Raw genomic sequence first — 144,179 nt, 5'->3', positions numbered from 1 at the left:
ATTCTCAGCCCAAAAATGTAAAGAGTAAAAGGGAGCAAATGTAACTCACTTTCACAGATTTTTACTTCGTCGGGAAGTAAGACTTGGCCACTGGTTGATTCACGAACCTATAACAATATATACATATATATCAAAGTATGTTCAAAATATATTTACAACACTTTTAATATATTTTGATGTTTTAAGTTTATTAAGTCAGCTGTTCTCGTTAGTAACCTACAACTAGTTGTCCACAGTTAGATGTACAGAAATAAATCGATAAATATTATCTTGAATCAATCCACGACCCAGTGTATACGTATCTCAGTATTGATCACAACTCAAACTATATATATTTTGGAATCAACCTCAACCCTGTATAGCTAACTCCAACATTCACATATAGAGTGTCTATGGTTGTTCCGAAATATATATAGATGTGTCGACATGATAGGTCGAAACATTGTATACGTGTCTATGGTATCTCAAGATTACATAATATACAATACAAGTTGATTAAGTTATGGTTGGAATAGATTTGTTACCAATTTTCACGTAGCTAAAATGAGAAAAATTATCCAATCTTGTTTTACCCATAACTTCTTCATTTTAAATCCGTTTTGAGTGAATCAAATTGCTATGGTTTCATATTGAACTCTATTTTATGAATAAAAACAGAAAAAGTATAGGTTTATAGTCGAAAAAATAAGTTACAAGTCGTTTTTGTAAAGGTAGTCATTTCAGTCGAAAGAACGACGTCTAGATGACCATTTTAGAAAACATACTTCCAGTTTGAGTTTAACCATAATTTTTGGATATAGTTTCATGTTCATAATAAAAATCATTTTCTCAGAATAACAACTTTTAAATCAAAGTTTATCATAGTTTTTAATTAACTAACCCAAAACAGCCCGCGGTGTTACTACGAAGGCGTAAATCCGGTTTTACGGTGTTTTTCGTGTTTCCAGGTTTTAAATCATTAAGTTAGCATATCATATAGATATAGAACATGTGTTTAGTTGATTTTAAAAATCAAGTTAGAAGGATTAACTTTTGTTTGCGAACAAGTTTAGAATTAACTAAACTATGTTCTAGTGATTACGAGTTTTAACCTTCGAATAAGATAGTTTTATATATATAAATCGAATGATGTTATGAACATCATTACTACCTCAAGTTTAGTAGGTAAACCTACTAGAAGTGACAAGAAATGATCTAGCTTCAAAGGATCTTGGATGGCTTGAAAGTTCTTGAAGTAGGATCATGACACAAAAATAAGTTCAAGTAAGATTTTTACTCGAATTAAGATAGTTTATAGTTATAGAAATTGAATCAAAGTTTGAATATGAATATTACCTTGAATAAGAAAGATAACCTGCTGTATATAACAAAGGTTTCTTGATCTTAGATGATTACTTGGAACGGATTAGAAAGCTTGGAAGTAAATTAGTAAACTTGAAGGGATTTTTGAAGTGTTCTTGAAGTGTTCTTCCTATGATGATTATAGCTTGATTCTTGAAGTGATTTTTGATGAAGATAATGATTAACTACTGGAAAAATATGTTCATAATAGTGTGTGTGTGTTGAGAGAGAATTAGAAAGGGAATTGGAAGTGAAATGGAGTGAATGATGAGTGGTAATTGGTGAGTGGTGAGTGGGGTTAAAAGGAGTTCTAGTTAGTTGACTAGCTCATGGTAGAAGTTAAAATTGATTAGTCATACATGACATAATCAAGAGTGGAATCCCATGCTAGTTCCTATTGGTATATACCCATAGTAAGTACGTTTTGAAGCTGTGTATAATTCGGGTAAGAATATGACTAGAATTCTTGATGAAAGAAAAGAATGGGAAAGTAATTGTAACCATTTTCATTAAGTATGAGTGTTTTGATATATGTCTTGAAGTCTTCCAAAAGTATTTTAATACATCTAGATACACTACATGTATATACATTTTAACTGAGTCGTTAAGTCATCTTTAGTCGTTACATGTAAGTGTTGTTTTGAAACCTTTAAGTTAACGATCTCAATTAATGTTGTTAACCCATTGTTTATTATATCTAATGAGATGTTAAATTATTATATTATCATGATATTATGATATATTAATATATCTTAATATGATATATATACATTTAAATGTCGTTACAACGATAATCGTTACATATATGTCTCGTTTCGAAATCCTTAAGTTAGTAGTCTTGTTTATATGTATATAACTCATTGTTAATATACTTATGGAGATACTTACTTATCATAATCTCATGTTAACCATATGTATATCCATATATATATCGTCATGTCATTTTTACAAGTTTTAACATTCGTGAATCGCCGGTCAACTTGGGTGGTCAATTGTCTATATGAAACATATTTCAATTAATCAAGTCTTAACAAGTTTGATTGCTTAACATGTTGGAAACATTTAATCATGTAAATATCAATCTCAATTAATATATATAAACATGGAAAAGTTCGGGTCACTACAGTACCTACCCGTTAAATAAATTTCGTCCCGAAATTTTAAGCTGTTGAAGGTGTTGACGAATCTTCTGGAAATAGATGCGGGTATTTCTTCTTCATCTGATCTTCATGCTCCCAGGTGAACTCGGGTCCTCTACGAGCATTCCATCGAACCTTAACAATTGGTATCTTGTTTTGCTTAAGTCTTTTAACCTCACGATCCATTATTTCGACGGGTTCTTCGATGAATTGGAGTTTTTCGTTGATTTGGATTTCATCTAACGGAATAGTGAGATCTTCTTTAGCAAAACATTTCTTCAAATTTGAGACGTGGAAAGTGTTATGTACAGCCGCGAGTTGTTGAGGTAACTCAAGTCGGTAAGCTACTGGTCCGACACAATCAATAATCTTGAATGGTCCAATATACCTTGGATTTAATTTCCCTCGTTTACCAAATCGAACAACGCCTTTCCAAGGTGCAACTTTAAGCATGACCATCTCTCCAATTTCAAATTCTATATCTTTTTTTTTAATGTCAGCGTAGCTCTTTTGTCGACTTTGGGCGGTTTTCAACCGTTGTTGAATTTGGATGATCTTCTCGGTAGTTTCTTGTATAATCTCTGGACCCGTAATTTGTCTATCCCCCACTTCACTCCAACAAATCGGAGACCTGCACTTTCTACCATAAAGTGCTTCAAACGGCGCCATCTCAATGCTTGAATGGTAGCTGTTGTTGTAGGAAAATTCTGCTAACGGTAGATGTCGATCCCAACTGTTTCCGAAATCAATAACACATGCTCGTAGCATGTCTTCAAGCGTTTGTATCGTCCTTTCGCTCTGCCCATCAGTTTGTGGATGATAGGCAGTACTCATGTCTAGACGAGTTCCTAATGCTTGCTGTAATGTCTGCCAGAATCTTGAAATAAATCTGCCATCCCTATCAGAGATAATAGAGATTGGTATTCCATGTCTGGAGATGACTTCCTTCAAATACAGTGGTGCTAACTTCTCCATCTTATCATCTTCTCTTATTGGCAGGAAGTGTGCTGATTTGGTGAGACGATCAACTATTACCCAAATAGTATCAAAACCACTTGCAGTCCTTGGCAATTTAGTGATGAAATCCATGGTAATGTTTCCCCATTTCCATTCTGGGATTTCGGGTTGTTGAAGTAGACCTGATGGTTTCTGATGCTCAGCTTTGACCTTAGAACACGTCAAACATTCTCCTACTTATTTAGCAACATCGGCTTTCATACCCGGCCACCAAAAATGTTTCTTGAGATCCTTGTACATCTTCCCCGTTCCAGGATGTATTGAGTATCTGGTTTTATGAGCTTCTCTAAGTACCATTTCTCTCATATCTCCAAATTTTGGTACCCAAATCCTTTCAGCCCTATCCCAGGTTCTGTCTTCCCGAATATTAAGATGCTTCTCCGATCCTTTGGGTATTTCATCCTTTAAATTTCCCTCTTTTAAAACTCCTTGTTGCGCCTCCTTTATTTGAGTAGTAAGGTTATTATGAATAATTATATTCATAGATTTTACTCGAATGGGTTCTCTGTCCTTCCTGCTCAAGGCATTGGCTACCACATTTGCCTTCCCCGGGTGGTAACGAATCTCAAAGTCTTAATCATTCAATAATTCAATCCACCTACGCTGCCTCATATTCAGTTGTTTTTGATTAAATATGTGTTGAAGACTTTTGTGGTCGGTATATATAATACTTTTGACCCCATATAAATAGTGCCTCCAAGTCTTTAATGCAAAAAACAACCGCGCCTAATTCCAAATCATGCGTCGTATAATTTTGTTCGTGAATCTTCAATTGTCTAGACGCATAAGCAATCACCTTCGTTCGTTGCATTAATACACAACCGAGACCTTGCTTTGATGCATCACAATAAATCACAAAATTATCATTCCCTTCAGGCAATGACAATATAGGTGCCGTAGTTAGCTTTTTCTTCAATAACTGAAACCCTTTCTCTTGTTCATCATTCCATTCAAATTTCTTCCCTTTATGCGTTAATGCAGTCAAGGGTTTTGCTATTCTGGAAAAGTCTTGGATGAACCTTCTGTAGTAACCAGCTAGTCTTAAAAACTGGCGTATGTGTTTCGGAGTTTTCGGGGTTTCCCACTTTTCAACAGTTTCTATCTTTGCCGGATCCACCTTAATACCTTCCTTGTTCACTATGTGACCGAGGAATTGAACTTCTTCCAACCAAAATGCACACTTTGAAAACTTAGCGTACAATTCTTCCTTCCTCAATACTTCTAACACCTTTCTCAAATGTTCACCATGTTCTTGGTCATTCTTTGAGTAAATAAGTATGTCATCAATGAAAACAATTACAAACTTGTCAAGGTATGGTCCACACACTCGGTTCATAAGATCCATGAACACAGCTGGTTCATTAGTTAAACCAAATGGCATGACCATAAACTCGTAATGACCGTAACGTGTTCTGAAAGCAGTCTTTGGAATATCATCTTCTTTCACCCGCATTTGATGATACCCGGAACGTAAGTCAATCTTTGAATAAACAGACGAGCCTTGTAGTTGATCAAATAAGTCGTCGATTCTCGGTAGTGGGTAGCGGTTCTTGATGGTAAGTTTGTTCAACTCTCGGTAGTTGATGATGTAGCGCGAGGGTACGAAATAGTATTATTTTTACTAGGAAATACTACAAAATATGACACAAGTTTTATTAATTTACGGATGAGATATACCTAAACCTTGCTACAACACTATAGGCAGTGTAGCTAATCGTAGAGTAGTGTAGTTTTTAGTAAGTCCGGTTCGTTCCACAGGGAGCTAGTGATTACGTACTATATTTTTATAAAACTATATTTATATAAATATATATATATAAGTAGTAATATTATTATAAAAGGGGGGTTTTTACCGTTTAATGACCGGTTTGTCGATTTTATATTTTTAAGCGTAAAGATAAATGACAATAATTAAAGTGCATAAAATAAATAAATGACGATAAATAAAATAACAATAAATAAAATTGCGATAGAATATGAAATAAAAGGATTATGCTTATTTAAACTTTCGTAATCATGATGTTTGACGTTTTGATTTTAATTAATTATTACTCGGGTTAATTGTCCTTTGTCCTGGTTTATTTGATACCTATCTGGTTTTTGTCCATAATAGTCCATCGGTCATAAATATAAAGTGCGAGTGTCCTCGTCAAATTACCCTTATACCCGAAGTCAAATATTCCAACTAATTAAGGATTTAAACTGTGACGCAGTTATCACTTCTGTCAACAATTACACCAGTTATCACTGTATGTAATCCACCCCTGTTTTGATTAGATATGAATATTAATTTACCCACTTGATCAGTTTGAATAATCAATTACCCAACCCGAATAATTAATTAAATGATTATAATAGGACAACGTCACTAAATAGGAGAACCATAATCATTATTAATTATTAGGTTAATTAATTTGAAGATAGGTTCGACAGACTCCAATGAGTTGTCACTCAATTAGACAATACCCCCCATCTATTAATAGTCAATAGTCCAATTTCCACAAGTGTCGGTCTTTTGCCCAAACCTTAATTATGGTACAAAGTTCAATAACCCCGTCTTAATATTTTAGCCCAACATCACGATTACTTTGGCTCAAATAAGCATAATAATAACTTAGTTACGAGACATTAAATTAAAAAGGAAGAACATAGCTTACAGTGATGATTAATCGCGTAGCGTTGCACGGACAGAATTTCGACTTAAAACCCGTAAAATATTTCTTACAATAACCCAACTAAACCATAACTTTATTATTAAAATTAACTTATATTAAAATTATAATATAAATATATATTACATATTACAGAAGAGAGAAAGAAATATGAAGAAAGGTGTATTTTTTCATTACTCCGTGAATTCCATTTTATAGGTAATTGGTGATTTGAAATTTTCACTTATGACCCCTTAACTATGCTCAATTAACAACTTTTTATTATTTATTATTATTCTTATTATGAATTATTTAAATATTATATTATATTCTTGAGCATAGTTAACTTGTAATTTTAGCTCCGTTGCGTCGAGCGTTGAAAGTTGGTTCATGTCTCGGTTCCGGATTTTCTAACGCCTTTTCGTATAATTTAATATCTTGTACTTTGCATTTTGCGGCTTGTACTTTTGTAATTTTGAGACGTTTCTCATCAATATATTGAACCACTTGGAGTGTAACTTGTACGTTTGACCATTTTGGACGTTTTGGTCTTTCAAATCTTCGTTTTTATCTTTAAATCTTCATTTTCGAGCGATTTGCGCCTTTCGTCTTCGCACTTATTTATTTAACTATTACAACTAAAAATAAGGAAATTACATTTAAAAACTTTACATATTGGAACGATATTGCTACTAAATATATGTTCATTTGGAGCACTATCAGTAGTCGATACACAACCTGAATGTACCATCTTTCTTCTTGACAAACAAAACAGGAGCTCCCCACGGTGATGTGCTTGGTCGAATGAAACCACGCTCTAAAAGTTCTTGTAATTGGCTTTGCAGTTCTTTCATCTCGCTGGGTGCGAGTCTGTAAGGAGCACGAGCTATTGGTGCAGCTCCTGGTACAAGATCTATTTGAAATTCAACGGATCGATGTGGGGGTAATCCCGGTAATTCTTTCGAAAATACATCGGGAAATTCTTTTGCGACGGGAACATCATTGATGCTCTTTTCTTCAGTTTGTACTTTCTCGACGTGTGCTAGAACAGCATAGCAACCTTTTCTTATTAGTTTTTGTGCCTTCAAATTACTAATAAGATGTAACTTCGTGTTGCCCTTTTCTCCGTACACCATTAAGGGTTTTCCTTTTTCTCGTATAATGCGAATTGCATTTTTGTAACAAACGATCTCTGCTTTCACTTCTTTCAACCAGTCCATACCGATTATCACATCAAAACTCCCTAACTCTACTGGTATCAAGTCAATCTTAAATGTTTCGCTAACCAGTTTAATTTCTCGATTCCGACATATATTATCTGCTGAAATTAATTTACCATTTGCTAATTCGAGTAAAAATTTACTATCCAAAGGCATCAATGGACAACTTAATTTAGCACAAAAATCTCTACTCATATAGCTTCTATCCGCACCCAAATCAAATAAAACGTAAGCAGATTTATTGTCAATAAGAAACGTACCCGTAACAAGCTCCGGGTCTTCCTGTGCCTCTGCCGCATTAATATTGAAAACTCTTCCGTGGCCTTGTCCATTCGTGTTCTCCTGGTTCGGGCAATTTCTAATAATGTGGCCCGGTTTTCCACATTTATAACAAACTACATTGGCATAACTTTCTCCGACACACTTGCTCCGCCATTACTCGTTCTGACACCATTTGTTCCTTTCGTTCTATTAACCCCTGGTCCGTAGACCTCACACTTCGCCGCGCTATGACCATTTCTTTTACACTTGTTGCAAAATTTGGTGCAGAACCCCGAGTGATACTTTTCACACCTTTGGCGTAGCTGCTTCTGATTGTTGTTGTTGTTGCGATTATTATTGTTGTTGGGATGATTGTTGTAGTTGTTGTTGTTGTTGTTGTTGTTGTTGTTGTTGTTGGGTCGTTTGTTGTAGTTGCGATTGATGTTGCGATTGTTGGGATAATTGTTGCGATTATTGTTGTAATTACTGTTGTTGTTGTTGTATTGGTGATTCTTATCACCGTTTTCCTCCCACTTTCTTTTGACTTATTTCACATTGGCCTCTTCAGCAGTCTGTTCTTTAATTCTTTCTTCAATTTGGTTCACTAGTTTGTGAGCCATTCTACATGCCTGTTGTATGGAGGCGGGCTCGTGTGAACTTATATCTTCTTGGATTCTTTCCGGTAATCCTTTCACAAACGCGTCGATCTTCTCTTCCTCATCTTCGAATGCTCTCGGACACAATAGGCACAATTCTATGAATCGTCTTTCGTACGTGGTAATATAAAATCCTTGGGTTCGTAACCCTCTAAGTTCTGTCTTGAGCTTATTGACCTTGGTTCTGGGACGGTACTTCTCGTTCATCAAGTGCTTGAATGCTGACCACGGTAGTGCGTACGCATCGTCTTGTCCCACTTGCTCTAGATAGGTATTCCACCATGTTAACACAGAACCTGTGAAGGTATGCGTAGCGTACTTTACTTTGTCCTCTTCAGTACACTTACTTATGGCAAACACCGATTCAACCTTCTCGGTCCACCGTTTCAATCCTATCGGTCCTTCGGTTCCATCAAATTCCAAAGGTTTGCAGGCAGTGAATTCTTTGTAGGTGCATCCTACACGATTTCCTGTACTGCTAGATCCAAGGTTATTGTTGGTATATATTTGAAGCTAGAAAAGTACGGAATTCCTCTTCATTCATATTCACGGTGTGTCGAGTAGTCGGTGCCATTTCCTTCAAAATAGTCAAATGGAACAAGTTAATCATACAGAATATCAAGAGTAGTTAATAGTATTTCGTAGCATAATATGAACTCATTTATAAAAGCTTTTTCGTCATATTAGCGTTTTATAAGTTTAAATTCGGGTAGTACCTACCCGTTAAGTTCATACTTAGTAGCTAATATACAATTCAACTACTACAATTCTATATGAAAAACTGATTATAATAATATTTCGCGTTCAAACTTTTATACAATATTTTACAAACTTACAATACCGCTTATTTTACATAAAGCATGAAATATAGCACATAATAACTTTGATACAAGATAGTTGTGAAGATAATTCTAGCTAGTACACAAGTCGTTCAGCAAAGGCAATAAAGACACGTAATTCATACGTCCAGAAACGAGTCATGCATTCTGGTTTTACTAGGACTACTTCCCATCCTTGGTCTTATGGAACATAACAGTTATGGCCGTTGATAAGACGGCGTGTTGTAACATCGTCAAAGGAACGAGGGTTACGTAATGTCCAACAGTCCCGTAACAATCTAAAAACCTCATTTCTTACCCCAATTACCGACTCCGTCACTTGTGGGAACGTTTTGTTTAATAGTTGTAGGCCGATGTTCTTGTTCTCACTTTGGTGAGAAGCGAACATTACTAATCCGTAAGCATAACATGCTTCTTTATGTTGCATGTTAGCCGCTTTTTCTAAATCACGAAGTCCAATATTTGGATATATTGAGTCAAAATAATTTCTTAACCCATTGCGTAAAATAGCATTTGGGTTCCCCGCAATATATGCGTCAAAGTAAACACATCGTAACTTATGGATTTCCCAATGTGATATCCCCCATCTTTCGAACGAAAGCCTTTTATAAACCAAGACATTCTTGGAACGTCCTTCGAATGTCTTACAAACTGATCTCGCCTTAAATAGTTGTGCCGAAGAATTCTGACCGACTCTAGACAAGATTTCATCAATCATGTCTCCGGGTAGGTCTCTTAAAATATTGGGTTGTCTATCCATTTTGTGTTTTTATACTGTAAAATAGACAAGAGTTAGATTCATAAAAAAAATACTTATTAATACAAGCAATTTTTAAATATATCATAAAGCATAAGCACACTATATTACATATATTACACCACACGAATACAACTATCTTATTCCGACTCGCTTGTTTCTTCTTCTTCGGTTTTGGTTCGTTTTGCCAAGTTTCTAGGGATATATGATGTTCCCCTAATACGAGCCGTCGTTTTCCACATTGGTTTAGAAAAACCTGGTGGTTTAGAGGTTCCCGGGTCATTGTTACAACTTAAGGACTTCGGGGGTTGACGATACATATAAAGTTCATCGGGGTTGGAATTAGATTTCTCTATTTTTATGCCCTTTCCCTTATTATTTTCTTTTGCCTTTTTAAATTCAGTTGGGGTAATTTCTATAACATCATCGGAATTCTCATCAGAATCCGATTCATCGGAGAATTGGTAATCCTCCCAATATTTTTCTTCCTTAGCGGAAACACCATTGACCATAATTAACCTTGGTCGGTTGGTTGAGGATTTTCTTTTACTTAACCGTTTTATTATTTCCCCCACCGGTTCTATTTCTTCATCCGGTTCCGATTCTTCTTCCGGTTCCGATTCTTCTTTTGGTTCTGACTCTTCTTCCGGTTCCTCTTCGGGAACTTGTGAATCAGTCCACGAATCATTCCAATTTACATTTAACTCTTCATTATTATTAGGTGAGTCAATGGGACTTGTTCTAGAGGTAGACATCTATCACATAATATCAAACGCGTTAAGAGATTAATATATCACATAATATTCACATGTTAAAAATATATAGTTTCCAACAAAATTTGTTAAGCAATCATTTTTCAAGTAAACACGGTCGAAGTCCAGACTCACTAATGCATCCTAACAAACTCGATAAGACACGCTAATGCAAAATTCTGGTTCTCTAAGACCAACGCTCGGATACCAACTGAAATGTCCCATTCTTATTGATTAAAAACGTTCCATATTAATTGATTTCGTTGCGAGGTTTTGACCTCCATATGAGACGTTTTTCAAAGACTGCATTCATTTTTAAAACAAACCATAACCTTTATTTCATAAATAAAGGTTTAAAAAGCTTTACGTAGATTATCAAATAATGATAATCTAAAATATCCTGTTTGCACACTACCATTACATAATGGTTTACAATACAAATATGTTACATCGAAATCAGTTTCTTGAATGCAGTTTTTACACAATATCATACAAACATGGACTCCAAATCTTGTCCTTATTTTAGTATGCAACAGCGGAAGCTCTTAGTATTCACCTGAGAATAAACATGCTTTAAACGTTAACAAAAATGTTGGTGAGTTATAGGTTTAACCTATATATATCAAATCGTAACAATAGACCACAAGATTTCATATTTCGATACACATCCCATACATAGAGATAAAAATTCATTCATATGGTGAACACCTGGTAACCGACATTAATAAGATGCATATATAAGAATATCCCCATCATTCCGGGACACCGTTCGGATATGATATAAATTTCGAAGTACTAAAGCATCTGGTACTTTGGATGGGGTTTGTTAGGCCCAATAGATCTATCTTTAGAGTTCGCGTCCATTAGGGTGTCTGTTCCCTAATTCTTAGATTACCAGACTTAATAAAAAGGGGCATATTCGATTTCGATCATTCAACCATATAATGTAGTTTCGATTACTTGTGTCTATTTCGTAAAACAGTTATAAAAATTGGGCATGTATTCTCAGCCCAAAAATATAAAGGGTAAAAAGGCAAATGAAACTCACGCTTATAAATATTGTAAAATAGTTATTAAAACATTGCATCTATTCTCAGCCCAAAAATATATATAAAAAGGGAATAATGAAACTCACGCATATAAATATTGTAAAACAGTTAATAAAGCATTTGCATGTATTCTCAGCCCAAAAACGTAAAGAGTAAAAGGGAGCAAATGTAACTCACTTTCACAGATTTTTACTTCGTCGGGAAGTAAGACTTGGCCACTGGTTGATTCACGAACCTATAACAATATATACATATATATCAAAGTATGTTCAAAATATATTTACAACACTTTTAATATATTTTGATGTTTTAAGTTTATTAAGTCAGCTGTCCTCGTTAGTAACCTACAACTAGTTGTCCACAGTTAGATGTACCGAAATAAATCGATAAATATTATCTTGAATCAATCCACGACCCAGTGTATACGTATCTCAGTATTGATCACAACTCAAACTATATATATTTTGGAATCAACCTCAACCCTGTATAGCTAACTCCAACATTCACATATAGAGTGTCTATGGTTGTTCCGAAATATATATAGATGTGTCGACATGATAGGTCGAAACATTGTATACGTGTCTATGGTATCTCAAGATTACATAATATACAATACAAGTTGATTAAGTTATGGTTGGAATAGATTTGTTACCAATTTTCACGTAGCTAAAATGAGAAAAATTATCCAATCTTGTTTTACCCATAACTTCTTCATTTTAAATCCGTTTTAAGTGAATCAAATTGCTATGGTTTCATATTGAACTCTATTTTATGAATATAAACAGAAAAAGTATAGGTTTATAGTCAGAAAAATAAGTTACAAGTTATTTTTGTAAAGGTAGTCATTTCAGTCGAAAGAACGACGTCTAGATGACCATTTTAGAAAACATACTTCCACTTTGAGTTTAACCATAATTTTTGGATATAGTTTCATGTTCATAATAAAAATCATTTTCTCAGAATAACAACTTTTAAATCAAAGTTTATCATAGTTTTTAATTAACTAACCCAAAACAGCCCGCGGTGTTACTACGACGGCGTAAATCCGGTTTTACGGTGTTTTTCGTGTTTCCAGGTTTTAAATCATTAAGTTAGCATATCATATAGATATAGAACATGTGTTTAGTTGATTTTAAAAATCAAGTTAGAAGGATTAACTTTTGTTTGCGAACAAGTTTAGAATTAACTAAACTATGTTCTAGTGATTACGAGTTTAAACCTTCGAATAAGATAGTTTTATATATATGAATCGAATGATGTTATGAACATCATTACTACCTCAAGTTTAGTAGGTAAACCTACTGGAAGTGACAATAAATGATCTAGCTTCAAAGGATCTTGGATGGCTTGAAAGTTCTTGAAGTAGGATCATGACACAAAAACAAGTTCAAGTAAGATTTTTACTCGAATTAAGATAGTTTATAGTTATAGAAATTGAATCAAAGTTTGAATATGAATATTACCTTGAATAAGAAAGACAACCTACTGTATATAACAAAGGTTTCTTGATCTTAGATGATTACTTGGAATGGATTAGAAAGCTTGGAAGTAAATTAGTAAACTTGAAGGGATTTTTGAAGTGTTCTTGAAGTGTTCTTCCTATGATGATTATAGCTTGATTCTTGAAGTGATTTTTGATGAAGATGATGATTAACTACTGGAAAAATACGTTCATAATAGTGTGTGTGTGTGTGTGTGTGTGTTGAGAGAGAATTAGAAAGGGAATTGGGAGTGAAATGGAGTGAATGATGAGTGGTAATTGGTGAGTGGTGAGTGGGGTTAAAAGGAGTTCTAGTTAGTTGACTAGCTCATGGTAGATGTTAAAATTGATTAGTAATACATAACATAATCAAGAGTGGAATCCCATGCTATGTGACAACCCGGAAATTTCCAACCAAATTTAAACTTTAATCTTTATATGTTTCCGACACGATAAGCAATATTTGTTAAGTTAAATTTCAAGAATTTTAAACTATGTTCATACATTCATTCAACCTCGACCAAGTTCCAACGATTCACGAACCATTAAACGAATATGATTATATATGTATATGTGTATATATATTATAACTTGAAACGTAAACAAAATATTAGATTAAATACTTTATATGATTGTATCTGTTTCAAAATGATTATCAATGGAATTAGAAGATAAGATCAAATGATTGAATTATCAGATATATTGAACTATGATTACAAGTCTCTGTTGAAAGGCCCACGTTGATTTGAGAAATCTTTCTATTTTAACAATATTCGGAAAATGGTAAAGTGATTTATAAATAAGAACAAATTGTTAATCATTGAGAACTAGACAAAGGATAGTGGAAGATTGAATCTCATAAAGACTCGATTGATCTATTTAGTTTCAAACGTACAAAAACGTTTTCAGTTTAAAAAGAACTTTATTATTAAAACGTATATAACTTTTATAAATATCTAGAACCACTTTTGACAACTCATTACTTAACTAGTATGATAAATATAACGATATTTATATTTTATTTTATTAAATATATATAATGATTTAAATTAATATTATATATATTTATACGCGTATTATACGTATTATGTAGTTTTATACTTTTACTATACTTAAACTTTACCTTTACTTTATTTTTACTTTACTTTAACTTTAATAATTCAATTTAATAATTCATACTTTAATAATTCACTTTAATAATTTACTTTAATAATTCATACTTTAATAATTCACTTTAATAATTCATACTTTAATAATTCACTTTAATAATTCATACTTTAATAATTCACTTTAATAATTCAAAAATCTATTATAAATAGAATTCAATAGGTTTCATTATTTCATAGAAACTTGAAAATATTTTTCTCAAAACTCTCTCAATCGATTTACATATATATATTTACTCCGTATTATTTCAAGATATTATTAGTATACATAAAATATTACGACGGAGTGCTGTCCGAGTGATTTCGAAATTGTTTTTCGAGTGGGATAGGATTAAGGAAATTATGGGTTATAGCTATGGAGGTGATTGAGTATGGTTCATGGGTATGCTCGTGAGGTCAATATAGTATTTATCATTTCCGTTGCGTCTACGTACCTTTCCTGCAATATTGAATCTCAATATTGATACGTGAGTACTCATAATTTAACTTTTACATACTAATAGTGTATCCCTGACTAGTGCTCGAGTATTTAGGATTATGCATGCTTGTACTTTTGATATTGCCCTTAGACAGGTTAGGTTGAATCTTGAATTAGTTACACTTGCGGTTGAGATAAGGTATAAGATATGCATGTCCTTAGAAAGTTTGCGAAAAATTAAGAACTTTTCCTTTAGATATCGAATGGTTTCGATGAACGGATTAGAAGTTATAATCAATTGAATTTTCGATATTTTTATTAAAAATGATTATTATTATCGTCGTTTTTATCGTCGTTCTAGTTTTATCTTATTATTATCTTTATTAATAAAAGGGATTTATCATTAAAAATTGTTATTTTTTTTATTACTATCGTTATTATCGTTAAAGTTATAATTAGTATTATTATTATTATCCAATTATTATTATTATTATTATTGGTATTATTATTATTATTATCATTATTAATATATATATCATTATTTAAAAATAGTTATTGTTATTGTTATTATTATTATTACTATATTATCATTAAGATAATTATTAGTATTATCGTTAATAATGTTATAGTAACTATCATTATTAATATTAGTGTAATTAAAACAAATATTTGTAACACCTAATTATTTTGATTACTATTATTATCATTATTATGAACACGATATAAAAGACGATTAAAAGCTATTAAACGAAACGATTAGGAAATAATGGGTAAGAGTTTCATGATGAAATTAAAATATTATAAGATATTGATTTAGATAAAATTATCGTTCTTATTATTTTTATCATTACTATTATTATTAAAAGTATCGTTAGTATTAAAACTATCATTTTAACAAAAATTATCATTTTAATAGAAATGTCATTGTTACTATAAAATATCATTATTATTATTATTATTATTATTATTTTAAATAGAATTATTATTTTAAAGATAATATTAAAAATTATCGTAAATATTAAAGTTATCATAATTAGAATTATCGTTTTATCATAATATCATCTTAGTAATTATAAATATTGATATTTTTATAATAATAATTATTATTACAAAATAATACAACTTTTACTTACTATCATTATAGATATTATTTTATCAAATAAATATGTGATACAAACGTATTTTACTACGTGTAATAACTTACTTTAATAATACCTATCATATTATCTTTATGATATTAAATGAACCCTATAAATTTTATTACTTAAATATATATAAAAGTATATTTTATTATATAAATTTAATATAAAATTTTATTTATTAATAAATAAATTATATTATTTACTCTAATAAATCTTTTAAAAATATTTAAAAATATAAAACGACGATATTTAAACTATATATTAATCATGTATAGATTTTTGGAAATTATTTTGAGTCAAATTTACTTTTGTTGACTTTTGCATATTAGTCTCGAGCATTAGGATTGTGGTACACTATGACTTGACCTAATTTGTTAGACAAATATTGACCAACACATAAATATATATAATTAATTTAGGTTCGTGAATCCGAGGTCAACCTTGCACTTGTTCAATGACGTTATATGTATTTTTACTACGAAATACAGTATGGTGAGTTTCATTTGCCTTTTTACCCTTTATATTTTTGGGACTGAGAATACATGCGCTTTTATAAATGTTTGACGAAATAGACACAAGTAATTGAAACTACATTCTATGATTGAATTATCGAAATCGAATATGCCCCTTTTTATTAAAGTCTGGTAATCTAAGAATTAGGGAACAGACACCCAAATTGACGCGAATCCTAAAGATAGATCTATTGGGCCTAACAAACCCCATCCAAAGTACCGGATGCTTTAGTACTTCGAAATTTATATCATGTTCGAAGGAGGATCCCGGAATGATAGGGGATATTCTTATATGTATCTAGTTAATGTCGGTTACCAGGTGTTCACCATATGAATGATTATTTTTGTCTCTATGCATGGGACGTATATTTATGAGAACTGGAAATAAAATTCTTGTGGTCTATTAAAATGATGGAAATAAATGATTATGATAAACTAATGAACTCACCAACCTTTTGGTTGACACTTTAAAGCATGTTTATTCTCAGGTGTTAAAGAAATCTTCCGCTGTGCATTTGCTCATTTTAAAGATATTACTTGGAGTCTTTCATAGCATATTTCGAAGAACGTTGCATTCGAGTCATTGAGTTCATCAAAGATTATTATTAAATCAATTTATAGTTGGATAGTGGATATTATGAAATGTTATGCATGCCAGTCAATTTTCGATGTAAAGAAAGATTGTCTTTTAAAAAAGAATGCAATGTTTGTAAAATGTATCATATAGAGGTCAAATACCTCGCAATGTAATCAACTATTGTGAATCGTTTATAATGTATATGAACGGGTCCTTTCATGCTAGTTCCTATTGGTATATACCCATAGTAAGTACGTTTTGAAGCTGTGTATAATACGGGTAAGAATACGACTAGAATTCTTGATGAAAGAAAAGAATGGGAAAGTAATTGTAACCATTTTCGTTAAGTATGAGTGTTTTGATATATGTCTTGAAGTCTTCCAAAAGTATTTTAATACATCTAGATACACTACATGTATATAAATTTTAACTGAGTCGTTAAGTCATCGTTAGTCGTTACATGTAAGTGTTGTTTTGAAACCTTTAAGTTAACGATCTCAATTAATGTTGTTAACCCATTGTTTATTATATCTAATGAGATGTTAAATTATTATATTATCATGATATTATGATATATTAATATATCTTAATATGATATATATACATTTAAATGTTGTTACAACGATAATCGTTACATATATGTCTCGTTTCGAAATCCTTAAGTTAGTAGTCTTGTTTATATGTATATAACTCATTGTTAATATACTTATGGAGATACTTACTTATCATAATCTCATGTTAACCATATGTATATCCATATATATATCGTCATGTCGTTTTTACAAGTTTTAACGTTCGTGAATCGCCGGTCAACTTGGGTGGTCAATTGTCTATATGAAACATATTTCAATTAATCAAGTCTTAATAAGTTTGATTGATTAACATGTTGGAAACATTTAATCATGTAAATATCAATCTCAATTAATATATATAAATATGGAAAAGTTCGAGTCACTACATTACCTACTGTACTTGAGATAGTAACAATGCTCATAACATCGTTCGATTCTTACTTATATAACTATCTTATTCGAAGAAAATAATTTGTAATCACTAGAACATAGTTTAGTTAATTATAAACTTGTTTGCAAACAAAGTTAATCATTCTAACTTAACTTTTAAAAACAACTAAACACATGTAATATATCTATATGATATGCTAACATAAGGATTTAAAACTTGTAAACACGAAGAACACCGTAAAACTGGACATACGCCGACGTAGTAAAATCGGGGGCTGTTTCGGGTTGGATAATTAAAAAAAAAACGATCTTAGACTTTGATTTAAAGATTTGTATTTTGGGAAAATAATATTTCATATAAACATGATAACATATCCAAAAATTATGGTTAAACTCAAAGTAGAAGTATGTTTTTCAAAATGGTCATCAAGATGTCGTTCTTTCGACGGAAATGACTACCTCTTTCAAATATTGACTTGTAACCTATAACTTCGACTATAAACCACTACTTTTTTAGTTTATTTCTAAATACTAGAGTTCATTACGAAACCATATCAATTTGAAACACTCAAAACCGATTTGTAACGAAGAAGTTATGGGCAAAACAATATTGGGTAAAAACGGCTAAAATAGGCTACGGAATTTTTATACAAAATCTATACTAACCATATCCTAGCTAACTTTTCTTGTATTATACATGTATTCTAACATGTCATGAGTATTTTCTTGCAATATCCTAGTCTCGATTTAATCCGTGACAATATCATGTAATTTTGATAAGTTAAGACAATAGTTACACAATACGTCGGATAAATCGAAAGACACCACATACACAATAGGTCGAGATTACTTCAAAGACAATAGCTGTATTATGGGTCATGATTGAGTCTTATACAATACGTGTACACTATGTTTTGATTATTACAGGGTAATATTTTGAACTATATATGTACTACTAACATTGGACTACTAATTGTGGACTACTAATTGTGGACTACTAACGATTGGACTGCTAACTTGACAACTTAAATCATCAACACGTAAATAAAAAATATGATGTGAATGTATTTCTATCATACTTTGATATATGTATATATTTGTTATAGGTTCGTGAATCGATCCGTGGCTAAGTCTGATTTTCGACGAATTGAAAATTTGTGAAAGTGAATTTCATTACTCCCTTTTTACATATATTTTTGGGCTGAGAATACATGCGCTGTTTTATAAACTGTTTTACGAAATGGACACAAGTACTTAAACTATATTCTATGGTTAGATTACGAATACCGAATATCGCCCCTTGTTAGCTTGGTAGCCTAAGAATTAGGGAAATGACCCCTAATTGACGCGAATCTTAAAAGATAGATCTATGGACCTTGACACGTCCCATTCGAGTTACGAATGCTTTAGTACTTCGATTGATATATACTGATTGCGACGACCGATATATAGCATGCAGATTGTGAAATGCCTGTATGCGGGGGATATTCTATATGCATCCTGTTAGTTCGGTTACCAAGTGTTCATCATATGAATGATTTTATCTTTATGCAGATTGAGAAATGCCTGTATAATGATTATAGAGATGAAAATAAAAACGAAAATCTTGTGGTCTATTAAATTATTAGAAATGAATATTTATGATAAACTAATGAACTCACCAACCTTTTGGTTGACACTTTTAAGCTTGTTTATTCTCAGGTATGAAAGAAATCTTCCGCTGTGCATTTGCCCAATTTAAAGATATTACTTGGAGTCATTCATGACATATTTCAAAAGATGTTGCATTTAAGTCGTTGAGTTCAACAAGATTATATTAAAGTAAATGACAGATTAAGTCATTTATAGTCTGATTATATTGTGAAATGGTATGCATATTTGTCAACTATTGTTGTAATGAAAGTTATCTTTTAAAAACGAATGCAATGTTTTTAAAACGTATCATATAGAGGTCAATACCTCGCAATGGGACCAAATGTTATTGTCTTCGTCCATATGGATTTGGACGGGCCATTACAAATTTAATTAAAGCCGATAAAATATGCCGGAATCGAAAAATTAAACTGGTTGGTGAAACATTTAAAATTAATTTGATACCAGTAGAATTGGGGAGTTTTGATGTAATAATCGGCATGGACTGGTTGAAAAAGGAGAAAGCAGAGGACATTTGTTACAAAAACGCGATTCGCATTATGCGCGAAAAGGGAAAACCCTTAATGGTGTACGGAGAAAAGAGCACTGCGAAGTTAAATCTTATTAGTAGCCTAAAGGCGCAAAAGCTAATAAGAAAAGGTTGCTATGCCATTCTAGCACACGTCGAGAAAGTCAAATCCGAATAGAAGAACATCAATGATGTTCCCGTCGCAAAAGAATTTCCTGATGTATTTTCGAAAGAATTACCGAGACTACCTCCACACCGATCTGGTGAATTTCAAATAGATATTGTACCAGGAGCTGCACCAATAGCTCGTGCTCCTTACAGACTCGCATCCAGCGAAATGAAGGAATTACAAAGTCAATTATAAGAACTTTTAGAGCGTGGTTTCATTCGACCAAGCACATCACCGTGGGGAGCTCCTGTCTTGTTTGTCAAGAAGAAGGATGGTACATTCAGGTTGTGTATCGACTACCGAGAGTTGAACAAGCTTACCATTAAGAACCGTTATCCACTACCGAGAATCGATAATTTATTTGATCAACTACAAGGTTCGTCTGTTTATTCGAAGATTGATTTACGTTTCGGGTATCATCAAATGCGAGTGAAGGAGGATGATATTCCAAAGATTGCTTTTAGAACGCATTACGGTCATTATGAGTTTATGGTTATGCCGTTTGGTTTGACTAACGCACCAGCCTTGTTCATGGACCTCATGAACCGAGTGTGTGGACCATATCTTGACAAGTTTGCAATTGTTTTCATCGATGACATACTTATTTACTCTAAGAATGATCAAGAGCACAGAGAACATTTGAGAATGGTGCTAGAATTGTTGAGAAAGGAAGAACTGTACGCTAAGTTTTCAAAGTGTGCATTTTGGTTGAAAGAAGTTCAATTCCTCGGTCACGTAGTGAACAAAGAAGGTATTCAGGTTGATCCGTCAAAGATTGAAATCGTTGAAAAGTGGGAAACCCCAAAAACTCCGACGCATATACGTCAATTTTTAGGATTGGCTGGTTCTATAGAAGATTCATCCAAGATTTTTCCAAAGTAGCAAAACCCTTGACTGCATTAACGCATAAAGGGAAGAAATTTGAATGGAAGGATGAGCAAGAGAAAGCATTTAAATTGTTGAAGAAAAAGTTAACTACGGCACCTATATTGTCATCGCCTGAAAGGAATGATGATTTTGTAATTTATTGTGACGCTTCAAAGCAAGGTCTCATTTGTGTATTAATGCAATGAAAGAAGGTAATTGCTTATGCGTCTAGACAATTGAACATTCACGAGCAGAATTATACGACTCATGATTTGGAATATGGCACTGTTATTTTTGCATTAAAGATGTGGAGGCACTACTTATATGGGGTCAAATGTATCATATATACCGACCACAAAAGTCTCCAACATATATTTGATCAAAAACAACTGAACATGAGGCAGCGTAGGTGGATTGAGCTGTTAAATGATTACGAATTTGAAATTCGTTACCACCCGGGGAAGGCAAATGTGGTAGCCGACGCCTTGAGTAGAAAGAACAGGGAACCTATTCGAGTAAAAGCTATGAATATAATTATTCATACTAACCTTACTACTCGAATAAAAGACGTGCAACAAGTAGTTTTAAAAGAAGGAAATTTGAAGAATGAAATACCCAAAGGATCGGAGAAACAACTTAATATTTGGGAAGACAGAACCCGGTATTTGGCTGAAAGAATTTAGGTACCAAAGTTTGGGGATGCGAGAGAAATGGTATTTCGAGAAGCACATAAAACCAGATATTCAATACATCTCGGAGCGGGGAAAATGTACTAAGATCTCAAGAAACACTTTTGGTGGCCGGGTATGAAAGCCGATATTGCTACATACGTAGGAGAATGTTTGACTTGTTCTAAAGTCAAAGCTGAACATCAGAAACTATCAGGTCTACTTCAATAACCTGAAATCCCGAAATGGAAATGGGAAAACATTACCATGAATTTCATTACTAAATTGCCAAGAACTGCAAGTGGTTATGATACAATTTGGGTAATAATCGATCGTCTTACCAAGTCATCACACTTTCTACCAATGAGAGAAGATGATAAAATGGAGAAGTTGGCACGACAATACTTGAAGGAAGTCGTCTCCAGACATGGAATATGTAATGGCCCATCTAAATCCATATGGACGAATACAATAACATTTTGTCCCATTGCGAGGTATTGACCTCTATATGATACGTTTTACAAACATTGCATTCGTTTTTAAAAGACAACTTTCATTACAATGATAGTTGACAAATATGCATACCATTTCACAATATAATCAGACTATAAATGACTTAATCTGTCATTTACTTTAATATAATCTTGTTGAACTCATGTAACAACCCAACCCGATAACCGACCATAAACAGTCCCAAAAAAAAAAAAATTAAAAGCTGCTGGACAGGGGAGTGCGCGGCGCGCACAGAGCACTCCAGCTTCTGTCCGAACTGTTTTTAACACACAAAAAGATGGACCACTTCCCGACATTTTTAGACCGAACGCTTTTCACAACAAACTTATATATGTAAAACTAACATGAATCAAACATAAAAATGATGTTTTACAAGCGGGGCCCACACGACCCAGAATACAAGTTCAATACAAGTTTAGAGTTTCGACCACCAAAAAGTTTAAGTTCCAAACTACACAATGAGCATGGCGTTTGGGATTAAACTACCCAACTACTGGTCAAACTCCAAAAGCTACTAAAGCCAAAAGCGTCCCCTAGCATCAAGCGGGATCTCTAGTCTAATACGATGCCCTTACCCTTGTCCAAAACCGAACCTATAAAATGGTAAACAACGAGAGGGTAAGGAAAGCTTAGTGAATGCAATAATTATACGAATACATATATAATTATACCTACTTGCATACACTTACACAAACCGCAAAATGCTAGCAACACAATTACCTTATCGTCACATTAACAAGCTATAATCTCCAATACCACAAGCTAGCAACAACCGCATAATAATATAACTCGAAATGATATAATATGCTTACAACACAAGTAACCATGGTCGACCAATAGTACAAGGGAACGACGCTCGCGAAAACGCCATCGGTGTTCATAACATCCATTAGGGCACTTAACACCTCGCACCACTAACCCCTAGGGTGAAAGGACCCGTTCATATACATTATAAACAATTCACAATAGTTGATTACATTGCGAGGTATTTGACCTCTATATGATACATTTTACAAACATTGCATTCGTTTTTAAAAGACAAACTTTCTTTACATCGAAAATTGACAGGCATGCATACCATTTCATAATATCCACTATCCAACTATAAATTGAATTAATAATAATCTTTGATGAACTCAATGACTCGAATGCAACGTTCTTCGAAATATGCTATGAAAGACTCCAAGTAATATCTTTAAAATGAGCAAATGCACAGCGGAAGATTTCTTTAACACCTGAGAATAAACATGCTTTAAAGTGTCAACCAAAAGGTTGGTGAGTTCATTAGTTTATCATAATCATTTATTTTCATCATTTTAATAGACCACAAGAATTTCATTTCCAGTTCTCATAAATATACGTCCCATGCATAGAGACAAAAATAATCATTCATATGGTGAACACCTGGTAACCGACATTAACTAGATACATATAAGAATATCCCCTATCATTCCAGGATCCTCCTTCGGACATGATATAAATTTCGAAGTACTAAAGCATCCGGTACTTTGGATGGGGTTTGTTAGGCCCAATAGATCTATCTTTAGGATTCGCGTCAATTAGGGTGTCTGTTCCCTAATTCTTAGATTACCAGACTTAATAAAAAGGGGTATATTCGATTTCAATAATTCAACCATAGAATGTAGTTTCGATCACTTGTGTCTATTTCGTAAAGCATTTATAAAAGCAGCGCATGTATTCTCAGTCCCAAAATATATATTGCAAAAGCATTTAAAAAGGGAGCAAATGAAACTCACCATACTGTATTTCGTAGTAAAAATACATATAATGTCATTGAACAAGTGCAAGGTTGGCCTCGGATTCACGAACCTAAATTAATTATATATATTTATGTGTTGGTCAATATTTGTCTAACAAATTAGGTCATGTCAAAGTGTACCACAATCCTAATGCTCGAGACTAATATGCAAAAGTCAACAAAAGTAAATTTGACTCAAAATAATTTCCAAAAATCTATACATGATTAATATATAGTTTAAATATCGTCGTTTTATATTTTTAAATATTTTTAAAAGATTTATTAGAGTAAATAATATAATTTATTTATTAATAAATAAAATTTTATATTATATTTATATAATAAAATATACTTTTATATATATTAAGTAATAAAATTTATAGGGTTCATTTAATATTATAAAGATAATATGATAGGTATTATTAAAGTAAGTTATTACACGTAGTAAAATATGTTTGTATCAAATATTTATTTGATAAAATAATATCTATAATGATAGTAAGTAAAAGTTGTATTATTTTGTAATAATTATTATCATTATAAAATATTAATATTTATAATTACTAAGATGACATTATGATAAACGATAATTCTAATTATGATAACTTTAATATTTACGATAATTTTTAATATTATCTTTAAAATAATAATTCTATTTAAAATAATAATAATAATGATATTTTATAGTAACAATGACATTTCTATTAAAATGATAATTTTTGTTAAAATGATAGTTTTAATACTAACGATAATTTTAATAATAATAGTAATGATAAAAATAATAAGAACGATAATTTTATCTAAATCAATATCTTATAATATTTTAATTTCATCATGATACTCTTACCCATTATTTCCTAATCGTTTCGTTTAATAGCTTTTAATCGTCTTTTATATCGTGTTCGTAATAATGATAATAATAGTAATCAAAATAATTAGGTGTTACAAATATTTGTTTTAATTACACTAATATTAATAATGATAGTTACTATAACATTATTAACGATAATACTAATAATTATCTTAATGATAATATAGTAATAATAATAATAACAATAACAATAACCATTTTTAAATAATGATATGTATATTAATAATGATAATAATAATAATACCAATAATAATAATAATAATACTAATTATAACTTTAACGATAATAACGATAGTAATAAAAAAAATAACAATTTTTAAATATAAATCCTTTTATTGATAAAGATAATCATAATAATAAGATAAAACTAGAACGACGATAATAACGACGATAATAATAATCATTTTTAATAATAATACAAAAATTCGATGGACTATAACTTCAAATCCGTTCATCGAAATCATTCGATATCTAAATGAAAAGTTTTTAAATTTTTCACTAGCTTTCCAACGACATGCATATCTTATACCTTATCTCAGTCGCATATATAACTAATTCAGGATTCAACATAACCTAACTAAAGGCAATATCAAAAGTACAAACATGCATAATCCTATATACTCGAGCACTAGTCAGGGATACACTATTAGTATGTAAAAGTTAAATTATGAGTACTCACGTATCAATATTGAGATTCAATATTGCAGGAAAGGTACGTAGACGCAACGGAGATGATAAACACTATATTGACCTCACGAGCATACCCATGAACCATACCCAATCACCTCCATAGCTATAACCCATAATTTCCTTAATCCAATCCCACTCGAAAAACAATTTCGAAATCACTCGGACAGCACTCTGACGTAATATTTTATGTATACTAATAATATCTTGAAATAATACGGAGTAAATATATATGTATATGTAAATCGATTGAGAGAGTTTAGAGAAAAATATTTTCAAGTTTCTATGAAATAATGAAACCTATTGAATTCTATTTATAATAGATTTTTAAATTATTAAAGTGAATTATTAAAGTATGAATTATTAAAGTGAATTATTAAAGTATGAATTATTAAAGTGAATTATTAAAGTATGAATTATTAAAGTAAATTATTAAAGTATGAATTATTAAAGTGAATTATTAAAGTTAAAGTAAAGTAAAAATAAAGTAAGGTAAAGTTTAAGTATAGTAAAAGTATAAAACTATGTACGTATAATACGCGTATAAATATATATAATATTAATTTAAATCGTTATATATATTTAATAAAATAAAATATAAATATCGTTATCTTTATCATACTGGTTAAGTAATGAGTTGTTAAAAGTGGTTCTAGATATTTATAAAAGTTATATACGTTTTAATAATAAAGTTCTTTTTAAAGTGAAAACATTTTTGTACGTTTGAAACTAAATCAAATAAATATAATAATTTTGTTTTCCAAAACCAAATATATTTTTAAGAATCATTTTGTTTAAAGGTTAAAATAATGGAAATCGTTATATCATAAAATGCTTTAGAAAAGTAGAATCATATATATTCATAATAGGTTTCAAGTTTTTAAATTACAGTTTGTTGGTGAAGCATGGGATAAAGTTCAAAGGTTAAATAAACGTATGAAATCATCTTAATGAAAAATGTCGAGTTACTTAACTTGTCGATATCCAACATCTAAGTTATTTACACTTCACGTTCTTACTTATAAATCACTTTACCATTTTCCGAATGTTGTCAAAAAGAATAGATTTCTTAAATCACAGTGGACCTCATAACATAGACCCGTAATGATATCATAATGTATCTGATAAATCAATCATTTGATATTATCTTCTAATTCCATCGATAAACATATTGAAACAAATACGTTCATGTAAAGTATTATACGTTTAATACTTTATTAATATTCTCAAGTTATAATATATATATATACATATATATACAAATTTATTTATATATAACGGTTCGTGAATCGTCGGAATTTGGTCGAGGTTATAATGAATGTATGAACACAATTTAAAATTCTATAGATTTAACTTAACAAACTTTGCTTATCGTGTCGGAATAATATAAAGATAAAGTTTAAATTTGGTTGGAAATTTTCGGGTTGTCACAGTACCTACCCGTTAAAGAAATTTCGTCCCGAAATTTGAGTGGAAAGGTCGTGAATGATAATAAGTATGTTTTCATGATGCATACAGGCTGAAAATTAGAGTTTTATCATCAGCGAATAATTTGGATAAACAATCCATTTATATGAAGAGTACGAATGAAGCTAACATAGAAGAGTGAAATGAGTAAGTGTAGATTCATTTTATCATTTGATGTAGATATGATTGATTTCCAGATTTGAAGAAAATCTTTGTAATAAGATTTGATTCTCCGGTAACAAAAGGAATTAGGATCCGCTTTAAATGCGATCGTCCATTTTAATTGTTCTGTCGGAGATTTTCTTATAAATTCACCTCCTTCGTTTTCTTACAACTCACACCTTTTGTTGATGCATTTTATGCAAGTCCCTAGATATCTACCCACGTCCATTGCAGGTACAACAGTTTACAGGCCACCATAATCGTTCGTTATTATCCTATCCGTGTTTGTATGTGGTTACAGCAACTGCAGGAACGAGATTTGGATGTTTGACTATGTTAGACTTAGTCAGACGTCCGAGTGAAGCCTCACTCGTATGGATGACAGGCTCATACGCACGGTTGATGCTGAGCTAAGTCACAATTACCACCTAAATGAGAAGACACAAGTGAGTGATCACCCGTACGGCTGATGAAGCCAACTCGTATGTGTGATGGATGAATCGTATGGGTGAGTTAACAGCAGGGGTATATAAAGTCTTATGTTCTTCATTTTAGGTTAAGCCTCTCATTTGTTACACACACTCAGATCTGGTGAGCTCCTCCGATTCTCTCTCAACCCAAATCACCCAGGTGGTGAATAATAGCTCTAGGTGTTGATCTAATCACACTTGATTTAGTTGTGGTATGACTAAATTAATCCAAAAAAGCTTAACCTATTCACTAGAGGGTTTGATTCACTTATTCCGTCATTGTGTGAGTTAAATCTGGTGATTTCTAAGTTCCTAGTCATGTTTCATCACCTTCTATTCTTTCCCCCTCAACTCATATTTTAAAGTATTCATCAATATGCTCCATCCAGTTCTGATTCTCGATATACTTATAACTTTCATATCGGTCATTCTTCTTTTTCATCTACCGCCGGAAGAATCTATTTACTTCTACTATACTCTTGGGTTTATAGTGTTTCTAGTTCTCCCGTGTCTTTATATTGCTATATGCATCGATATATATGGTTTATAATTTTTGGTTTGTCGTTGGGCTTTATATCTTCCCTTATATTTCAAAGTCTCTGTTTCTATCTTCTATAATCATTGTCATCCACAGTTAATGCTCTCTTTTATTTGCTGCAATTTATACCCCAATTTCTATTTCGGAGTTTTGTCCCTTCGTTTCTTCTTCTTGCGATTAAGCACCGCTTGTAATGGTCCAGAATTCACAGATATGAATTTCGGAATGAACATTGTTAATGTTCTAGGAAGGAAATTGTGATGGCACGATCTTGACTTGTCAAATTACTAGAATACCTTGGAAAAGGCCGAATCATCAAGAAATATTTTCTTGATATTTTAGAGGTTAAATAGAATACAAGAGTCGTATAACATGGCACATGATGATGTTATGATCTGTGAATCATCACGTTCCATTTAGAAACTCAGCATGAATTACTGTAATATAATCACGTTGATCAAGTGTCATTATATTATACTAACTCATGCTTCAGTTTCTAACACTACTTCAAAAACATTCATATTTTAAACTCAAAGGTTTACAGAGTATAGGAACTAAACAGTTTCCTTTTTGATGTAATACAGATAGTGCAAAGAGATAAATAATTCCAGATAAGAATAGTTATGGAAATATCTTCAGAAATATGGAGGATATTTATAATGAAAGATACGATGATATCTTAGAATTTCTAATATCAGAGGATGATGAAGAATATTGTCTGTAAGGGTTTAGTGTCAGGAGCAAGATATTCGTTAATGACTTCAGCAGACACTGAATCATTTGGATTCTTTGAAGGCAGGTTCAGTCTTTGTGATTTGTCCACAGCCTCCTTCATACTTTGCTCAATCCGTTTTCCAGTTCCAAAACTTCTCTATTTCTGAGCTTTGTTAATACACTAATCTTTATCATCAAACTTTTTACTGCTAAGGTCGTTTACAGTTTTTGTTGCTTCATCAGCATTTCGAGAACTAGTTCGCGGTTCAGAGTGTTTTTCAGAAACTTCACATTCGAAGTATGTAAGCCTTGGAAATAGACGTTATGTATAACTGTTGGCATCAACATGCTGTGAGATTTCAAAATACTGATTGCTAATTCCCAATGATTCGTATGGCAATTCTTGTTACAAGAGGCAGATGAGTAAATGATGAGGTTTCGATAAATATAAAGATTCTTCGGAATGCCCAAGATCAGTGAAGTTGTTGGTAAGTTTATTGCTAATGTGGTGGAATATCAAAGGTTCTCCGGTAACAAAAGGGTAATCACATATATCAAAATTATGATAAGGCTACTCCGAATGAAAAAATCGAAGTTGTCTTGTTGGAGCTGTGATATAATTTGCTACTTTGCAAAGGAATTGCAAGGTTATTTTTGCTAATAAATGCCAAAAGATCTGACACAGATATGTGTTGAATTATGACTTTGGTTTCGAGAGCTTTTTAAGTACATAACTATGGGTAATATGTGGTTGGATCATCATCTCGATTGCTCATTATTTGAAGTGTCTTCAGAGATTTTTGAAGGGTTTGAACACAGATTGTAATCGTTTGTATACATTTGATGTTCTAACACACTTTTGAAGTCAAAGTATAGCTTTGAAAGATGTAGGAATCTAAAAGTGATGGTACCGGTTATATCTCAAATTGAATTCCGAGATTTTAAAAGCAGAATATGTAATTGGGTTTGAATGAGTATGGTTGTTTTTGATTTCTATGAAAGAATGTATATTATTGTGAAAGTAGGAAGTATAATTGATAATTTGCTTAATCTGATTCGAAGAATGTAACATATTAATTGTGAATTTATATATATCTCTCGGGTATTACTTACCCGTTAAAAAAATTTTCACAATTAATATTTTGTACATAAGAATTTTATTACAGTCTTTATGAAAATATATATGTATATATTCTCCTCAGATGTAACATAGATTTTAATGAGTTAATACTAAATTAAACTCATTCGATTTATGGTTGGAACTATAAATGAATAATTCCTTGAAGGCTTTAGAGGTTACATAAGTATTTCTTCAATAATATTGAAATTATGAATCAATACTTCATTATTTGTTGAGATGTGATGTTGGTTTTCGTTAAATTCTTGTAAACTTCGCAAAGTACGAATGATGTTATCTGAAAAGTTTTGGTTACATCAATGATGAAGTGTAAAATAAAATATATACTTGATTTATTAGGAATTAGAATTTGTTGAATTGAGACAGAGATTGTAGTTAACGATGGTTAAGTCGCGGGCGAGGGATGTACATTATTGCATATTTGTAATATGAATTAACTGAGTAGTTAAGATTCACACACAATAGCTTAGCACGGAAAGATTTATTTTTTAATTCAAAATATATATATATAAAATATATATATAATTTCTTCAGAGGGAATGAGTTAATTCTTCATAACTTGTTGATACAATATACACGTTATTGATTCGTAATGATGTCCACAGTGATTCTTGAACTGACGGAGTTTGTGATGTTATAGGTGTTGTTGATTCTGATGTTGACTGTACTGACGATGCTGGTGACATTGATGGTACTGTTGATGCTGTTGGTAAAACAAGTTTAACTTGTTAATCACACACCATTTTTGTCAGGGTTTCTGCTCTTCCTTCTATCTTTTTGGTTCGCTTAACTGATTTATGGTTAGGGCTAGATTAGATAATCTCTAAGACTTTAGAGATTATATAATCACCGCGGAATGTTTCTCCAATGAAGTTATGAATTAATACTTCATCAGTTATTGTTGTTGGTACTCCTTGGTATCTATGGTACGTATGACGTTGATGCTCGTGGGACAGATTGTGAAGTTGAGGTTTACAACGCGGTTGTGGTTGGAGGTGGTAATGGTACTGTTGGCGTTGATGATGGTGGTACTGGTTATGCTACTGGTGCTGCTGCTGGTGTTTGTAATCTCTGCACCATATTCTCCAAAGCCACTACCCGAGCGCGAAGTTCGTTGACTTCTTCTATTATTCCAGGATGATTGTCGGTCGGAACGAGCGGATAAATAAAATCTAGAATTTGATGTAGTATATAATCGTGGCGAGATACCCTGGAAATGAGAGAGAAAATGGTGTCTCGAACCGGTTTTCCGGTAAGTGCTTCAGGTTCTTCGCCAAGAGGGCAATGTGGTGGATGGAAAGGATCGCCTTCTTCTTGTTTCCAATGATTGAGGAGGCTACGAACCCATCCCCAATTCATCCAGAATAGGTGATGACTGATTGGTTGATCCATTCCGGTCACACTGCTTTCGGAGCTTGAGTGAGATTCCATTTCGAAATCCGAGTGACTTGAACTGATGACAAATTCCATTTCGTACGATTGGATAAAGGATTTTCGATATAAAATGTTTTTCGGCTATCGGGTGATATTCTATTTACATAGGATATCTATATATAGAGATCAAAAGATTTCATAGATTACGGAGGAATTTGCGGGATATGTCAGGCAAAGTTTAAAGTAACAGATACGATAAGATATGATTTAGCAGATACGCTAAGATATGAATTTTGTCTATACACTACTAATACAATTAATGTAGCAAGACGTGTCTAGACTAATAATGATAAGCAGGTAATTTCCTATGGATGATAAGCAGATGATTTTCGACTAGAAATGATAAGCAAAACTTTTGACATGCAGACACGGTCGAAGTTCAGACTCACTAATGCATCCTAACGACTTATCAGTTAGACACACTAATGCAGACCTGATTCGCTAAGACCACCGCTCTGATACCAACTGAAAGGACCCGTTCATATACATTATAAACGATTCACAATAGTTGATTACATTGCGAGGTATTTGACCTCTATATGATACATTTTACAAACATTGCATTCGTTTTTAAAAGACAAACTTTCTTTACATCGAAAATTGACAGGCATGCATACCATTTCATAATATCCACTATCCAACTATAAATTGATTTAATAATAATCTTTGATGAACTCAATGACTCGAATGCAACGTTCTTCGAAATATGCTATGAAAGACTCCAAGTAATATCTTTAAAATGAGCAAATGCACAGCGGAAGATTTCTTTAACACCTGAGAATAAACATGCTTTAAAGTGTCAACCAAAAGGTTGGTGAGTTCATTAGTTTATCATAATCATTTATTTTCATCATTTTAATAGACCACAAGAATTTCATTTCCAGTTCTCATAAATATACGTCCCATGCATAGAGACAAAAATAATCATTCATATGGTGAACACCTGGTAACCGACATTAACTAGATACATATAAGAATATCCCCTATCATTCCAGGATCCTCCTTCGGACATGATATAAATTTCGAAGTACTAAAGCATCCGGTACTTTGGATGGGGTTTGTTAGGCCCAATAGATCTATCTTTAGGATTCGCGTCAATTAGGGTGTCTGTTCCCTAATTCTTAGATTACCAGACTTAATAAAAAGGGGCATATTCGATTTCAATAATTCAACCATAGAATGTAGTTTCGATCACTTGTGTCTATTTCGTAAAGCATTTATAAAAGCAGCGCATGTATTCTTAGTCCCAAAATATATATTGCAAAAGCATTTAAAAAGGGAGCAAATGAAACTCACCATACTGTATTTCGTAGTAAAAATACATATAACGTCATTGAACAAGTGCAAGGTTGGCCTCGGATTCACGAACCTAAATTAATTATATATATTTATGTGTTGGTCAATATTTGTCTAACAAATTAGGTCATGTCAAAGTGTACCACAATCCTAATGCTCGAGACTAATATGCAAAAGTCAACAAAAGTAAATTTGACTCAAAATAATTTCCAAAAATCTATACATGATTAATATATAGTTTAAATATCGTCGTTTTATATTTTTAAATATTTTTAAAAGATTTATTAGATTAAATAATATAATTTATTTATTAATAAATAAAATTTTATATTATATTTATATAATAAAATATACTTTTATATATATTAAGTAATAAAATTTATAGGGTTCATTTAATATTATAAAGATAATATGATAGGTATTATTAAAGTAAGTTATTACACGTAGTAAAATATGTTTGTATCAAATATTTATTTGATAAAATAATATCTATAATGATAGTAAGTAAAAGTTGTATTATTTTGTAATAATTATTATTATTATTATAAAATATCAATATTTATAATTACTAAGATGACATTATGATAAAACGATAATTCTAATTATGATAACTTTAATATTTATGATAATTTTTAATATTATCTTTAAAATAATAATTCTATTTAAAATAATAATAATAATAATGATATTTTATAGTAACAATGACATTTCTATTAAAATGATAATTTTTGTTAAAATGATAGTTTTAATACTAACGATAATTTTAATAATAATAGTAATGATAAAAATAATAAGAACGATAATTTTATCTAAATCAATATCTTATAATATTTTAATTTCATCATGATACTCTTACCCATTATTTCCTAATCATTTCGTTTAATAGCTTTTAATCGTCTTTTATATCGTGTTCGTAATAATGATAATAATAGTAATCAAAATAATTAGGTGTTACAAATATTTGTTTTAATTACACTAATATTAATAATGATAGTTACTATAACATTATTAACGATAATACTAATAATTATCTTAATGATAATATAGTAATAATAATAATAACAATAACAATAACCATTTTTAAATAATGATATGTATATTAATAATGATAATAATAACAATACCAATAATAATAATAATAATACTAATTATAACTTTAACGATAATAACGATAGTAATAAAAAAAATAACAATTTTTAAATATAAATCCTTTTATTGATAAAGATAATAATAATAATAAGATAAAAATAGAACGACGATAATAACGACGATAATAATAATCATTTTTAATAATAATACAAAAATTCGATGGACTATAACTTCAAATCCGTTCATCGAAATCATTCGATATCTAAATGAAAAGTTTTTTAATTTTTCACTAGCTTTCCAACGACATGCATATCTTATACCTTATCTCAGTCGCATATATAACTAATTCAGGATTCAACATAACCTAACTAAAGGCAATATCAAAAGTACAAACATGCATAATCCTATATACTCGAGCACTAGTCAGGGATACACTATTAGTATGTAAAAGTTAAATTATGAGTACTCACGTATCAATATTGAGATTCAATATTGCAGGAAAGGTACGTAGACGCAACGGAGATGATAAACACTATATTGACCTCACGAGCATACCCATGAACCATACCCAATCACCTCCATAGCTATAACCCATAATTTCCTTAATCCAATCCCACTCGAAAAACAATTTCGAAATCACTCGGACAGCACTCTGACGTAATATTTTATGTATACTAATAATATCTTGAAATAATACGGAGTAAATATATATGTATATGTAAATCGATTGAGAGAGTTTAGAGAAAAATATTTTCAAGTTTCTATGCAATAATGAAACCTATTGAATTCTATTTATAATAGATTTTTGAATTATTAAAGTGAATTATTAAAGTATGAATTATTAAAGTGAATTATTAAAGTATGAATTATTAAAGTGAATTATTAAAGTATGAATTATTAAAGTGAATTATTAAAGTATGAATTATTAAAGTGAATTATTAAAGTTAAAGTAAAGTAAAAATAAAGTAAGGTAAAGTTTAAGTATAGTAAAAGTATAAAACTATGTACGTATAATACACGTATAAATATATATAATATTAATTTAAATCGTTATATATATTAAATAAAATAAAATATAAATATCGTTATCTTTATCATACTGGTTAAGTAATGAGTTGTTAAAAGTGGTTCTAGATATTTATAAAAGTTATATACGTTTTAATAATAAAGTTCTTTTTAAACTGAAAACATTTTTGTACGTTTGAAACTAAATCAAATAAATATAATAATTTTGTTTTACAAAACCAAATATATTTTTAAGAATCATTTTGTTTAAAGGTTAAAATAATGGAAATCGTTATATCATAAAATGCTTTAGAAAAGTAGAATCATATATATTCATAATAGGTTTCAAGTTTTTAAATTACAGTTTGTTGGTGAAGCATGGGATAAAGTTCAAAGGTTAAATAAACGTATGAAATCATCTTAATGAAAAATGTCGAGTTACTTAACTTGTCGATATCCAACATCTAAGTTATTTACAGTTCACGTTCTTACTTATAAATCACTTTACCATTTTCCGAATGTTGTCAAAAAGAATAGATTTCTTAAATCACAGTGGACCTCATAACATAGACCCGTAATGATATCATAATGTATCTGATAAATCAATCATTTGATATTATCTTCTAATTCCATCGATAAACATATTGAAACAAATACGTTCATGTAAAGTATTATACGTTTAATACTTTATTAATATTTTCAAGTTATAATATATATATATATACATATATATACATATTTATTTATATATAACGGTTCGTGAATCGTCGGAATTTGGTCGAGGTTATAATGAATGTATGAACACAATTTAAAATTCTAGAGATTTAACTTAACAAACTTTGCTTATCGTGTCGGAATAATATAAAGATAAAGTTTAAATTTGGTTGGAAATTTTCGAGTTGTCACAGTACCTACCCGTTAAAGAAATTTCGTCCCGAAATTTGAGTGGAAAGGTCGTGAATGATAATAAGTATGTTTTCATGATGCATACAGGCTGAAAATTAGAGTTTTATGATCAGCGAATAATTTGGATAAACAATCCATTTATATGAAGAGTACGAATGAAGCTAACATAGAAGAGTGAAATGAGTAAGTGTAGATTCATTTTATCATTTGACGTAGATATGATTGATTTCCAGATTTGAAGAAAATCTTTGTAATAAGATTTGATTCTCCGGTAACAAAAGGAATTAGGATCCGCTTTAAATGCGATCGTCCATTTTAATTGTTCTGTCGGAGATTTTCTTATAAATTCACCTCCTTCGTTTTCTTACAACTCACACCTTTTGTTGATGCATTTTATGCAAGTCCCTAGATATCTACCCACGTCCATTGCAGGTACAACAGTTTACAGGCCACCATAATCGTTTGTTATTATCCTATCCGTGTTTGTATGTGGTTACAGCAACTGCAGGAACGAGATTTGGATGTTTGACTATGTTAGACTTAGTCAGACGTCCGAGTGAAGCCTCACTCGTACGGCTGACAGGCTCATACGCACGGTTGATGCTGAGCTAAGTCACAATTACCACCTAAATGAGAAGACACAAGTGAGTGATCACCCGTACGGCTGATGAAGCCAACTCATATGTGTGATAGATGAATCGTATGGGTGAGTTAACAGCAGGGGTATATAAAGTCTTATGTTCTTCATTTTAGGTTAAGCCTCTCATTTGTTACACACACTCAGATCTGGTGAGCTCCTCCGATTCTCTCTCAACCCAAATCACCCAGGTGGTGAATAATAGCTCTAGGTGTTGATCTAATCACACTTGATTTAGTTGTGGTATGACTAAATTAATCCAAAAAAGCTTAACCTATTCACTAGAGGGTTTGATTCACTTATTCCGTCATTGTGTGAGTTAAATCTGGTGATTTCTAAGTTCCTAGTCATGTTTCATCACCTTCTATTCTTTCCCCCTCAACTCATATTTTAAAGTATTCATCAATATGCTCCATCCAGTTCTGATTCTCGATATACTTATAACTTTCATATCGATCATTCTTCTTTTTCATCTATCGCCGGAAGAATCTATTTACTTCTACTATACTCTTGGGTTTATAGTGTTTCTAGTTCTCCCGTGTCTTTATATTGCTATATGCATCGATATATATGGTTTATAATTTTTGGTTTGTCGTTGGGCTTTATATCTTCCCTTATATTTCAAAGTCTCTGTTTCTATCTTCTATAATCATTGTCATCCACAGTTAATGCTCTCTTTTATTTGCTGCAATTTATACCCCAATTTCTATTTCGGAGTTTTGTCCCTTCGTTTCTTCTTCTTGCGATTAAGCACCGCTTGTAATGGTCCAGAATTCACATATATGAATTTCGGAATGAACATTGTTAATGTTCTAGGAAGGAAATTGTGATGGCACGATCTTGACTTGTCAAATTACTAGAATACCTTGGAAAAGGCCGAATCATCAAGAAATATTTTCTTGATATTTTAGAGGTTAAATAGAATACAAGAGTCGTATAACATGGCACATGATGATGTTATGATCTGTGAATCATCACGTTCCATTTAGAAACTCAACATGAATTACTGTAATATAATCACGTTGATCAAGTGTCATTATATTATACTAACTCATGCTTCAGTTTCTAACACTACTTCAAAAACATTCATATTTTAAACTCAAAGGTTTACAGAGTATAGGAACTAAACAGTTTCCTTTTTGATGTAATACAGATAGTGCAAAGAGATAAATGATTCCAGATAAGAATAGTTATGGAAATATCTTCAGAAATATGGAGGATATTTATAATGAAAGATACGATGATATCTTAGAATTTCTAATATCAGAGGATGATGAAGAATATTGTCTGTAAGGGTTTAGTGTCAGGAGCAAGATATTCGTTAATGACTTCAGCAGACACTGAATCATTTGGATTCTTTGAAGGCAGGTTCAGTCTTTGTGATTTGTCCACAGCCTCCTTCATACTTTGCTCAATCCGTTTTCCAGTTCCAAAACTTCTCTATTTCTGAGCTTTGTTAATACACTAATCTTTATCATCAAACTTTTTACTGCTAAGGTCGTTTACAGTTTTTGTTGCTTCATCAGCATTTCGAGAACTAGTTCGCGGTTCAGAGTGTTTTTCAGAAACTTCACATTCGAAGTATGTAAGCCTTGGAAATAGACGTTATGTATAACTGTTGGCGTCAACATGCTGTGAGATTTCAAAATACTGATTGCTAATTCCCAATGATTCGTATGGAAATTCTTGTTACAAGAGGCAGATGAGTAAATGATGAGGTTTCGATAAATATAAAGATTCTTCGGAATGCCCAAGATCAGTGAAGTTGTTGGTAAGTTTATTGCTAATGTGGTGGAATATCAAAGGTTCTCCGGTAACAAAAGGGTAATCACATATATCAAAATTATGATAAGGCTACTCCGAATGAAAAAATCGAAGTTGTCTTGTTGGAGATGTGATATAATTTGCTACTTTGCAAAGGAATTGCAAGGTTATTTTTGCTAATAAATGCCAAAAGATCTGACACAGATATGTGTTGAATTATGACTTTGGTTTCGAGAGCTTTTTAAGTACATAACTATGGGTAATATGTGGTTGGATCATCATCTCGATTGCTCATTATTTGAAGTGTCTTCAGAGATTTTCGAAGGGTTTGAACACAGATTGTAATCGTTTGTATACATTTGATGTTCTAACACACTTTTGAAGTCAAAGTATAGCTTTGAAAGATGTAGGAATCTAAAAGTGATGGTACCGGTTATATCTCAAATTGAATTCCGAGATTTTAAAAGCAGAATATGTAATTGGGTTTGAATGAGTATGGTTGTTTTTGATTTCTATGAAAGAATGTATATTATTGTGAAAGTAGGAAGTATAATTGATAATTTGCTTAATCTGATTCGAAGAATGTAACATATTAATTGTGAATTTATATATATCTCTCGGGTATTACTTACCCGTTAAAAAAAATTTCACAATTAATATTTTGTACATAAGAATTTTATTACAGTCTTTATGAAAATATATATGTATATATTCTCCTCAGATGTAACATAGATTTTAATGAGTTAATACTAAATTAAACTCATTCGATTTACGGTTGGAACTAGAAATGAATAATTCCTTGAAGGCTTTAGAGGTTACATAAGTATTTCTTCAATAATATTGAAATTATGAATCAATACTTCGTTATTTGTTGAGATGTGATGTTGGTTTTCGTTAAATTCTTGTGAACTTCGCAAAGTACGAATGATGTTATCTGAAAAGTTTTGGTTACATCGATCATGAAGTGTAAAATCAAATATATACTTGATTTATTAGGAATTGGAATTTGTTGAATTGAGACAGAGATTGTAGTTAACGATGGTTAAGTCGCGGGCGAGGGATGTACATTATTGCATATTTGTAATATGAATTAACTGAGTAGTTAAGATTCACACACAATAGCTTAGCACGGAAAGATTTATTTTTTAATTCAAAATATATATATATAAAATATATATATAATTTCTTCAGAGGGAATGAATTAATTCTTCATAACTTGTTGATACAATATACACGTTATTGATTTGTAATGATGTCCACAGTGATTCTTGAACTGACGGAGTTTGTGATGTTATAGGTGTTGTTGATTCTGATGTTGACTGTACTGACGATGCTGGTGACGTTGACGGTACTGTTGATGCTGTTGGTAAAACAAGTTTAACTTGTTAATCACACACCATTTTTGTCAGGGTTTCTACTCTTCCTTCTATCATTTTGGTTCGCTTAACTGATTTATGGTTAGGGCTAGATTAGATAATCTCTAAGACTTTAGAGATTATATAATCGCCGCGGAATGTTTCTCCAATGAAGTTATGAATTAATACTTCGTCAGTTATTGTTGTTGGTACTCCTTGGTATCTATGGTACGTATGATGTTGATGCTCGTGGGACAGATTGTGAAGTTGAGGTTTACAACGCGGTTGTGGTTGGAGGTGGTAATGGTACTGTTGGCGTTGATGATGGTGGTACTGGTTATGCTACTGGTGCTGCTGCTGGTGTTTGTAATCTCTGTACCATATTCTCCAAAGCCACTACCCGAGCGCGAAGTTCGTTGACTTCTTCTATTATTCCAGGATGATTGTCGGTCAGAACGAGCGGATAAATAAAATCTAGAATTTGATGTAGTATATAATCGTGACGAGATACCCTGGAAATGAGAGAGAAAATGGTGTCTCGAACCGGTTTTCCGGTAAGTGCTTCAGGTTCTTCGCCAAGAGGGCAATGTGGTGGATGGAAAGGATCGCCTTCTTCTTGTTTCCAATGATTGAGGAGGCTACGAACCCATCCCCAATTCATCCAGAATAGGTGATGACTGATTGGTTGATCCATTCCGGTCACACTGCTTTCGGAGCTTGAGTGAGATTCCATTTCGGAATCCGAGTGACTTGTACTGATGACAAATTCCATTTCGTACGATTGGATAAAGGATTTTTGATATAAAATGTTTTTCGACTATCGGTTGATATTCTATTTACATAGGATATCTATATATAGAGATCAAAAGATTTCATAGATTACGGAGGAATTTGCGGGATATGTCAGGCAAAGTTTAAAGTAACAGATACGATAAGATATGATTTAGCAGATACGCTAAGATATGAATTTTGTCTATACACTACTCATACAATTAATGTAGCAAGACGTGTCTAGACTAATAATGATAAGCAGGTAATTTCCTATGGATGATAAGCAGATGATTTTCGACTAGAAATGATAAGCAAAACTTTTGACATGCAGACACGGTCGAAGTTCAGACTCACTAATGCATCCTAACGACTTATCAGTTAGACACACTAATGCAGACCTGATTCGCTAAGACCACCGCTCTGATACCAACTGAAAGGACCCGTTCATATACATTATAAACGATTCACAATAGTTGATTACATTGCGAGGTATTTGACCTCTATATGATACATTTTACAAACATTGCATTCGTTTTTAAAAGGCAAACTTTCTTTACATCGAAAATTGACAGGCATGCATACCATTTCATAATATCCACTATCCAACTATAAATTGATTTAATAATAATCTTTGATGAACTCAATGACTCGAATGCAACGTTCTTCGAAATATGCTATGAAAGACTCAAAGTAATATCTTTAAAATGAGCAAATGCACAGCGGAAGATTTCTTTAACACCTGAGAATAAACATGCTTTAAAGTGTCAACCAAAAGGTTGGTGAGTTCATTAGTTTATCATAATCATTTATTTTCATCATTTTAATAGACCACAAGAATTTCATTTCCAGTTCTCATAACTATACGTCCCATGCATAGAGACAAAAATAATCATTCATATGGTGAACACCTGGTAACCGACATTAACTAGATACATATAAGAATATCCCCTATCATTCCAGGATCCTCCTTCGGACATGATATAAATTTCGAAGTACTAAAGCATCCGGTACTTTGGATGGGGTTTGTTAGGCCCAATAGATCTATCTTTAGGATTCGCGTCAATTAGGGTATCTGTTCCCTAATTCTTAGATTACCAGACTTAATAAAAAGGGGCATATTCGATTTCAATAATTCAACCATAGAATGTAGTTTCGATCACTTGTGTCTATTTCGTAAAGCATTTATAAAAGCAGCGCATGTATTCTCAGTCCCAAAATATATATTGCAAAAGCATTTAAAAAGGGAGCAAATGAAACTAAACCATACTGTATTTCGTAGTAAAAATACATATAACGTCATTGAACAAGTGCAAGGTTGGCCTCGGATTCACGAACCTAAATTAATTATATATATTTATGTGTTGGTCAATATTTGTCTAACAAATTAGGTCATGTCAAAGTGTACCACAATCCTAATGCTCGAGACTAATATTTAAAAGTCAACAAAAGTAAATTTGACTCAAAATAATTTCCAAAAATCTATACATGATTAATATATAGTTTAAATATCGTCGTTTTATATTTTTAAATATTTTTAAAAGATTTATTAGAGTAAATAATATAATTTATTTATTAATAAATAAAATTTTATATTATATTTATATAATAAAATATACTTTTATATATATTAAGTAATAAAATTTATAGGGTTCATTTAATATTATAAAGATAATATGATAGGTATTATTAAAGTAAGTTATTACACGTAGTAAAATATGTTTGTATCAAATATTTATTTGATAAAATAATATCTATAATGATAGTAAGTAAAAGTTGTATTATTTTGTAATAATTATTATTATTATAAAATATCAATATTTATAATTACTAAGATGACATTATGATAAAACGATAATTCTAATTATGATAACTTTAATATTTACGATAATTTTTAATATTATCTTTAAAATAATAATTCTATTTAAAATAATAATAATAATGATATTTTATAGTAACAATGACATTTCTATTAAAATGATAATTTTTGTTAAAATGATAGTTTTAATACTAACGATAATTTTAATAATAATAGTAATGATAAAAATAATAAGAACGATAATTTTATCTAAATCAATATCTTATAATATTTTAATTTCATCATGATACTCTTACCCATTATTTCCTAATCGTTTCGTTTAATAGCTTTTAATCGTCTTTTATATCGTGTTCGTAATAATGATAATAATAGTAATCAAAATAATTAGGTGTTACAAATATTTGTTTTAATTACACTAATATTAATAATGATAGTTACTATAGCATTATTAACGATAATACTAATAATTATCTTAATGATAATATAGTAATAATAATAATAACAATAACAATAACCATTTTTAAATAATGATATGTATATTAATAATGATAATAATAATAATACCAATAATAATAATAATAATAATACTAATTATAACTTTAACGATAATAACGATAGTAATAAAAAAAATAACAATTTTTAAATATAAATCCTTTTATTGATAAAGATAATAATAATAATAAGATAAAACTAGAACGACGATAATAACGACGATAATAATAATCATTTTTAATAATAATACAAAAATTCGATGGACTATAACTTCAAATCCGTTCATCGAAATCATTCGATATCTAAATGAAAAGTTTTTTAATTTTTCACTAGCTTTCCAACGACATGCATATCTTATACCTTATCTCAGTCGCATATATAACTAATTCAGGATTCAACATAACCTAACTAAAGGCAATATCAAAAGTACAAACATGCATAATCCTATATACTCGAGCACTAGTCAGGGATACACTATTAGTATGTAAAAGTTAAATTATGAGTACTCACATATCAATATTGAGATTCAATATTGCAGGAAAGGTACGTAGACGCAACGGAGATGATAAACACTATATTGACCTCACGAGCATACCCATGAACCATACCCAATCACCTCCATAGCTATAACCCATAATTTCCTTAATCCAATCCCACTCGAAAAACAATTTCGAAATCACTCGGACAGCACTCTGACGTAATATTTTATGTATACTAATAATATCTTGAAATAATACGGAGTAAATATATATGTATATGTAAATCGATTGAGAGAGTTTAGAGAAAAATATTTTCAAGTTTCTATGCAATAATGAAACCTATTGAATTCTATTTATAATAGATTTTTGAATTATTAAAGTGAATTATTAAAGTATGAATTATTAAAGTGAATTATTAAAGTATGAATTATTAAAGTGAATTATTAAAGTGAATTATTAAAGTATGAATTATTAAAGTAAATTATTAAAGTTAAAGTAAAGTAAAAATAAAGTAAGGTAAAGTTTAAGTATAGTAAAAGTATAAAACTATGTACGTATAATACGCGTATAAATATATATAATATTAATTTAAATCGTTATATATATTAAATAAAATAAAATATAAATATCGTTATCTTTATCATACTGGTTAAGTAATGAGTTGTTAAAAGTGGTTCTAGATATTTATAAAAGTTATATACGTTTTAATAATAAAGTTCTTTTTAAACTGAAAACATTTTTGTACGTTTGAAACTAAATCAAATAAATATAATAATTTTGTTTTCCAAAACCATATATATTTTTAAGAATCATTTTGTTTAAAGGTTAAAATAATGGAAATCGTTATATCATAAAATGCTTTAGAAAAGTAGAATCATATATATTCATAATAGGTTTCAAGTTTTTAAATTACAGTTTGTTGGTGAAGCATGGGATAAAGTTCAAAGGTTAAATAAACATATGAAATCATCTTAATGAAAAATGTCGAGTTACTTAACTTGTCGATATCCAACATCTAAGTTATTTACACTTCACGTTCTTACTTATAAATCACTTTACCATTTTCCGAATGTTGTCAAAAAGAATAGATTTCTTAAATCACAGTGGACCTCATAACATAGACCCGTAATGATATCATAATGTATCTGATAAATCAATCATTTGATATTATCTTCTAATTCCATCGATAAACATATTGAAACAAATACGTTCATGTAAAGTATTATACGTTTAATACTTTATTAATATTCTCAAGTTATAATATATATATATACATATATATACATATTTATTTATATATAACGGTTCGTGAATCGTCGGAATTTGGTCGAGGTTATAATGAATGTATGAACACAATTTAAAATTCTAGAGATTTAACTTAACAAACTTTGCTTATCGTGTCGGAATAATATAAAGATAAAGTTTAAATTTGGTTAGAAATTTTCGGGTTGTCACATAGGGTGGCACCTTAACACCTCGGCACATCACCCCGAGTGGCATCTTAACATCTCGATGCAACACTCATTATTTTATGGAGTGGTGTCTTAACACCTCGAAACTACACTCCTAGGTGGCATCTTAACACCTCGATGCTACACCCGAGTGGCATCTTAACACCTCGATGCTACACCCTTCACGTGAAACGTGGTGTCTTAACACCTCGACACTACACCTTTCACGCTACAACAAATAGATACATTATATACATACGCATATAATTATTCCACTCACCTTCACAATTAGATGACGATTTCAACCTCCACAAGCTTCAAAGCAAAGTACCTAATATAATAAGTACTTGATTAACACACAAGCAAAGTGGACTCAATACTAACACTTACACATGAGCATTTAATGACTTAATGTATTAAATCGCCCATTTATACCAAAACCACCCAATTAAAGTCAAGACCACCACTAATCACTTAAAAGCTAGTGATTAAGGTCCAACAACACCAACTAATACATAATTAGGGTAATTCATACCCATCTTTCCAAACTAGGTCAATTTATTACCCAAATAACCATTTTAAGACAACACACCCATTTCGGGTCATCCACTAACTAACCAACACCCATTTACTAAATAACTAAGTGTGTTAGCAATTAACTCACCAATTAGGGTTCATAAACATCATTTAATACTTTGAAACCCTAGACTAGTCACCAATTAGTATTCAATACTCAATTTTACCCAAGAATACCCAAAATTACCAATAATGGGTTTTGTGTTCATCATTTACTCAAACCCTAACCCTTACATTAAATCAAAGTAAGGAAAATAAAATTAGAACATACCACAACTACCACAACGAAGCTAGAGATAAGATGAACGACTTTAATGCTTGAACTTTAACCCAAAACAAGCTCCTTCCTCTTGGATTTAAGCTTTCTCTCTCAAAAATCACAATCTCTCTCTAGAATTAAAGTTAAAGTGATAAGGTTGTTGATAATGGAGTAATGGTGCTCCACTCAGTGACTTCTGTTTAACTGCAGAACATCACCCACACTCTATGTAACATATTTACACTGCTGTACAAATTGATTAGGGTCTTACAACTCAACGACTCGAATGCAACATCTTTTGAAATATGTCATGAATGACTCCAAGTAACATCTTTAAATTGGGCAAATGCACAGCGAAAGATTTCTTTCATACCTGAGAATAAACATGCTTAAAAGTGTCAACCAAAAGGTTGGTGAGTTCATTAGTTTATCATAAATATTCATTTCTAACAATTTAATAGACCACAAGATTTTCATTTTTCATTTTCATTTCCATAATCATTATACAGGCATTTCGTAATCTGCATAAAGATAAAATCATTCATATGGTGAACACTTGGTAACCGAACTGACAGGATGCATATAGAATATCCCCCGCATACAGGCATTTCGCAATCTGCATGCTATATAACGGCCATCGCAATCAGTATATATCAATCGAAGTACTAAAGCATTCGTAACCCGAATGGGACGTGTCAAGGTCCATAGATCTATCTTTAGGATTCGCGTCAATTAGGGGCTATTTCCCTAATTCTTAGGCTACTAAGCTAAAAATGAGCGATATTCGGTATTCGTAATCCAACCATAGAATATAGTTTATTACTTGTGTCCATTTTGTAAAACAGTTATTAAAACAGCGCATGTATTCTCAGCCCAAAAATATATAAAAATGGAGTACTGAAACTCACTTTCACAAATTTTCAATTCGTAAAAATCAGACTTAGCCACGGATCGATTCATGAACCTATAACAAATATATATATATATATATATATATATATATATATATATATATATATATATATATATATATATATATATATATATATATATATATATATATATATATATATATATATATATATATATATATATATATATATATATATATATCAAAGTATGATAAATATATTCAAATCATATTTTTATTTACGTGTTGATGATTTAAGTTGTCAAGTTAGCAGTCCAACGTTAGTAGTCCAATGTTAGCAGTCCAACGTTAGTAGTCCATATATATAGTTCAATACATCACCCTAGAATAATCAAGACGTATTGTAAATATAATGTCTAAGACTCAATCACAACCCATTGTACAACTACTGTCTTCGAAGTTATCTCGACGTGTTGTGTACATGTGTCATACGATTTATCTGACGTATTGTAAATATATTGTCTAAGACTCAATCACAACCCATTGTACAACTATTGTCTTTGAAGTTATCTAGACGTGTTGTGTACATGTGTCTTACGATTTATCTGACGTATTGTATATATATTGTCTAAGGTTTAATCACGACCCACTGTACAAACTGTTGTCTTTGAAGTTATCTCAACGTATTGTGTATATGTGTCTTACGATTAACCAAGACTAGTATAGTACATGAAAATATGTATAAATACATGTATAATACAAGTGAATTTAGCTAAGACATGGTTAGTATAGATTTTTGTAAAATAATCCCGTAGCTATTTTGGTGATTTCTAACAATCTTGTTTTGCCCATATCTTCTTCGTTATAAATCGGTTTTGAGTGATTCAAATTGCTATAGTTTCGTAACGAACTGTAGTATTTAGAACTAAACTGAAAAAGTAGTGGTTCATGGTCGGATTTACAGGTTACAAGTCCATATTTGAAAGAGGTAGTCATTTCCGTCGAAAGAACGACATCTTGATGACCATTTTGAAAAACATACTTCTACTTTGAGTTTAACCATAATTTTTGGATATGTTATCATGTTTATATGAAATATTATTTTTCTAAAATACAAATCTTTAAATCAAAGTCTAAGATAGTTTTTTTTTATTATCCAACCCGAAACAGCCCCTAGTTTTACTACGACGGTGTATGTCCGGTTTTACGGTATTCTTCCTGTTTCGAAGTTTTAAATTATTGAGTTAGCATATCATATAGATATAAAACATGTGTTTAGTTATTTTTTAAAGTTAAGTTAGAAGGATTAACTTTGTTTGCGAACAAGTTTAGAATTAACAAAACTATGTTCTAGTGATTACAAGTTATTTTCTTCGAATAAGATAGTTATATGAGTAAGAATCGAATGATGTTATGAACATTGTTACTACCTCAAGTATAGTAGGTAAACCTACTGAAAATGATGAGAAATAAACTTGAGCTTCAAAGGATCTTTAATGGCTTGGAAGTTCTTGAAGTAGAATCATGACACGAAAACAAGTTCAAGTAAGAATTATGTCTTGATTTAAGATAGTTATGTTTATAAGAATTGAACCAACTCTTGAATAAGTTTATTACCTTGATTATGAGATGAAAAGTTACTGAGATTAGATGGAAATTCTTGATCTTTGATGAGTTATTGGATTGGATTAAAAGGATTGAAAGAAATCTTGAAGTCTTCTTGATTTTATGAAACTAGAACTTATAGAATTTATGAAGAACACTTAGAACTTGAAGATAGAACTTGAGAGAGATCAATTAGATGAAGAAAATTGAAGATTGAATGTGTTTGTATGTGTTTTGGGTCGTGGTATATGGATTAGATATAAAGGATGTGTAAGTTTGTTTTCATGTAAATAATTCATGAATAATTAATAATATTTTTGTAATCTTGCTAAATAATTCATACTAGATTACAAAGAATGGTTCCCACATGTTTAATGACTGATCTAGGGCTGCTAAGGTGATGATTTGACATGTATATACCAATAGTAAATACATCTAGAAGCTGGGTATAATATGAGTACAAATACCGAACGAATACGAGTAGAATTCTTGATGAAAACGAACGAGAATACGATTACAACTATCTTTGTCAAGTATAAGTATTTTTATATATGTATTTAAGTCTTTCAAATGTGTATTAATACTTCTTAATACATTACATATTTATACATTTTAATTAAGTCGTTATTTCGTCGTTAATCGTTACACGTATACATTGTTTCGAAACCCTTAAGTTAGTAGTCTCATTTTATGTATATAGTTCATTCTTAATACACTTAATGATATACTTAATTATCATTATATCATGTTCAACATAATATATTAATATATCTTAATACAATACATATGTATTTAATTTAATTAAGACGTTATTACGTCGATAACCGTTACATATATATCTTGTTTCAAATTCCTTAATTTAGTAGTCTCATTTTATGTATATAACCCATTGTTAAAATACTTAATGAGATACTTACTTATCATAATACCATGTTAAATATATATATATATATATATATATATATATATATATATATATATATATATATATATATATATATATATATATATATATATATGTCCATAACGTTCGTGAATCGTCGGACAAACTGGGTGGTCAAACATTTATGTAAAATCCGTTTCAATTAATCAAATCTTAACAAGTTTGATTGCTTAACATGTTGGAAACATTTAATCATGTAAATATCAATCTCAAATATATACATATATTTATATACATATCTTATTTACAAATAGTGGTTCGTGAATCGTTCGAAAAAGTCGAAGGTTACATGAACACAATTCTAAATTTTTGAATTTCAACTTAACAGACTTTGCTTATCGTGTCGGAAACATTAATTCATTTAAATATTAAGTTTAAATTTGGTCGGAAATTTCCGGGTCGTCACAGTACCTACCCTTTAAAGAAATTTCGTCCTGAAATTTGGTTAAGGAAAGTTTGATAATGGAAATAAGATTATTCTTGTATCAAGAACTATAACTTGATTTCTTATCATGAATTCGATCGTTCAAATAATCATTATCAAGGAAATAGATTAATGGAGTATTTTGAATACCTTGAATGAGTCGAGTTCCGTTTATGAATAGCACGAGTTCAATAAATATAGAGTTTTTTTTATCTTTGCGAAAATATGGATAGAACAATTCGATTACGCGAAGAGTAGGAATGAAGCTATCGTAAAAGATGGAATTGAGGAAATAAAGTTTCGTCTTAATTTTTGACGTAGTCACGGTTGATTTCCGGGTTTCAAGGAATGTAAAGAAAATCTTCGAAATCTATAAAAGATTTGATTTTTCGGGATTTAAGGAAATTAGGATCCTCTTTAATTAAATGCGATAATCTACCTCGATTGCTCTGTCTATTATATCCACTATAAATTGACCTCTTCTGACTAATTATTATCACCATCCCTACTTTCTTCATCAATTCATACATCCAAAAGATTGTGAAAAATGCTCAATCCTGTTCTGGTTCTTGACCTAATATTGACGTTCGCCACCATTATCCTTCTTTTCCAGCTACCTCCGGAGGAATCTGTTTATTTCTATTATGCTCTAGGGATTGTTGTATTTATCATTCTCACGTGTCTTTATATTGCTATACGCATTGATATACACGGTTTGTAATTTCTGATTTGTTATCGGGCTTTATATTTTCCTTTATATTTCGGAGCTCCATGCTTTTGTTTTCTCTTCTCAACTTTAAGTAAAGCGATCAAGATGTCTCAATTTTGTAGGTACAAAATTTCGAATGAACATGACTAATGTTTTAAGCAGAAAGGAATTATAATAGCACAATTTAATTTGGTAAATTACCGGTATCACGAAAAAGATAGAACTATCAAGAAAATATGTTCTTGATATTTTTAGAGATTAAATAGCATGAAAGAATCGTGTAATATGGCACATGATGATGATATAATCTGTGAATCATCATGTTCCATTAGAAACTCAGCATGACTTACTGTAATATAACCACATTGATCAGGCGTCATTATATTATACTAACTCATGCTTCGATTCCTAACACTACTTCAAAAACATTCATAATCTTAACTCGAAGTTTATAGAAATTTAGAAACTAAAACAGTTTCCTTTAAGATGTAACACAGATACCACGAAGAGATAAGTAATTTCGGACAAGAATATTTATGAAAATATCCTCAGAAATATCGAGGATATTTATGATGATATTTTTGGAATTTCTAAGATCGAAGGTTGATGAGGAAAATTCTTCCTCAAGTATATAGAATAAGTAAGGAGCAAGATATTCGCTAAAGATTTCATCGGATACAGAATCATCTGGATTCTTTATGTACAAGTTTAGTCCTTATGATTTGTTCACCGTCTCCTTCGTAGTTTTGCTTAATCCGCTTTCTAGTATCAATTTTCTGTTGAGCGTTTCCAACACTCTATTCTTTATCATCAAACTTTTGACTGTTAAGGTCGTTTACAGTTTTTGCTGCTTCTTCAGCATTTTCAAAACTCAAAGAACTAATTCGCAGGTTGGGGTGCTTTTCAAAATTCCAAAATTGGAGTACGTAAGTCCAGGAGATAGACATCATATGTAGGTATATAACAGTTGACGTAGAAATGTTGCGAAATTCGAAATAATGATTGATGCTTCCCGGTATGTGGTATGACAGTTATCATTACAAGACGTTGATGAGTATATGATGGATTTCAATGAATAATTATAGTGATATTTCGGAGGGATTTAAGTTGCAAAGTAACGGAGTCGCTAGTATGTTTACTGCTAATATGGTGGAACATAAAAGGTTCCCCGGTAACAACGATAGAAAGGCAATCAAGGTTTAATTAAGGTTTCTCCAAATGAAACGTCGAAGTTGTCTTGCTGAAGGTGTGACAAAACTGGATACTTGAAAAGGAATTGCAAAGTTATTTTCAGTAATAATAATGCCGAAGGATTTATCACGGATACGTGTTAATGTCTTACTTAGGTTTAGAGAGCTTTCCAGGTGTATGACTATAAGTATAACTCTTTCTTTCTGTCGATAATGTGTGGTTAGTTCATCTTCTCGATTGATCAGTAGTTGGGGTATTTTCAAGAATCATAAAGGGTTTGAACGTAGGTTGTAATCGTCAATATACATATGATGTTCAAGATGAAATCATTCAGGATTTTAAATGAATATATTTATGAGTTTTATGAATAAGAGTGATGTTCTAGCACAGTTTTGAATTCAAAGTAAGGTTTTGAAAGATGTAAGGATCTAAGAGTGATGCTATCTGTTATATCTTGACTTAGATTCTGATCTATCAAAATCAGAATATGTAATTGAATCTGAATGAAAATGGTTGTTCTAATTTCTATGGAAGAATATATATCGTTGTGAAAGTAGTGAGTATAGATAATGAATATCGAATAATTGAAGAGTGTACAGTGTAACATATTAATTGTGAACTTAAATATTTCTTGGTGGAAGATGTTGGTGTTCGTGGAATTCTTGTGAATTTCACAAGGTACGAATGATATTTTCTAGAAGGTTTCAGGTACATCTGAAATAAAAGTGTAAAATCAAACCTAATTGAATAATACACTTGGTTTATTAGGGGACAAAATTCTTTAAGGTGATGCAGAGATTTAGGTTGTTAACGAAGGATGTATATCATGGCATTTTAGTAATGTGAATTAATCGAGTAGTATTTACCCTTCAAAATTCACACGTAGCAGCTTAATATTCTTATCATGGTATTTTAGGTTGTTAAACTCTTTGGGAATAATGAGTTAATATTTCATAACTTGATAGTATAATATTCTTATTTGTGATTGGTGTGTTGATATCTGCGGTGGTTATGGAACTTGTGGAGCTTGTGGTACTGCCAGTGTTGCAGATGATGGTGAGACTGCTGGTGATACAGGTGCTGTTGATGGGGGTACTGGTGATGTCGGTGGTGTTGCTAGTGATTGTAAGTTGTGCACCATATTCTCTAGATTGATTACTCGATCGCGAAGTTCGTTGACTTCTTCTATTACTTCGGGATGATGGGCGGTCGGAATGAGTGGATGAATAAGATTTAGAGTAGTAGATATGACTTAATCATTGCAAGCTATTCTAGAAATGAGGGTGAAGATGGTGTTTCGAACAGGTTCGCCGATAAGTGCTTCAGGTTCTTCGCCAAGAGGGAAATTTGGTAGATGGAAGGGATCGCCTTCTGTGACGACCCGGATTTTTCCGACTACTTGATTATACTATCTACATGATTTAATAATTCCGACTTGATAAGCAAGGAATTTTAATAAGTCTTGAACCTCCGGAAAGAGTTTTATATAAGCATTTGACTACCCTTTTATTCCTACGATTCACGAACGTCATAATTTGTATTAATCATATATATATATATATATATATATATATATATATATATATATATATATATATATATATATATATATATATATATATATATATATATAACTTGAAAATATGATAATTAAATATCTCATTAAGTATATTAACAAGGTATTAAATATACATTTTCATACTATTAATTTAAAGAGTTTTCGGACAATATATATGTTACTTTTTAAACGACGTAATTAACTTATGTTAAAATGTATTTACATACAATGTATTATGAGTATAAATACATCCTTAAAAGTATTGAATACACTTAATAATATATAAATACAGATAAGGGATAGCTATATTCGTATTTCCGTTCATTTTTCTTAAGAATTCTACTCGTTTTTATACGGTATTTATACGGTATTTATATAGTATTTATAGGGTATTTATACAGTATTTATATGGTATTTATACGCGTATTATAAGCAGCTTCTAGAAGTATTTACTATTGGTATATACCAATAGAAATCTACAATTACGTATTTATACGCGTATTATACGCAGCTTCTAGAAGTATTTATTATTGGTATATACGAATAGTAATCTACAATTATTGATGTATTATGTGATGCATGACCTAATAGTTTTTAACTTATCTTAGATATTTTTCACTAAAAACCAAATTTATGAGCCTATAAATAAGCACCATTTCTAACTCATTTTTACACATTCATTTTCCAAATTTTACTTACAATTTTCACACACTCTTGCAAGAACTCTCTCATTTTTTTGTTCTACTACTTATTTCCAGCAACTTTATATTCTAAACTTGAGGTAAAAATTCTACTTCAACTCTTGTTCTATACATATGTTTATAGCTATCTATATAAAAGTTTATAAACTAGAACATAGTTTAGTTGATTCTAAACTTGTTTGAAAAACAAATCTAATCTTTCTAGCTTAACTCTAATAACACTTATTTATATTTATTATGATGTTATATTAAGTTAATATAAGAACTTATAACTTGTACATATGAAGAACACCTTGAAACTTAACATATATCGTTTAATCTCCATTTGGTAAAAAGCGGGTTGTTTTGGGTTGGGAATTAAAAACCTATCTTAGACTTTGAGTTCGAGGCTAAGACTTTGGAAATATGTTAATATATGTAATTAAGACTTCCAGTAATTTGTTCATGATTTTAGACAAAGTGGAAGTATTTTAGCAAAAATCATATATCGGGTGGATGCCGGGATTCTTCCAAATCTGACCACCGGCACAAAAAGTGGATAAACTCTAAAAATTTCTACTTGGGCTGAACTTTTCGAATTGGTTTTGAAAAATTAACTTCTTAAGGAATCCATAGCAGTTTGATTCACTTTAAACGGAGTTATAATGAATATTTGCCGAACAAAACAAAATATGCTAAAATTAACTTTATATGGACGAAATTTATCTTAAAAAAACTATATTAACCATATCCTTGCTAAATTTTTATATATCCTATATATATTTGGACATGTTATCATTAGTATAACAAAATATTATAATCTTGGTTAATTCCGAGATTGTATATATATAATAATCTTGGTACGTTCCATGACAATACGTTCGGATAAATCGAAAGACACCATGTACACAATACGTCTGGGTTAATTCTAAGACAATACGCATACCATGGGTCATGATTGAGTCTATAACAATATGTATACAATACGCCGTGGGGTAATTCTAAGATTATATATACATACCGATTATTGGACTGTTGAACTATTGGACTATTGGACTGTTGGACTATTGGACTATTGGACTATATTTGGACTACTAACAAAGGACTACTAACAAAGGACAACTAACAAAGGACTACTAAAATGAAAATGTTAAAAATTAATATATAAGTATTCTATGAACTTGCTTTACTTTATTCATATGTTGTATTATTATCTGAATCATTATTATTGTTTTAGGTCCATGAATCCAAGGACGACGGCCATATTTTTAATAAGTTGAAAACTTATTATTAATATACTTTACTACCGTGAGTATATAGTCCCATTTTTAAACTCTAAAAATATTTTGGGATGAAAATACATGCATTTTATGTTTTACGCTATGGACACAAGTACTTAAAATATATTCTACGTTGAGTTGTACCACCTTGCATATCTTCCCTAATAGATTGGTGACTAATAATTACATTTTGTAAGAACATGTAAGCGCGAATCCTATTGATAGATCTATCGGGTTTGACAACCCCAACCGGGCTAGTCGCTCTAGTATCGTAAACGGTTGCATAGTACTTCGTTTTTACTACACTTGGTACAGTGTAGGGAGATTTCATAATAAAGGGAATATACCACATTATTTGTTAAGTATGGTTACCGAAGCGCTCAACAACTTATAGAATATTTTTATTGAAATGTTTATAACTATGAAATCTTGTGGTCTATATTTATATCGATGCTAGCTTTAAACCTATATATCTCACCAACCTTTGTGTTGACTGGTTAAGCATGTTTATTCTCAGGTCCTTAAGAAAGTCTTCCGCTAATGCATTATCTGAGCAAGCTGTGCACGGAGTCTCATGCTTTTGTCTGAATAAAGTGTTGCATTCAATAAAACCTTTGTCATGTAATATATTCGACTGTTATGTCACGTGTGTAGTATTTATGTAATATGGGGTTTATTCCTTAAATAATCGCCTACATATTTTAAACATGCATTATGTATAATAATGGTGTGCTTTTTATGAAACGAATGCAATATTTTCTAAAAACGTATCAAATAGAGGTCAAATACCTCGCTATGGGACCAATGAATAACCTACTACGTTTATAGTAATATGGACGGGTCGTTTCAGTTGGTATCAGAGCGTTGGTCTTAGCGAACCAGGTTTTGCATTAGTGTGTCTAACTGATAGTTATTATGATGCATTAGTGAGTATGGACTTCGACCGTGTCTGCATGTCAAAAGTTTTGCTTATCATTTCTTATAGAAAATAACCTGCTTATCATTCTTAAGTTTAGACACGTCTTACTGCATTGATTGCATGTTAGGGTATAGACAAAATTCATATCTTAGCGTATCTGTTACTGTAACCTTTGTCTGACAGCTTCCGAAAATTTCTCCGTAATTCGCGGGATCCTTTGTACTTTATATAGGTATTATATGCAAATACAATATCATCTGATATCTGAAAATCATTTCATATCGAAAATCCTTTATCTAACCGTGCAAGATGAATCCTACAACTAGTTCAAGTTCCTCAGAGTTTGACAGCTATTCCGATATGGATTTCCACTCGAGCTCCGAAAGCAGTGTAACCGGAATGGATCAACCAATTAGCCATCACCTATTCTAGATGAATTGGGGATGGGTTCGTAGTCAACTTAATCAATGGAGACAAGAAGAAGGTGATCATTTCCACCAACCGAATTTCCGTCTTAGCGAAGAACCTGAAGCACTTACCGGCGAACCTGTCCAAAACACCATCTTCACCCTCATTTCCAGAATTGCTCGCAATGATTACGTAATATCTACTATTCTAAACCTTATTCATCCGCTCATTCCAACCACCAATCATCCCGGAATAATAGAAGAAGTCAACGAGATTCGCGCTTGAGTAATCAATCTGGAGAATATAGTGCACAACTTACAAGCACCAGCAACACCTGCAGCACCACAATATCCGCAAGCTCCATAACCACCGATAATATCAACTCCTCAATCACCAATATGTATATTGTATTATCGAGTTATGAAATATTAACTCATTCTTTTCAAGGAATTTATATGTATATTTTATATATATAAATTTTGAAACCATAATTTATCTTTTCGTACTAAGCTATTACATATGGATTTTTAAAGGGTAGATACTACTCGGTTAATTCATATTGCTAATATGCTACGATGTACATCCTTCGTTAACAACTTAACAATCGTCAACTATAATCTCTGTATCAACTCAATGAATTCTATCCCCTAATAAACCAAGTGTAATATTCAAATATAGGTTTAATTTTACACTTTCATTTCCGATGTACCTGAAACCTTCTTGAAAATATCATTTGTGTCTTGCGAAGTTCACAAAAATTCCACGAGCACCAACATCTTTCACCGAGGAATGTCAATAAGATTAAAAAATGAAGTATGGATTACTTTAGCAAAATACTCTATGAAGATTATCTAAAGTTTAAGAGATTATTCATTTTTAGTTCCATCCAATAATCAAATGAGTTTAATATGAACTCATTAAATCTGTATTACATCTGAAGAAAATATACATACATATATTTTCATAAAGACTGTAATAAAAATTCTCTTGTACAAAATATTATTTGTGAAAATTTTTTTTAACGGGTAGGTAATACCCGAGAAATATTTAAGTTCACAATTAATATGTTACACTGTATACTCTTCAATTATTCGATAATCATTATCTATACTCACTACTTCCACAATGATATATATTCTTCCATAGAAATCAGAACAACCATTCCCATCCAAATTCAATTACATATTCTGATTTTGACAGATCAGAATTCAAGTCAAGATATAACAGATAACATCACTCTTAGATCCTTACATATTTCAAAACCGTACTTTGAATTCAAAACTGTAATAGAACGTCACTCTTATTCATAAAACCCAGAAATATATTCATTTCATTCAAAATCCTAAATGATTTCATCTTGAACATCATGTGTATATTGACGATTACAACCTGCGTTCAAACCCTTCATGAGTCTAGAAAACACTTAAACTGATTAACAATCAAGAGGATGAACCAACCACACGTTATCTATGAAAAATATTTACACATATATTCATACACCTGGAAAACTCTCGTAACTAAATAACAGTCTAACACGTATCTGTGCTAGATCTTTTGACATTGTTATTACCAAAATAACCTTACAATCCTTTTTCAAAGTATTCAGTTTTATCACACTTCCAACAAGTCAACTTCGACTTCTCGTTCAGATTAACCCTATTATAATCTTGATATATACGTTTACCTTTTTGCTTTTGTTACCGGGGAACCTTTTATATTCCACCATATTAACAGTAAACGTATCAGCAGCTTAATTACTCTTTGGTGTAAGTCTCTCCGAAAAATCACTATCATTATTTATTGAAATCCTATCATGTACTCATCAACGTCTTGTAACGATAATTGTCATACCATATACCGGGAAGCATCAATCATTATTTCGAAATTCACAATGTTTCTACATCAACAGTTATATATATATATATATATATATATATAATGTCTATCTCCTGAACTTATATACTTCAATTTTGAATTTCTGAAAAACACCCTAGTCCGTGAATCAATTCTAGGAGTTTTGAAAAGCTGATGAAGCAGCAAAAACTGTAAACGACCTTAACAATCAAAAGTTTGACGATAAAGAATAGTGTGTCGAGAAAGGCTCAGAAAAAGAGAAAAATTTTGTAGTGAAAAACGGATTGAGCAAACCATGAAAGAGACTGTGGACATATCACAAGAAATTAACCTGTAATCCAGATGTTCCAGTATCTGATGAAATCTTCCACGAATACCTTGCTCCTTACTTATTTTAAATCCTTGCAGAAAATTTCAAAATATCATCATATCTTCATTATAAATATCTTCGATATTTCTGAAGATATCTTCATAACTATTCTTGTCCGAAATCACTTATCTCTTCGTGCTATCTGTGTTACATCATAAAGGAAACTGTTTTAGTTTCTAAATTTCTATAAGCTACGAGTTTAAATTATGAATGTTTTTGAGGTAGTGTTGGGAACTGAAGCATGAGTTAGTATAATATAATGACACCTGATCAACGTGGTTATATTACAGTAAGTCATGCTGAGTTTCTAATAGAACGTGATGATTCACAGATTATACCATCATCATGTGCCATGTTACACGATTCTTTCATTCTATTTAACCTCTAAACATATCAAGAACATATTTTCTTGATAGTTTTATCTTTTCCGTGATACCGGTAATTTATCAAATTAAAAGCGTTCTATTATAATTCCTTTCTGCTTAAAACATTAGTAATGTTCATTCAAAATTTCATACCTACTTAATCGAGACGTATCGATCGTTTGCTTAAAGTGGAGAAAAGAAAAGCATGGAGCTCCGAAATTTAAGGGAAAATTTTAAATTACAAACCGTGTATATCAATGCGTATAGCAATATAAAGACACGGGAGAATGATAAATACAACAATCCCTAGAGCATAGTAGAAATAAACAGATTCCTCTGAAGGAAGCTGGAAGAGAAGGAGGATGGTGGCGAATGTCAATATCAGGTCAAGAACCAGAACTGGATTGAGCATTTTCACAATCTTTTGAATGTATGAATTGGGGGAAGAAAGTAGAGATGGTAACAAAAATAATGAGATGGAAGAGGTCAATTTATAGTGGATATATTGGACAGAGCAATCGAGACAGATTACCGTATTTAATTAATGAGGATCCTAATCTCCTTAAATCTCGAAAAATCAAATCTTATATAGATTTCGAAGATTTTCTTTACATTCCTTCAAATCCGGGAATCAACTGTGACTACGTCATTAGTTGAGACGAAACTTTATTTTCTCAATTCCATATTTTATGATAGCTTCACTCATACTCTTCACGTAATCGAATTGATCTATCCATATTTCTCAATGGTGAGAAACTCTATATTTATTGAACTCATGCTATTCATAAACGAAACTCGACTCACTCAAGGTATTCAAAATACTCCATTAATCTATTTCCTTGATAATGATTATATGAACAAATCGAATTCATGATATGAATTCAAGTTACATCATATTTCTTGATACAAGAATATTTTTGTTTTCATTATCAAACTTTACTTAGCCAAATTTCGAGACGAAATTTCTTTAACAGGTAGGTACTGTGACGACCCGGATTTTTCCGACTACTTGATTATACTATCTACATGATTTAATAATTCTGACTTGATAAGCAATGAATTTTAATAAGTCTTGAACCTCCGGAAAGAGTTTTATATAAGCATTTGACTACCCTTTTATTCCTACGATTCACGAACGTCATAATTTGTATTAATTATATATATATATATATGTGTGTGTGTGTGTGTGTGTGTGTTTAACTTGAAAATATGATAATTAAATATCTCATTAAGTATATTAACAAGGTATTATATATACATTTTCATACTATTAATTTAAAGAGTTTTCGGACAATATATATGTTACTTTTTAAACGACGTAATTAACTTATGTTAAAATGTATTTACATACAATGTATTATGAGTATAAATACATCCTTAAAAGTATTGAATACACTTAATAATATACAAATACAGATAAGGGATAGCTATATTCGTATTTTCGTTCATTTTTCTCAAGAATTCTACTCGTATTTATACGGTATTTATACAGTGTTTATACAGTATTTAAACGGTATTTATACAGTATTTATATGGTATTTATACGCATATTATACGTATCTTCTAGAAGTATTTACTATTGGTATATACCAATAGAAATCTACAATTACGTATTTATACGATATTTATACGCGTATTATATGCAGCTTTTAGAAGTATTTACTATTGGTATATACGAATAGTAATCTACAATTATTGATGTATTATGTCATGCATGACCTAATGGTTTTTAACTTATCTTAGATATTTTTCACTAAAAACCAAATTTATGAGCCTATAAATAAGCACCATTTCTAACTCATTTTTACACATTCATTTTCCAAATTTTACTTACAATTTTCACACACACTTGCAAGAACTCTCTCATTTTTTTGTTCTACTACTTCTTTCCAGCAACTTTACATTCTAAACTTGCGGTAAAAACTCTACTTCAACTCTTGTTCAATACATATGTTTATAGCTATCTATATAAAAGTTTATAAACTAGAACATAGTTTAGTTGATTCTAAACTTGTTTGAAAAACAAATCTAATCTTTCTAGATTAACTCTAATAACACTTATTTATATGTATTATGATGTTATATTAAGTTAATATAAGAACTTATAGCTTGAACATCTGAAGAACACCTTGAAACTTAACATATATCGTTTAATCTCCATTCGATAAAAAGCGGGCTGTTTTGGGTTAGGAATTAAAAACCTATCTTAGACTTTGAGTTCGAAGATAAGACTTTGGAAATATGTTAATATATGTAATTAAGACTTCCAGTAATTTTTTCAGGATTTTAGACAAAGTGGAAGTATTTTAGCAAAAATCATATATCGGGTGGATGCCGGGATTCTTCCAAATCTGACCACCGGCACAAAAAGTGGGTAAACTCTAAAAATTTCTACTTGGGCTAAACTTTTCGAATTGGTTTTAAAAAATTAACTTCTTAAGGAATCCATAGGAATTTGATTCACTTTAAACGGAGTTGTAATGAATATTTGGCGAGCAAAACAAAATCTGCTAAAATTAACTTTATATGGACGAAATTTATCTTATAAAAACTATATTAACCATATCCTTGCTAAATTTTTTTATATCCTATATATATTTGGATATGTTATCATTAGTATAACAAAATATTATAATCTTGGTTAATTCCGAGATTGTATATATATAATAATCTTGGTACGTTCCATGACAATACGTATACAATACGTTCGGATAAATCGAAAGACACCATGTACACAATATGTCTGGGTTAATTATAAGACAATACACATACCATGGGTCATGATTGATTCTATAACAATACGTATACAATACGCCGTGTGGTAATTCTAAGATTATATATACATACCGATTATTGGACTGTTGGACTATTGGACTATTGGACTGTTGGACTATTGGACTATTGGACTATATTTGGACTACTAACAAAGGACTACTAACAAAGGACAACTAACAAAGGACTACTAACATGAAAATGTTAAAAATTAATATATAAGTATTCTATGAACTTGCTTTATTTTATTCATATGTCGTATCATTATCTGAATCATTATTATTGTTATAGGTCCGTGAATCCAAGGACGACGGCCATATTTTTAATAAGTTAAAAACTTATTATTAATATACTTTACTACCGTGAGTATATAGTTCCATTTTTAAACTCTAAAAATATTTTGGGATGAGAATACGTGCATTTTATATTTTACGCTATGGACACAAGTACTTAAAATATATTCTACGTTGAGTTATACCACCTTGCATATCTTCCCTAATAGCTTGGTAACTAATATTTACATGTTGTAATAACATGTAAGCGCGAATCCTATTGATAGATCTATCGGGTTTGACAACCCCGACCGGGCTAGTCGCTCTAGTATCGTAAACGGTTGCATAGTACTTCATTTTTACTACACTTGGTACAGTGTAGGGAGATTTCAAAATAAAGGGAATATGCCATATTATTTGTTAAGTATGGTTACCGAAGCGCTCAACAACTTATAGAATATTTTTATTGAAATGTTTATAACTATGAAATCTTGTGGTCTATATTTATATCGATGCTAGCTTTAAACCTATATATCTCAGCAACCTTTGTGTTGACTGGTTAAGCATGTTTATTCTCAGTTCCTTAAGAAAGTCTTCCGCTGTTGCATTATCTGAGCAAGCTGTGCATGGAGTCTCATGCTTTTGTCTGAATGAAGTGTTGCATTCAATAAAACCTTTGTCATGTAATATATTCGACTGTTATGTCACGTGTGTAGTATTTATGTAATATGGGGTTTATTCCTTAAATAATCACCCACATGTTTAAAACATGCATTATGTATAATAATGGTGTGCTTTTTATGAAACGAATGCAATATTTTCTAAAAACGTATCATATAGAGGTCAAATACCTCGTTATGGGACCAATGAATAACGTACAACGTTTATAGTAATATGGACGGGTCGTTTCACCTTCTTCTTGTCTCCACTGATTAAGTTGACTACGAACCCATCCCAAATTCATCCAGAATTGGTGATGGCTGATTGGTTGATCTATTCCTGTTACACTGCTTTCGGAGCTCAGGTAGAAATCCATATCGGAATAGCTGTCAGATTCTGAGGAACTCGAACTAGTTGCAGGATTCATCTTGCACGGTTAGATAAAAGATTTTCGGTATGAAATGATTTTCGGATATCGGATGATATTCTATTTGCATAGAATACCTATATAGAGTACAAAGGATTTCGCAAATTACGGGGGAATTTTTGGAAGCTGTCAGACAAAGTTTACAGTAACAGATACGCTAAGATATGAATTTTGTCTATACATTAATCATGCAATCAATGCAGTAAGACGTGTCTAGACTAAGAATGTTAAGCAGGTAATTCCCGACAAGAGATGATAAGCAAAACTTTTAACATGCAGACACGGTCGAAGTCTATACTCATTAATGCATCATAACAACTTATTAGTTAGATACACTAATTGCAAGACCTGGTTCGCTAAGACCAACGCTCTGATACCAACTGTAATGGCCCGTCCGAATCCATATGGACGAATACAATAACATTTGGTCCCATTGCAAGGTATTGACCTCTATATGATACGTTTTACAAACATTGCATTTGTTTTTGAAAGACAACTTTCATTACAACGATAGTTGACAAATATGCATACCATTTCACAATATAATCAGACTATAAATGACTTAATCTGTCATTTACTTTAATATAATCTTATTGAACTCAACGACTCGAATGCAACGTTTTTTTAAATATGTCATGAATGACTCCAAGTAACATCTTTAAATTGGGCAAATGCACAGCGGAAGATTTCTTTCATACCTGAGAATAAACATGATTAAAAGTGTCAACCAAAAGGTTGGTGAGTTCATTAGTTTATCATAAATATTCATTTCTAACAATTTAATAGACCACAAGATTTTCATTTTTCATTTTCATTTCCATAATCATTATACAGGCATTTCGCAATCTGCATAAAGATAAAATCATTCATATGGTGAACACTTGGTAACTGAACTAATAGAATGCATATAGAATATCCCCCGCATACAGGCATTTCGCAATCTACATGCTATATACCGGTCGTCGCAATCAGTATATATCAATCGAAAAACTAAAGCATTAGTAACCTGAATGGAACGTGTCAAGGTCCATCGATCTATCTTTAGGATTCACGTCAATTAGGGGCCATTTTCCTAATTCTTAGGCTACCAAGCTAAAAAGGGGCGATATTCGGTATTCGTAATCCAACCATAGAATATAGTTTAGTACTTGTGTCCATTTTGTAAAACAGTTATAAAAACAGCGCATGTATTCTCAGCCTAAAAATATATAAAAATGGAGTAATGAAACTCACTTTCACAAATTTTCAATTCGTCGAAAATCATACTTAGCCACGGATCAATTCACGAACTTATAACAAATATATACATATATATATCAAAGTATGATAAATATATTCAAATCATATTTTTATTTACGTGTTGATGATTTAAGTTGTCAAGTTAGCAGTCCAACGTTAGTAGTCCAATGTTAGCAGTCCAACGTTAGTAATCCATATATATAGTTCAATACATCACCCTGGAATAATCAAGACGTATTGTAAATATAATGTCTAAGACTCAATCACAACCCATTGTACAACTATTGTCTTTGAAGTTATCTCGACGTGTTGTGTATATGTGTCTTACGATTTATCTGACGTATTGTAAATATATTGTCTAAGACTCAATCATAACCCATTGTACAACTATTTTCTTTGAAGTTATCTCGACGTGTTGTGTACATGTGTCTTACGATTTATCTGACATATTGTATATATATATTGTCTAAGGTTTAATCACGACCCACTGTACAAACTGTTGTCTTTGAAGTTATCTCGACGTATTGTGTATATCTGTCTTACGATTAACCAAGACTAGTATAGTACATGGAAATACGTATAAATACATGTATAATACAAGAAAAGTTAGCTAAGACATGGTTAGTATAGATTTTTGCAAAATAATCCCGTAGCTATTTTGGTGATTTCTAACCAATCTTGTTTTGCCCATATCTTCTTCGTTATAAATCGGTTTTGAGTTATTCAAATTGCTATGGTTTCGTAACAAACTGTAGTATTTAGAACTAAACTGAAAAAGTAGTGGTTCATAGTCGGATTTACAGGTTACAAGTCCATATTTGAAAGAGGTAGTCATTCCCGTCGAAAGAACGACATCTTGATGACCATTTTGAAAAACATACTTCTACTTTGAGTTTAACCATAATTTTTGGATATGTTATCATGTTTATATGAAATATTTTTTTCCTAAAATACAAATCTTTAAATCAAAGTCTAAGTTAGTTTTTTTTATTATCCAACCCGAAACAGCCCCTAGTTTTACTACGACGGCGTATGTCCGGTTTTACGGTGTTCTTCGTGTTTCCAAGATTTAAATTATTGAGTTAGCATATCATATAGATATAAAACATATTTTTAGTTGTTTTTAAAAGTTAAGTTAGAAGGATTAACTTTATTTGCGAACAAGTTTAGAATTAACTAAACTATGTTCTAGTGATTACAAGTTATTTTCTTCGAATAAGATAGTTATATAAGTAAGAATCGAATGATGTTATGAACATTATTACTACCTCAAGTATAGTAGGTAAACCTACTGGAAATGATGAGAAATAAACTTGAGCTTCAAAGGATCTTTAATGGCTTGGAAGTTCTTGAAGCAGAATCATGACACAAAAACAAGTTCAAGTAAGAATTATGTCTTGATTTAAGATAGTTATGTTTATAAGAATTGAACCAAAGTTTGAATAAGTTTATTACCTTCATTATGAGAAGAAAAGTTACTGAGATTAGATGGAAATTCTTGATCTTTGATGAGTTATTGGATTGGATTAAAAGGATTGAAAGAAATCTTGAAGTCTTCTTGATTTTATGAAACTAGAACTTATAGAATTTATGAAGAACACTTAGAACTTGAAGATAGAACTTGAGAGAGATCAATTAGATGAAGAAAATTGAAGAATGAAGGTTTTTGTATGTGTTTTGGGTCGTGGTATATGGATTAGATATAAAGGATGTGTAAGTTTGTTTTCTTGTAAATAATTCATGAATAATTAATAATATTTTTGTAATCTTGCTAAATAATTCTTACTAGATTACAAAGAATGGTTAACACATGTTTGATGGCTGATCTAGGGCTGCTAAGGTGATGATTTGATATGTATATACTAATAGTAAATACATCTAGAAGCTGGGTATAATACGAGTACAAATACCGAACGAATACGAGTAGAATTCTTGATGAAAACGAACGAGAATACGATTACAACTATCTTTGTCAAGTATAAGTATTTTTATATATGTATTTAAGTCTTTAAAATGTGTATTAATACTTCTTAATACATTACATATTTATACATTTTAATTAAGTCGTTATTTCGTCGTTAATCGTTACATGTATAAATTGTTTCGAAACCCTTAAGTTAGTAGTCTCATTTTATGTATATAGTTCATTGTTAATACACTTAATGATATACTTAATTATCATTATATTATGTTAAACATAATGTATTAATATATCTTAATACAATACATATGTATTTATTTTAATTAAGACGTTATTACGTCGATAACCGTTACATATATATCTTGTTTCAAATTCCTTAATTTAGTAGTCTCATTTTATGTATATAACCCATTGTTAAAATACTTAATGAGATACTTACTTATCATAATACCATATTAAATATATATATATATATATATATATATATATATATATATATATATATATATATATATATATATATATATATATATATATATATATATGTCCATATATATATCATCATATCGTTTTTACAAGTTTTAACGTTCGTGAATCGTCGGACAAACTGGGTGGTCAAACGTTTATGTAAAATCCGTTTTAATTAATCAAATCTTAACAAGTTTGATTGCTTAACATGTTGGAAACATTTAATCATGTAAATATCAATCTCAAATATATACATATATTTATATACATATCTTATTTACAAATAGTGGTTCGTGAATCGTCCGAAAAAGTCGAAGGTTACATTAACACAGTTCCAAATTTTTGAATTTCAACTTAACAGACTTTGCTTATCGTGTCGGAAACATTAATTCATTTAAAGATTAAGTTTAAATTTAGTCAGAAATTTCCGGGTCGTCACAGAATACCAATCTCTATTATCTCTGATAGGGATGGCAGATTTATTTCAAGGTTTTGGCAGACGTTACATCAAGCATTGGGGACTCGTCTAGATATGAGTACTGCCTATCATCCACAAACTGATGGGCAGAGTGAAAGGACGATACAGACACTTGAAGACATGCTACGAGCATGTGTTATTGATTTTGGAAATGGTTGGAATCGACATCTACCATTAGCAGAATTTTCCTACAACAACAGCTACCACTCAAGTATTAATGCGGCACCATTCGATGCACTTTATGATAGAAAGTACAGGTCTCCAATTTGTTGGAACGAGGTGGGGGATAAAAAAATTACGGGTCCGGAGATTATCCACGAAACTACCGAGAAAATCATTCAAAACCAATAACGGTTGAAAACCGCCCAGAGTCGACAAAAGAGCTACGCGGATGTTATAATAAAAGATTTAGAAATTGAGATTGGTGACATGTTAAGCATCACCTTGGAAAGGCATCGTTCTTTTTGAAAAACGGGGGAAACTAAACCCGAGATACATTGGGCCATTCAAAATTATTGATCGTGTTAGACCGGTGGCTTACCAACTTGAATTACCTCAACAACTTGCTAGTGTACATAATACCTTTCACGTCTCAAATTTGAAGAAGTGTTTAGCTAAAGAAGATCTCACTATTCCTTTAGACGAAATCAAGATTAACGAAAAACAACAATTCGTTGAAGAACCCGTCGAAATAATGGATCGTGAGGTTAAAGGACTCAAGCAAAGCAAAATACCAATCGTTAAAGTTCGATGGAATGCTCGTAGAGGACCCGAGTTCACCTGGGAACATGAAAATCAGATGAAGCAGAAGTATCCGCAATTATTTCCCGAAGATGCGTCAACACCTGCAACTGCTTAAAATTTCGGGACGAAATTTATTTAACGGGTAGATACTGTAGTGACCCGGATTTTTCCATGATTATATATTATATGAGATTAATATTTACATGATTAAAATGTTTCCAACATGTTAAGTAATCAAACTTGTTAAGACTTGATTAATTGAAACGGATTTTTTGTAAACGTTTGACCACCCAGTTTGTCCGACGATTCACGAATGTTATAACTTGTATATGACATGATAATATATATATGGACATATATATATGTTTATCATGATGAAATTATAATTAAGTATCTCATTAAGTATATTAACAATGAACTATATACATAAAATGAGACTACTAACTTAAGGATTTCGAAACGATTTATATATGTAACGATTATCGATGTAATAACGTCAATATATATATATATATATATATATATATATATATATATATATATATATATATATATATATATATATATATATATATATATATATATCGTATTAAGTTATATTAATACACTATGTTATCATGATAATATAACAATTTAACATCTCATTAGGTGTGACGACCCAGAAATTTCCGACCAAATTTAAACTTAATCTTTATATGATATCGACACGATAAGGAAAGTCTGTAATGTTGAGTCTCAAAAATTTTCGAACTGTTTTCACGAATTCAATTACCCTTCGACCGCTTCCTATGATTCACGAACAATTGTATGTAAATAAATGTGTGTGTGTGCGTGTATATATATATATATATATATATATATATATATATATATATATATATATATATATATATATATATTATGAATCTATATATGCTTTCTATTAATAATTATTAATATATTGTAATTTATATATAAAAGATATAAGTATTATGTGTTGAAATCTATAATATCTATTTCTATTATGAAATAATATAATATAGTAAATAGATATATAATAATTATATATATAAAACTCATTATTGATGTATTCATATTTACATATATAATATATGATGTAATTAATATACAAACACATATTATATAATAGCATATTGATATATTAAAATGTATAAAAATTTATTAAGTTATTATATACACTATATAGTTTTACTATATAATCAATAATATGTAATATTAATATAATAAATTTAGTTATAAAAATAGTTGTTATATTAATATGTTATTACTTTCAAATATCAATACTAGTATTATTAATATTATTATATATAGATATGAAATTTGATATGTATAAATTGTTATAGTATTATTACTTATATTATTAGTATCATGAATAATATTAACATTATAATTAGTATTATTATTATCATTAATAATATTACTATCATTTTTTTTATTTTATCATTATCATTAGTATCATTCTTAAGTATTATTTTGGTATTATTATTATTATAAATATTATTATTCTGATTATTATCTGTATTAACAGAAATCAGTTATTCTTTATATATTTATATTATTATTAGTATTATTATTTATTATTAATAAAGGAATTATTATTTTTTATATATCTTAATAATTAATATTAATTTGATAAAAACATCCGGAATGAATTAAATCTGTATCACGTTCCCATCAATTATGTTCAAGATTTTGTTTTTTTGTCTAAAAATTATTATCCATCCATATCATTCGTATGATTCATTTAGCAATCACCAACCGATTTTTATTCATTTATATTTCTTTATTTTCATTTTTGTTTTCTGTCTATCACTTGTCGGCCAAATGAACCTAGCAAACAAACTTCAACTTGATCAAATGAGCTTTAAAGATATCAATTATTCTCTATATAACCACCTATTAGCACGATTTAAATTAAAGCATAGAAATTCAATTTCAATTATTATCGACTGCTCTGTTTTTACTTCTATTTTCCAAAAGCTCGATTCTTTAATAAATTCTAAAATCTATTAATGCAGATAGGTTAGAAATCTTTTATTGAAACTATCTAAAAAATATCAACTCCCAATTCTTTATGTCAAGTTCTAATTTTTGAGTCAAAGATTTAAATCAAAAAGTCAAACTTTATGTTCTTCGTGAAATTCGTAAGCGTATTGATGTTTCTGATTCAATTGATGGTTGAGAAAGATTCTAGGAGTGAATTGAAACCTATTTCATGTTATAAACTTTATCCAAAACGATCTTGAATTCAAATTCCATGTTTGAGTGTTCATCGTGAAAGTTTTCTGTTACAGCTCGATTCTTATTTTTTTTTTTCTGTTTAATTCAAACATTCTCTAAGGGACAATTCTGTTTAGATTGCATAATATAGTTTAGCTGTTATGATTTGAATTACGGTCGATTGAATTGTTGAAGATGAAGAGGAAAATAGATCGAAAATAAATACGGGTTATGAATAATAAAAGGGAGATTTAAATCAGAAAATGGAATAGGCTGGATGGTTAATTGTGTTAGCGGGTGAGCGAGAGGTCTCGGGTTCAAGCCTTCTTAGTGGCAGTTTTTGTTTAACTCGATTTTAAAGGAAGCCTTTATTTTTATTATTATTATTATTATTATTATTATTATTATTATTATTATTATTATTATTATTATTATTATTATTATTATTATTATTATTATTATTATTATTGTTATTATTAATTATTATTGTTATTAGGTAATTACTAATATTAGAAAATACGATTATTTGTATCATAAATACAATTAATATTATTATCATTATTAATATTATTAGTATTAACATCATTAACATTATAATTTTTAGTATTATTATTAATGTTTATTATTTTTATTATTATTATTAACAAGATTATTAGTATAATTAATATTATTATCATTATTATTATTACTAAAATATTTATTATCATTAAAAATATAAATTTTATCACTAATATAAGTATTAATTATCATTTAGTATTATTATTACGATTGTAGTCACAATTATAAATATTATTATTATTATTGCTAATATATGTATTAATATTATTGTTATGATCAAGATTATTATTATTAGTATTATCATTATTAATAAAGTTATTATTATTAGTAAATCATTATTATCAAAACTATCATTTTTAACAAATAAATATTTTGTACAAAAGTTATACTTACTATATATACTAAAATTATATTTCATACAATAATATATCAAACATATTAATATTTTTATATAAATACTTACATATAATTAAATGTATAGATAAAAATTAATTTTAAATATATATACAAAATATACAAATATAACATAAGATATATTATATATAAATATAGTATATATTTAAATAAATTTTAGTATAAATTCTATATAACTACACATATATAAAAATCTATATAATTAATGAATGAAATTATGAGATTTCTATTAAATGTTTTAATAGATATATGATTGATATAGGTTCGTGAATCCAAGGCCAACCCTACGTTTGTTCAATGTCGTCATATATATTTTTACTACAAAATACAGTATTGTGAGTTTCATTACTCCCTTTTTATATATATTTTTGGGACTGAGAATAAATGCGCTGATTTTATTAAAGTTTTACGAAATAGAGACAAGTGATCAAAAACTACATTCTATGGCTGGATTATGAATATTGAATATCACCCCTTTTTAGCTTGGTAACATAATGATTAGGAAACGGGTATGGCCCCTAATCGACGCGAATCCTAAAGATAGATCTATGGACCTCGACAAGTTCCATCTGGGTACAGATGCTTTAGTACTTCGAGATTATTATTATTATACATAGGAGAGGTTCTGTTTGGGGATATTCTATGCATTAAAGTTAAGTCGGTTATCAAGCGTTCACCATATGAATGATTTTTAATTCGCGGGTTACGCGTGTTATTTTGTACTCGGGTTACGTGTACAATTAAATATATGAAATCTTGTGGTCTATTAAAATGATGAAAATGAATTTTTATGATAAACTAATGAACTCACCAACCTTTTGTTTGACACTTGAAAGCATGTTTATTCTCAGGTTTGAAAGAAATCTTCCGCTGTGCATTTGCTCATTTTAGAGATATTACTTGAAGTCATTCATGGCATATTTCAAAAGACGTTGCATTCGAGTCGTTGAGTTCAACAAGATTATTATTAATTCATTGATAGTTTGATATATTTTGAAATGGTATTGCATGCCTGTCAACTTTTGATGAAATGAAAGTTTGTCTTTTAAAAACGAATGCAATGTTTGTAAAATGTATCATTTAGAGGTTAAATACCTCGCGATGTAATCATATGTTATTGTATTCGTCTTTATAGATTAGGACGGGTCGCTTCATGTGGTATCAGAGCGGTGGTCTTAGCGAACCAGGTCTGCATTAGTGTATCTAACTGATAAGTCGTTAGGATGCATTAGTGAGTCTGGACTTCGACCGTGTCTTCATGTCAAAAGTTTTACTTATCATTTTCGTCAGAAAATTACCTGCTTATCATTTTTAGTCTAGACACATCTTATTGCATTGTTTGCATGAATAGTGTATAGACAAAATTCATATCTTAGCGTATGTGCTAATTCATATCTTAGCGTATATGTTATTGTAAGCTTTGCCTGACATATCCCGCAAATTCCTCCGTAATCGATGAAATCTTTTGCTCTATTTATATATAGATATTCTATTTAATTAGAATACCACCCGATAACCGGAAAATCATTTCATATCGAAAAATCCTTTATTCAATCGTACGAAATGGAATTTGTCATTAGTTCAAGTCCCTCGGATTCCGAAATGGAATCCCACTCAAGCTCCGAAAGCAGTGTGACTGGAATGGATCAACCAATCAGCCATCATCTATTCTGGATGAATTGGGGATGGGTTCATAGCCTCCTTAATCAATGGAGACAAGAAGAAGGTGATCCTTTCCATCCACCACATTGCCCTCTTGGCGAAGAACCTGAAGCACTTACCGGTGAACCTGTCTGAAACACCATTTTCTCTCTCATTTCCAGAGTATCTCGTCACAATTATATACTATACGAAATTCTAGATCTTATTTATCTGCTCGTTCGAACCAACAACCAACCCGGTGTAATAGAAGAAGTCAACGAGCTTCGCGCTCGGGTAGTGGTTTTGGAGAATATGGTGCAAAGATTACAAGCACCAGCAGCAGCACCGGCAACAACAGTACCACCATCTGCAACACCAACAGTACCATTACCACCACCAATAACAACATCCACATCCCACACCTCAACATCACAATCTATACCTCGAACATCAACATCATACGCACCGTAAATACCAAGGAGTACCAACAACACCAAACGATGAAGTATAGATTCATAACTTCATCGAGGGAACATTCTGCAGAGAATATGAAATTTCTAAAAGTTTTAGAAATTATTTATTCTAGTACTAATTGTAAACTAGATGAGTGAGCGAAATGATGAAATGAAACCCGGACTGGAATGATGCACAATTTACAAACTAGACTTGTTTTATCAACAGTATCAACAATACCGATAGCATCACCAGCACCGTCAGTACTGTCATCATCATCAGCACTAGCAGCACATATAACATCACAAGCTCTGACAGTTCAAGAATCACCGTGGACATCATCACTAATCAACAACACGTATATTGTATCAACGAGTTATGAAGTATTAACTCATTCCTCTGAAGAATTTATATGTATATCTTATATATACAAATTTTGAAACCATAATAAATCTTTTCGTACTAAGCTATTATGTGTGAATCGTAACTACTCGGTTGATTCATATTATTAATATGCAATGATGTACGTCCTTCGTTAGCAACTTAACGATCGTTAATTACAATATCTGTTTCAATTCAATGAACTCCATTTCATAATAAATCAAGTGTATTATTCAAATATAGGTTTCATTTTACACTTTCATCATCGATGTACTCGAAACTTTTCAAATAACATCATTCGTACCTTGCAAAGTTCACAAGAATTTCACGAAAACCAACATCATGCATCAACAAATAACAAAGTATTGATTCAAAATTTCAATATCATTGAAGAAATAATTATGTGATTTCTAAAGCTTTAGGGATTACTCAATTCTAGTTTCAACCGTAAATCAAATGAGTTTAATATTAACTCATTAAATCTATGTTACATCTGAAGAAAATATACACATATATTTTCATAAAGACTGTAATAAAATTCTTCTGTACAAAATATTAATTGTGAAATTTTTTTTAACGGGTAGGTAATACCCGAGAGATATATAAATTCACAATTAATATATTACATTCTTCGAATCTGATTCAGCAACCATCAACTATACTTACTATTTTCATAACAATATACATTCTTTCATAGAAATCAAAACAACCATACTCATTCAAATTTAATTATATATTCTGATTTTGAAATCGCAGAATTCAATTCAAGATATAACCGATATCATCACTCTTAGATTCCTACATCTTTCAAAGCTATACTTTGACTTCAAAACTGTGCTAGAACATCATATGCATATTAACGATTACAATCTGTGTTCAAACCCTCCGAAATTTCTGAAGACACTTTAAACAATGAACAATTGAGATGATGATCCAACCACATGTTACCCACAGTTATGTACCTGAAAACCCCTCAAAATCAAAGTCATAATTTAACACGTATCCTGTCAGACCCTTTGGCATTTATTAGCAAAAATAACTTTGCGATTCCCTTTCAAATTAGTCGGTTTTGTCACAGCTCCAGCAAGTCAACTTCGATTTTCATCCAGAGTAGTAGTCTTATTATAACCCAGACATATACAATTACCCTTTTGTTACCAGGGAACCTTTTATATTCCACCACATTATCAGCAGATGTACCAGCAACTTCATAACCCTTTGACTTTAGCCTCTCCGAAAAGTCATTATATTTACTCATTAAAACCCCATCAATTATTCATCTACATCTTGTAACGAGAATTGCCATACAAATCATCGGAAATTAGCAATTAGTATTTTGAAATCTCGCAGCATGGCTACGCCAATAGTTATATGTGTATATATAACGTCAATCTTCTGGACTTACATACTTCGAATGTGTAGTTTCTGAAAAACACCCCGAACTGCGGAATAGTTCTCGAAATGCTGATGAAGCAGCAAAAACTATAAACGACCTTGACAGTAAAAAGTTTGATGATAAAGAATAGTGTATTGGCAAAGCTCAGAAAAAGAGAAGTTTTGGAACTGGAAAACGGATTGAGCAAAGTATGAAGGAGGCTGTGGACAAATCACAAAGGCTGAACCTTCCTTTAAAGGATCCAAATGATTCAGTATCTACTGAGGTCATTATCGAATACCTTGCTCCTGACTCTAAACCCTTACAGATAATATTTTTCATCATTCTCTGATATGAGAAATTCTAAGATATCATCGTATCTTTCATTATAATTATCCTCCATATTTCTGAAGATATTTCCATAATTATTCTTATCTGAAATCATTTACCTCTTCGCGCTATCTGTATTACATCATAAAAGAAACTATTTTAGTTTCTAAATTCTGAAACATTCGAGTTTAAAATAGGAATATTTTTGAAGTAGTGTTGGGAACTGAAGCATGATTTAGTATAATATAATGATACTTGATCAACGTGATTATATTACGGTAAGTCATGCTGAGTTTCTAAATGGAACGTGATGATTCACAGATCATAACGTCATCATGTGCCATGTTACATGACTCTTGTATTCTAATTAAACTCTAAACATATCAAGAAAATATTTTCTTGATGATTCGGTCTTTTCCGAGGTATTCTGGTAATTTAACAAATCAAGATCGTGCCATTACAATTTCTTTCTTAGAACATTAACCATGTTCATTCCGAAATTCATATCTACGAAATTTTGGACCATTATTCGCTTGACTTAAAGTCGGGAAGAGAAAACAAAAGTATGGGACTTCGAAATATAAGGGAAGATATAAAGCCCAACAACAACTCAGAAATTACAAACCGTGTATATCGATACGTATAGCTATATAAAGACACAGGAGAACTAAAAACACTATAAATCCAAGAGTATAGTAGAAGTGAATAGATTCTTCTGGTGGTAGATGAAAAACAAGAATGACAGATACGAAAGTTAGGAGTATATCAAGAATCAGAACTAGATGGAGCATATTGACGAATGTTTTGAAGGAGAAAGAATAGAAGTTGGGAGTGGTGGAAATAAGGAAACAAAGAGGGTGGATTTATAGTAAAATATCAGACAGAGCAATCGAGACAGATCATCGCATTTAATTAAAGAAGATCTTAATTTCCTTAAATCCCAAAGAATCATATCTTATAGATTTCAAAGATATTCTTTAAATCCCTTGAATTCTAGAAGTTCAACCCTGATTACGTCAAAAGATAAGGCGAATCTTTACTTACTCATTTTACTCTTTCGTGATAGCTTCACACGTACTCATCACTTAAACAAATTGTTTTATCCATATCACTCACTGATGATAAAAATTCTAATTTCTAGCTCGTATGCGTCATGAAAACATACTTATTGTCAGCTATGACCATCCCAATCAAATTTCGGGATGAAATTTCTTTAACGGGTAGGTACTGTGACGACCCGAAAATTTCCGAACAAATTTAAACTTAATCTTTATATGATATTGACACGATAAGCAAAGTCTGTAATGTTGAGTCTCAAAAATTTTCGAACTGTTTTCACGAATTTAATTACCCTTCGATCGCTTTCTATGATTCATGAACAATTGTGTGTAAATAAATGTGTATATATATATATATATAAATATATTATTATGAATCTATATATGCTTTCTATTAATAATTATTAATATATTGTAATTTATATATAAAAGATATAAGTATTATGTGTTGAAATCTATAATATCTATTTCTATTATGAAATAATATAATATAGTAAATAGATATATAATAATTATATATATAAAACTTATTATTAATGTATTCATATTTACATTTATAATATATGATGTAATTAATATACAAACACATATTATATAATAACATATTGATATATTAAAATGTATAAAAATTTATTAAGTTATTATGTACACTATATAGTTGTATTATATAATCAATAATAAGTAATACTAATATAATAAATTTAGTTATAAAAATAGTTGTTATATTAATATGTTATTACTTTCAAATATCAACACTAGTATTATTAATATTATTATATATAGATATGAAATTTGATATGTATAAATTGTTATAGTATTATTACTTATATTATTATTATCATGAATAATATTGACATTATAATTAGTATTATTATTATCATTAATAATATTACTATCATTTTTTTTATTTTATCATTATCATTAGTATCATTCTTAAGTATTATTTTGGTATTATTATTATAAATATTATTATTCTTATTATTATCTGTATTAACAGAAATCAGTTATTCTTTATATATTTATATTATTATTAGTATTATTATTTATTATTAATAAAGGAATTATTATTTTTATATATCTTAATAATTAATATTAATTTGATAAAAACATGAGGAATGAATTAAATCTATATCATGTTCCCATCAATTCTGTTCAAGCTTTTGTTTTTTTGTCTCAAAATTATTATCCATCCATATCATTCGTACGATTCATTTAGCAATCACCAATCGATTTTTATTCATTTATATTTCTTTATTTTCGTTTTTGTTTTCTGTCTATCACTTGTCGACCAAATGAACCTAGCAAACAAACTCCAACTTGATCAAATGAGCTGTAAAGATATCAATTATTCTCTATATAACCACCTATTAACACGATTTGAATTAAAGCATAGAAATTCAATTTCAATTATTATCAACTACTCTGTTTTTACTTCTATTTTCCAAAAGATTGATTCCTTAATAAATTCTAAAATCTATTAATGTAGATAGGTTAGAAATCTTTTATTGAATCTATCTGAAAAATATCAACTCCCAATTCTTTATGTCAAGTTACAATTTTCGAGTCAAAGATTTAAATCAAAAAGTCAAACTTTATGTTCTTTGTGAAATTCGTAAGCGTATTGATGTTTCTGATTCAATTGATGGTTGAGAAAGATTCTAGGAGTGAATTGAAACCTATTTCATGTTATAAATTTGTCCAAAATGATCTTGAATTCAAATTCAATGTTTGAGTGTTCATCGTGAAAGTTTTCTGTTACAGCTCGATTCTTATTTTTTTTCTGTTTAATTCAAACATTCTCTGAGGGACGATTCTGTTTAGATTGCATAATATAATTTAGCTGTTATGATTTGAATTACGGTCGATTGAATTGTTGAAGATGAAGAGGAAAATAGATCGAAAATAAATACGGGTTATGAATAATAAAAGGGAGATTTAAATCAGAAAATGGAATTGGTTGGATGGTTAATTGTGTTAACGGGTGAGCGAGAGGTCTCGGGTTCAAGCTTTGTTAGTGGCAGTTTTTGTTTAACTCGATTTTAAAGGTAGCCTTTATTTTTATTATTAATTTTATTATTATTATTATTATTATTATTATTATTATTATTATTATTATTATTATTATTATTATTATTATTATTATTATTATTATTATTATTGTTGTTGTTGTTGTTATTATTAATTATTATTGTTATTAGGTAATTACTAATAGTAGAAAATACGATTATTTGTATCATAAATACAATTAATATTATTATCATTATTTATATCATTAGTATTAACATCATTAACATTATAATTTTTAGTATTATTATTAATGTTTATTATTGTTATTATTATTATTAACAAGATTATTAGTATAATTAATATTATTATCATTATTATTATTACTAAAATATTTATTATCATTAAAAATATAAATTTTATCACTAATATAAGTGTTAATTATCATTTAGTATTATTATTACGATTGTAGTCACAATTATAAATATTATTATTATTATTGCTAATATATGTATTAATATTATTGTTATGATCAAGATTATTATTATTAGTATTATCATTATTAATAAAGTTATTATTATTAGTAAATCATTATTATCAAAACTATCATTTTTAACAAATAAATATTTTGTACAAAAGTTATACTTATTATATATATACTAAAATTAAATTTCATATAATAATATATCAAACATATTAATATTTTTATATAAATACTTACATATAATTAAATGTATAGATAAAAATTAATTTTAAATATATATACAAAATATACAAATATAACATAAGATATATTATATATAAATAAAGTATATATTTAAATAAATTTTAGTATAAATTCTATAGAACTACACATATATAAAAATCTATATAATTAATGAATGAAATTATGAGATTTCTATTAAATGTTTTAATAGATATATGATTGATATAGGTTCGTGAATCCAAGGCCAACCCTACGTTTGTTCAATGTCGTCATATGTATTTTTACTACAAAATACAGTATTGTGAGTTTCATTACTCCCTTTTTATATATATTTTTGGGACTGAGAATACATGCGCTGATTTTATTAAAGTTTTATGAAATAGAGACAAGTGATCAAAAACTACATTCTATGGCTGGATTATGAATATTGAATATCACCCCTTTTTAGCTTGGTAACCTAAAGATTAGGAAACGGGTATAGCCCCTAATCGACGCGAATCATAAAGATAGATCTATGGACCTCGACAAGTCCCATCCGGGGTACGGATGCTTTAGTACTTCGAGATTATTATTATTATACATACGAGAGGTTCTGTTTGGGGATATTCTATGCATTAAAGTTAAGTCGGTTATCAAGCGTTCACCATATGAATGATTTTTAATTCGTGGGTTACGCGTGTTATTTTGTACTCGGGTTACGTGTACAATTAAATATATGAAATCTTGTGGTCTATTAAAATGATGGAAATGAATTTTTATGATAAACTAATGAACTCACCAACCTTTTGTTTGACACTTGAAAGCATGTTTATTCTCAGGTTTGAAAGAAATCTTCCGCTGTGCATTTGCTCAGTTTAGAGATATTACTTGGAGTCATTCATGGCATATTTCAAAAGACGTTGAATTCGAGTCGTTGAGTTCAACAAGATTATTATTAAGTCATTAATAGTTTGATATATTATGAAATGGTATTGCATGCCTGTCAACTTTCGATGAAATGAAAGTTTGTCTTTTAAAAACGAATGCATTGTTTGTAAAATGTATCATTTAGAGGTCAAATACCTCGTGATGTAATCATATGTTATTGTATTCGTCTTTATGGATTAGGACGGGTCGCTTCATTAGTTATAATAACATTGGGTTAATTACATTAAACAAGATCGTTAACTTAAAGGTTTCGAAACAACACATACATGTAACGACTAACGATGAATTAATGACTTAATTAAAATGTATATATATGTAGTGTATTAAGATGTATTAATACACATTTGAATGACTTAAAGACATATATCAAAATACTTATACTTAACAAAAATGGTTACAATTGCATTCCTATTCGTTTTCATTAAGAATTCTACTCGTATTCATTCGGTATTTGTACGAGTATAATACCTAGCTTTTAGATGTATATATACTATTGGTATATACACTTCCATGATCAGCTCTTAGAAGCCCTGAATTAGTCAAAAAAACATGTGGGAACCATCATTTAACATCTAGCATCAAATAATTAGCAAAATTACAAACTAATGGAGCCTATATGACTAAGCTCCATTCACGTGAATTGGCACCACCACAAACACATTCTCATTTCAACTTTCTTGCATCAAACTCATCTCTCTCAAGTTCTCTCTTGATGTTCTAAGTGTTCTTCATCATCTTCATCAAAATCTACATCAATCTAAATCAAAAATCCAACCTTTAATCATCAAACAAAACAATCTTTCAAGAACACTTCAAGAATCATTTCAAGTTTGCAAGACTACTTCCAAGCTTTCTAATCCATTCCAAGTAATCATCTAAGATCAAGAAACCTTTGTTATTTACAGTTGGTTATCTTTCTAATTCAAGGTAATATTCATATTCAAACTTTTATTCGATTTCTATAACTATAACTATCTTAATTCAAGTAGTAATCTTACTTGAAATTGTTTTCGTGTCATAAGTCTACTTCAAGAACTTTCAAGCCATCAAAGATCCTTTGAATCTCATGTTTATTTCTCATCATTTCTAGTAGGTTTACCTACTATACTTGAGGTAGTAATGATGTTCATAACATCATTCAATTCATATATATATATAACTATCTTATTCGAAAAATATAACTTGTAATCACTAGTACATAGTTTAGTTAATTCTAAACTTGTGTGCAAACAAAGTTAATCCTTCTAACTTGACTTTCAAAAACAACTTAACACATATTTTATATCTATATGATATGCTAACTTAATGAGTTAATGTGACGACCCAGAAATTTCCGACCAAATTTAAACTTAATCTTTTTATGTTTCCGACACGATAAGCAAATTCTATAATGTTGAGTCTCGAAAACTTTGAAACTGTGTTCATATATTCATTTACCTTTCGACTGCTCTCGACGATTCACGAACATTTGTGTGTAAATAAAAATATAAATATATGAATTTTATACATAAGTGGTATTATATACTATAATACATAAATATTAAAGATTCAATAAATTATAATTGATAGATAGGATTTAATAAATGGTAATATATTATATGTAATTACAAGTTAAAATTTTAATTGTTATATTAATATTATTATCATTACGTACATTAATATTATTATTAATATTAATATTAATATTTGTATCACTAATGTTATTATATAAAGTATATATATACATATGAAAATTGATAAGTATAAGTTGTTATATTATTATTGTTAATATTATTATTATCAATAAAATTAATATCATTATAACTGATAATATTATTAGTAGCATTAATAATATTAGTGTTTTTATTATTAAAATCAGTGTTAGATATAATACTATTAACAATAGATAATATACAGATAGGAAAATTGTTTTATAAATTGATATATTATTATTAGTATTATTGTTATTATTAATAATATTAGAATTATTATAGTTAGTATTATTGATACTAGTAATATTATGGTTATACTTTTTGTAGTAATTATCATCATTATCATTATTATTAATAATATTATTATTATTATTACTAATATATTTGTATTACTATTATTTACAATATTAAGAGTATAATTATTATACTTATATTTATTAATAAGATTAATTATAATATATATATATATATATATATATATATATATATATATATATATATATATATATATATATATATATATATATATATATATATATATATATATATATATATATATATATATATATATATATATATATATATATATATATATATAATTACAGATAATTACAAATTCTGTTTTAAATCCCTATCTTTGCTGTTTAATTTGTCTGAGAAATCAAACCAATCAATCCAATTGTCATACATAAAAACAAATAAGTTACAGCAAATCAAACTTTTTATTTTTTTAATTTATTTTCTGTCCTTGCGAAATATTTCTGTCGATGCCCATGTGATTATAAAACTATTGATATCTCAAAGTTAGTAGTAAAATCATTCAACTTGTCAATTATATTATCAATAATCACTACTCATTACTGCAACTTAAAAAAAAAAAAAAAAAAAAAAAGAAGAAGAGGTGAAACCTTATAGACTCTGTTCTTCAAAGTTTTTTTTTTACCATATCTTAAATTCGAACGAATTTTTAAAAAGTAATAATGCAGAAGTGTTAGGAATCTTTTACTAAATCTTTCCCCAAAGTTTTACGATCCAATTCCTTAAAACGAATTCGAATTTCGAAGTCAAAGTTTCGTTTTTAAAAAGTCAACTAATGTTCTTCACTCAAATTAGTGTTATATGTTATGATTAAGATAAAATTTATGATTTCATTAGTTTCTATAAACAATTTACAAACTAATTTGTGTTATAACATTTATCTAAATCGTAACCATTTGAAAAATCAAATTTTTTTTTATCATAACAGCGACGAGCTGCTGTGCTCTTCAAACTTTTTTTTTTTTTTTATTTTATTTTTTGTTAACATCGCGATTGTATTTTTTTTTTTTTTTTCTTTCTATGTTACATCAAATAAACAATGGTATTAGAAATTAGGAGAATTAATCGAATGAAAATTAAAATTGAGGAAGAAGAAGATAGGGATCGTGATATACGGGTTATGTATATGTGGATTAGGATATAAAACAGAAAAAGGGCAACAGCCCAACGGTTAAGAGTGTTGGTGTGGTAGCGGGAGGTCACGGGTTCGAGACTAGGTGGAGACATTGTTTTTTTTTAAAGCTTAATTGAGGTAGTTTTCAAGTCTAAAATTATTATTATTATTATTATTATTATTATTATTATTATTATTATTATTATTATTATTATTATTATTATTATTATTATTATTATTATTATCATTATTATTATTCTTATTATTGTTATTGCTATTATTAGTAATTAAAAATTTATTATAAATACATATACTAAAATTTATAATATAATTGTTATTATTACTAATAATATTATCACTATCATTACTAGTATTATTATTAAGTAGCATTATTATAAATATTATTAATACTATTATTATTATTAAATCTATCATTTTAAGTATTATTATCGTTATTATGATTATGAATATTATTATTATCATTTTATAAATATTAGAACTCTTATGATTAACATAAGTATATTATTAGTATTAATATCATTTTAGAGTTATTATTAGTATTACCGTTAGTATTAAGATTGTTATAATTACTATTATGAAGTATTAAGTATTAATATCAAAAATTATTATTTTCATTACGAATATTATTAAATTATTCATTTAATTAAAAACTATAGATATTATCATTATTATGAGAGTATTAATGAAAACTATCATTAATATTATTATTAATAGAATTATAATTAATAATATCATTTTTATTAATATTAGTATTATTAGTATTATGATTAATAAATTTCTATAAAAAGCTTTATGTTTATTAAATTTACCATTATTGTTAAAAATATTATTTTTATAAAAACTATCATTTTATCCTATCATTATTATTATTAATAAGATTATCATTATCAGTGCTATTATTATTAAAACCTATTATCATTACAAACAATTTATCTAAAGTTATCATTAAAACAAAAAGTATTATGATCAATAATAGTATTATTAAAAGTATTAGGATATAAAAATAAAAGTTTTAAAATATTATTATTATTAGAATTATAAGTATATATTAACTATATTAATAAATCATTTTAGAAATATTCATATATATAACAATTTATGTATTTTTAATATAACACTAAATAGATATACATATACATTAATATAACTATAAAAATATTAATCATTTTGAATTATACATAAATTAAAAATATATGTTATTAATATAAAAGTAATGTAACTAATAAATTTATATACATATTCATTTGATTACGATTATATGTATTAATGAATATACAAATGATATAGGTTCGTGAATTCGAGGTCAACCCTGCATTGTTCAATATCGTCATATGTATTTTTACTACAAAATACATTATCGTGAGTTTCATTATTCCCTTTTTATATATTTTTGGGCTGAGAATACATGCGCTGTTTTATAAACTGTTTTACGAAATGGACACAAGTACTTAAACTCTATTCTATGGTTGGATTATGAGCACCGAATATCGCCCCTTTTTAGCTTGGTAGCTTAAGAATTAGGGAAATGGCCCCTAATTGACGCGAATCCTAAAGATAGATCTATGGACCTTGACAAGTCCCATTCGGGGTACGAATGCTTTAGTACTTCGATTGATATATACTGATTGCGACGACCGGTATATAGCATGCAGATTGCGAAATGCCTGTATGCGGGGGATATTCTATATGCATCCTGTTAGTTCGGTTACCAAGTGTTCACCATATGAATGATTTTATCTTTATACAGATTGCGAAATGCCTGTATAATGATTATGGAAATGATATTGAAAAATGAAATCTTGTGGTCTATTAAAACTTATGGAAAAGATTGTTTATGATAAACTAATGAACTTACCAACCTTTTGGTTGACACTTTAAGCATGTTTATTCTCAGGTACGAAAGAAATCTTCCGGTGTGCATTTGCTCAATTTAAAGATACTACTTGGAGTCATTTGTGCCATATTTCAAAAGACGTTGCATTCGAGTCGTGAGTTCAAAAAGATCATTATTAAGTAAATGACAGATTAAGTCATTTATAGTTTGGATATATATATTATGATTTGGTATGCATACATGTCAATTATCATTGTAAAGAAGGTTTGTCTTTTGAAAACGAATGCAATGTTCGTAAAACGTATCATATAGAGGTCTGTACCTCGCAACGAAACCAAATGATGATGTGTTCATCCAGACGGATTAGGACGGGCCGTTATAGTTGGTATCAAACAGAGGTCTTAGTGAACCAGGTCTTGCATTAGTGTGTCTAACTGATAGTTGTTATGATGCATTAGTAAGTCTGGACTTCGACCATGTCTGCATGTCAAAAGTTTTGCTTATCATTTCGTGTCGAAAATTACCTGCTTATTAATCTTAAGTCTAGACACGTCTTATTGCATTCATTGCATAGATAGTGTATAGATAAATTCATATCTTAGCGTATCTGTTATTTTAACTTTGCCTGACAGCTTTCGAAAGTTCCGCCGTAATCTATGAGATCTTCTGTACTACATAAAGATATTCAATGTAACTAGAATATCATCTGAAAATCATTTCATATCAAAAATCCTTTATCTAACCGTGTAAAATGAATTCTGCAACTAGTTCAAGTTCCTCGGATTCTGACAGCTATTCCGATATGGATATTCATTCGAACTACGAAAGCAGTGTAACCGGAATAGAGCAACCGATTAGCCATCATCAATTCTGGAAGAATTGGGGATGGGTTTGTAGTCGACTCAACCAATGGAGACGCGAAGAATATGATCCTTTCCACCAACCGAATTCACCTCTCGGTGAAGAACCTGAAGCACTTACCGGTGAACCAGTCCGAAACACCATCTTCACCCTCATTGCCAGAACAGCTCACAATGATTACATAATATCTACTATTCTAAACCTTATTCATCCACTCGTCCCAACTGACAATCATCCTGGAGTAATAGAAGAAGTCAATGAACTTCGCGCACGAGTTGTAGCTTTGGAAAATATGGTGCAAAACCTACCAGCTTCAGCAACATCACCGGCACCAACAGTACCACCAGCATCATCAACACCTGTAGCCTCAACACCACACGCCTCAACATCACAAACTATATCTCAAGTATAATCTTCGTTCTATCTATCGTTCTACCTATCATTCTATATCATTTATCTTCATTCAACGTATCTTTCTATATCGATTATCTTCATGCTACATATTATTCTACATCGTTTATCTTCGTTCTAAGTAACGATTATGTAATCTTTAATGTTTTAGAGAATATGTATTCTAGTTCTAATCATAAATCAGATGAGTTAATATTATATTAACTCATTAAATCCATGTTTACATCTGAAGAAAATATATATGTAAGTATATATTTTCATAAAGATTGTAATTAAAAACTCGTTCGTACAAACTAATTAATTGTGGAAATATTTTAACAGGCAGGTAATACCTGATGAATATTTAGATTTCACAGTTATATGTTAAACTGTACATTCTTCAGTTCTGATTCAACAATTGTTTACTATCCTACTTACCATCACAGATATACGTATCCATTCATTCAAAGCATAATCACTTTCATACCAATTCAATTACATATTCAAATTTTGATCGATCAGAATCCAAGTCAAGATTTAACAAGTGGCATAATGAAGAAATAATCGATACAATAAAATTTGTTAGAAAACAAACTAATACTGTATGAGAATTTTGTTAAGGATCTACGCTAACAATATTCTAGCTAACTATTCCTATATCCTTTATGACTATTTCTTATAATTTACTAGTCTTGGTTAATCCCGGGACAATATAATATAATCTTCGAATTAAATAAGTCGAATAAATCTTAAGACACATGTACACAATACGTCGAGATTACTTCAAAGACAACAGTTATACAATGGTTCGTAGATATTACATATATAATACGTCAAATATATCGTAAGACACATGTACACAATACGTCGAGATTACTTCAAAGACAACAGTTGTACAATGGGTCAAGATTGAGCCTTAGATAATACAATACGTCTTAATTAATTCGAAGATTATATATTAAACTATATATGGACTATTGGACTATATTTGGACTACTAACTGTGGACTACTAACATTGGACAATTAAAAGGTATTAAAATATTGCTTATAACATATGAAACTAAACATTTTTTCAAGTTTGCCACTTGATTTCACCTTCAACACCATATGAATCTTGACAATTGCAATCAGCATTCAATCATCTAAAAACATAACCTTCTCGAAACACCTCGAATTGTTAACCACTGATTGAGATATGATAACCTTAAATGCAGAGGAAACAACAAAAATTGTAGATGCTCTTAATGGACAAAAGTTTGACGATAAAGAATGGAGTGTTAGGAACGCCTGATAGAAAATTTGGTACTGAAGAACGGATTGAGCAAGCCGTGAAGGAGAGCAAGGAAAAATACAAGGACCAAACCCTATATTCAAAGAATCCAGATAATTCTGTATCCGTTGAAATCTTTAGAGAATATCTTGCTCCTTACTCATGTTAAATCTTGCAGAAAATCTTTTTTCATCAACCTTCGATCTTAGATATTCTGAAAATATCATCATAAATATCTTCGATGTTTCTGAAGATATTTTCATAAATTTTCTTGTCCAAAATTATCTATCTCTTCATGCTATCTGTATTACATCATAAAGGAAACTGTTTTAGTTTCTAAATTTCTATAACATCCGAATTTAAATTATGAATGAATTCTGGAGAAGTGTTGGAAATGAAAACATGAGTTAGTATAATATAATGGTGCCTGGCCAACGTGATTATATTACAGTAAGTCATGCTGGAAGTTCTAATGAAACATGATGATTCACAGATCATAACGTCATCATGTGCCATGTTACATAACTCTTTCATTCTATTTAACTTCTGAACATATCAAGAAATTATATTCTTGATAGTTCTATCCTCTGTAATTCTAGTAATATAACAAATCAAATCGTGCTATTACGTTCCTCTCTGCTTAGAACGTTAGGATCATTCGAAACTTCATACTTACGAATACTAGACCATTACTCGCTTTAATAGAGGTCGAGAAGAGAATAAAAATGGAAAGAGCTCTGAAACGTAAGGGAAGATATAAAGCCCGACAACAACACGGAAATTACAAACCGTGTACATTAATACGGATAGCAATATAAAGACACGGGAGTATGATAAACACAATAACCCTAAGAGCATTGTAGAAGTAAACAGATTCCTCGGGTGGTAGTTGAAATAGAAGAATGACAGATACGATAATTAAGAAAATATCAATGATTAGAATTGGATTAAGCATTTTCACAAATCTTTTGGATGTATGAGCTGAGAAAGAAAATATAGGAATGGGGAGAAGTAATGGAACGAAAGAAGTTCATTTATAGAGGGAATACCAGACAAAGAAATCAAGACATATCACCGCATTTAATTATAGAGATCCTAATTTCCTTAAATTCCAGAGAATCAGATCTTATTCAGATTATGAAGATTTTCTTTAATTCCTTAAATTCCGAAATTCAACCCTGACTACGTCAAAAGCTAAGGCGAATCTATATTTCTTCATTTCAAATCTTTTGGGATAGCTTTCTCATACGCTTCAAATAATCGAATCGTTTTATCCAAATTATTCAATGGTGATAAAACTCTAAGTTTTCAACTCATATTCGTCATGAAAATATTTTGATTATTAGCCATGACAACCTCACTAAAATTTCGGGACGAAATTTCTTTAACGTGTAGGTACTGTGACGACCCGGAAATTTCCGACCAAATTTAAACTTAATCTTTTTATGTTTCCGACACGATAAGCAAAGTCTATAATGTTGAGTCTCGAAAACTTTGAAACTGTGTTCATATATTCATTTACCTTTCGACTGCTCTCGACGATTCACGAACATTTGTGTGTAAATAAAAATATAAATATATGAATTTTATACATAAGTGGTATTATATACTATAATACATAAATATTAAAGATTCAATAAATTATAATTGATAGATAGGATTTAATAAATGGTAATATATTATATGTAATTACAAGTTATAATTTTAATTGTTATATTAATATTATTATCATTACTTTCATTAATATTATTATTAATATTAATATTAATATTTGTATCACTAATGTTATTATATAAAGTATATATATACATATGAAAATTGATAAGTATAAGTTGTTATATTATTATTGTTAATATTATTATTATCAATAAAATTAATATCATTATAACTGATAATATTATTAGTGCCATTAATAATATTAGTGTTTTTATTATTAAAATCAGTGTAAGATATAATACTATTAACAATAGATAATATACAGATAGGAAAATTGTTATATAAATTGATATATTATTATTAGTATTATTGTTATTATTAATAATATTAGTATTATTATAGTTAGTATTATTGATACTAGTAATATTATGGTTATACTTTTTGTAGTAATTATCATCATTATCATTATTAATAATAATATTATTATTATTACTAATATATTTGTATTACTATTATTTATAATATTAAGAGTATAATTATTATACTTATATTTATTAATAAGATTAATTATAGTCTATAAAATATATATATATATATATATATATATATATATATATATATATATATATATATATATATATATATATATATATATATATATATATATATATATATATATATAATTATAGATAATTACAAATTCTGTTTTAAATCCCTATCTTTGCTGTTTAATTTTTCTGAGAAATCAAACCAATCAATCCAATTGTCATACATAAAAACAAATCAGTTACAGCAAATCAAACTTTTTATTTTTTAATTTATTTTCTGTCCTTGCGAAATATTTCTGTCGATGCCCATGTGATTATAAAACTAGTGATATCTCAAAGTTAGTAGGAAAATCATTCAACTTGTCAATTATATTATGAATAATCACTACTCATTACTGCAACTTAAAAAAAAATAAAAAATAAGAAGAAGGAGGTGAAACCTTATAGCCTCTGTTCTTCAACGTTTTTTTTACTATATCTTAAATTCGAACGAATTTTTAAAAAGTAATAATGCAGAAGTGTTAGGAATCTTTTACTAAATCTTTCCCCAAAGTTTTACGATCCAATTCCTTAAAATGAATTCGAATTTCGAAGTCAAAGTTTCGTTTTTAAAAAGTCAACTAATGTTCTTCACTCAAATTAGTGTTATATGTTATGATTAAGATAAAATTTATGATTTCATTAGTTTCTATAAACAATTTACAAACTAATTTGTGTTATAACATTTATCTAAATCGTAACCATTTGAAAAATCAAATTTTTTTTATCATAACAGCGACGAGCTGCTGTGCTCTTCAAACTTTTTTTTTATTTTTTTATTTTTTTTTGTTAACATCGCGATTGTATTTTTTTTCTTTTTCTTTCTATGTTACATCAAATAAACAATGGTATTAGGAATTAGGAGAATTAATCGAATGAAAATTAAAATTGAGGAAGAAGAAGATAGGGATCGTGATATACGGGTTATGTATATGTGGATTAGGATATAAAACAGAAAAAGGGCAACAGCCCAATGGTTAAGAGTGTTGGTGTGGTAGCGGGAGGTCACGGGTTCGAGACTAGGTGGAGACATTGTTTTTTTTTAAAGCTTAATTGAGGTAGTTTTCAAGTCTAAAATTATTATTATTATTATTATTATTATTATTATTATTATTATTATTAGTATTATTATTATTATTATTATTATTATTATTATTATTATTATTATTATTATTATTATTATCATTATTATTATTCTTATTATTGTTATTGCTATTATTAGTAATTAAAAATTTATTATAAATACATATACTAAAATTTATAATATAATTGTTATTATTACTAATAATATTATCACTATGATTACTAGTATTATTATTAAGTAGCATTATTATAAATATTATTAATACTATTATTATTATTAAATCTATCATTTTAAGTATTATTATCATTATTATGATTATGAATATTATTATTATCATTTTATAAATATTAGAACTCTTATGATTAACATAAGTATATTATTAGTATTAATATCATTTTAGAGTTATTATTAGTATTACCGTTAGTATTAAGATTGTTATAATTACTATTATGAAGTATTAAGTATTAATATCAAAAATTATTATTTTCATTACGAATATTTTTAAATTATTCATTTAATTAAAAACTATAGATATTATCATTATTATGAGAGTATTAATGAAAACTATCATTAATATTATTATTAATAGAATTATAATTAATAATATCATTTTTATTAATATTAGTATTATTAGTATTATGATTAGTAAATTTCTATAAAAAGCTTTATGTTTATTAAATTTACCATTATTGTTAAAAATATTATTTTTATAAAAACTGTCATTTTATCCTATCATTATTATTATTAATAAGATTATCATTATCAGTGCTATTATTATTAAAACCTATTATCATTACAAACAATTTATCTAAAGTTATCATTAAAACAAAAAGTATTATGATCAATATCAGTATTATTAAAAGTATTAGGATATAAAAATAAAAGTTTTAAAAATATTATTATTAGAATTATAAGTATATATTAACTATATTAATAAATCATTTTAGAAATATTCATATATATAACAATTTATGTATTTTTAATATAACACTAAATAGATATACATATACATTAATATAACTATAAAAATATTAATCATTTTGAATGTATACAAAAATTAAAAATATATGTTATTAATATAAAAGTAATGTAATTAATAAATTTATATACATATTCATTTGATTACGATTATATGTATTAATGAATATACAAATGATATAGGTTCGTGAATTCGAGGTCAACCCTGCATTGTTCAATAAAGTCATATGTATTTTTACTACAAAATACATTATCGTTAGTTTCATTATTCCCTTTTTATATATTTTTGGGCTGAGAATACATGCGCTGTTTTATAAACTATTTTACGAAATGGACACAAGTACTTAAACTATATTCTATGGTTGGATTATGAACATCGAATATCGCCCTTTTTTAGCTTGGTAGCCTAAGAATTAGGGAAATGGCCCCTAATTGACGTGAATCCTAAAGATAGATCTATGGACCTTGACAAGTACCATTCGGGGTACGAATGCTTTAGTACTTCGATTGATATATACTGATTGTGATGGCCGGTATATAGCATGCAGATTGCGAAATGCCTGTATGCGGGGGATATTCTATATGCATCCTGTTAGTTCGGTTACCAAGTGTTCACCATATGAATGATTTTATCTTTATACAGATTGCGAAATGCCTGTATAATGATTATGGAAATGATATTGAAAAATGAAATCTTGTGGTCTATTAAAACTTATGGAAAAGATTGTTTATGATAAACTAATGAACTCACCAACCTTTTGGTTGACACTTTAAGCATGTTTATTCTCAGGTACGAAAGAAATCTTCCGCTGTGCATTTGCTCAATTTAAAGATATTACTTGGAGTCATTTGTGGCATATTTCAAAAGATGTTGCATTCGAGTCGTGAGTTCAAAAAGATTATTATTAAGTAAATGACAGATTATGTCATTTATAGTTTGGATATATATATTATGATTTGGTATGCATACATGTCAATTATCGTTGTAAAGAAGGTTTGTCTTTTGAAAACGAATGCAATGTTTGTAAAACGTATCATATAGAGGTCTGTACCTCGCAACGAAACCAAATGATGATGTGTTCATCCAGACGGATTAGGACAGGCCGTTATAGTTAAAACTTGAAAACACGAAGAACACCGTAAAACCAGACATATGCCGTCGTAGTAAAACCGGGGACTGTTTTGGGTTGGATAATTAAAAACTAACTTAATCTTTGAATTTAAAGTTTGTTTTCTGGAAAAATGATATTTCATATGAACATGATAAAATGTCTAAAATCATGGTTAAACACAAAGTAGAAGTATGTTTTTCAAAATGGTCATCAAGATGTCGTTCTTTCGACAAAAATGACTGCCTCTTTCAAATCCGAATTGTTGAAATGTCCCGTTCTTATTGATTAAAAACGTTCCATATTAATTGATTTCGTTGCGAGGTTTTGACCTCTATATGAGACGTTTTTCAAAGACTGCATTCATTTTAAAACAAACCATAACCTTTATTTCATCAATAAAGGTTTAAAAAGCTTTACGTAGATTATCAAATAATGATAATCTAAATTATCCTGTTTACACACGACCATTACATAATGGTTTACAATACAAATATGTTACAACAAAATAAGTTTCTTGAATGCAGTTTTTACACAATATCATACAAGCATGGACTCCAAATCTCGTCCTTATTTAAGTATGCGATAGCGGAAGCTCTTAATAATCACCTGAGAATAAACATGCTTAAAACGTCAACAAAAATGTTGGTGAGTTATAGGTTTAACCTATATATATCAAATCATAATAATAGACCACAAGATTTCATATTTCAATACACATCCCATACATAGAGATAAAAATCATTCATATGGTGAACACCTGGTAACCGACAATAACAAGATGCATATATAAGAATATCCCCATCATTCCGGGACACCCTTCGGATATGATATAAATTTCGAAGTACTAAAGCATCCGGTACTTTGGATGGGGTTTGTTAGGCCCAATAGATCTATCTTTAGGATTCGCGTCAATTAGGGTGTCTGTTCCCTAATTCTTAGATTACCAGACTTAATAAAAAGGGGCATATTCGATTTCGATAATTCAACCATAGAATGTAGTTTCACGTACTTGTGTCTATTTTGTAAATCATTTATAAAACCTGCATGTATTCTCATCCCAAAAATATTAGATTTTAAAAGTGGGACTATAACTCACTTTCACAGATTTTTACTTCGTCGGGAAGTAAGACTTGGCCACTGGTTGATTCACGAACCTATAACAATATATACATATATATCAAAGTATGTTCAAAATATATTTACAACACTTTTAATATATTTTGATGTTTTAAGTTTATTAAGTCAGTTGTCCTCGTTAGTAACCTACAACTAGTTGTCCACAGTTAGATGTACAGAAATAAATCGATAAATATTATCTTGAATCAATCCACGACCCAGTGTATACGTATCTCAGTATTGATCACAACTCAAACTATATATATTTTGGAATCAACCTCAACCCTGTATAGCTAACTCCAACATTCACATATAGAGTGTCTATGGTTGTTCCGAAATATATATAGATGTGTCGACATGATAGGTCGAAACATTGTATACGTGTCTATGGTATCTCAAGATTACATAATATACAATACAAGTTGATTAAGTTATGGTTGGAATAGATTTGTTACCAATTTTCACGTAGCTAAAATGAGAAAAATTATCCAATCTTGTTTTACCCATAACTTCTTCATTTTAAATCCGTTTTGAGTGAATCAAATTGCTATGGTTTCATATTGAACTCTATTTTATGAATCTAAACAGAAAAGTATAGGTTTATAGTCGAAAAAATAAGTTACAAGTCGTTTTTGTAAAGGTAGTCATTTCAGTCGAAAGAACGACGTCTAGATGACCATTTTAGAAAACATACTTCCACTTTGAGTTTAACCATAATTTTTGGATATAGTTTCATGTTCATAATAAAAATCATTTTCTCAGAATAACAACTTTTAAATCAAAGTTTATCATAGTTTTTAATTAACTAACCCAAAACAGCCCGCGGTGTTACTACGACGGCGTAAATCCGGTTTTACGGTGTTTTTCGTGTTTCCAGGTTTTAAATCATTAAGTTAGCATATCATATAGATATAGAACATGTGTTTAGTTGATTTTAAAAGTCAAGTTAGAAGGATTAACTTTTGTTTGCGAACAAGTTTAGAATTAACTAAACTATGTTCTAGTGATTACAAGTTTAAACCTTCGAATAAGATAGCTTTATATGTATGAATCGAATGATATTATGAACATCATTACTACCTTAAGTTCCTTGGATGAACCTACTGGAAAAGAGAAAAATGGATCTAGCTTCAATGGATCCTTGGATGGCTCAAAGTTCTTGAAGCAAAATCATGACACGAAAACAAGTTCAAGTAAGATCATCACTTGAAATAAGATTGTTATAGTTATAGAAATTGAACCAAAGTTTGAATATGATTATTACCTTGTATTAGAATGATAACCTACTGTAAGAAACAAAGATTTATTGAGGTTGGATGATCACCTTACAAGATTGGAAGTGAGCTAGCAAACTTGAAAGTATTCTTGATTTTATGAAACTAGAACTTTTGGAATTTATGAAGAACACTTAGAACTTGAAGATAGAACTTGAGAGAGTTCAATTAGATGAAGAAAATTGAAGAATGAAAGTGTTTGTAGGTGTTTTTGGTCGTTGGTGTATGGATTAGATATAAAGGATATGTAATTTTGTTTTCATGTAAATAAGTCATGAATGATTACTCATATTTTTGTAATCTTATGAGATATTTCATGCTAGTTGCCAAATGATGGTTCCCACATGTGTTAGGTGACTCACATGGGCTGCTAAGAGCTGATCATTGGAGTGTATATACCAATAGTACATACATCTAAAAGCTGTGTATTGTACGAGTACGAATACGGGTGCATACGAGTTGAATTGTTGATGAAACTGAACGAGAATGTAATTGTAAGCATTTTTGTTAAGTAGAAGTATTTTGATAAGTGTATTGAAGTCTTTCAAAAGTGTATAAATACATATTAAAACACTACATGTATATACATTTTAACTGAGTCGTTAAGTCATCGTTAGTCGTTACATGTAAGTGTTGTTTTGAAACCTTTAGGTTAACGATCTTGTTAAATGTTGTTAACCCAATGTTTATAATATCAAAAGAGATTTTAAATTATTATATTATCATGATATTATGATGTACGAATATCTCTTAATATGATATATATACATTAAATGTCGTTACAACGATAAACGTTACATATATGTCTCGTTTCAAAATCATTAAGTTAGTAGTCTTGTTTTTACATATGTATTTCATTTTTAATATAATTAATGATATGTTTACTTATCATAATATCATGTTAACTATATATATAACCATATATATGTCATCATATAGTTTTTTTACAAGTTTTAACGTTCGTGAATCACCGGTCAACTTGGGTGGTCAATTGTCTATATGAAACCTATTTCAATTAATCAAGTCTTAACAAGTTTGATTGCTTAACATGTTGGAAACATTTAATCATGTAAACATCAATCTCAATTAATATATATAAACATGGAAAAGTTCGGGTCACTACAGTACCTACCCGTTAAATAAATTTCGTCCCGAAATTTTAAGCTGTTGAAGGTGTTGACGAATCTTCTGGAAATAGATGCGGGTATTTCTTCTTCATCTGATCTTCACGCTCCCAGGTGAACTCGGGTCCTCTACGAGCATTCCATCGAACCTTAACAATTGGTATCTTGTTTTGCTTAAGTCTTTTAACCTCACGATCCATTATTTCGACGGGTTCTTCGATGAATTGGAGTTTTTCGTTGATTTGGATTTCATCTAACGGAATAGTGAGATCTTCTTTAGCAAAACATTTCTTCAAATTCGAGACGTGGAAAGTGTTATGTACAGCCGCGAGTTGTTGAGGTAACTCAAGTCGGTAAGCTACTGGTCCGACACGATCAATAATCTTGAATGGTCCAATATACCTTGGATTTAATTTCCCTCGTTTACCAAATCGAACAACGCCTTTCCAAGGTGAAACTTTAAGCATGACCATCTCTCCAATTTCAAATTCTATATCTTTTCTTTTAATGTCAGCGTAGCTCTTTTGTCGACTTTGGGCGGTTTTCAACCGTTGTTGAATTTGGATGATCTTCTCGGTAGTTTCTTGTATAATCTCCGGACCCGTAATCTGTCTATCCCCCACCTCACTCCAACAAATCGGAGACATGCACTTTCTACCATAAAGTGCTTCAAACGGCCCCATCTCAATGCTTGAATGGTAGCTGTTGTTGTAGGAAAATTCTGCTAACGGTAGATGTCGATCCCAACTGTTTCCGAAATCAATAACACATGCTCGTAGCATGTCTTCAAGCGTTTGTATCGTCCTTTCGCTCTGCCCATCAGTTTGTGGATGATAGGCAGTACTCATGTCTAGACGAGTTCCTAATGCTTGCTGTAATGTCTGCCAGAATCTTGAAATAAATCTGCCATCCCTATCAGAGATAATAGAGATTGGTATTCCATGTCTGGAGACGACTTCCTTCAAATACAGTCGTGCTAACTTCTCCATCTTGTCATCTTCTCTTATTGGTAGGAAGTGTGCTGATTTGGTGAGACGATCAACTATTACCCAAATAGTATCAAAACCACTTGCAGTCCTTGGCAATTTAGTGATGAAATCCATGGTAATGTTTTCCCATTTCCATTCCGGGATTTCGGGTTGTTGAAGTAGACCTGATGGTTTCTGATGCTCAGCTTTGACCTTAGAACACGTCAAACATTCTCCTACGTATTTAGCAACATCGGCTTTCATACCCGGCCACCAAAAATGTTTCTTGAGATCCTTGTACATCTTCCCCGTTCCAGGATGTATTGAGTATCTGGTTTTATGAGCTTCTCTAAGTACCATTTCTCTCATATCTCCAAATTTTGGTACCCAAATCCTTTCAGCCCTATACCGGGTTCCGTCTTCCCGAATATTAAGATGCTTCTCCGATCCTTTGGGTATTTCATCCTTTAAATTTCCCTCTTTTAAAACTCCTTGTTGCGCCTCCTTTATTTGAGTAGTAATGTTATTATGAATCATTATATTCATAGATTTTACTCGAATGGGTTCTCTATCCTTCCTGCTCAAGGCATCGGCTACCACATTTGCCTTCCCCGGGTGGTAACGAATCTCAAAATCATAATCATTCAATAATTCAATCCACCTACGTTGCCTCATATTCAGTTGTTTCTGATTAAATATGTGTTGAAGACTTTTGTGGTCGGTATATATAATACTTTTGACCCCATATAAGTAGTGCCTCCAAGTCTTTAATGCAAAAACAACCGCGCCTAATTCCAAATCATGCGTCGTATAATTTTGTTCGTGAATCTTCAATTGTCTAGACGCATAAGCAATCACCTTCGTTCGTTGCATTAATACACAACCGAGACCTTGCTTTGATGCGTCACAATAAATCACAAAATCATCATTCCCTTCAGGCAATGACAATATAGGTGCCGTAGTTAGCTTTTTCTTCAATAACTGAAACGCTTTCTCTTGTTCATCATTCCATTCAAATTTCTTCCCTTTATGCGTTAATGCAGTCAAGGGTTTTGCTATTCTGGAAAAGTCTTGGATGAACCTTCTGTAGTAACCAGCTAGTCCTAAAAACTGGCGTATGTGTTTCGGAGTTTTCGGGGTTTCCCACTTTTCAACAGTTTCTATCTTTGCCGGATCCACCTTAATACCTTCTTTGTTCACTATGTGACCGAGGAATTGAACTTCTTCCAACCAAAATGCACACTTTGAAAACTTAGCGTACAATTCTTCCTTCCTCAATACTTCTAACACCTTTCTCAAATGTTCACCGTGTTCTTGGTCATTCTTTGAGTAAATAAGTATGTCATCAATGAAAACAATGACAAACTTGTCAAGGTATGGTCCACACACTCGGTTCATAAGGTCCATGAACACAGCTGGTGCATTAGTTAAACCAAACGGCATGACCATAAACTCATAATGACCGTAACGTGTTCTGAAAGCAGTCTTTGGAATATCATCTTCTTTCACCCGCATTTGATGATACCCGGAACGTAAGTCAATCTTTGAATAAACAGACGAGCCTTGTAGTTGATCAAATAAGTCGTCGATTCTCGGTAGTGGGTAGCGGTTCTTGATGGTAAGTTTGTTCAACTCTCGGTAGTCGATACACAACCTGAATGTACCATCTTTCTTCTTGACAAACAAAACAGGAGCTCCCCACGGTGATGTGCTTGGTCGAATGAAACCACGCTCTAAAAGTTCTTGTAATTGGCTTTGTAGTTCTTTCATCTCGCTGGGTGCGAGTCTGTAAGGAGCACGAGCTATTGGTGCAGCTCCTGGTACAAGATCTATTTGAAATTCAACGGATCGATGTGGGGGTAATCCCGGTAATTCTTTCGGAAATACATCAGGAAATTCTTTTGCGACGGGAACATCATTGATGCTCTTTTCTTCAGTTTGTACTTTCTCGACGTGTGCTAGAACAGCATAGCAACCTTTTCTTATTAGTTTTTGTGCCTTCAAATTACTAATAAGATGTAGCTTCGTGTTGCCCTTTTCTCCGTACACCATTAAGGGTTTTCCTTTTTCTCGTATAATGCGAATTGCATTTTTGTAACAAACGATTTCTGCTTTCACTTCTTTCAACCAGTCCATACCGATTATCACATCAAAACTCCCTAACTCTACTGGTATCAAATCAATCTTAAATGTTTCGCTAACCAGTTTAATTTCTCGATTCCGACATATATTATCTGCTGAAATTAATTTACCATTTGCTAATTCGAGTAAAAATTTACTATCCAAAGGCGTCAATGGACAACTTAATTTAGCACAAAAATCTCTACTCATATAGCTTCTATCCGCACCCGAATCAAATAAAACGTAAGCAGATTTATTGTCAATAAGAAACGTACCCGTAACAAGCTCCGGGTCTTCTTGTGCCTCTGCCGCATTAATATTGAAAACTCTTCCGCGGCCTTGTCCATTCGTGTTCTCCTGGTTCGGGCAATTTCTAATAATGTGGCCCGGTTTTCCACATTTATAACAAACTACATTGGCATAACTTGCTCCGACACTACTTGCTCCGCCATTACTCGTTCCGACACCATTTATTCCTTTCGTTCTATTAACCCCTGGTCCGTAGACCTCACACTTCGCCGCGCTATGACCATTTCTTTTACACTTGTTGCAAAATTTGGTGCAGAACCCCGAGTGATTCTTTTCACACCTTTGGCATAGCTGCTTCTGATTGTTGTTGTTGTTGCGGTTATTATTGTTGTTGGGATGATTGTTGTAGTTGCTGTTGTTGTTGTTGTTGTTGGGCCGTTTGTTGTAGTTGCGATTGATGTTGCGATTGTTGGGATAATTGTTGCGATTATTGTTGTAATTGTTGTTGTTGTTGTATTGGTGATTCTTATCACCGTTTTCCTCCCACTTTCTTTTGACTTGCTTCACATTGGCCTCTTCAGCAGTCTGTTCTTTAATTCTTTCTTCAATTTGGTTCACGAGTTTGTGAGCCATTCTACATGCCTGTTGTATGGAGGCGGGCTCGTGTGAACTTATATCTTCTTGGATTCTTTCTGGTAATCCTTTCACAAACGCGTCAATCTTCTCTTCCTCATCTTCGAATGCTCCCGGACACAATAGGCACAATTCTGTGAATCGTCTTTCGTATGTGGTAATATCAAATCCTTGGGTTCGTAACCCTCTAAGTTCTGTCTTGAGCTTATTGACCTCAGTTCTGGGACGGTACTTCTCGTTCATCAAGTGCTTGAATGCTGACCAAGGTAGTGCGTACGCATCATCTTGTCCCACTTGCTCTAGATAGGTATTCCACCATGTTAACGCAGAACCTGTGAAGGTATGCGTAGCGTACTTCACTTTGTCCTCTTCAGTACACTTACTTATGGCAAACACCGATTCGACCTTCTCGGTCCACCGTTTCAATCCGATCGGTCCTTCGGTTCCATCAAATTCCAAAGGTTTGCAGGCAGTGAATTCTTTGTAGGTGCATCCTACACAATTTCCTGTACTGCTAGATCCAAGGTTATTGTTGGTATGTAGCGCAGCCTGTACTGCGGCTATGTTTGAAGCTAGAAAAGTACGGAATTCCTCTTCATTCATATTCACGGTGTGTCGAGTAGTCGGTGCCATTTCCTTCAAAATAGTCAAATGGAACAAGTTAATCATACAGAATGTTAAGAGTAGTTAATAGTATTTCGTAGCATAATATGAACTCATTTATAAAAGCTTTTTTTTCATATTAGCGTTTTATAAGTTTAAATTCGGGTAGTACCTACCCGTTAAGTTCATACTTAGTAGCTAATATACAATTCAACTACTACAATTCTATATGAAAAACTGATTGTAATAATATTTCGCGTTCAAGCTTTTATACAATATTTTACAAACTTACAATACCGCTTATTTTACATAAAGCATGAAATATAGCACACAATAACTTTGATACAAGATAGTTGTGAAGATAATTCTAGCTAGTACACAAGTCGTTCAGCAAAGGCAATAAAGACACGTAATTCATACGTCCAGAAACAAGTCATGCATTCTGGTTTTACTAGGACTACTTCCCATCCTTGGTCTTGTGCAACATAACCGTTATGGCCGTTGATAAGACAGCGTGTTGTAACATCATCAAAGGGACGAGGGTTACGTAATGTCCAACAGTCCCGTAATAATCTAAAAACCTCATTTCTTACCCCAATTACCGACTCCGTCACTTGTGGAAACGTTTTGTTTAATAGTTGTAGCCCGATGTTCTTGTTCTCACTTTGGTGAGAAGCGAACATTACTAATCCGTAAGCATAACATGCTTCTTTATGTTGCATGTTAGCCGCTTTTTCTAAATCACGAAGTCCAATATTCGGATATATTGAGTCAAAATAATTTCTTAACCCGTTGCGTAAAATAGCATTTGGGTTCCCCGCAATATATGCGTCAAAGTAAACACATCGTAACTTATGGGTTTCCCAATGTGATATCCCCCATCTTTCAAACGAAAGTCTCTTATAAACCAAGACATTCTTGGAACGTTCTTCGAATGTCTTACAAACTGATCTCGCCTTAAATAGTTGTGCCGAAGAATTCTGGCCGACTCTAGATAAGATTTCATCAATCATGTCTCCGGGTAGGTCTCTTAAAATATTGGGTTGTCTATCCATTTTGTGTTTTTAAACTGTAAAATAGACAAGAGTTAGATTCATAAAAAAAAATACTTATTAATACAAGCAATTTTTACATATATCATAAAGCATAAGCACACTATATTACATATATTACACCACACGAATACAACTATCTTATTCCGACTCGCTCGTTTCTTCTTGTTGGGTTTTGGTTCGTTTTGCCAAGTTTCTAGGGATATATGATGTTCCCCTAATACGAGCCGTCGTTGTCCACATTGGTTTAGAAAAACCTGGTGGTTTAGAGGTTCCCGGGTCATTGTTACAACTTAAGGACTTCGGGGGTTGACGATACATATAAAGTTCATCGGGGTTGGAATTAGATTTCTCTATTTTTATGCCCTTTCCCTTATTATTTTCTTTTGCCTTTTTAAATTCAGTTGGGGTAATTTCTATAACATCATTGGAATTCTCGTCGGAATCCGATTCATCGGAGAATTGGTAATCCTCCCAATATTTTGCTTCCTTGGCGGAAACACCATTGACCATAATTAACCTTGGTCGGTTGGTTGAGGATTCTCTTTTACTTAACCGTTTTATTATTTCCCCCACCGGTTCCGATTCTTCTTCCGGTTCCGATTCTTCGTCCGGTTCCGATTCTTCTTCCGGTTCCGACTCTTCTTCCGGTTCCTCTTCGGGAACTTGTGAATCAGTCCATGAATCATTCCAATTTACATTTGACTCTTCATTATTATTAGGTGAGTCAATGGGACTTGTTCTAGAGGTAGACATCTATCACATAATATCAAACACGTTAAGAGATTAATATATCACATAATATTCATATGTTAAAAATATATAGTTTCCAACAAAAATGTTAAGCAATCATTTTTAAAGAAAACACGGTCGAAGTCCAGAATCACTAATGCATCCTAACAAACTCGATAAGACACACTAATGCAAATTTTCTGGTTCTCTAAGACCAACGCTCGGATACCAACTGAAATGTCCCGTTCTTATTGATTAAAAACGTTCCATATTAATTGATTTCGTTGCGAGGTTTTGACCTCTATATGAGACGTTTTTCAAAGACTGCATTCATTTTAAAACAAACCATAACCTTTATTTCATCAATAAAGGTTTAAAAAGCTTTACGTAGATTATCAAATAATGATAATCTAAATTATCCTGTTTACACACGACCATTACATAATGGTTTACAATACAAATATGTTACAACAAAATAAGTTTCTTGAATGCAGTTTTTACACAATATCATACAAGCATGGACTCCAAATCTCGTCCTTATTTAAGTATGCGATAGCGGAAGCTCTTAATAATCACCTGAGAATAAACATGCTTAAAACGTCAACAAAAATGTTGGTGAGTTATAGGTTTAACCTATATATATCAAATCATAATAATAGACCACAAGATTTCATATTTCAATACACATCCCATACATAGAGATAAAAATCATTCATATGGTGAACACCTGGTAACCGACAATAACAAGATGCATATATAAGAATATCCCCATCATTCCGGGACACCCTTCGGATATGATATAAATTTCGAAGTACTAAAGCATCCGGTACTTTGGATGGGGTTTGTTAGGCCTAATAGATCTATCTTTAGGATTCGCGTCAATTAGGGTGTCTGTTCCCTAATTCTTAGATTACCAGACTTAATAAAAAGGGGCATATTCGATTTCGATAATTCAACCATAGAATGTAGTTTCACGTACTTGTGTCTATTTTGTAAATCATTTATAAAACCTGCATGTATTCTCATCCCAAAAATATTAGATTTTAAAAGTGGGACTATAACTCACTTTCACAGATTTTTACTTCGTCGGGAAGTAAGACTTGGCCACTGGTTGATTCACGAACCTATAACAATATATACATATATATCAAAGTATGTTCAAAATATATTTACAACACTTTTAATATATTTTGATGTTTTAAGTTTATTAAGTCAGTTGTCCTCGTTAGTAACCTACAACTAGTTGTCCACAGTTAGATGTACAGAAATAAATCGATAAATATTATCTTGAATCAATCCACGACCCAGTGTATACGTATCTCAGTATTGATCACAACTCAAACTATATATATTTTGGAATCAACCTCAACCCTGTATAGCTAACTCCAACATTCACATATAGAGTGTCTATGGTTGTTCCGAAATATATATAGATGTGTCGACATGATAGGTCGAAACATTGTATACGTGTCTATGGTATCTCAAGATTACATAATATACAATACAAGTTGATTAAGTTATGGTTGGAATAGATTTATTACCAATTTTCACGTAGCTAAAATGAGAAAAATTATCCAATCTTGTTTTACCCATAACTTCTTCATTTTAAATCCGTTTTGAGTGAATCAAATTGCTATGGTTTCATATTGAACTCTATTTTATGAATCTAAATAGAAAAGTATAGGTTTATAGTCGAAAAAATAAGTTACAAGTCGTTTTTGTAAAGGTAGTCATTTCAGTCGAAAGAACGACGTCTAGATGACCATTTTAGAAAACATACTTCCACTTTGAGTTTAACCATAATTTTTGGATATAGTTTCATGTTCATAATAAAAATCATTTTCTCAGAATAACAACTTTTAAATCAAAGTTTATCATAGTTTTTAATTAACTAACCCAAAACAGCCCGCGGTGTTACTACGACGGCGTAAATCCGGTTTTACGGTGTTTTTCGTGTTTCCAGGTTTTAAATCATTAAGTTAGCATATCATATAGATATAGAACATGTGTTTAGTTGATTTTAAAAGTCAAGTTAGAAGGATTAACTTTTGTTTGCGAACAAGTTTAGAATTAACTAAACTATGTTCTAGTGATTACAAGTTTAAACCTTCGAATAAGATAGCTTTATATGTATGAATCGAATGATATTATGAACATCATTACTACCTTAAGTTCCTTGGATGAACCTACTGGAAAAGAGAAAAATGGATCTAGCTTCAATGGATCCTTGGATGGCTCAAAGTTCTTGAAGCAAAATCATGACACGAAAACAAGTTCAAGTAAGATCATCACTTGAAATAAGATTGTTATAGTTATAGAAATTGAACCAAAGTTTGAATATGATTATTACCTTGTATTAGAATGATAACCTACTGTAAAAAACAAAGATTTATTGAGGTTGGATGATCACCTTACAAGATTGGAAGTGAGCTAGCAAACTTGAAAGTATTCTTGATTTTATGAAACTAGAACTTTTGGAATTTATGAAGAACACTTAGAACTTGAAGATAGAACTTGAGAGAGTTCAATTAGATGAAGAAAATTGAAGAATGAAAGTGTTTGTAGGTGTTTTTGGTCGTTGGTGTATGGATTAGATATAAAGGATATGTAATTTTGTTTTCATGTAAATAAGTCATGAATGATTACTCATATTTTTGTAATCTTATGAGATATTTCATGCTAGTTGCCAAATGATGGTTCCCACATGTGTTAGGTGACTCACATGGGCTGCTAAGAGCTGATCATTGGAGTGTATATACCAATAGTACATACATCTAAAAGCTGTGTATTGTACGAGTACGAATACGGGTGCATACGAGTTGAATTGTTGATGAAACTGAACGAGAATGTAATTGTAAGCATTTTTGTTAAGTAGAAGTATTTTGATAAGTGTATTGAAGTCTTTCAAAAGTGTATAAATACATATTAAAACACTACATGTATATACATTTTAACTGAGTCGTTAAGTCATCGTTAGTCGTTACATGTAAGTGTTGTTTTGAAACCTTTAGGTTAACGATCTTGTTAAATGTTGTTAACCCAATGTTTATAATATCAAAAGAGATTTTAAATTATTATATTATCATGATATTATGATGTACGAATATCTCTTAATATGATATATATACATTAAATGTCGTTACAACGATAAACGTTACATATATGTCTCGTTTCAAAATCATTAAGTTAGTAGTCTTGTTTTTACATATGTATTTCATTTTTAATATAATTAATGATATGTTTACTTATCATAATATCATGTTAACTATATATATAACCATATATATGTCATCATATAGTTTTTTTACAAGTTTTAACGTTCGTGAATCACCGGTCAACTTGGGTGGTCAATTGTCTATATGAAACCTATTTCAATTAATCAAGTCTTAACAAGTTTGATTGCTTAACATGTTGGAAACATTTAATCATGTAAACATCAATCTCAATTAATATATATAAACATGGAAAAGTTCGGGTCACTACAATTGTTACCTGTAACTCTGACTATAAACAACCACTTTTTCAGTTTATTTTTACAAAATATAGTTCGTTACGAAACCATAGCAATTTGATTCACTCAAAACGGATTTGTAATGAAGAAGTTATGGGCAAAACAATATTGGTTAGAAATGGCTAAAATGACTACGGGATTATTTTGATAAAATCTATACTAACCATATCCTAGCTAACTTTTCTTGTATTATACATGTATTCTAACATGTCATGAGTTTTTCCTTGTAATATACTAGTCTTGGTTAAGTTCGAGACAATATAATATAATCTTAATTAGTTAAGACAATAGTTACACAATACGTCGGATAAATCGAAAGACATCATATACACAATACGTCGAGATTACTTCAAAGACAATAGCTGTATCGTGGGTCATGATTGAGTCTTATACAATACGTGTATACTATGTCTTGATTATTTTCAGGGTGATATATCGATCTATATATGTACTACTAAATGTGGACCACTAATTGTGGACTACTAACGTTGGACTGCTAACTTAACAACTTAATTTGTCAACACGTAAATAAAAATATGATGTGAATTGTGACGACCCGTCCTAATCCTCCTGGACGAAGTCATCAACATTTGGTCCCATTGCGATGATCGACTGCAAATAATGTCCTTAAAATGAGCAAATGCACAGCGGAAGTCTTAATTCATACCTGAGAATAAACATGCTTAAAAGTGTCAACCAAAAGGTTGGTGAGTTCATAGGTTTATCATAACAATCATTTCAATATCTTAATAGACCACAAGATTTCATAATCATAAATATTTTAATAAAGATATTGTAAGTGGTTGAGCTCTTGGTAACCATACTTAACATTTAATCAACGTCGCATATTCCCTTTATTATGAAATCTCACTACACTGTACCAGGTGTAGTCACGAAACGAAGTACTGTGCAACCGTTGAATACTGGTCGTCCAGTCCGGTTGGGGTTGTCAGGCCCGATAGATCTATCAACAGGATTCGCGTTTACAATACCCATGTAAATATTAGTTACCAAGCTACAGGGAAATATGCCAGTGGTACAACTCAACGTAGAATATATTTTTAAGTACTTGTGTCTATTTTGTAAACATTTATAAAAGCAGTGCATGTATTCTCAGCCTAAAAATATATATTGCAAAAGCAATTAAAAAGGGAGCAAATGAAACTCACCATACTGTATTTTGTAGTAAAAATACATATGACGTCATTTAACAAGAGTAGGGTTGACCTCGGATTCACGAACCTATATCGGTTATATATCTATTAACACATATAATTGTAATCGAGTAAATTTATATATATGCTTGTTATATTATATGTTATTTAGTTAAATTTAATATATTTAATTTATATATTTTATATAACTAATATTTATCTTTCTTTATAACAGGTTATTAATAAAAGTTTATACTTGAATTATAATCTTTCTATCAATATAATTATAATTATATCTATAATTTTGTTCATCATGCTTTAAATAATAATAATAATAATAATAATAATAATAATAATAATAATAATAATAATAATAATAATATTAACGAAAATAATAATAATAATATAGATGATAAGATATATACCCTCATACTCATAATCGTATATCGTCATTGTTATCATCATCGAACGTCTCATTAACATAATCGTTTTCATCTTTTACTAAAATCATAATGAGCATCATCATTCAAGTATCATCATGACTTTCACTACATAACCATCATTGATTATTCACGGAATCAACTTAAGTTATATTATGGATCTCGGCCTAATTGATAATTAGATCATGACAACACAAATGACTTAGATTCATACGGCCTAACACAAGCTAATTAGAAGTCCAAATAGCTAGCCCAATAACTAAATAAGACTCGGCCCAACACTTAAATTATTTACGGCCCAAGTTCCAAATAGAAATCCAACTCGATTGATTTTGTAGTTGTGGGTTCGTTTGCAAAATAAAAACAAACACATCATCTTCAACTTTACAGCTCCTCTTTCCCTTTTATCATTTATAACGTAACAACCGACATTTTTTTTTTGACATCAATCATCTTTCCTGTGTAATCATCTCGTTGTGGTAGTGCAAACATAATAATCAAAGCATACCCGTCGTTGAAACAGGAACAGTAACATAAAAGTTCACGGAAATTGCAGCTTTATTTTGGGTGGTTTGCAGGTTGAAACATAACAGGAAAACATGATAGTAGCGATGATTGCAGTGGTGGTTTCAGCGAAAACAAAAAGGAAAATAGGGGAGAGAGAGAGAGAGAGTGTGTGTGTGGTTAAGAGGGTGGCAGACATGGTGGTTGAAGTGGTGGTCTATGAGCTGCTGAAATAGCAAGAAAATATGGTGGTGGTGGCTGTGTTTGATCAGCAACGAAACAGAAAGTAGGCCAGCAGACTGTAACAGTTTAATGGTGGTTCACGACCAACATTAGAAATTATAGGGGAGGGATATGGAGGATGGTGGTGGCGGTTGTGGGTGTGGTTGGTTCCCGGTGGTTTATGATGGTAATGGTGGGTTCATGGCGATCGTGAGGGTACTGTAACAGGATCAGTTTTCTAAATCAAACAAAAACATTAATAGGGTAACGGGTTTGATGGTGATTGTCACAGTAGCAATGGGTTGATCACTATCAACAACTATTCGAATGAGGCTGAACAGAAACATTTACATAGCATGTCCTTTGGTGTTTTAATGGTGGTTTCTGCCTCGGTCAAGAAAAGAGAAAGGAAGGAGGTGGTTCTTGGTGTTGTTCGAAAATAGACACAAAAGAGGGCAGTCTGGAGTGATGTTCTCGAGTGGGTTTAACCATGGTGACTAAGGTGTTCTCGGATAGAATTGGAACCAGGAAAAGATACCATGGTGATGGGTTTAAATGAGGAAGAATAAGGGTGGTGTTCAAGAGTGGTGGTAATGGTTTTTAAAAAAAATAGATGAAGGTAATGGAGTTCTCTTAGAAAAGTTCGAAGGTGGTGATATTGAAGATGAAAGTTGTGGTTCTTATAAATCGAAGAGGGTTTGTAAATTTTGTTGGTGACTTGCTTCGGTTGAGGTATTTCAACAAAGATGACGGGTGGTGATGTTAACATTTTTAGGATTAAAAACACTAATTGTGAAATGTCCCGTTCTTATTGATTAAAAACGTTCCATATTAATTGATTTCATTGCGAGGTTTTGACCTCTATATGAGACGTTTTTCAAAGACTGCATTCATTTTAAAACAAACCATAACCTTTATTTCATCAATAAAGGTTTAAAAAGCTTTACGTAGATTATCAAATAATGATAATCTAAAATATCCTGTTTACACACGACCATTACATAATGGTTTACAATACAAATATGTTACAATAAATTAAGTTTCTTGAATGCAGTTTTTACAAAATATCATACAAGCATGGACTCCAAATCTCGTCCTTATTTAAGTATGAGACAGCGGAAGCTCTTAATAATCACCTGAGAATAAACATGCTTAAAACGTTAACAAAAATGTTGGTGAGTTATAGGTTTAACCTATATATATCAAATCATAATAATAGACCACAAGATTTCATATTTCAATACACATCCCATACATAGAGATATAAATCATTCATATGGTGAACACCTGGTAACCGACATTAACAAGATGCATATATAAGAATATCCCCATCATTCCGGGACACCCTTCGGATATGATATAAATTTCGAAGTACTAAAGCATCCGGTACTTTGGATGGGGCTTGTTGGGCCCGATAGATCTATCTTTAGGATTCGCGTCAATTAGGGTGTCTGTTCCCTAATTCTTAGATTACCAGACTTAATAAAAAGGGGCATATTCGATTTCGATAATTCAACCATAGAATGTAGTTTCACGTACTTGTGTCTATTTTGTAAATCATTTATAAAACCTGCATGTATTCTCATCCCAAAAATATTAGATTTTAAAAGTGGGACTATAACTCACTTTCACATATTTTTACTTCGTCGGGAAGTAAGACTTGGCCACTGGTTGATTCACGAACCTATAACAATATATACATATATATCAAAGTATGTTCAAAATATATTTACAACACTTTTAATATATTTTGATGTTTTAAGTTTATTAAGTCAGCTGTCCTCGTTAGTAACCTACAACTAGTTGTCCACAATTAGATGTACAGAAATAAATAGATAAATATTATCTTGAATCAATCCACGACCCAGTGTATACGTATCTCAGTATTGATCACAACTCAAACTATATATATTTTGGAATCAACCTCAACCCTGTATAGCTAACTCCAACATTCACATATAGAGTGTCTATGGTTGTTCCGAAATATATATAGATGTGTCGACATGATAGGTCGAAAAATTGTATACGTGTCTATGGTATCTCAAGATTACATAATATACAATACAAATTGATTAAGTTATGGTTGGAATAGATTTGTTACCAATTTTCACGTAGCTAAAATGAGAAAAATTATCCAATCTTGTTTTACCCATAACTTCTTCATTTTAAATCCGTTTTGAGTGAATCAAATTGCTATGGTTTCATATTGAACTCTATTTTATGAATCTAAACAGAAAATTATGGGTTTATAGTAGGAAAAATAAGTTACAAGTCGTTTTTGTAAAGGTAGTCATTTTAGTCGAAAGAATGACGTCTAGATGACCATTTTAGAAAACATACTTCCACTTTGAGTTTAACCATAATTTTTGGATATAGTTTCATGTTCATAATAAAAATCATTTTCACAGAATAACAACTTTTAAATCAAAGTTTATCATAGTTTTTAATTAACTAACCCAAAACAGCCCGCGGTGTTACTACGACGGCGTAAATCCGGTTTTACGGTGTTTTTCGTGTTTCCAGGTTTTAAATCATTAAGTTAGCATATCATATAGATATATAACATGTGTTTAGTTGATTTTAAAAGTCAAGTTAGAAGGATTAACTTTTGTTTGCGAACAAGTTTAGAATTAACTAAACTATGTTCTAGTGATTACAAGTTTAAACCTTCGAATAAGATAGCTTTATATGTATGAATCGAATGATGTTATGAACATCATTACTACCTTAAGTTCCTTGGATAAACCTACTGGAAAAGAGAAAAAATGGATCTAGCTTCAACGGATCCTTGGATGGCTCGAAGTTCTTGAAGCAGAATCATGACACGAAAACAAGTTCAAGTAAGATCATCACTTGAAATAAGATTGTTATAGTTATAGAAATTGAACCAAAGTTTGAATATGATTATTACCTTGTATTAGAATGATAACCTACTGTAAGAAACAAAGATTTCTTGAGGTTGTATGATCACCTTACAAGATTGGAAGTGAGCTAGCAAACTTGAAAGTATTCTTGATTTTATGTAACTAGAACTTGTAAAATATATGAAGAACACTTAGAACTTGAAGATAGAACTTGAGAGAGATCAATTAGATGAAGAAAATTGAAGAATGAAAGTGTTTGTAGGTGTTTTTGGTCGTTGGTGTATGGATTAGATATAAAGGATATGTAATTTTGTTTTCATGTAAATAAGTCATGAATGATTACTCATATTTTTGTAATTTTATGAGATATTTCATGCTAGTTGCCAAATGATGGTTCCCACATGTGTTAGATGACTCACATGGGCTGCTAAGAGCTGATCATTGGAGTATATATACCAATAGTACATACATCTAAAAGCTGTGTATTGTACGAGTACGAATACGGGTGCATACGAGTAGAATTGTTGATGAAACTGAACGAGGATGTAATTGTAAGCATTTTTGTTAAGTAGAAGTATTTTGATAAGTGTATTGAAGTCTTTCAAAAGTGTATAAATACATATTAAAACACTACATGTATATACATTTTAACTGAGTCGTTAAGTCATCGTTAGTCGTTACATGTAAGTGTTGTTTTGAAACCTTTAGGTTAACGATCTTGTTAAATGTTGTTAACCCAATGTTTATAATATCAAATGAGATTTTAAATTATTATATTATCATGATATTATCATGTATGAATATCTCTTAATATGATATATATACATTAAATGTCTTTACAACGATAATCGTTACATATATGTCTCGTTTAAAAATCATTAAGTTAGTAGTCTTGTTTTTACATATGTAGTTCATTGTTAATATACTTAATGATATGTTTACTTATCATAGTATCATGTTAACTATATATATATCCATATATATGTCATCATATAGTTTTTACAAGTTTTAACGTTCGTGAATCACCGGTCAACTTGGGTGGTCAATTGTCTATATGAAACATATTTCAATTAATCAAGTCTTAACAAGTTTGATTGCTTAACATGTTGGAAACATTTAATCATGTAAATATCAATCTCAATTAATATATATAAACATGGAAAAGTTCGGGTCACTACAGTACCTACCCGTTAAATAAATTTCGTCCCGAAATTTTAAGCTGTTGAAGGTGTTGACGAATCTTCTGGAAATAGATGCGGGTATTTCTTCTTCATCTGATCTTCACGCTCCCAGGTGAACTCGGGTCCTCTACGAGCATTCCATCGAACCTTAACAATTGGTATCTTGTTTTGCTTAAGTCTTTTAACCTCACGATCCATTATTTTGACGGGTTCTTCGATGAATTGAAGTTTTTCGTTGATTTGGATTTCATCTAACGAAATAGTGAGATCTTCTTTAGCAAAACATTTCTTCAAATTCGAGATGTGGAAAGTGTTATGTACAACCGCGAGTTGTTGAGGTAAATCAAGTCGGTAAGCTACTGGTCCGACACGATCAATAATCTTGAATGGTCCAATATACCTTGGATTTAATTTCCCTCGTTTACCAAATCGAACAACGCCTTTCCAAGGTGCAACTTTAAGCATGACCATCTCTCCAATTTCAAATTCTATATCTTTTCTTTTAATATCAGCGTAGCTCTTTTGTCGACTTTGGGCGGTTTTCAACCGTTGTCGAATTTGGATGATCTTCTCGGTAGTTTCTTGTATAATCTCCGGACCCGTAATCTGTCTATCCCCCACTTCACTCCAACAAATCGGAGACCTGCACTTTCTACCATAAAGTGCTTCAAACGGCGCCATCTCAATGCTTGAATGGTAGCTGTTGTTGTAGGAAAATTCTGCTAACGGTAGATGTCGATCCCAACTGTTTCCGAAATCAATAACACATGCTCGTAGCATGTCTTCAAGCGTTTGTATCGTCCTTTCGCTCTGCCCATCAGTTTGTGGATGATAGGCAGTACTCATGTCTAGACGAGTTCCTAATGCTTGCTGTAATGTCTGCCAGAATCTTGAAATAAATCTGCCATCCCTATCAGAGATAATAGAGATTGGTATTCCATGTCTGGAGACGACTTCCTTCAAATACAGTCGTGCTAACTTCTCCATCTTGTCATCTTCTCTTATTGGCAGGAAGTGTGCTGATTTGGTGAGACGATCAACTATTACCCAAATAGTATCAAAACCACTTGCAGTCCTTGGCAATTTAGTGATGAAATCCATGGTAATGTTTTCCCATTTCCATTCCGGGATTTCGGGTTGTTGAAGTAGACCTGATGGTTTCTGATGCTCAGCTTTGACCTTAGAACACGTCAAACATTTTCCTACGTATTTAGCAACATCGGCTTTCATACCCGGCCACTAAAAATGTTTCTTGAGATCCTTGTACATCTTCCCCGTTCCAGGATGTATTGAGTATCTGGTTTTATGAGCTTCTCTAAGTACCATTTCTCTCATATCTACAAATTTTGGTACCCAAATCCTTTCAGCCCTATACCGGGTTCCGTCTTCCCGAATATTAAGATGCTTCTCCGATCCTTTGGGTATTTCATCCTTTAAATTTCCCTCTTTTAAAACTCCTTGTTGCGCCTCCTTTATTTGAGTAGTAAGGTTATTATGAATCATTATATTCATAGATTTTACTCGAATGGGTTCTCTGTCCTTCCTGCTCAAGGCATCGGCTACCACATTTGCCTTCCCCGGGTGGTAACGAATCTCAAAGTCATAATCATTCAACAATTCAATCCACCTACGCTGCCTCATATTCAGTTGTTTCTGATTAAATATGTGTTGAAGACTTTTGTGGTCGGTATATATAATACTTTTGACCCCATATAAGTAGTGCCTCCAAGTCTTTAATGCAAAAACAACCGCTCCTAATTTCAAATCATCCGTCGTATAATTTTGTTCGTGAATCTTCAATTGTCTAGACGCATAAGCAATCACCTTCGTTCGTTGCATTAATACACAACCGAGACCTTACTTTGATGCGTCACAATAAATCACAAAATCATCATTCCCTTCAGGCAATGACAATATAGGTGCCGTAGTTAGCTTTTTCTTCAATAACTGAAACGCTTTCTCTTGTTCATCATTCCATTCAAATTTCTTCCCTTTATGCGTTAATGCAGTCAAGGGTTTTGCTATTCTGGAAAAGTCTTGGATGAACCTTCTGTAGTAACCAGCTAGTCCTAAAAATTGGCGTATGTGTTTCGGAGTTTTCGGGGTTTCCCACTTTTCAACAGTTTCTATCTTTGCCGGATCCACCTTAATACCTTCTTTGTTCACTATGTGACCGAGGAATTGAACTTCTTCCAACCAAAATGCACACTTTGAAAACTTAGCGTACAATTCTTCCTTCCTCAATACTTCTAACACCTTTCTCAAATGTTCACCGTGTTCTTGGTCATTCTTTGAGTAAATAAGTATGTCATCAATGAAAACAATGACAAACTTGTCAAGGTATGGTCCACACACTCGGTTCATAAGGTCCATGAACACAGCTGGTGCATTAGTTAAACCAAACGGCATGACCATAAACTCGTAATGACCGTAACGTGTTCTGAAAGCAGTCTTTGGAATATCATCTTCTTTCACCCGCATTTGATGATACCCGGAACGTAAGTCAATCTTTGAATAAACAGACGAGCCTTGTAGTTGATCAAATAAGTCGTCGATTCTCGGTAGTGGGTAGCGGTTCTTGATGGTAAGTTTGTTCAACTCTCGGTAGTCGATACACAACCTAAATGTACCATCTTTCTTCTTGACAAACAAAACAGGAGCTCCCCACGGTGATGTGCTTGGTCGAATGAAACCACGCTCTAAAAGTTCTTGTAATTGGCTTTGCAGTTCTTTCATCTCGCTGGGTGCGAGTCTGTAAGGAGCACGAGCTATTGGTGCAGCTCCTGGTACAAGATCTATTTGAAATTCAACAGATCGATGTGGGGGTAATCCCGATAATTCTTTCGGAAATACATCGGGAAATTCTTTTGCAATGGGAACATCATTGATGCTCCTTTCTTCAGTTTGTACTTTCTCGACGTGTGCTAGAACAGCATAGCAATCTTTTCTTATTAGTTTTTGTGCCTTCAAATTACTAATAAGATGTAGCTTCGTGTTTCCCTTTTCTTCGTACACCATTAAGGGTTTTCCTTTTTCTCGTATAATGCGAATTGCATTTTTGTAACAGACGATCTCTGCTTTCACTTCTTTCAACCAGTCCATACCGATTATCACATCAAAACTCCCTAACTCTACTGGTATCAAATCAATCTTAAATGTTTCGCTAACCAGTTTAATTTCTCGATTCCGACATATATTATCTGCTGAAATTAATTTACCATTTGCTAATTCGAGTAAAAATTTACTATCCAAAGGCGTCAATGGACAACTTAATTTAGCACAAAAATCTCTACTCATATAGCTTCTATCCGTACCCGAATCAAATAAAACGTAAGCAGATTTATTGTCAATAAGAAACGTACCCGTAACAAGCTCCGGGTCTTCCTGTGCCTCTGCCGCATTAATATTGAAAACTCTTCCACGGCCTTGTCCATTCGTGTTCTCCTGGTTTGGGCAATTTCTAATAATGTGGCCCGGTTTTCCACATTTATAACAAACTACATTGGCATAACTTGCTCCGACACTACTTGCTCCGCCATTACTCGTTCCGACACCATTTGTTCCTTTCGTTCTATTAACCCCTGGTCCGTAGACCTCACACTTCGCCGCGCTATGACCATTTCTTTTACATTTGTTGCAAAATTTGGTGCAGAACCCCGAGTGATTCTTTTCACACCTTTGGCATAGCTGCTTCTGATTGTTGTTGTTGTTGCGGTTATTATTGTTGTTGGGATGATTGTTGTAGTTGTTGTTGTTGTTGTTGTTGTTGGGCCGTTTGTTGTAGTTGCGATTGATGTTGCGATTGTTGGGATAATTGTTGCTATTATTGTTGTAATTGCTGTTGTTGTTGTATTGGTGATTCTTATCACCGTTTTCCTCCCACTTTTTTTTGACTTGCTTCACATTGGCCTCTTCAGCAGTCTGTTCTTTAATTCTTTCTTCAATCTGGTTCACTAGTTTGTGAGCCATTCTACATGCCTGTTGTATAGAGGCGGGCTCGTGTGAACTTATATCTTCTTGGATTCTTTCCGGTAATCCTTTCACAAACGCGTCGATCTTCTCTTCCTCATCTTCGAATGCTCCCGGACACAATAGGCACAATTCTGTGAATCGTCTTTCGTACGTGGTAATATCAAATCCTTGGGTTCGTAACCCTCTAAGTTCTGTCTTGAGCTTATTGACCTCGGTTCTGGGACGGTACTTCTCGTTCATCAAGTGCTTGAATGCTGACCACGGTAGTGCGTACGCATCGTCTTGTCCTACTTGCTCTAGATAGGTATTCCACCATGTTAACACAGAACCTGTGAAGGTATGCGTAGCGTACTTCACTTTGTCCTCTTCAGTACACTTACTTATGGCAAACACCGATTCGACCTTCTCGGTCCACCGTTTCAATCCGATCGGTCCTTCGGTTCCATCAAATTCCAAAGGTTTGCAGGCAGTGAATTCTTTGTAGGTGCATCCTACACGATTTCCTGTACTGCTAGATCCAAGGTTATTGTTGGTATGTAGCGCAGCCTGTACTGCGGCTATGTTTGAAGCTAGAAAAGTACGGAATTCCTCTTCATTCATATTCACGGTGTGCCGAGTAGTCGGTGCCATTTCCTTCAAAATAGTTAAATGGAACAAGTTAATCATACAGAATATTAAGAGTAGTTAATAGTATTTTGTAGCATAATATGAACTCATTTATAAAAGATTTTTCTTCATATTAGCGTTTTATAAGTTTAAATTCGGGTAGTACCTACCCGTTAAGTTCATACTTAGTAGCTAATATACAATTCAACTACTACAATTCTATATGAAAAACTGATTATAATAATATTTCGCGTTCAAACTTTTACACAATATTTTACAAACTTACAATACCGCTTATTTTACATATAGCATGAAATATAGCACACAATAAATTTGATACAAGATGGTTGTGAAGATAATTCTAGCTAGTACACAAGTCGTTCAGCAAAGGCAATAAAGACACGTAATTCATACGTCCAGAAACAAGTCATGCATTCTGGTTTTACTAGGATTACTTCCCATCCTTGGTCTTGTGGAACATAACCGTTATGGCCGTTGATAAGACAGCGTGTTGTAACGTCGTCAAAGGGACGAGGGTTACGTAATGTCCAACAGTCCCGTAACAATCTAAAAACCTCATTTCTTACCCCAATTACCGACTCCGTCACTTGTGGGAATGTTTTGTTTAATAGTTGTAGCCCAATGTTCTTGTTCTCACTTTGGTGAGAAGCGAACATTACTAATCCGTAAGCATAACATGCTTCTTTATGTTACATGTTGGCCGCTTTTTCTAAATCACGAAGTCCAATATTCGGATATATTGAGTCAAAATAATTTCTTAACCTGTTGCGTTAAATAGCATTTGGGTTCCCCGAAATATATGCGTCAAAGTAAACACATCGTAACTTATGGGTTTCCCAATGTGATATCCCCCATCTTTCGAACGAAAGCCTTTTATAAACCAATGCATTCTTGGAACGTTCTTCGAATGTCTTACAAACTGATCTCGCCTTAAATAGTTGTGCCGAAGAATTCTGACCGACTATAGACAAGATTTCATCAATCATGTCTCCGAGTAGGTCTCTTAAAATATTGGGTTGTCTATCCATTTTGTGTTTTTATACTGTAAAATAGACAAGAGTTAGATTCATAAAAAAAAATACTTATTAATACAAGCAATTTTTACATATATCATAAATCATAAGCACACTATATTACATATATTACACCACACGAATACAACTATCTTATTCCGACTCTCTCGTTTCTTCTTGTTCGGTTTTGGTTCGTTTTGCCAAGTTTCTAGGGATATATGATGTTCCCCTAATACGAGCCGTCGTTGTCCACATTGGTTTAGAAAAACCTGGTGGTTTAGAGGTTCCCGGGTCATTGTTACAACTTAAGGACTTCGGGGGTTGACGATACATATAAAGTTCATCGGGGTTGGAATTAGATTTCTCTATTTTTATGCCCTTTCCCTTATTATTTTCTTTTGCCTTTTTAAATTCAGTTGGGGTAATTTCTATAACATCATCGGAATTCTCGTCGGAATCCGATTCATCGGAGAATTGGTAATCCTCCCAATATTTTGCTTCCTTGGCGGAAACACCATTGACCATAATTAACCTTGGTCGGTTGGTTGAGGATTCTCTTTTACTTAACCGTTTTATTATTTCCCCCACCGGTTCTATTTCTTCTTCCGGTTCCGATTCTTCTTCCGGTTCCGATTCTTCTTCCGGTTCCGACTCTTCTTCCGGTTCCTCTTCGGGAACTTGTGAATCAGTCCACGAATCATTCCAATTTACATTTGACTCTTCATTATTATTAGGTGAGTCAATGGGACTTGTTCTAGAGGTAGACATCTATCACATAATGTCAAACACGTTAAGAGATTAATATATCACATAATATTCATATGTTAAAAATATATAGTTTCCAACAAAAATGTTAAGCAATCATTTTTAAAGAAAACACGGTCGAAGTCCAGACTCACTAATGCATCCTAACAAACTCGATAAGACACACTAATGTAAATTTTCTGGTTCTCTAAGACCAATGCTCGGATACCAACTGAAATGTCCCGTTCTTATTGATTAAAAACGTTCCATATTAATTGATTTCGTTGCGAGGTTTTGACCTCTATATGAGACGTTTTTCAAAGACTGCATTCATTTTAAAACAAACCATAACCTTTATTTCATCAATAAAGGTTTAAAAAGCTTTACGTAGATTATCAAATAATGATAATCTAAAATATCCTGTTTACACACGACCATTACATAATGGTTTACAATACAAATATTTTACAATAAATTAAGTTTCTTGAATGCAGTTTTTACAAAATATCATACAAACATGGACTCCAAATCTCGTCCTTATTTAAGTATGCGACAGCGGAAGCTCTTAATAATCACCTGAGAATAAACATGCTTAAAACGTCAACAAAAATGTTGGTGAGTTATAGGTTTAACCTATATATATCAAATCATAATAATAGACCACAAGATTTCATATTTCAATACACATCCCATACATAGAGATAAAAATCATTCATATGGTGAACACCTGGTAACCGACATTAACAAGATGCATATATAAGAATATCCCCATCATTCCGGGACACCCTTCGGATATGATATAAATTTCGAAGTACTAAAGCATCCGGTACTTTGGATGGGGCTTGTTGGGCCCGATAGATCTATCTTTAGGATTCGCGTCAATTAGGGTGTCTGTTCCCTAATTCTTAGATTACCAGACTTAATAAAAAGGGGCATATTCGATTTCGATAATTCAAACATAGAATGTAGTTTCACGTACTTGTGTCTATTTTGTAAATCATTTATAAAACCTGCATGTATTCTCATCCCAAAAATATTAGATTTTAAAAGTGGGACTATAACTCACTTTCACAGATTTTTACTTCGTCGGGAAGTAAGACTTGGCCACTGGTTGATTCACGAACCTATAACAATATATACATATATATCAAAGTATGTTCAAAATATATTTACAACACTTTTAATATATTTTGATGTTTTAAGTTTATTAAGTCAGCTGTCCTCGTTAGTAACCTACAACTAGTTGTCCACAATTAGATGTACAGAAATAAATAGATAAATATTATCTTGAATCAATCCACGACCCAGTGTATACGTATCTCAGTATTGATCATAACTCAAACTATATATATTTTGGAATCAACCTCAACCCTGTATAGCTAACTCCAACATTCACATATAGAGTGTCTATGGTTGTTCCGAAATATATATAGATGTGTCGACATGATAGGTCGAAACATTGTATACGTGTCTATGGTATCTCAAGATTACATAATATACAATACAAATTGATTAAGTTATGGTTGGAATAGATTTGTTACCAATTTTCACGTAGCTAAAATGAGAAAAATTATCCAATCTTGTTTTACCCATAACTTCTTCATTTTAAATCCGTTTTGAGTGAATCAAATTGCTATGGTTTCATATTGAACTCTATTTTATGAATCTAAACAGAAAAGTATAGGTTTATAGTCGGAAAAATAAGTTACAAGTCGTTTTTGTAAAGGTAGTCATTTTAGTCGAAAGAATGACGTCTAGATGACCATTTTAGAAAACATACTTCCACTTTGAGTTTAACCATAATTTTTGGATATAGTTTCATGTTCATAATAAAAATCATTTTCTCAGAATAACAACTTTTAAATCAAAGTTTATCATAGTTTTTAATTAACTAACCTAAAACAGCCCGCGGTGTTACTACGACGGCGTAAATCCGGTTTTACGGTGTTTTTCGTGTTTCCAGGTTTTAAATCATTAAGTTAGCATATCATATAGATATATAATATGTGTTTAGTTGATTTTAAAAGTCAAGTTAGAAGGATTAACTTTTGTTTGCGAACAAGTTTAGAATTAACTAAACTATGTTCTAGTGATTACAAGTTTAAACCTTCGAATAAGATAGCTTTATATGTATGAATCGAATGATGTTATGAACATCATTACTACCTTAAGTTCCTTGGATAAACCTACTGGAAAAGAGAAAAAATGGATCTAGCTTCAACGGATCCTTGGATGGCTCGAAGTTCTTGAAGCAGAATCATGACACGAAAACAAGTTCAAGTAAGATCATCACTTGAAATAAGATTGTTATAGTTATAGAAATTGAACCAAAGTTTGAATATGATTATTACCTTATATTAGAATGATAACCTACTGTAAGAAACAAAGATTTCTTGAGGTTGGATGATCACCTTACAAGATTGGAAGTGAGCTAGCAAACTTGAAAGTATTCTTGATTTTATGTAACTAGAACTTGTAAAATATATGAAGAACACTTAGAACTTGAAGATAGAACTTGAGAGAGATCAATTAGATGAAGAAAATTGAAGAATGAAAGTGTTTGTAGGTGTTTTTGGTCGTTGGTGTATGGATTAGATATAAAGGATATGTAATTTTGTTTTCATGTAAATAAGTCATGAATGATTACTCATATTTTTGTAATTTTATGAGATATTTCATGCTAGTTGCTAAATGATGGTTCCCACATGTGTTAGGTGACTCACATGGGCTGATAAGAGCTGATCATTGGAGTGTATATACCAATAGTACATACATCTAAAAGCTGTGTATTGTACGAGTACGAATACGGGTGCATACGAGTAGAATTGTTGATGAAACTGAACGAGGATGTAATTGTAAGCATTTTTGTTAAGTAGAAGTATTTTGATAAGTGTATTGAAGTCTTTTAAAAGTGTATAAATACATATTAAAACACTACATGTATATACATTTTAACTGAGTCGTTAAGTCATCGTTAGTCGTTACATGTAAGTGTTGTTTTGAAACCTTTAGGTTAACGATCTTGTTAAATGTTGTTAACCCAATGTTTATAATATCAAATGAGATTTTAAATTATTATATTATCATGATATTATCATGTATGAATATCTCTTAATATGATATATATACATTAAATGTCTTTACAACGATAATCGTTACATATATGTCTCGTTTAAAAATCATTAAGTTAGTAGTCTTGTTTTTACATATGTAGTTCATTGTTAATATACTTAATGATATGTTTACTTATCATAGTATCATGTTAACTATATATATATCCATATATATGTCATCATATAGTTTTTACAAGTTTTAACGTTCGTGAATCACCGGTCAACTTGGGTGGTCAATTGTCTATATGAAACATATTTCAATTAATCAAGTCTTAACAAGTTTGATTGCTTAACATGTTGGAAACATTTAATCATGTAAATATCAATCTCAATTAATATATATAAACATGGAAAAGTTCGGGTCACTACAAATTATAGCAAGAATGAATGATAGCTGTATCCACTTCACAACTTTACTTTTTGATTAATATTATTTCCTATCATTATCACCATAAACTTTTATCATGTGCCACATGCCCAAAAGGATAAAATAGCATACAGGGAATTTAGAAACAGAACAAAAAGGCAGTTTAAAAGTGGGGTTTAATTCTTGTACGTGTAAGTATGCATATGTCTCAAGAATATATATGCATATATAATAATGAGATGGTGGATGATGATTGTCATCTAATATGTCAGTATATATATATATAGAGTGTTTATAGATATTTGTGTGCATATGACGAGATATATATAAAGGATATGATTATGTGAATAAACAAAAGAAATTTGATTTGTAACAAGTGGGGTTAGGTTGGTAAGAGAAGAAGAAAGGAGGATAACTGATTTTAGGTGTGGTCAATGGTTTCATGGCCGTTTTTAGAATATAAATTTGAAGTGAGTCATGAGAAGATAACAATAAATTGGTATGTAGTACTTGGCATCTTCCAATTCAGTAAAAATTGATACAAGTAATGTGAGAAGTGCTATTAAAACGTAACAATAGGTAGTAAATATATATTTAACAAACCTATAATATACATAACCTATAATATTATATTAACATGTTTCAAGTTATTATATATACATATATATATATATATATATATATATATATATATATATATATATATATATATACATACACATACATTTATTTACAATTAATTGTTCGTGAATCATCAGAAATGGTCGAAGGTCAACTGAATATAAGAAACAGTTCAAAATTTTTGAGACTCAACATTACAGACTTTGCTTATCGTGTCGAAAACATATAAAGATCAAGTTTAAATTTGGTCGAAAATTCCCGGGTCGTCACAGTACCTACCCGTTAAAGAAATTTCGTCCCGAAATTTGAGTGAGGTGGTCATGGTTAACAATAAAAATGTTTTCATGACGAATATGAATTGATAAATAGAGTTTTATCATTATTGATTAATATAGATAAAACGATTTGATTATGTGAAACGTACGAGTGAAGCTGTCACAAAAGATTGAGATAGAGATTTAACTTTTGACGTAGTCATGGTGGATTTCCCGAATTCTAGAAATTTAAGGAAATCTTCTATTCAGAAAGAAAATGTAATCGTACGATTTATTAGTAATTTGTTGGAATTACTGAAGAACAGAAATATCAAAGGAAATATTTCCGTGATATGTTTAGAGATTAAGTAGAATGAAAGAGTCGTGTAACATGGCAAATGTTGACGTTATAATCTGTAAATCATCACGTCCCATTAGAAATTTAGCATGACTTATTGTAATATAATCACGTTGGCCAAGTGTCATTATATTATACTAATCCATGCTTCAATTCCCAACACTTCTCCACAATCCATTCATAATTCATACTTATAATTTTACAGAAGTTTTCGATATAATGGAATACTAAAAACACGAAGAGGTAGATAATTTCGGACAGGAATATTTATGAAAATATCCTCAAAAATATCGAAGATATTTTATGACGATATTTTGGAATTCCTAAGTTCGAGGGTTGATAAAGAAAATTTTCCGCAAGGATTTAGAATAAGTAGGAGCAAGATATTCGTTTAAAGGTTTTAGCAGATACTGAATCATGGGGATTCGTTGAGTACAGGCTTAGTCTTTGTGATTTGTTCACAATCTCCTTCATAGTTTGCTTAATCCATTTTTCAGTACCAAATTTTCTATCGAGCGTTCCCAACACTCCATTCTTTTATCATCACTTTTTGTCATTAAGACTATTTACTACATGCTGCTTTGTCAGCATTTTCAAAGTTAACGGATCTGGATCATTGGTTATCAATTCGGGGTGTTTTCAGGAGAATTGTGTTTTGAGATGATTAAACGCTGATGGTAGTATGGTGGAATATAAAAGGTTCTCTGGTAACAATAAATAAGCACGTATATATTATAATATGGTTGTTTTGAACGGAAAGTCGAAGTTGACTTGCTGAAGCTGTGACAAAATTGGCTACTTTGGAAAGGGATTGCAAAGCGATTTTCGGTAGTAACATCGCCAAAGGAGCTAGCGCAGATACGTGTTAAACCTTTACTCAGGTTCCAAGAGTTTTTCAGGTGCATAACTATATTCATAGATCTTCTTTTTCGTAGATGAAGTGCAGTTGGTTCCTCTTCTCGATTGAGGTGTTTTCAAGAATCATGAAAGATTTGAACGCGGATTGTAATTGTCGAGGTATAAATGAGGTTTAAGATGAAATCAAGTGGCAAACTTGAAGAATTTTTTAGTTTCATATATTATAATCAATATTTTAATTCATTTTAATTGTTCAAAGTTAGCAGTTCAATAGTCCAATTGTCCAATAGTCCAATATATTCATATATAATTTAATATATAATATTCGAATTAATTAATACGTATCGTGACCCGTGTACCGGTCTCAGTATTGATCACAACTCAAACCATATATATATTTTGAAATCAACCTCAACCCTGTATAGCCAACTCCAACATTCACATATAGAGTGTCTATGGTTGTTCCGAAACATATATATAGATGGGTCGATATGATAGGACGAAACCTTGTATACGTGTCCCGTTATTTAAAGTGCGTAAAATAAATAACAAAAATTAAATGACGATAAATAAAGTGCGTAAAGTAAATAACAGAAATTAAATGACGATAAATAAAATTGCGAGAATGTAAATTGCGATAAATAAATTGCAATAAATAAAATGTAATCTGTTAGCTAGGAACAGTTAGTTGGAACAGTTAGCGTGAATTCTTAACAAAATTTTTCACATAGTTAATTTGTTTGTTTCTAACAAATTTTATTTTGTCAAATGTTTTCTTCATTATGCCACTTGTTGGATTCTGAGAAGTCAAAATTCAAATATGAAATTGAATGAAAATGGTTATTTTGTGGTGAACGGGTTCGTATATCTATGGATGTAAGTAGGATAGTAAATGATCGTTGAATCAGATTCGAAGAATGTACAATGTAACTTATTAATGTGAAATCTAAATATTCCTCGGGTATTACCTACCCGTTAAATTATTTTCACCATTAACAGTTTGTACGAATGAATTTTTAATTACAATTTTTATGAAAACATATATACATATATATTTTTCTTCAGATATAATCATGGATTTAATGAGTTAATATGATATTAAGCTCATATGATTTTCGGTTTGAGCTAGAATATGTAATCTCTAAAACTATTAGGAACCACATATTCTTCGCAGAATATCAATGAAGTTATGGATCAATACTTCATCCTTCATTGTTGTTGGTACTCCTTGGTATATATGGTGCGTATGATGTTGATGTTTGTGGTAAAGATTTTGATATTGTGATGTGGGATGCAGATATTGATGTTGGTGATGGTGGTACTGGTTATGCTGCTGGTGCTGCTGCTGGTGTTTGTAACCTTCGCACCATATTCTCTAAAGCCACTACTCGAGCGCGAAGCTCGTTGACTTCTTCTATTATACCGGGGTGACTGTCGGTTCGGACGAGTGGATAAATAAGATCTAGAATTTGGTATAGTATATGATTGTGACGAGATACTCGGAAAATGAGAGAGAAAATGGTGTTTCGGACAGGTTCGCCGGTAAGTGCTTCAGGTTCTTCACCCAGAGGTGAATTCGGTTGGTGGAAGGGATCACCTTCTTCATGCCTCCAATGATTAAGTAGGCTACGAACCCATCCTCAATTCATCCAGAATTGGTAATGACTAACTGGTTGATCCATTCCGGTTACACTGTCTTCGGAGCTTGAGTCGAAGTCCATATCGAAATAGCTGTGGGAATCTAAGGAATTTGAACTAGTTGCGAGTTCCGTCTTGTACGGTTAGATAAAGGATTTTTCGATATGAGATGATTTTTGGATATCGGTTGATATTCTAATTACATAGAATACATGTATATATTACAGAAGATCCCGTAAATTGCGGAGGAAATTAAAGAAACGTGTCAGATAAAGTCTACAGTAACAGATACGCTAAGATATGAATTTATCTGTACACTATCTATCAAATAAGTGCAGGAAGTCGTGTCTAGACTTAGGAATGATAAGCATGAAATTTTCCACTAGAAATGATAAACAATACTTATAATATGCAGCTAAGGTCGAAGTCCAAACTTGCTAATGCATCCTAACAACTATCAGTTAGACACACTAATGCAAGACCTGATTCGCTAGGACCAACGCTCTGATACCACCTGTGACGACCCGTCCTAATCCTCCTGGACGAAGTCATCAACATTTGGTCCCATTGCGATGATCGACTCCAAATAATGTCCTTAAAATGAGCAAATGCACAGCGGAAGTCTTAATTCATACCTGAGAATAAACATGCTTAAAAGTGTCAACCAAAAGGTTGGTGAGTTCATAGGTTTATCATAACAATCATTTCAATATCTTAATAGACCACAAGATTTCATAATCATAAATAATTTAATAAAGATATTCTAAGTGGTTGAGCTCTTGGTAACCATACTTAACATTTAATCAACGTCGTATATTCCCTTTATTATGAAATCTCACTACACTGTACCAGGTGTAGTCACAAAATGAAGTACTGTGCAACCGTTGAATACTGGTCGTCCAGTCCGGTTGGGGTTGTCAGGCCCGATAGATCTATCAACAGGATTCGCGTTTACAATACCCATGTAAATATTAGTTACCAAGCTACAGGGAAATATGCCAGTGGTACAACTCAACGTAGAATATATTTTTAAGTACTTGTGTCTATTTTGTAAACATTTATAAAAGCAGTGCATGTATTCTCAGCCTAAAAATATATATTGCAAAAGCAATTAAAAAGGGAGCAAATGAAACTCACCATACTGTATTTTGTAGTAAAAATACATATGACGTCATTTAACAAGAGTAGGGTTGACCTCGGATTCACGAACCTATATCAGTTATATATCTATTAACACATATAATTGTAATCGAGTAAATTTATATATATGCTTGTTATATTATATGTTATTTTGTTAAATTTAATATATTTAATTTATATATTTTATATAACTAATATTTGTCTTTCTTTATAACAGGTTATTAATAAAAGTTTATACTTGAATTATAATCTTTCTATCAATATAATTATAATTATATCTATAATTTTGTTCATCATGCTTTAAATAATAATAATAATAATAATAATAATAATAATAATAATAATAATAATAATAATAATAATAATAATAATAATAATAATAATAATAATAATAATAATAATATTATTAACGAAAATAATAATAATAATATAGATGATAAGATATATACCCTCGTAGTCATAATCGTATATCGTCATTGTTATCATCATCGAACGTCTCATTAACATAATCGTTTTCATCTTTTACTAAAATCATAATGAGCATCATCATTCAAGTATCATCATGACTTTCACTACATAACCATCATTGATTATTCACGGAATCAACTTAAGTTATATTATGGATCTCGGCCTAATTGATAATTAGATCATGACAACACAAATGACTTAGATTCATACAGCCCAACACAAGCTAATTAGAAGTACAAATAGCTAGCCCAATAACTAAATAAGACTCGGCCCAACACTTAAATTATTTACGGCCCAAGTTCCAAACAGAAATCCAACTCGATTGATTTTGTAGTTGTGGGTTCGTTTGCAAAATAAAAACAAACACATCATCTTCAACTTTACAGCTCCTCTTTCCCTTTTATCATTTATAACATAACAACCGACAGTTTTTTTTTGACATCAATCATCTTTCCTGTGTAATCATCTCGTTGTGGTAGTGCAAACATAATAATCGAAGCATACCCGTCGTTGAAACAGGAACAGTAACATAAAAGTTCACGGAAATTGCAGCTTTATTTTGGGTGGTTTGCAGGTTGAAACATAACAGGAAAACATGATAGTAGCGATGATTGCAGTGGTGGTTTCAGCGAAAACAAAAATGAAAATAGGGGAGAGAGAGAGAGAGTGTGTGTGTGTGGTTAAGAGGGTGGCAGACATGGTGGTTGAAGTGGTGGTCTATGAGCTGCTGAAATAGCAAGAAAATATGGTGGTGGTGGCTGTGTTTGATCAGCAACGAAACAGAAAGTAGGCCAGCAGACTGTAACAGTTTAATGGTGGTTCACGACCAACATTAGAAATTATAGGGGAGGGATATGGAGGATGGTGGTGGTGGTTGTGGGTGTGGTTGGTTCCCGGTGGTTTATGATGGTAATGGTGGGTTCATGGCGATCGTGAGGGTGCTGTAACAGGAGCAGTTTTCTAAATCAAACAAAAACATTAATAGGGTAACGGGTTTGATGGTGACTGTCACAGTAACAATGGGTTGATCACTATCAACAACTATTCGAATGAGGCTGAACAGAAACGTTTACATAGCATGTCCTTTGGTGTTTTAATGGTGGTTTCTGCCTCGGTCAAGAAAAGAGAAAGGAAGGAGGTGGTTCTTGGTGTTGTTCGAAAATAGACACAAAAGAGGGCAGTCTGGAGTGATGTTCTCGAGTGGGTTTAACCATGGTGACTAAGGTGTTCTCGGATAGAATTGGAACCAGGAAAAGATACCATGGTGATGGGTTTAAATGAGGAAGAATAAGGGTGGTGTTCAAGAGTGGTGGTAATGGTTTTTAAAAAAAAATAGATGAAGGTAATGGAGTTCTCTTAGAAAAGTTCGAAGGTGGTGATATTGAAGATGAAAGTTGTGGTTCTTATAAATTGAAGAGGGTTTGTAAATTTTGTTGGTGACTTGCTTCGGTTGAGGTATTTCAACAAAGATGACGGGTGGTGATGTTAACATTTTTAGGATTAAACACACTAATTGTAGCAAGAATGAATGATAGCTGTATCCACTTCACAACTTTACTTTTTGATTAATATTATTTCCTATCATTATCACCATAAACTTTTATCATGTGCCACATGCCCAAAAGGATAAAATAGCATACAAGGAATTTAGAAACAGAACAAAAAGGCAGTTTAAAAGTGGGGTTTAATTCTTGTACGTGTAAGTATGCATATGTCTCAAGAATATATATGCATATATAATAATGAGATGGTGGATGATGATTGTCATCTAATATGTCAGTATATATATATATATAGAGAGTTTATAGATATTTGTGTGCATATGACGAGATATATATAAAGGATATGATTATGTGAATAAACAAAAGAAATTTGATTTGTAACAAGTGGGGTTAGGTTGGTAAGAGAAGAAGAAAGGAGGATAACTGATTTTAGGTGTGGTCAATGGTTTCATGGCCGTTTTTAGAATATAAATTTGAAGTGAGTTATGAGAAGATAACAATAAATTGGTATGTAGTACTTGGCATCTTCCAATTCAGTAAAAATTGATACAAGTAATGTGAGAAGTGCTATTAAAACTTAACAATAGGTAGTAAATTGATAATGCTAAAAACGAACATATAATTCATAGCATTATTCCTCAAGAAAGACAAGCTTTTAGTTGCAATTGTTCTATTTACAAGTGATATTGGTTTAAATAATAAAAGGTGAAGACAAAAGACAGATTCGACGAATTGAAGACGCAAACGACCAAAAAGCTCAAAAGTACAAAAGACAATCAAAGAGGTTCCAATTATTGATAAGAAACGTCTCGAAATTACAAGAGTACAAGATTCAAAACGCAAAGTACAAGATATTAAATTGTACGCAAGGACGTTCGAAAATCTGGAACTGGGACTAGAGTCAACTCTCAACGCTCGACGCAACAGACTAAAAATTACAAGTCAACTATGCACATAAATATAATATAATATTTAAATAATTCTTATAATTATTTATATATTATAATAAATAATAAAAACCGTCGGCAAGAAAGACTCCAAAGGGACTGAGCTGTAATTTCATTCTCCGCGACTCGCGGAGTTTGAAGAGTATTTCACCGCGAGTCGCGGAGCCCCAAAAGTCGAATTTTCCTATAAAAGCAACCGAATTCTGATCGCAAATCATCATCTTTTTTCTCCTCATTCATACGATATATTTATATATATAATTTTTATTTTAATTTTAATTATAATTCTAATAATAAGGGTATGTTAGCGAATGTTGTAAGGGTGTAAGTCGAAATTCTGTCCGTGTAACGCTACGCTATTTTTAATCACTGTAAGTTATGTTCAACCTTTTTACATTAATGTCTCGTAGCTAAGTTATTATTATGCTTATTTAAAACGAAGTAATCATGATGTTGGGCTAATTACTAAAATTGGGTAATTGGGCTTTGTACCATAATTGGGGTTTGGACAAAAGAACGACACTTGTGGAAATTAGACTATGGGCTATTAATGGGCTTTATATTTGTTTAACTAAATAATAGTTTGTTATTGTTAATATAAAGATTTACAATTGGGCGTCCCTATAAATTACCATATACACTCAATCGGACACGAAGGGCGGGGTATTTATATGTACGAATAATCGTTCATTTAACCGGACACGGGAATGGATTAATAGCCACTAGAATAGTTAAAACAGGGGTGAAATTATGTACAAAGGACACTTGGTATAATTGATAACAAAATATTAAAACCTTGGGTTACACTCAGTCGACAACCTGGTGTAATTATTAAACAAAGTATTAAAATCTTGTTACAGTTTAAATCCCCAATTAGTTGGAATATTTAACTTCGGGTATAAGGATAATTTGACGAGGACACTCGCATTTTATATTTATGACTGATGGACTGTTATGGACAAAAACTAGACGGACATATTAAATAATCCAGGACAAAGGACAATTAACCCATGGGCATAAAACAAAAATCAACACGTCAAACATCATGATTACGGAAGTTTAAATAAGCATAATTCTTTTATTTCATATTTAATTTCCTTTATTTTATATTTAATTGCACTTCTAAATATCGCATTTTTATTATTATTGTATTTAATTGCACTTTTAATTATCGTACTTTTTAATTATCGCAAGTTTATTTTATCGCACTTTTATTATTCGCAATTTCATTATCGTTATTTACTTTATGCTTTAATTTAAGTCTTGTATTCATTTTTAATATTTTACATTTGGTTTTAACTGCGACTAAAGTTTTAAAATCGAAAAACCGGTCATTAAACGGTAAAAACCCCCCTTTATAATAATAATATTACTTATATATATATATATATATATATTTATATTTTTATAAAAGTAAACTAATATAGCGTTAAGCTTTGTTTAAAGATTTTCCCTGTGGAACGAACCGGACTTACTAAAAACTACACTACTGTACGATTAGGTACACTGCCTATAAGTGTTGTAGCAAGGTTTAAGTATATCCATTCTATAAATAAATAAATATCTTGTGTAAAATTGTATCGTATTTAATAGTATTTCTTCTAAAATTAATAAGTATTTTATACCACTCCGCTACCGCATCAAGTTATTTTTGGCGCCGCTGCCGGGGATTCTCTTAAAAGCCGGAAGCGCAACGCTATAAAAAAAAAAAAAAAAAAAAGAGATTTTTAGTTTACTTCTATTAAAAGTCGCTTTTATAAAAATACGTTTTAAATATTCGAAAATATAAAAAGAAAAACAAAAATATAAGTATTTTTAAGATTTTGTTAAATATTTAAGTTTTATAAAGTTTCTTTATTTTTATTTTATAAAAACATAAGTTTTATTTAAGTATTTTGTTTTTATTTAAAAACATAAAAAAATATATATAAATCTAGTTTTAAGCATTTTATTTATTAAAATTATAAAGTAATTCTATTTTATTTAAGTTTTTAAAATATAAGTTTTTATACACATATTTTTTTTTTAACAGAAAAATTAAAAACAGAAAAAAAAATAAAGAAAAACGCGTCGAATTTAAATAACCTCTCAGCTGAATTTTGGAACCCCGCGACTCGCGGGGTTTGAAGCTTTGAATACCGCAAGTCGCGGAGCTGCTCTGACACGCTGACAGAACCCTAATTTCACATTCATTACGGATTATATTATAATTATTAATATAAAACCCTAATTAGGTTTTAATTAAGTATTAATTTTAGTTTTTATTATTATTTTGTTTAATTAGTTTAATTAAAATATTAAATTAATAGTTTTATTAATTAAATAATATAAAAATAATATTTTTATAAAAATTGAACTTTTTACAACTTTTTGTATATTTTTATATTTTGTCACTTTTTAATCGTTGTAGCATAATATTTGTATTTTTAGCTCATATTTAGTTTTAAACTTAGTTTTTGCTATAGTTATTTTTACTCCTAGATTTTTAGGCTTTGCCGTAAAATTCCTTAAGTGCTTTTTCTTTAGACTAAGATTTAGGTGCTTTAGAATTTTGCGACGCCTTTTTAAGTTTTAGTTTCTTTTTGAAAGGATCCGAAACTAATCATCCGGACATTGTCCATATTGATTACAAACGAATTACAATAGTTGATAACATTGCGAGGTACTTGCCCTCTATATGATACATCTTACAAACGTTGCATTTATTCTTAAAAGGTAATCTATAGTTACATCCATAATTGACATATTCGCCTGATATTTCATAATATTCAAATGACCTAAACCGCCATTTACTTAATAATAGTCTCTATGAACTTCAATGACTCGAATGCAACGCCTTATGATATAAGTCCTTAATGGCCTCAAGTAGTATCCTTAGTACGAGATAATGCACAGCGAAAGACTTAATTCATACCTGAGAATAACATGCTTTAAAATGTCAACATAAAGTTGGTGAGATATAGGTTTAATGTCGACAGCGATATAAATATAGACCACAAGATTTCATATATAAACATTTTAATAAAAATATTCTAAGTGGTTGAGCACTTGGTAACCATACTTAACAATTAATCACGTCGCATATTCCCTTTAATATGAAATCTTACTACACTGTACCAAGTGTAGTCACGAAACGAAGTACTGTGCAACCGTTGAATACTGGTCGTCCAGTCCGGTTGGGGTTGTCAGGCCCGATAGATCTATCAACAGGATTCGCGTTTACAATACCGCTGTAAATATTAGTTACCAAGCTACAGGGAAGTATGCCAGTGGTACAACTCAACGTAGAATATATTTTTCAGTTACTTGTGTCCATAACGTAAAACATAAAATACATGTATTCTCATCCCGAAATATTTAGAGTTTAAAAGTGGGACTATATACTCACTTTCGTCTTGAAGATATATATAATTTGACTTGGTCTCCGGTTGATATCACGAACCTATCCATATATAATATATCAATACCTTTTCTTTTTAAACAAACGTCACATATATATACTTGTTATACTTTTAATACTTTGAATAATTCCTTAGTCCGTAGTTAGCAGCTCGTTGTTAGTAATTCAATTTTAATGGTTCATTTTTAGATGTTTAATATACCCGCAATGAAATAAATAAAACCCCCAACGAAATAAATAAAACCCCATCGTATATGTATTGGTCGAGATTAATCTTGACCCACGGTACCGGTGTTGTCAAATGACGTGTTGCGTACATAAAGTACCGGTGTTGTCAAATGACGTGTTGCGTACAAACATGGGGTCTTATGATTAATCTTCTCGTGTTGTTTACGGGTGATCCTGAACCATATAAAATTGAATTATAAGTACATATATATAAAAATATCATGTTATCTTAGAAATATGCGATTTATTTAATTTTTCCCAATTAATCCCGAAGTTAAACAAGTCTAGGATAACCAATTTTGTTTCGGTCATAGTTTCTTCGTTATAAATCCGTTTTCGTTGATTCAACTTGCCATCTCCTTGGATCGAGTCCCTATTTAAGACTATGAACTGAAAATACCTTGGTTTGTATTCAAAATCACACGGCATAGGTGAAACTTTAGTGAAACTTATGAAGTTAAACATTTTTGTTACAAAAAAAATAACACTTAATGACCATTTTTCTAAAAATACTTATACTTTAAATTAAATCATGAAATTTTTATGTGTTAACATATTTATAGTAAAAATCATTTTTCCAGAACATAAACCTCCAATTCAAAGTTTAAGATAGTTTTTAATTATCCAACCCAAAACAGTCCCCGGTTACACTCCGACGTCGTAAAAACAGTTTTTAAGATACTCTTTGAAAAACCAAGTTATACCTTGTTAAGTTAGCATATATTTAAGTTATATTACAGGCCTTGAAGTATTTTAAAAGTTAAGTTAGAAGGATCTATTTAGTTTGCAAACAAGTTTGAAAACTTTCAAACTATGTTCTTGTTGTTAAAATTGTATACCACAAAATATGATAGCTATATATATATGAATCGAATAAGGTTATGAACATAGATACTACCTCAAGTTCCTTGGACAAGGTTGCTGTAAAAAAGGAGTAAAAAGCTAGAACCAAAAGGGTGATGGAATTGGATGAAAGATTGGAAGTAAGTTTGTGTTCTTGGAAGGATTTCTTGAAGTGTTTTTGTATGGTTTTCTTATGGTGTTTAAGTAAGGTTTTTGAAGCTAAATGATGGGGAAAATGCTTGGAGATGATCAAGTATGAAGTTAAGAGTATTTTGAGAGAGAAATGGAAGTGTAAGTATGAGAAAATGGGGTGAAGAAATGGTGTGCATGCATAAAAACGTTTTTAGGTTATAAAGGAAAAAAAAGATACCTAACTTTGTTTTCTTGCTAAATAATTCATGCTACTTGACAAATGGTTGGTTCCACATGTTTCTTAATCATTTAAGGCTGCTAAGGAGCAGATTTTTATTGGTATATACCAATAGTAAATACATCTAGAAGCTGCGTATGATACGGGTACATATACCCTAGGTATACGTATAGAAATCTTTGAGAAAACGGAACGAGGATTCAAATATAGCTATCTTTTGTAAATATACTTATATTGTTTTATGTATTTAAGTCTTTAAAAGTGATTAAATACATTACTTATACGATATATGTATAAACATTATAGGTCATAAGTATTTAAGTCAAATAACGTTACGTATGGTTATCGTTTTGAAAACTTAAGTTAGTAGTTTCAAAATATACTTATAACTTATTGTTATTAATACAAAATGAGATATTAAAACATTCTTAGATCATGTTAAATATGTATATATACATATATATACACAAACGTATAATTATCATATATTGTATAGTTCGTGATATCATCGGTCAAACTAGACGGTCAAACGTTGTGTAAAACTCTTTTCGAAAACATAAGTCTCAACAATTTGGATTGCTTATCATGTTGGTAAGGTTTAATTTATGTAAATATTAATCTTATAAGTATAGAACGATCGAAAAAGTGCGGGTCAACTTTAGGGTTTTTGCTTATCGTGTCGGAACCATATAGAGATTAGAGTTTAAATTTGATCGGAAATTTCCGGGTCGTTACAGTACCCACCCGTTAAAGAAATTTCGTCCTCGAAATTTGGTAGAGGTTGTCATAAATAACAATAGGAATGTTTTCATGACGAATATGAGGTAATAATGAAATTTTATCATTATTGAAAGATTTAGATAAAACGATTCGGTTATGTGAGACGCACGAGCGAAGCTATCACAAAAGAGTGAAATGAGTAAATATAGAATTGTTGTAACCGATGACGTGATTATGATCGATTTCCGGGATTTAAGGGTTTTAAAGAAAATCTTATGTAATAAGATTTAGTTTTGCGGCGATCAGGATCTTCTTTGATTTAACGTGGCAATCTGTTTTGATTTCTTTGTCGAATATTTCACTATAAATTTACCTCCTTCCCTTTCTTTCTTCCCACATCTTCTATTCTTTCTCTTTAGTTCCTACTTTAAGACATTCGCTAATATGCTCCATCCCATTCTAATCCTTGTTATATTTCTAACTTTCATATCTTTCATTCTTCTTTTTCATCTATCACCAGAAGAATCTATTCTCTTTTATCCTTTCCTTGGAATTATAATGTTTTTAATTCTCCCGTGCCTTTACGTTGCAATACGTATTGATATGCACGGTTTGTAGTTTCGGGGTTGTTGTTAGGTTTTATACCTTCCCTTATATTTCGATGTTCCTACTCCCGTCCCTTAAAATCATTGTCATCCACAGTTAATGCTCTCTCTTATTTGCTGTGGTTTATGTTCCTATTTCTATTCTGAGGTTTTGTCCCTTCGTTTCTTCTTCCCGTCCTCGAGCCAAGCGAACAATGGTCCGAAATTCGTAGGTAGGAAATTTGGAATGAACCTAGCTATTGGTTTTAGAATGAAATTGTAATGGCACGATCTTGATTCGTTAAATTACTCGAATATTCCGGAAAAATAGAACTATCAAGGTGATACGTTCTAATATGTTTGGAGACTTGATAGAATGTAAGAGCCGTGTAACATGGCACATGATGACGGTACTGTGAATCATCACATTCCATTAGAAACTTAACATGACTTACTGTAATATAATGAAGTTGATCAAGTTTCATTATATTATACTAATTCATGCATCAGTTCCCAACACTACTTCAAATCATTTATATTTTAATCTCGGAGGTTTCAGAATTTAGAAATTAACACAGTTTCTTTTATATTGTAACGCAGATGTTACGGAGAGATAAATGATCGCAGATAGGAATAGTTGTAAAAATATCTCCATAAATATGAAAAATATGTATAACGAATGATATGAAGATATCTTATAATATCTAAGATAAGATGATGATGAAAAATATCATCCGGGCAAGGTTTTGAATAAAGAGTAGGGTTCTTACTGACGGTTTCAGCAGGTACGGAATCGTTTGTATTCTTTGAGAGCAGGTTCAGTCCCTGTGATTTATCCACAGCCTCTTTCATACTTTGCTTCATCCGTTTTCTAGTTCCAAACTTTTTTTTTTTTTTTTTTCAGCTTTACCACCTTACTATTCTTTGTCATCAAACTTTTGACCGTTAAAGTCGTTTACAGTTTTTGCTGCTTCGTTAGCATTTCAAGAACTATTTCATAGTCCCGGGTGTTTTTCAGAAACTTCACGTTCAGATTATGAAATTCTTAGGGATAGACATTATAGATATGATGGAAGAAGTTCCGCGAGATTTTCAAAATACTGATTGTTGATTTCGCCAAAAGGATAACGATCTACTGGTGCACCTGTTGATGTTGTCGAGGGATATAAAAGGTTTTCCGGTAATGACGGCGAAAGGACAAAGTATAAATATCATGATTATAATAGAAATAATCTCACTGAAAAGTCGAAGTGGAGCTGTGACAAAATTAACTTCTTGAAAAGGAATTGTAGGGTTGTTCTTGCTAATAAATGGCAAAGGATTCAATACGTTATGTGTTAAATTATGAATTTGGGTTCGAGAGTTCTTCAGGTGTATAACTGTATGTATAAATCTTCATTCCGTAGGCGAGGTGCGGCGGGTTCAACTTCTCGGTCGAGGTGTTTTCAGGAATCATGCAAGGATTTGAATGCGAATTGTAATCGTCAAGTTACGAATGAGGTTTAAGATAAAATCAAGTGGCAAGCTTGAAGAATTGTTTAGCTTCATATGTTACAATCAACATTTTAATTCATTTTAATTGTCCAGAGTTAGCCGGAACAGTTAGCGTGGAATCCTTAATAGATTTTTAATTAGTTAAATCGTGTGTTTGTAACAATTTTTTTTTTATTTTGTCCAATGTTTTCTTCTTTATGCCACTTGTTGGATTCTGGTAGGTCAAAATCCGAATATGAAATTTGATTGAAAATGGTTATTCTGGGGTGAGCGGATACGAATATCGGTGGTTGTAAGTAAGATAATAGATAACCGTTGAATCAGATTCAAGAATGTACAATATAACTTATTAATGTGAATTCTAAATATTCATCGGGTACTACCCACCCGTTAAAATATTTTCATCATTAATAGTTTGTACGAAGGAATTTTTAATTACTATCTTTATGAAAATATACTTGCATATATATTTTCTTCAGAGATAATCATAGATTTAATGAGTCAATAAGATATTAAACTCATTTGATTTATCGTTAATTCTAGATTACATAATCTCTAAGACTTTAGAAATTACATAATCGTCATACGATACGTAAAGCGAAGATAATCGATGTAGAACGATATATAGAACGAAGATCATACTCGAAGTACAGATATTGAGTCGTGTGATGTTGATATTCGAGATACAGATTGTGATGTTGAGATTTAAGGCGCGGTTGTGATTGGGGTGATAAAGGTACTGTCGGCGTTGACGATGGTAGTACGGATTATGCTGCTGGTGCTGCTGTTGGTGTTTGTAACCTTCGCACCATATTCTCCAAAACCACTACCCGAGCACGGAGTTCGTTGACTTCTTCTATTATACCGGGATGATTGACGGTTGGAACGAGCGAATGAACAAGATTTGAAATATGGGATAGTATGTAATCATGACGAGATACTCTAGAAATGAGCGAGAAAATGGTGTTTCGAATAGGTTTGCCGGTAAGTGCTTCAGGTTCATCGTTAAGAGGACAATTTGGTGGATGGAATGGATCACCTTCTTCTTGCCTCCAGAAATTTAGTATATTACGAACCCATCCCCAATTCATCCAGAATAGATGATGGGAAATTGGTTGATCCATTCCGGTAACGCTGTTCTCGGAGCTCGAATGGAAATCCATATCAGCGAAGCTATCGAAGTCGGAGGAATTTGAGCTGGATGAAGAATCCATCTTGTATGGTCGGAGAAATGAATTTTTGGTTTGGAATAGATTATAGGAGTTGGGTTTGGTACTCTTCAATACATAATTTACATATGTATATATAATATCAAAATCCCATGAATTACGGAGAATCTTTGAAATACGTCAGGCAATGTCTATCGTAACAGATACGCTAGGATATGAATTTTGTCTATACACTATCGATGCACTAAATGCAGTAAGACGTGTCTAGACTTAAGAATGATAAACAGGCAGTTCCCTAAGAATGATAAGCAGATGATTTCCGACTAGGATTGATAAGCAAAACTTTTGACAGGCAGACACGGTCAAAGTCCAGACTCACTTAATGTATCCTAACAACTACTAGTTAGACACACAAATGCAAGGCCTGGTTCGCTAAGACCAACGCTCTGATACCAACTGAAAGGATCCAAAACTAATCATCCGGACGTTGTCCATATTGATTACAAACGAATTACAATAGTTGATAACATTGCGAGGTACTTGCCCTCTATATGATACATCTTACAAACGTTGCATTTATTCTTAAAAGGCAATCTATAGTTACATCCATAATTGACATATTCGCCTGATATTTCATAATATTCAAATGACCTAAACCGCCATTTACTTAATAATAGTCTCTATGAACTTCAATGAATCGAATGCAACGCCTTATGATATAAGTCCTTAATGGCCTCAAGTAGTATCCTTAGTACGAGATAATGCACAGCGAAAGACTTAATTCATACCTGAGAATAACATGCTTTAAAATGTCAACATAAAGTTGGTGAGATATAGGTTTAATGTCGACAGCGATATAAATATAGATCACAAGATTTCATATATAAACATTTTAATAAAAATATTCTAAGTGGTTGAGCACTTGGTAACCATACTTAACAATTAATCACGTCGCATATTCCCTTTAATATGAAATCTTACTACACTGTACCAAGTGTAGTCACGAAACGAAGTACTGTGCAACCGTTGAATACTGGTCGTCCAGTCCGGTTGGGGTTGTCAGGCCCGATAGATCTATCAACAGGATTCGCGTTTACAATACCGCTGTAAATATTAGTTACCAAGCTACAGGGAAGTATGCCAGTGGTACAACTCAACGTAGAATATATTTTTCAGTTACTTGTGTCCATAACGTAAAACATAAAATATATGTATTCTCATCCCGAAATATTTAGAGTTTAAAAGTGGGACTATATACTCACTTTCGTCTTGAAGATATATATAATTTGACTTGGTCTCCGGTTGATATCACGAACCTATCCATATATAATATATCAATACCTTTTCTTTTTAAACAAACGTCACATATATATACTTGTTATACTTTTAATACTTTGAATAATTCCTTAGTCCGTAGTTAGCAGCTCGTTGTTAGTAATTCAATTTTAATGGTTCATTTTTAGATGTTTAATATACCCGCAATGAAATAAATAAAACCCCCAACGAAATAAATAAAACCCCATCGTATATGTATTGGTCGAGATTAATCTTGACCCACGGTACCGGTGTTGTCAAATGACGTGTTGCGTACATAAAGTACCGGTGTTGTCAAATGACGTGTTGCGTACAAACATGGGGTCTTATGATTAATCTTCTCGTGTTGTTTACGGGTGATCCTGAACCATATAAAATTGAATTATAAGTACATATATATAAAAATATCATGTTATCTTAGAAATATGCGATTTATTTAATTTTTCCCAATTAATCCCGAAGTTAAACAAGTCTAGGATAACCAATTTTGTTTCGGTCATAGTTTCTTCGTTATAAATCCGTTTTAGTTGATTCAACTTGCCATCTCCTTGGATCGAGTCCCTATTTAAGACTATGAACTGAAAATACCTTGGTTTGTATTCAAAATCACACGGCATAGGTGAAACTTTAGTGAAACTTATGAAGTTAAACATTTTTGTTACAAAAAAAATAACACTTAATGACCATTTTTCTAAAAATACTTATACTTTGAATTAAATCATGAAATTTTTATGTGTTAACATATTTATAGTAAAAATCATTTTTCCAGAACATAAACCTCCAATTCAAAGTTTAAGATAGTTTTTAATTATCCAACCCAAAACAGTCCCCGGTTACACTCCGACGTCGTAAAAACAGTTTTTAAGATATTCTTTGAAAAATCAAGTTATACCTTGTTAAGTTAGCATATATTTAAGTTATATTACAGGCCTTGAAGTATTTTAAAAGTTAAGTTAGAAGGATCTATTTAGTTTGCAAACAAGTTTGAAAACTTTCAAACTATGTTCTTGTTGTTAAAATTGTATACCACAAAATATGATAGCTATATATATATGAATCAAATAAGGTTATGAACATAGATACTACCTCAAGTTCCTTGGACAAGGTTGCTGTAAAAGAGGAGTAAAAAGCTAGAACCAAAAGGGTGATGGAATTGGATGAAAGATTGGAAGTAAGTTTGTGTTCTTGGAAGGATTTCTTGAAGTATTTTTGTATGGTTTTCTTATGGTGTTTAAGTAAGGTTTTTGAAGCTAAATGATGGGGAAAATGCTTGGAGATGATCAAGTATGAAGTTAAGAGTATTTTGAGAGAGAAATGAAAGTGTAAGTATGAGAAAATGGGGTGAAGAAATGGTGTGCATGCATAAAAACGTTTTTAGGTTATAAAGGAAAAAAAAGATACCTAACTTTGTTTTCTTGCTAAATAATTCATGCTACTTGACAAATGGTTGGTTCCACATGTTTCTTAATCATTTAAGGCTGCTAAGGAGCAGATTTTTATTGGTATATACCAATAGTAAATACATCTAGAAGCTGCGTATGATACGGGTACATATACCCTAGGTATACGTATAGAAATCTTTGAGAAAACGGAACGAGGATTCAAATATAGCTATCTTTTGTAAATATACTTATATTGTTTTATGTATTTAAGTCTTTAAAAGTGATTAAATACATTACTTATACGATATATGTATAAACATTATAGGTCATAAGTATTTAAGTCAAATAACGTTACGTATGGTTATCGTTTTGAAAACTTAAGTTAGTAGTTTCAAAATATACTTATAACTTATTGTTATTAATACAAAATGAGATATTAAAACATTCTTAGATCATGTTAAATATGTATATATACATATATATACATAAACGTATAATTATCATATATTGTATAGTTCGTGATATCATCGGTAAAACTAGACGGTCAAACGTTGTGTAAAACTCTTTTCGAAAACATAAGTCTCAACAATTTGGATTGCTTATCATGTTGGTAAGGTTTAATTTATGTAAATATTAATCTTATAAGTATAGAACGATCGAAAAAGTGTGGGTCAACTTTAGGGTTTTTGCTTATCGTGTCGGAACCATATAGAGATTAGAGTTTAAATTTGATCGGAAATTTCCGGGTCGTTACACTTTTTAAGTTATTTCCATTTGGGATTTAGTTTTTCCTGTAAGCTTTAATATTTTTAGACGACTTTTACCTATGTATCAATTATCATTCCAATTAGTAATTTCAATTTGCGATTATAATTTTAAGTTAGTTGTAGTAATAAGGTTAGGTTAGTCAAGTATTTTTAAGTTTTATAAGTTTCTTTTATTTTTTCGTCACCTTTTATTTTTCAACCATTTTTCTTTTTCGACCTTTTTCGACGAACTCTTTTTCTTTCTTATTTCTCGCTATTCTAGTTTTAGGACATAGATTTTTATTCTACTTCTTATCTAAATTTCTTAAAATTACGAAAATTTATTTTGAGTGGTTAAATTGATAGACATCAAAATTTTCTGGTTCGTAGTAATAGTTGGATTTGTACGTGGACCGGGTTATTGGAGCCAAACAGTCCTCAATTATATTGAGACCAAACGAATCCTGCCCCTCTGCTGCATCTTTTGGCTATTCGAAACGTGGGTAAAATCAGAAAAGTCTATTGATTGGATAACTTATTATAATTTTTCTTTCCTTTTTAAAACTAATAGGATATTCAGTGAATGCACCGAGCAAGACGTTCACCACCTTTTGTACGTTCACCACCTGTAACTAGATCAAGACATTTAGCAAATATAACCGCCGTTGATTTTTCTTTAGAATCGTCATCCAGTAGACCAAGTACTTCAGTTCAAATTTCCGATAATCCATTTTTTGAACCCGACCTCACAATTGAGAATCCGGAAAATATTCAGGAACGGTTCGTAGATCCTGAACCATTAAACTTTCCTCCGGAGCCACCAATTATTCAAACAGAGATTGTTGAGGAACGAACCATTAAATCAGAATCATCTAGTGATACCGATTCAACAAATTCAATTATGGAGAATCTGGAACCTTTAAGTATGGAAGACCGAATGAGAGCTAAACGCACTGGCCAAGGTCACGCAATTACTCATCCAGACATTAATGCGCCAGATTATGAAATCAAAGGACAAATTCTACACATGGTGACTAATCAATGCCAATTTAGTGGTGCGCCGAAGGAAGATCCAAATGAACATCTACGTACCTTTAATAGGATCTACACACTATTTAAAATCCGAGAAGTGGAGGATGAACAGATATATCTCATGTTATTTCCCTGGACTTTAAAGGGAGAAGCCAAAGATTGGTTGGAATCGTTACCTGAAGGGGCGATCGATACATGGGATGTTTTAGTTGACAAATTTCTTAAACAATTCTTTCCTGCATCTAAGGCCGTAAGACTTCAAGCAGAAATTGTTACGTTCACACAGAAACCAAATGAAACTCTATATGAGGCATGGACAAGATATGGAAAGTTGTTAAGAGGATGTCCGCAACATGGTTTAGACACCTGTCAAATAGTACAAATATTCTACCAAGGATGCGACATCACTACAAGAAAAGACATAGATATAGCAGCTGGTGGTTCTATTATGAAGAAAACCGAAACTGATGCTTACAAAATTATTGATAACACTGCTTCCCACTCACATGAGTGGTACCAAGAAAAAGACATAGTTAGATCATCTAAAGCAGCTAGAGCCGATTCTAGCCATGACTTAGATTCCATTTCCGCAAAGATAGATGCTGTGGAGAGATGAATGGAAAAGATGACTAAAGATATTCACTCAATACGAATTAGTTGTGAGCAGTGTGGAGGACCACATTTTACAAAAGATTGTCTCAGTATTGAATTAACAATGGAACAAAGAGAGAATATTTCATACATAAACCAAAGGGCTGGAAATAATTATCAGAATAATTATCAACCGCCAAGACCGATTTACAATCAAAACCAGAATTATAACAGAAATATTCCATACAACAACCAACAAGGTCCTAGCAATCAACAAGTATCCAATAATACTTATAATCAGCAAAGACCTAATTTTCAAAACAAACCACCACAACAAACCG

Source organism: Rutidosis leptorrhynchoides, chromosome 11 (assembly GCF_046630445.1).
Source record: "Rutidosis leptorrhynchoides isolate AG116_Rl617_1_P2 chromosome 11, CSIRO_AGI_Rlap_v1, whole genome shotgun sequence".
NCBI lineage: Eukaryota > Viridiplantae > Streptophyta > Magnoliopsida > Asterales > Asteraceae > Rutidosis > Rutidosis leptorrhynchoides.
Note: the sequence above shows the minus strand (reverse complement) of the source record.